This window comes from Tasmannia lanceolata, unplaced genomic scaffold, assembly GCF_043159265.1.
Source record: "Tasmannia lanceolata isolate RefF3 unplaced genomic scaffold, GAP_Taslan_0.1 ptg000025l, whole genome shotgun sequence".
Classification (NCBI taxonomy): domain Eukaryota; kingdom Viridiplantae; phylum Streptophyta; class Magnoliopsida; order Canellales; family Winteraceae; genus Tasmannia; species Tasmannia lanceolata.
This window is the reverse complement of record NW_027518702.1, coordinates 4745970-4868691: the sequence shown is the minus strand read 5'-3', so window position 1 is coordinate 4868691 and position 122722 is coordinate 4745970. Positions and strand designations below refer to the sequence as shown.

The 122722-nt window shown below is 38.4% G+C and overlaps 6 protein-coding genes, 1 long non-coding RNA gene and 3 pseudogenes across 20 annotated transcripts; 9 read left to right on the top strand and 1 right to left on the bottom strand.

Moving 5' to 3' along the window:
• Positions 1-3600: 3600 nt before the first annotated feature.
• LOC143858249 (protein DETOXIFICATION 33-like) lies at positions 3601-14308 on the top strand. Of its 3 annotated transcripts, none has more exons than XM_077368905.1 (10): positions 3602-3940; positions 4648-4843; positions 6697-7042; positions 7689-7775; positions 7914-7970; positions 9072-9310; positions 10734-10852; positions 11022-11108; positions 13539-13590; positions 14088-14308. In XM_077368905.1, exons 1-10 carry the CDS (start codon positions 3659-3661, stop codon positions 14111-14113), a joined length of 1491 nt encoding a protein of 496 aa, XP_077225020.1. In that variant the 5' UTR covers positions 3602-3658; the 3' UTR covers positions 14114-14308. The 3 variants fall into 3 exon arrangements, with proteins under 3 accessions (XP_077225022.1, XP_077225020.1, XP_077225021.1); XM_077368906.1 differs by having other exon boundaries at positions 3603-3940; positions 13539-13615; XM_077368907.1 differs by lacking the exon at positions 13539-13590 and having other exon boundaries at positions 3601-3940.
• A 13124-nt stretch (positions 14309-27432) lies between these two features.
• On the top strand, positions 27433-62335 carry LOC143858106 (protein DA1-related 1-like). Of its 6 annotated transcripts, none has more exons than XM_077368728.1 (14): positions 27433-27556; positions 28004-28159; positions 30562-30713; positions 31070-31148; positions 31235-31264; positions 36469-36616; positions 48144-48264; positions 48606-48689; positions 58468-58587; positions 59229-59441; positions 59562-59624; positions 59723-59841; positions 60333-60391; positions 61785-62335. In XM_077368728.1, the coding sequence occupies exons 3-14, from the start codon at positions 30603-30605 to the stop codon at positions 62102-62104; spliced, it is 1467 nt and encodes a 488-aa protein (XP_077224843.1). In that variant the 5' UTR covers positions 27433-27556; positions 28004-28159; positions 30562-30602; the 3' UTR covers positions 62105-62335. The 6 variants fall into 6 exon arrangements, with proteins under 6 accessions (XP_077224843.1, XP_077224842.1, XP_077224841.1 ...); XM_077368727.1 differs by lacking the exon at positions 27433-27556 and adding an exon at positions 29388-29440 and having other exon boundaries at positions 27815-28159; XM_077368726.1 differs by lacking the exon at positions 27433-27556 and having other exon boundaries at positions 27816-28159.
• Positions 35492-35610, top strand: LOC143858354 (5S ribosomal RNA; annotated as a pseudogene).
• A 2843-nt stretch (positions 62336-65178) lies between the features above and the next one.
• LOC143857821 (Pentatricopeptide repeat (PPR) superfamily protein) lies at positions 65179-79937 on the top strand. Of its 6 annotated transcripts, none has more exons than XM_077368326.1 (4): positions 65179-68474; positions 68570-68635; positions 76583-76650; positions 79310-79937. In XM_077368326.1, the coding sequence occupies exon 1, from the start codon at positions 65290-65292 to the stop codon at positions 68143-68145; it is 2856 nt and encodes a 951-aa protein (XP_077224441.1). In that variant the 5' UTR covers positions 65179-65289; the 3' UTR covers positions 68146-68474; positions 68570-68635; positions 76583-76650; positions 79310-79937. The 6 variants fall into 6 exon arrangements, with proteins under 6 accessions (XP_077224441.1, XP_077224444.1, XP_077224439.1 ...); XM_077368329.1 differs by having other exon boundaries at positions 68564-68635; XM_077368324.1 differs by lacking the exon at positions 76583-76650.
• An 845-nt stretch (positions 79938-80782) lies between these two features.
• On the bottom strand, positions 80783-86127 carry LOC143857893 (cytochrome c biogenesis protein family). 2 transcript variants are annotated; one of them, XM_077368426.1, is made up of 8 exons: positions 85648-86125; positions 83770-83989; positions 83573-83684; positions 82900-83172; positions 82393-82658; positions 82141-82297; positions 81591-81674; positions 80783-81279 (listed from the first exon to the last, which is right to left on the bottom strand). In XM_077368426.1, exons 1-8 carry the CDS (start codon positions 86069-86071, stop codon positions 81130-81132), a joined length of 1686 nt encoding a protein of 561 aa, XP_077224541.1. In that variant the 5' UTR covers positions 86072-86125; the 3' UTR covers positions 80783-81129. The 2 variants fall into 2 exon arrangements, with proteins under 2 accessions (XP_077224541.1, XP_077224542.1); XM_077368427.1 differs by lacking the exon at positions 81591-81674 and having other exon boundaries at positions 85648-86127.
• A 3020-nt stretch (positions 86128-89147) lies between these two features.
• Positions 89148-92992, top strand: LOC143858091 (uncharacterized). Its single transcript, XR_013238859.1, has 3 exons — positions 89148-89209; positions 91944-92273; positions 92406-92992. It is a non-coding gene; the product is annotated as an uncharacterized LOC143858091 (long non-coding RNA).
• A 2120-nt stretch (positions 92993-95112) lies between these two features.
• LOC143858338 (U6 spliceosomal RNA) lies at positions 95113-95222 on the top strand (annotated as a pseudogene).
• A 14359-nt stretch (positions 95223-109581) lies between these two features.
• On the top strand, positions 109582-111242 carry LOC143857820 (fatty acid elongase 3-like pseudogene; annotated as a pseudogene).
• Positions 111243-115481: 4239 nt separating this feature from the next.
• Positions 115482-116264, top strand: LOC143857564 (uncharacterized). The gene has a single exon (XM_077368038.1). It carries the CDS (start codon positions 115482-115484, stop codon positions 116262-116264), a length of 783 nt encoding a protein of 260 aa, XP_077224153.1.
• Positions 116265-116296: 32 nt separating this feature from the next.
• On the top strand, positions 116297-116659 carry LOC143857563 (uncharacterized). The gene has a single exon (XM_077368037.1). The coding sequence runs from the start codon at positions 116297-116299 to the stop codon at positions 116657-116659; it is 363 nt and encodes a 120-aa protein (XP_077224152.1).
• The last annotated feature ends 6063 nt before the right edge of the window (positions 116660-122722 follow it).

Genomic DNA, 122722 nt, shown 5'->3' with positions numbered 1-122722 from the left:
AGTGGGGGTGTTAATATCATTCTCGAGGACACAAATTTGTTAAATTGTTAATATTTAATTCAAAACAAAGGGCTGCTGATATCATTATATGATCTCTTAATTTTGATTTTTTAAAGACAAAAGAATTAAAAGAAACCTTAGTTTCTTACTTTCTTCATCTGCTTTGCAAAGTTGCAAACCCTCTCACGAGTCATGCCTCACTGCCTCAGCGCCACCACTCGTCCGACAAATCCAGAAAATCTGGCCGTTAAGAAGAAGAAGGAGAATAACCCCAAAGGTATAGCCAATTTTGGAGGTCGAGTTTCCTCGAATTAACTCATTGGAGGCCTGAGTTTCCTCGAATTAACTCACTCTATCCCTTTTTTCTATCATCTTCTTCTCTATTTTCTTTTCTGATAGAACGGTGTTCTATCAACTTGATATCAAAGCACTTTCTTGGTGCATGGTACTGACTCGCCATCAGAAAGAGATTTCTGGCATCACCGACCTCAACATCTATGCCATGGCGGATGCCTTGAAAGCTGAAAAAGCCAAAAAGGGAGAGAGTCTAAGTGAACATCTATGCCATGGCGGATGCCTCGATGGTTCAGATCAACCTATGGAGACCAATTTGGAAGCAAGTCCTATCTATCTATACCAGGGCCCAAACAAATAAATGGTTTATGTTCCATGGGCCCCACTTGTGTCCCACCTAAGAAATATGGGATCCATAAGTTTGATTATATTATTCTAGACCCTTGATCAAACAAGTGGTTCATCTAAGTTTGTTCCAAAAGATCACATCTTATACCTCGGAACCACTAGGGAACCACATCTTATACCATGGAACCACAAGGGAACCACATTTTCTACCCCGGAACCACTAGGGAACCACATCACATCTTATACCATGGAACCACTAGGGGACCACTAGGGAACCACATTTTATACCCCAGAACCACTAGGGAACCACTAAGGAACCACATCTTATACCACGGAACCACTAGGGAACCACATTTTCTTCCCCAGAACCACTAGGGAATGACGTCTTATACCACAGAACCACTAGGGAACCACATTTTCTACCCCGAAACCACTAGGGAACCACATTTTATATATCGGAACCACTAGGGAACTACATCTTATACCTCAGAACCACTAGGTAACCACATCTTATACCCCGTAACCATTAGGGAACCACATTTTCTACCCCGAAACCACTAGGGAACCGCATTTTATACCCCGGAACCACTAGGGAACCACATTTAATACCTTGAAACCACTAGGGAACCACATTGTATACCCCGGAACCACTAAGAAACCACATCTTATACACCGGAACCACTAGGGAACCACATTTTCTACCCCAAAGCCACTAGGGAACCACATTTTATACCCCGTAACCACTAGGGAACCACATTTTATACCCCTAAACCACTAGGGAACCACATTTTCTACCCCGGAACCACTAGGGAACCACATTTTATACCCCGGAACCACTAGGGAACCCTGCCTTAAACTCCGAGTCGGAAGTCCGAACTAATGGTCGGACTTCCGAATGGAAGCCAGTAGAAATGGCAAATCTACTGGTTTCCGTCGGAAATCCGAAGGTTGGTTCAGACTTCCGAGTCGGAAGTCCGAAAGAAACGTTGGAAATCCGACGGAAACCAGTAGAAATGGAGCTTTATCACGTTAGCAATGGAGTTTTTTTCAACACTACAATGGCAATGGAGCTTGGAAACATTGGCAATGGAGTTTTTTTTTCAAAACTATAATGGCAATGGAGCTTGGAAACGTTGTCAATGGAGTTTCACGTTAGAAGGCCTGTGGAAGGCTTAGGGAAGAAGAAAACAAAAAGGTGATATGGGTAGGTGAGAAACATAGGGAATAGAGCCTCTAAAAAGGGTGGGAAAAGCAAGGGGGTATAGTTGTCCCAAAACCAAAATTTTGTACCTGACAGCCCCTACTTTATGAATTTGAAATGTCTACCCTTGATTGACAATAAAACTAAAACTTTGCGTTTTTTTAATAATTTTCCCTAGAAAATTATATTAATCTTGGATGATTTACATTAAGCACATGAAGTGTTTTTATAGAACACTCAAATGATAAACATAGCAAGAGAATAAGATAATTATGGAAAGACACTATCCTAATCTAATTCACTTGCCTAATCTAACCCAACTAACCAATATAGCCCAATCAAATCAAATCTTCTAATATCAGAATATTTGATCTTGATTTGATTTCATTCTCTAATACGCCCCCTCAAACATATATCGATTTCAATCGATATACGTTTGATTACATTAGATATCCCCAAAAAGAAATAGAAAAATTTGTAAATTTTGATGCACACTGTCATGATTGATGTCCGTTCGATGTATGTTGCCGATATTGCCGAAGATGATTGTCGTATGTTGTTGAAAAATATGCCGCATGAAAGAAGAGCCGCGAAGAGCTTCAATGAACATGATTTGACTCAAGCTTGAATGAGCGAGTCATATTTAGGCCGATTTTGAATACCGAACCTTTTGGAAATGGGTTACTATGGACCGATGCCAGAATGGGTCCCTTACGGACCGATGCCAGAATGGGTCCTTATGGACCAATGCCGGAATGGGCAAGAAATGGGTCCCTATGGACCAATGTCAGGCAATAAATAGATCACGATTGACCAATGCCAGAATGGGCAACAAAGATGAGGAAAAAAAAAAAGGAGATGGGCATCAATTAGCGGCAAAAACGATGAAGCAAATATCGGCAAAAAAAAAAATGGACAGGGTATTAAAAAGAGGGTGGGGCTAGATCTAAGAAAACATGGGTAGAAATTCAACTATGAATTATAAAGGAAGGGACAGAGGCTAAACTTATGGTTTGATAAAGTGGAGCTATTAAGAGAGAGCAGAAGAAGGCGAAGAGATTTGGGCCCGGCGAACGGCCGCCGGAGGATGACAATACTCTCTATTGTGCCAAGGGCATATGATCGTTATGCTTTGATACCATGTAAAATAATAGAAAATTATATTAATCTTGGATGATTTACATTAAGTGCAAGGAGTGTTTTTATAGAACACTCAAATGATAAACATAGCAAGAGAATAAGATAATTATGGAAAGACACTATCCTAATCAAATTCACTTGCCTAATCTAACCCAACCAACCAATATAGCCCAATCAAATCAAATCTTCTAATATCAGAATATTTGATCTTGATTTCATTTCATTCTCTAATAGTAATCAAAGGTATGCCGATTTTCAATCCAAATACTTTTGAGGGGGCATCTAGAATCTTTGAGATTTGTGATATTAGATTTGATCGAGTTATAGATTTTGTAACTTAGCTAAATGGGGGAGTTGCGTTAGATTATAATTTTTATGCTCAGTGTTTGATTGTAATCTATCCACAATTTACTAAAATCTTGTTATATTACTTACGGACTAAAAACTCCTAAAATTAAGGAAATAAAATAAATAATTAAGGACATTTTTGTGGTTGAGAGAGAGAGAGAGAGAGAGAGAGAGACTTATAGGAGGGGTATACTTATAGGAAGGGTACTATTTTGATCAAAATGATGGGTTAATGTATATACACTTAGCCGATGGCATTTCCGTCAGAAATTATACATGGAGGGGAGGTAGCAAAAAATTCATGGCATAACCGTTTTCAAAGGGTCAATGTTTATACCCATAATTAGAGGAAGATCCAATAAGAAAGCCCATGCAGAAATGGAACCTCCTCCCCTCCATGAACAAACAATTCCCTGTACTTTCTTCCAACGATCTCTCTTAGAATCTAAGAAGCTTTGGAAAATTGCAGCCCCAGCAATTTTCACTGCAATATGCCAATACTCGCTCGGTGCAATCACTCAAACCTTCGTAGGACATGTCGGAACCCTCGAACTCGCCGCTGTTGCGATCGGAAACTCCGTCATCTCCGGCCTTGCCTTTGGAATAATGGTAAGAAACCTTTTTCAATCTTCAAATCCTCATGAGCCTAAGGCTATCTCTTTTTTGTAGGTAGATTAGATTAACACTCGTCTAAATTGTAAGGCCATGTTTGGCAACCATGAAATTTTTTTCATGGAATATTTAGAGGTGCAACTTGGGTCGGGTCAGGTTGAGCTTATGCTAAAAAATGAATTGAAATCAACCTGGCCCGACCCCTTTTGTAGTAATAGCTCAACCCTAGTTCCCAAAAAAGGACCCCAGTTGCACCCGTGGGAATATTGGCTTACCAAGTGTTGAGAGAGAGAGAATATATCGACTGAGGAGATGATGGGTAGTGGCAGAAAAAAATAAGGAAAAATAAGGGAGATGATAAATTTGCACCCACTGTAGGATGATTTGCACCCCTTTAACGTGAATCGACATCAAGAAGCGTAAAAAACATCAGGCTGTAACGCCTTTTGACATCAATTCACGTTAAAGGGGTGCGAATTTGTCATCACCCAAAAATAAAACTCTATTGAATAGAGTTTTCTTTTTCCTTCACCTTCTCCCATTCGATCAACTAATATTCCATGGAAAAAACTTCTATGGATGCCAATCATGCATGGCCTAAACAATGCATCTTTTTCGTTCCCAAGTAGTTTAGATTGTGCCATTTTTTATGTTAGCATTCCACTCTGATTTTAGTTTGGTATTTTGTATGTGGGTTTTTGCAGCTTGGTATGGGAAGTGCCTTGGAAACGTTATGTGGGCAAGCTTTTGGTGCAGGAGAGATTAAAATGATGGGTATTTACATGCAAAGGTCTTGGATTATTTTGATCTGCACTGCTATTGTTTTGATCCCCATTTATGTCTTCTCCCCTCCCATTCTCATTCTATTGGGACAGACCAGGGAGATTTCTGATTTAGCTGGTAAGACTCACACACTCTCTCTCTCTCTCTCTCTCTCGAATTAAATTGTGTTGGCTATTTTTCAAAGGTAAATTAAAATAAAGGGATAGGAGGCCGAAGCACATAGGAATTAATCTCAGTACGAGTCCAACTAGTTTCACTCACACGTGATTCAATCGTCCAACTCTCTTCTTCAGCTTTCGCTAGGGGGACCACAAACAAAATCATTTCTCTAAGCAAGATTGTATAATTAAATCCAATTTAATATAACAATTTACAATAATAAGTTAAGGGACATGATAAATGCGCCCCTTTTCATTACTTAGGACACCCAGTGTATCTATGACTGCAAAAGGGTTGATGTACTTCACATTTAAGGAATGAAGTGACCTGGTTGCCACGTACAATGCAGCTGGGTGTCCCAAGTGATGAAAAGGGGCGCATTTATCAATTCCCTAAAGTTAATAATTAGCTAAAACACCCAAATAGGTTAGAACTTACCTTATTCACGCATAAAGGCACACACTTTAACTAATTATCTATAAAAGTTTAAGTTTTGATTAAGGGAGATGATATTTTCACTCCTCTTGCGGTACGCATGTGGCTCCCTTATTACCTGATTTGACGTGAATAGTGGGCAACTTCAACCTTTTTGACTTCACATCAAGTTACAAGGGGGGCGCATGCCTACTGGAGGGGGGATATCATCGCCCTTTGATTAATCATATATAAAGTTTAATTTCTTAAAATTTATTTGTGGGTCAAAAAGAAAATGGGGACATGGAGGCCTATCCAAATTTTTGGAAGGCATTAAAGTAAATTTGCCCCTTTTTAAGTCTTCCTTACAGCTTCTTTAGTAATTCTAAAGGACATTTGATACAAGGAAAAATCTAAGCGCAATGTGGTAAGTTAATCCCTTTGCAATTAATATTCTTACTAGCAATGATTTTTAAAAGATAAAAGGATGTAAAGGACATTACAGAATTTGTTGAGAATGGATCGTTATTTCACCCTCTTCTAGCTTTTTGCTATTGCAAAGGTAATTTCAAAGAACCTCTGTGATATTTTTAACAGTGATGGATGTTGCTTTAAATGATGGGCTTTATGTTATTTAAATGAATATTTTCCATGTTTTGGTTTTAGCTAAGGGCTTTTGGGCCCGGATCCAGTAACCTGAGACCAGTACCTTGTTTCTGAGCCCCGAAACTGAGGACTGGTCCATGGATCTAGAAACTTGGCTCATAAACAATTGTTTAATCCCAGGACACAGAAATTATGGATCCATTAATGCCAGAAGATCAATTTTAAGGCCCGAAATAATTCAGTAAGGCCCATTGTTTGGTTTTTTAGGGCCCAGAATTGATTTTTAAATTACTAAAATCGATCCTGGACCTACTAAAGTGAGTCATTGATCTAGCCTCTTGATTTCTGACCAGATAAAGTATACACTTGGTGAAATCATAGGATCTAGTTCAATGGTTAAGGGTTCTCCTTATCATGGGTATGATGTTTAAAGGTATTTTGGACCTTGAAATTTATGTAAATGTGATTATTTAAGCCCTGGAATAGCCTGAAAAATTCTGCTCTGGCTTTTCCCCCAATTTTCTAATGAAGTCATCTAACATATATCATGAAAAAGACCCACTTAGAGTTCATTGTTGTGCTAGGAGAACCCATTAAAAGAAAATTTGCTCAAGGACTTGCTGGAAAAACACTGTTGATGTTATTTGATGTACAATAATCCCTATATGCCTATATGAATTTGCACTCCTGGGATCGATAATCCTTTTGGATCATACTAACCAAAGAGAGAGAATTTTTTAATGACTTCAACAATATTTTTCTAAGAAGAACAAGGCTTGTCTTTTACACAGGGAAATACTCATTGTATATAATTCCTCAGTTGTTCGCTTACGCTCTCAATTTCCCCATCCAAAAGTTCTTGCAATCTCAAAGAAAAGTCATGGTCATGGCTATGGTAGCAGCAGTGGTCTTGGCAATTCACGTGGCCCTTAGCTGGTTGTTGATATTAAAGGTTGGGTGGGGTTTGGCTGGTGCAGCCGCGGTCATCGACTTTTCATGGTGGCTCATTGTCTTGGGCCAAATGGGTTATATCATTGGAACCAAATCTGATGGTGCTTGGACTGATTTTTCATTGCTTGCCTTCCAAGAGCTCTTTGCCTTTGTCAAGCTTTCCTTAGCTTCTGCTCTAATGTTATGGTAAGTTAGTTCAAAAGGAATGTTTAAGTAGCATGGGACACTCACTGTACTACACTTCGGCGCTCCCACTATAGAGTTCTACTTTTGGTAGATGTGATCTGTCCATTTGATAGACCTTGGTTTATATATTCAAAGGCACGAAAATCATGCCAACCATGAAATCTTAACATCCAATAATGTCTATTTTGTTGTTGTTAAATATGGATAATTGCCTACGCGTAGTTTATGACTATTTATATTCATGACAGGAAATATACATTATTGGATGATTTTCGTAATCTCCAGGTAATAAGTGATCCAAATTAAGGCCTATCAAGTGGATAAGTCAGACTAGTCTAAGCTTGAATGTGGGGGAATTCCTCTCAGGTCAATATTACACAAATCACGTCCATGGCTTTCTATTCTAGATTGGGTGGTGATCAATGTGGGGCATTCACTTTCAAGGGTGGCCCCAAACCTGATAACCATCCAATAAGCATTGGATCATGGTGATGCTCTGTTAGAGTGTGTGAGATCTCACCATTGGACCGTTCTTGTGTTAGATTTGGTAGATTAGGTAGTAAGGTACTAAATTCGGATTATCTTTCCTTAGTTGATGCTTATCTCACAATTTCTCTCATATTTATATTCTATTGACTGATTGCAGTTTGGAGTTTTGGTACTTGATGATATTGATAGTCTTGACAGGCTACCTTAAAAACCCTTTGATAGCAGTTGATGCCATCTCCATCTGGTAAAAGAACTTCACCCCCGATCCAATCTCACCATTTTCCAACAATGAAAGTAATCAAAATACATATTTCTTTCTGTAGTTATTGAGATGAGAAAATGAAAGATATTTCTTTTAATTTTAGCCTAACTATCTTTGCAGCATGAACTTAAATGGATGGGAGGTAATGATTGCAATTGGATTCAATGCTGCCATAAGGTTTGTTACTCTCCACATTTTTATTTTTAGTTTTCTTTCTTAAGTTGACTCAATAGCATTCCTTTTTCTTTTTTTTTAATGGCCTCAATAACATTCCCTTTCTGCAAAAAATTTCTTGAAATTTGAAAAATGAGTGCCCATACCCTCTTCTGCATATTAAAGAAGTGCAAATCAAAAGCACCATGTTATTAAAGAAACATCAAACCACTTATTCCTAATGCATATGCATAGCAAATTATGCGCGTATGTTATTGTTTTTGTAAATATTATGCTATTCATCTGTTGGGTCCTTACTTAAATAGGGTGTCTCCATAAAATCTTCTCCATAGGATAACCCTCCGATTTGTGAAGATTTGAAATGGATAGCACATTATAGCAATCTCCACAAATCTAAGGGTTAGGTTCAGCCTACGGAGAAATAAGATTTTCTGGGGACACCCTATCTAAGTCAGGGCCCAACAAATGAATAGTTTGGATCACCTAAATAGTATGGGCTCCACTGTTTTTGGGGGGTTGAACGTGCATGCACGGCCAGCCATCACATAATTTCTCGTGAAAGTATATTTTTGATTATTCAGAAGACTTATTTTAAATGGAGATTTTATATGGTGTGTGCCCCTGAAGTCCAGTATTTTTTTAAAAGTACAGCGGAGCCCGCTTCAAAGGATGTTCCAAACCATTAATCTGTGCCACAACGTAAATGGGCTGTCACCATAGATCATTTCCATTGGATGATCCTAACCCTCCGATTGGTAGAGGGATGGCACTTTATAGAAACCTCTATAGATCGGAGGTTTAATTAGGATCGTCCTATATATGGAGATGATCTAGGGGTACAACCTATTTATGCTGTGGCCCAACAAATGAATGGTTTGGATGATCCTATGAAGTGGACTTTTCAAAAAATACTGGACTCACACACACGTACATATAAAAACTATTTTAAAGGAATGGACTACTTTCATGTTTTTTCACTTTCGAAAAAAAAAAAAAAGGCTTAGCTAGGGTCTCAATTCACAGTGAGTTTAATTATCTTTAGATAATCCCAACAAGTGCACTTCGGTCTCTTTGTATGAAAATTTGTTATGGTTGTTGTAACAGTGTGAGGGTCTCAAATGAACTTGGAGCTGGTAATCCTCAAACAGCAAAATTTGCAGTATTGGTGGTCTCCATTACATCAGTTGCAATCGGCTTGGTTTGCATGGCCATCATTTTGATAACCAGAAACGAATTTCCTTATCTTTTCACCAACAGTGATGATGTTGCCAAGGAAGTTACCAAGCTTTCAGGTTTATTAGGATTCACCATGCTTCTAAATGGCCTCCAACCTGTTCTATCTGGTAAGTTTGATTAACTTGAAGTGATTTCTCTTTTCATCTATATTTAAGAGAAAATGTGTTGATCTTTATACCTATTTTGCAAGACAGATGTTACTGCCACCCACTTGATTTGGTCTCATCTCTTTCATTTAGTATCTTTTTCATGCAACTTATAAAGAATGAGTGGTACAAATCCATGAAAAGTTGTAAATAAAAGAGATAGGCGGCAAGAACACAAAAAAGTGGGTGGCATTGGCATTTCCCTCTCTATAATGGTGAATATCCCTCTAGGGGTGCAACGTGGGCCGGGTTGGGTTGGTTGTTGAGGCCAACCCTAGCCCAACCCTAACATGACCCAAACTGAGGTTGTTGAGGCCAACCCTAGCCCAACCCTAACATGACCCAAACTGAGCGTTGGGTCTGGAAGGGTCAACCCTAACCCAACCCACCTCTTAAGTCTCTTAACCTTAGTCCAACGTGCCTAACTCAACTTTCCAAATCGGGCTGAGTAGTTCTCTCTTCTCATCTATCTTTGGTTTCTTTCTTGTGAAATTGGAAACAAGATTAGGTTTTTTCTAATCTTTTCTTCTTTTTCTTCACTTTATATCTTGTTTCATGCAAGATTTATCCCTGATTTTAGATTTCTTCCATCCCCTTGCAAGAATCGACCCTTTCCATTGAAGATACGATCATTTCCCAAAGATCGATGAAGACGCTTCTGTTAAAGTATAAAAGATTAAATACTGCCTTTCTCCAACAGCTTGAGCTATTGGAGAAGTTGGTAAGTTAACATGGTATCAGAGCAAATGCCTGTGTTCAAACCTCCTTGATAGCAAAATCCACATGCAATGGTTAAATCCAAAAGTGGGGCCACATGTGCCACGTGTAGGCCAACCCTAGAAAGTGGGGCCACACGTAAGGGGGAGTGTTAAAGTATAAAAGATTAAATACTGCCTTTCCCACCTACATCAAATGGCTTGGGGAAAAATTAAAAAAAATATAATCCTAAGATTTTAAAATTGTGATTAAATTAGTTGGACGGGGATTGGGTTCAGATTTCCCGGGGCCTCAACCCTAACCCAAACTCAAAATTAAATCAGACCCTAACCCAACCAAATCCGAAGAAATGAAAATCTCACACAAGCCAAACTATAATTTTTGCCCCCTTGTGCAAAATTTCAGATAGAAATTTTTTCTATCTTAATTTTAAGATAGAAAAAAAATTACTATAATTTTTGCCCCCCTTTGCAAAATTTCTGGCATCGCCCCTGGGTTGGACCCGTTAGGTTCGGGTTAGTCCAGCCCACGTTGCAACCCTACACCCCCATTTTTTCCATTTTTTTAATTGAGAAACTTAGTTTACCAAATTGGCCTTAGACCAATGATTTGTTTTTAAGTCTAATGAATGTAGTCTTAACTTTCCTCTCCCGTTTTCTGCTTTTAGGAGTGGCCATTGGAGCTGGATGGCAAGCTTTGGTAGCTTACATAAACCTTGGATGCTATTATGTTGTTGGGCTACCTCTTGGCTTGCTTTTGGGGTTTAAATTTGATTTTGGAGTTCAGGTGAAATATTAGAACATGCTTTAATGCCATTTCATTACAATACAGATATGGTTGGCAATGCCTGATTTTGAGTGTGGAAATAATACCTACGCCTTCTTGGATACTATGTTATAATATTTTTGAATTTTCTGTAACTTTTTCCCATTTTTCTTTCTTTTTTGGGTTGCAGGGTATTTGGGGTGGACTGACTGGTGGTATTGTTCTGCAGACAATAATCTTAGTGGTGGTAACTTCATGCACTAACTGGGACAAAGAGGTGAGTAAAAATACTTGAGACACTTATGGGTTTATGTTACGTGCCTAATTGACCGTAACACAAATAAACAAAGAAAAAGAGAGAAAAAAAAAGGGGAAAAGACAAGCTGATTCGAGGCAACCGGACCTCCTAGAGGTTCAATTAGAGAGGAACGATGACTCTCCTAACACAAAGTTTCCTTTGTTGCTGTCAGATTCTCTTCTTCTCCCATTTTCATTAAATTACACTTCTTAAATACAAGCATAAAGGTAGTGCCACATCGCTACCCCCATTAACAACTTACATACCACATAGGCAATAACTAACATTCACAGTTTAAAACACATGACCATAATTAACAACTATATTCTAACTAACACCACGAACATGAACATATCATTCCATTGCCTTAACAACCTTGTCCTCAAGGTTGAATTATTGGAGAAAATACTTTAATCCACTGGGTCCCAAATCTGAATGGTCGCGATCTTTTGAACTCCACTTTTAAAATTTGATGTGCTCAAAGGTGGAAGAATATGCGATTTTTCATAGACACATCGAAGCGATGGAATGATCAAATGGGTCGACAAATTCAAAATGATCCTTGGCTCAATGTTCAACTAAATCATCTTTGTCGGCATCAATTCTCTCATTTTTCTCCACCACAAAATTAGCATTTTCAAGATTCAACTTTCCATCTTCTTGACTCATTTCCTGGATCGCAATTCTGATTTTTTCCAAGCCCTCCGCAAATCGTCGGTTTTCTTCTATCAATTTCAAAACAGTTGTATTGATCTTTCGAAAATCTCCACGCATGGAATCCAAAATCTCTCAAGTTGTACTCATCGCACATGATCGATCGCTCTAATACCACTTGTTACATGCCTAATTGACCGTAACACTATAACAAAGAAAAAGACAGAAAAGATGAGAAAAAAAAGGTTAATTCGAGGCAACCAGACCTCCTAGAAATTCAATTCAAGAGGAATCATGACTCTCCTAAAACAAAGTTTCCTTTGTTGTGTCAAATTCTTTTCTTCTCACATTTTCATTAAAATAAACTTATTAAATACAAGCATAAAAGCAGTGCCACATCACGACCCCATTAACCCACTTACACATCACATAGGCAAAATAACTAACATCAACATCTTAAAACACATAACCCATAACCGCATAATTAATACCTACATTCTAACTTACACCACTAACATGAACATATCAGTTTATGATATCCACACTCCTTTGTCTTGATAATGGCACTTCAAGCTTTTTTTTTCAAGGGAAATATTTGGCAACAAAAGTACAAATGAGGTACAAATATTTGGAGGGAAATGTTATCAGGACTACTGTATTTTGATGAGGGAACTCCTCACTTTATTAAAAGTACGGTATGGGACGCACCATAGGATGATCTAAACCATCCATTAGATGGGCCACAGCCTAAATAGGTTGTGTCCCAAAAATCATTTCCATAGGCTGATCCTAACCCTCCTATCTGAATGTTAGAGGGTTGATCCTATTCGATCGGAGGGGTAGGATCAGCCTATGGAAATGGATTTTGGGGCACAACCTATTTAGGTTGTGTCTCATCTAATGGATGGTTTGGATCATCCTATGGTGCGGGCCATACTGTACTTTTAATAAAGTGAGGAGTGCCCTCATTAAAATACAGTAGTGCTGGTAACATTTCCCATATTTGGATGATCGAAACCATTCATTTGTTGGTACTAGCCGTAGATAGCTAACGCTCAAAAACTTATCCCCATCGGATCCTAACTCTCTGATATATTTGGTGTAAAATGGACAGCATAGGAAGTTAAAAAAGAAAAGAAAAAAAAAAGACAAATAGAAACTTCCATGCACAAACTGAAGGGTTAGATCATCCTTCACCCATTCTTTTTCCATTGATTCTGTCTTTCACATCAAACATGCAACCACTGATAAAATCGGATATTTCTATTAATATTGTTTACCTTACAATTAGCTCTAATGAGTGTTTATATAGATCACTCAGAGAAGGATAAAGATAGAAAGATATTAACATAACCAAGGAAAATGATCAAGATAGAAATCCTGCCTTCTAAATCTAGCTTAGTTGCTAATCTATCCAAACTACCTAATCTACCACAGCCAATCCAACGGTCAAGATCTGATCTACTCTAACAATGACTATATGATGATCTAATGATCTAGATCGCTAATCGGGGTGGGACTCTACCAGGATTTTGATTAACATTCCAAGTGTGCGGGGTTTGATTCCACCAAGGAGAATGAGTGTAATAAGTAGATATTTCTAAACACTGCACCCAAAACCAGTCTGAATTGAATTAGAAATGTTTAGAAAACATCATAATTCTAGCCTTATACATTTCAGTCATTTCTAGAAAAGCAATGCATAGCTGACTAATCAACGGATTGCTAGTAACTTCTCCACGATTAATGTTGCAGGCTACTCAAGCAGAGAACCGTGTTAAGAAGTGGGGAGGATCGGCAGGACTAGGTTGATCTAAATGGGTTGATTTTCGGTACCTAATTCATGTTCATTTTGTAAACTTCGGGCCTTTTTGGATGCCTATAAGAATTATTTGCATGACTGTACATAAGTCACAAATATATAAATTCTTAGGGGAATTTATCTCAGCAAGAGAAAAATATATAAAGGGCGGCCACGTGCACGAGGCTTCCGCCATTGCGGGGTCTAGGGAGGGCTAGATGTAAGCAGCCTTACCCTTGCTTTGCAGAGAGGCTACGTACATTTTTCTCTACAAGAGCAAATTATATATTTAAGAAAAAAATTTAAAATGAAATATCATAAAAATATCTCAATATTATTGCGATGTTAGATAAATGATAAAAATGAAACTCTCTTAATTGGATTAGAAATGTTCAGAAAACACCCAAATTCTAGCCGTATACATTTCAGTCATTTCTAGAAAAGCAATGCATAGCTTATTTATCAACGGATTGCTACTAACTTCCCCACGATTAATGTTGCAGGCAACTCAAGTGGAGAACCGTGTTAAAAAGTGGGGAGGATCTGCTGGACAAGGTTGATCTAAATGGGTTGATTTTGGGTACCTAATTCATGTTCATTTTATGATTTTTCTGTTGATTTCAGTCCTCCACGGGTTTGTAAACTTTGGGCCTTTTTGGATGCTTATAAGAATTATTTGCATGACTGTAACTAAGTCACAAATATATTAATTCTTTTTTCTTTTTTTTTTGTGGTAACGAAGGGTGTCCCCACCCCCTTCGGGGTAGGACTGTTTCCCTACGGATGCGCGCAATCACCCGGAAACCACGCGCATCGGGTAAGCAAGGGGGGATTCGAACGCTCGTCACTGGGGAGCAAACCCATGACTTTACGCCAAAGAGACACACCCTTACGCCAAACATATTAATTCTTGGGGGAATTTATCTTTACAAGAGAAATATATATATATTTAATAAAAAATATAAAATGAAATTATCATAAAAATATCACAATATTATTGCAATATTTTCACAGTAAATGATAAAAATGAAAGGGCAATGATAAATGCGCCCCTTTTCATTACTTGGGACACCCAGCTAGAGTGTATCAATGACTGTAAAGGGGCTGATGTACTTCACATTTGAAGGAATGAAGTTACCTGATGTATCTATGACTCCAAAGCAAAGGGGCTGATGTACTTCACATCTAGATCGCAAAGGGGCAACACACCCTTACGCCAAATATATTAATTTTTGAGGAGCTGCTGTTGGATCAAATGTCGAGCGTGGTACTTCCACTTTATGGTTGTAAGGCCTTACACGTTTCACCATATAATTTCTCTTTCATCATTTTATCAAAATGTCAAGATAAAATCATGGTAGTTTTATATTGTCGGAGATATTTGAGACATAGATCTGTACTATATGTAAAGAGAAGCGACTGATTACTTTCTAAGCTGGACCACCATAGACCATCTCAAAGTAAATCAATCTACATTTATGTATACTGTATATGAGTTTTTGAATGGTGTATGCACGTACATAGAAGTATTTTATTTTTAAAACACAGTAGGACATTTTTTTACGATGATCTAAACAATTTATTTATTGGGCCAAGACTTAAATAGGCTACGTCCCAAAAACTATCTTCATAGGAAGATCCAACCCCTCGCATCTATAGAACACTCTACTGATAAGAGGGTTAGGATCATCCTATGGAGATGATTTTTGGGGCACTACTTATTAAACTCAGGCAATTAATGATGATTAGTTTGGATTATCAAATAATGTGATAACATCGAGGCAATCGTTGGGGGGGGGGGTTGTAATTCTAGAAAAATTAATCTAAAACTTTTGATATTAACACTAGTTAATTTTTGAATTTGAACAAGGAAATTGGCTAGCCAAATAAGAAAATAATAAGCACAATAGAAAGCAAGTAAATGAAAGAGGAGCTTAAGAAGAAATAGTGCACCAAGTTTATAGTGGTTCTGTCTTAATCCCAACACCTACTCCAATCTTTTCATGTTTCTCTCCTTGAGGAAATCCACTAATCAACCTATCCTCCTTAGTGGCTGGATCCGAGCCAATACAATTGAGCTTCAATGCTCCAAGGGATTTAAGTACGTTACGTACGTGCTTGTATGGTCTCACATAGGCATGGGCACGTTAGAGATTAGCCATGTATGTAGATTTTCTTTGTGTTAATCTTTCCTAATTATTATAGGATAATAATTAGCAGTTATGATAGCTATAAAAGTAATTGCTATTTGATAATTATTTGATAAGGAAGTTACCTATTTAATAGGTGACTAGCACATTTCGTTGGGAGGGATTGCCCCTACTTTCATGGGAGTATCACGTTTGTAAATATTTATTTAAAGCTAGGGGTGTCAACGGATCCACTTCGGGTCGGATCCACCTATGTCACAGTCATGATCCATTCAAATTCCTTATTGGTCGGGTCGGAGTCGGATTGTTCTTCGGATCCTACTTTCCACGTCATGATCACGATCCATTTTAATTCGGACCGTCCATCGGAATGTCCTATTATGTCTCACTAAGCTAAGTAAACAATTAATTTTTTCAAAAAGAGATAGAATTGCAGTCCACTTTTAGTGTCTTTATACATTTTCTTCAACCAAATTAAAATTTTATCTATGTTTAATCTATGTGTATAATAATGCTTGTAAACATTAAAACTAATCAAAATTACATACACAAATATAATGTATAACTATTATCAAAGAATATGATGCATAAAGAACAAAACCCCTCCACTTTTCCTTCGTGAAAGTATGAAATGAAACGACTAAAATGAGTGAAATCGCATTCCTATCCGATTCATTAAGTGATAAGAGAGGTTTTGACCAAAATACCCTTCATAGAAGGGTTAGCATTAACAAAATTTCGAGGGTATTTTTGTAAACCATTTCGGATCGTGACTATCCAATGGGTATATGGGGCGTGCCCATGCACAATCCAATTTTTTTCGGATCCCAGATTTGACGATCCAAAATATGCCCATGGATCCTATTCATATGTTTAGATCCCGTTCCTTAACGTTCGGATTCGGACGATCCATCGGACTGTCTGGATCCATTGACACCCCTATTTAAAGCTTGTAAAAGGCATTGAAGGAAATTAATGAAGAAAATTGTTTCAAAATGTGTCTCGTGCAGAAAGGAGGATTGATCCTTCTCTTGAAGTGAATCAAGAGGCCGATCTTCCCTCCAAGAAGATCAATCCGTTGCGAATCGGATCGGGTTCGTAACAGTGGTATCATAGCCGTCAATCCTGCACCATAATGGTTAGGATGATCCTATGGATCTGATTTTTTGTGGACACCCTATCTATGTGAGGACCATTCAAATGAATGGTTTGGATTACCCAAACAATGTGGGCCCCCACTGTATTTTAAGGTAGTGTGTAGGTAACTTACCTACACAAGTGTGTAGGAAATGTTCTCTCATATATATATATATATATATATATATATATATATATATATATATATATATATATATATATATATATATAAAGAGAGAGAGAGAGAGAGAGAGAGAGAGAGAGGAAAGTGTTGGTGAGCTTAAGCGCCCAATCACATGGGTCCCACATTTTCTGTGGTGATCCAAACCATTCATTTGCTAGGCCCTATCATAGATACGGTGTGTACCAAAAATCAGCTCCATAGGATCATCCTAACCCATCAATTTGTGGAGGTCAAAATGGACAGACATTATTTGTCCACAAATATGCCCATTTTTGTCCTCTAGAAATGGAGGGATTAGGATGATCCTATGGAGCTGATTTTTGGTACACACCCTATCTATGATAGGGCCTAGCAAATGAATGGTTTGGATCACCACAGAAAATGTGGGACCCATGTGATTGGAGCGCTTAAGCTCACCAACACTTTCCTCATGTGTGTGTGTGTGTATATATATATATATATATATATATATATATATATATATATATATATAACCCAACTACAAAACTAGCTGGTTTTAAGGGATTAAAGGCTAGTGCGGTAGACTCCTGGTAGATGGCAGAACTAGCCGTTACGGCTATATAAAAAAGATAGTTTGTTGTTGGCGGTAGACTGCGGAACCGCGGTCGAATGGCGCGGTAGACCAAGCAAGTCTCAATAAGCCACAACGACATTCTGGTCATTTTTATTTTTCATCGGTTTGGAGTCGCGGTAGACTGCGAACCCGCAGTCGACTGGGGAACAAAAAATTTCATATTTTTATTTTAAAACCATTTTGTTGATTTCAAATTTAGTGCAAATGGTTTTAAGAACATTTTGAAGACCTTGGGGTCTTTTCAGAATTCCTTGAGATTAATAAAAACTAATGGAGAGAGGATGTACAATCTAAAACTATTCTCAGCTTTGGCTTCATATGTGAACTCCTTGATATTTGGCCTTGCTTGTGAGCGGCTTCAGTTGTGCTTGGCTTTGTGACACCATCCAAGTGTTGAACATCTTCAATTTGGTCCGGGTACGTGTCACCATCGAGTGAGGTTGATCTTCAAGCTTGGGCTATGGTACAATGCAAGTTGGGATGATTCCACCTTTGACATGACCTATAACTATAAGCACATATACTTGCATGGCACAATATTAGTCCAAATTTCTATAATCAATTTGGATTCGTGAGTCATCAAAACATGGGTAATCGTTGGACCCTTGGGCTAATAGGGTCCCACAATACACTATTTATTCATGTACAATAGTGTGGGACCCTTGGGCTAATAGGGTCCACACTATTGTACATAAATACAATATACAATGAGGATAAAATAAGGGAAATGATATAACCGCCCCCTTTTCTTTCTCGGGCCACCCCTTGTAGTGTAAAAACCATAATTAGCAAAACATGATTCGACAAAAAATGGGCCTGGGAAAATTTGAGTTTAATATGTATTGGGTTAAAAAAATGTAGTAAAAAAACGAAAACACAAATAAGAGCAATGAAAGATATTGCATAAATAGCCGCAAAAGGGCTCTGCATCGGATCCACGTCATTTTCAGTTACATTTTAAAATCATTTGAAAAAGTAAAATCCGTTACATTTAATGACGTGGATCCAATCAAGAGCCCTTTTTTGGCTCTTTATGCAAGGGCTCCCTTGTGTCTATCATTCCTCCACAAATAAACACATATAAAATTTGTCATTTACAAAATATAGCGGAGGTAAAGTAGGAAAGTTGGGAAAAAAATGAGTCTACTACATTTAAAACACATTTTAAAGGTGTTTTAAATGTTTTCCTAAAAAGTGGAGTTTTAAACTGCAAACGAATAATAAGTGTTTTTTAAAAAATGGCAATTAAAGCAGTGTTTTGAATCTTTTGATAATTATGATAAAAACTAAAAAGAATAGCCATAAATACACTAAAGGGGTGGCTTGGGGAAGAAAGGGGATGAATTCACTTCCCTAATTGTATAGGCCTGAAGAAAGAAGTAGGCCTGCAACTCGGGTCGGGTCGGGTCGGCTTTTTTTTCGGAAAACCCACGATGCCCAAACCCGGCCCTACCCATGATAAATCTCGGGTCGGGTTTTTTCATGTTGATGCAATTTTTTAAGGAAAATTCTTGTTTGGCAAGGCAACTCAACTCATAGAAGCAGAAATTACACTCACATTACACTTGAATCAAACAATGCCGTAATCAAACAATGTTGTAATTACAATCAAACAATGCTGAATCAAACACTTGAATCAACTCAACTCATGGAAGCAGAAATTACACTTACATACAGTAACAGTGGGTGCGTGGGTTTTCACTTTTAACTTTTAACTAACAATAGAAAAAAATGTACATACTATAACTTATGTAACTCGGGTCGGGTCGGGTCGGGCCCCTTCAAACCCGGCTCGACCCGAGATTCATGCGGGCTTTTGAATGCTCAACCCGGCTCGACCCGAAACCCATGAAACCTGAACCCAACCTAGGCTATTTTCGGGTCGGATAAAACCCGGCTCGAGTTGCAGCCCTAGAAAGAAGTACAGACTACAGTTAGCTGCTCCCCTTTGGATGATTTAAGTCATGCTTTTGTTGGTCCCGACCTAGATAGTCTGTGCCCCCAAAATAATTTCCATAAGATTATCCTAACCCTCTATAAACTGATTTAACTGATGAGGAATGCTAAACTAGGGGGCGCCCTTGCAAAAATCAGCTGAACGGCCGCCCCTATTGGCTGAAAGTGCATTTGCAGGCAATGGGGGCGCCCTTCCAACATATTTTTGCAAGGGTGGTCTTAGCGGATACATGTAAATGAGTTTTTATATGGTATCCACATGTCCATCCACGTATTTTTCAAAAAAAAAAAAATAGTGGGACTCACTTATATGGTGTCCACATGACCCACAACATTTCCACATAATTAGATGAACTGTAAACGAGGAGAGTGTAGAAAAAGAAAAAGAAAGTAAAGAGTGTCACAGGTGCCATTTAATTCAGTCTAAAATCACCTATTTATGCTCTTGTCTCTAACCTCCACCATGTGAATTCTCTCACATTTATCAATAACTCTACCCTTAGAATCCCTCATCTCAATATTTTGACAAAAAAACAAACTTATAACAAAAGAGAAATTTAAATTAGGGATTTTCTAGTTAATTTCACGGAAAGCCATTTTTGTGGCTCACTTTCGAAGGAGACAACTTTCCGTGAAATGGCTTTCTGTGAAATTGCCTAGCAAAACCCTTTAAATTAGTGTTTTTTTATAACAATATGGGCGCATCTTTTGACGGCTGGCTAACGTATTCCCACCATTTGACAGCTCTCTCTCTCTCTCTCTCTCTCTCTCCAGACACACAACAGGAACAGTTGGTGGGCCCAACAGGAACCATTGTTGGAATTGTGGGCCCTTCTTTGAACAGCGTAGGCCCTACCCATACCACACCATAGGATAATCCAAACCGTCCATTTGATGGGCCATAAAAGTAAATAGGTTGCGTCCCAAAATATTTTTTCATAGGCGGATCCTAGCCCTCCGATCTAAATAGAAACTACATCTTATTCAACCTCTATAGATTGTAGGGTTGTGATCATCCTACGGAAATGATTTTTGGGGCACAACCTATTTACATTGTGGCCCATCAAATGGATGGCTCGGATCATCCTATGGTCTGGATGGTACACTTCATTTTCAAAAATATGGGTGGGGCCTAAATTGGTACGAACCACACCATAGGATGATCCAAACCATGGACGGCTTGGATCATCCTATGTTGTGGACGGTATGCTTCCATTTGAAAATTATCGGTGGGGCCTATGATTGGGCCTTAATGTTAGTGTACGACCAACTCCATAGGATTTCCAAACCATGGACGGCTTGGATCATCCTATGTTGTGGATGGGCCTTAATGTTACTGTACGACCACAAGATGATCCAAAGCATTCATTTGAGAGGAAACCCTTTTGGGGGCACAACCCATTTACGTTAAGGCCCATCAAATGGACGGCTCGGATCATCCTATGGTCTGGACGGTATACTTCATTTTCAAAATATGGGTGGGGCCTAAATTGGGCCTTAATGTTTCTGTACGAACCACACCATAGGAGGATCCAAACCATGGACAGCTTGGATCATCCTATGTTGTGGACGGTACGCTTCAATTTGAAAAAAATCGGTGGGGCCTACCATTGGGCCTTAATGTTACTGTACGACCAACTCCATAGGATTATCCAAACCATGGACGGCTTGGATCGTCTTATGTTGTGGACGGGCCTTAATGTTACTTTACGACCAACTCTATAGAATGACCCAAACCATTCATTGATGAGCCACAATGTAATTAGGTTGTGCCCCAAAAATCATTTCCATAGGATGATCACAACCCTACAATCTATAGAAGTTGCATAAGATGTCGTTTCTATTTAGATCGGAGGGCTAGGATCAGCCTATGGAAATGATATTTTGGGACGCAACCTATTTACATTTATGGCCCATCAAATGGACGGTTTGGATTATCCTACGGTGGTATGGGCGGGGCCTACATTGTTTAAAGATGGGCCCACCATTCCACCAACCAACTGTTCCTGTTGTGTGTGGAGAGAGAGAGAGGAGGTCAAATGGTGGGAAAGTAACATATCCTAACGTTTAACGTTAGCCAGCCGTCGGAGGGGGGGGGAGAGATCAGCGCCCAATATTAAATGCCAAACTCACCTTGTATTTTATTATTATTTAACCAGCTGTCAAAAACTATGACAGTTCCCAAAAGTGGAGTGACCTATAATTTGTGATAAATGAACCAGTCATATTATTTCCCTCTAAATTGTAGACTGGCAGTCCAAACATGGTTAGTGGTGATAAAAGAAAAAAGAAATTGGATTAGGTATGTGATGGGCCCGTATCACCAAAAATCTTTGGGACAAATGGATGGTAGAGTAGTTGAAGAAGTATGTAAATGCTGATCTCATAATATCTGTCCATGAGTCATTTGGAAAGAGAGAGAGGCACAATATAAGCCAAACTTGGGCCCACACATAATATTAATTTGATTAAGACCTTCATTTGGTGGGCCACTATTGAGAGGACATGACTACAAAATGAATACTATTGAATACTATGAGCTGTTCAATAGCAAGTTGGGGTTTATTTTAGGGCAGTAATAACGATTTATCACTGCCCTTATTTTATCACTGACAAAATAGAAAGACACATGAGGAGTCGATTTATCACTGCCCTTATTTTATTCTTGAACAGACTTGCTACCTTATGTTCACTTGGACCTTTGTTTTTGGACAATATATTACTAGAACAAAATTGCAGAACAACAAAGAATAATTTTCAAGATAAACTTATTCTAGCAGGGTAGACAACTAAGGGTGTCAATTTTAGCTTGGGGGATCAGAAGCTCGCTCGAGCTCGGCTCGAATCCTTAAAGAGCCGAGCCGAGCCCGAGCTCTCGTTAAGAATTTAATATATGTAAATATATATATTATATATTAATATATACACTAAAAGGGTTGTTCAGGGAGTGAAAGGGGGAGGCAAAATATGTCACTTCTTTTTTGGAATCCCGTTTGTTACTTGGACCACCCCCCGTAGTGTAAAAAGAGCAGTAAAAAAACATTAGATAGGGCTGTCCAGGGAAGATGAGGGGTGTGAAATTAATATAATCCGAGCTCGATAAGGCTCGCGAGCCTGGTTCGAGCCCGAGCCGAGCTTTTGACCTTAACGAGCCGAGCCGAGCCTGGCCAAGCTCGGCTCGGCTCGTTTACACCCCTATAGACAACCCTAGAAACAGCTTATCCAAGGATTTCTTTCTCCGTGGCGAACATACCCATTGAATGATTCCAATTCCCAACTGTTCGGAAAATGGGTTGCAAATGGATGTTTGAGAATAAAAATAGAAAACAGTTCTAATTCCAATTCTATGATTGAACTGTCAATAGCATGTGGAGTGATTTTCACACCATGTTATCTACAGGGTAGGGCCCCGAGAGATCAGCATCATATGATTGGCAATGACATTTATGAGTCAAAGGGAGGATTTAAAACGATGTTATGGGTGCAAATATCAAAACAAGGGGTGCAGAAAATTTTATCAATGAAAAATATTGATATTTGCACCCACCTTGTTTTGATATTTGCACCCATATCATAATTTTAAATAATTTTAACTTCAATTAGAGACATTTATTATTATCTACATTATTTCCCTACCGTATGGATAGCATGGTGTGAAAATCAGTCCCAACGCTATTGACAGTTCGAACATAAAATTGGAATGAGAACTGTTTTATATATTAGACGAACCTAACTAGTGTCGGGATTAGACTTAATCAATATGTGCGGGGTAAATCCTTTCACCTTGTTCATGAAAATTTTCTAAAGGATTTATTTGCCGACCCCAACTAGTTTGGGACAAAGGCTGAGTTGAGTTGAGTTGAGTTGAGTATCCATTTTCAACCCATTGTCCTAACAGTCGAGAATTGGAATCATTCAATGAGTCTGTTCGCCATGGAAATAGAAATAATTGGATAAGCTGGTTCTAGGATTGGCTATCCTGCTAGCATAAGTTTATCTTCAAAATTATTCAGTTAAAATTAAGGCAATTTTATACTATAGACATGCTTAGAGTGGAGAAAGGGGAAAGGGTTTTCAAAAGACTACAAAATCAACCTTCCATTGGAAGCAAGATTTTAAAATTCTTCTCACCTCATCAATTAATGGTGGAATACTTTGCCAATAGCCCCAACTTTTATAATCCATCATAAATCACTTTAGAATTCACCAAAGTAAGTGAGAGTGATGGGCTTAAAAAATGCTTTAGATTTTTAATCTCTTTATAAACCCATTCTACTACCATGAAAGATACGTGCTTTTACCCCCAAATGGCTCTTTCTCCATGCTCTATGTCACACCCTTTTATGTCTCAGGAGGTCAACTTCTACAGTAGTAAACAATTGGGAGATGATATATTTGGGCCTTTTTCTCCCCAGGCCACCCTCTTGTAGTATAAAAAAGTAATCATAATTAAATACGCTAGTGGGGTGGCCCGAGGAAGAAAATGGGGCGAATATAGCACTTCCCTAAACAAATTTATAGTAAAAAACTTCAAAAAAATGGGACCAGTTATCCAACGTTAGAGGTGGCCGATCTGGGTCTAACTGTGGAAATTCGACAATCTGGTCTAACTTGGAAAACCGGATTGGCATGTCTGATGAACTTAGAACATGTTCAAGAAAACTAGAAGAATTTTTCAAAGGTTTTCACCATTGGTAGCGACTTTGAATAGATTTTTTCTTTTCTTTTGGTGGGTAACTTTGAATAGATTTAGCCATCCATCTTCGGTGACTTTGACTGGTTCACCCCAGTCAGAACATGTTAGTAGTGTCTCTTTTGCTCTGGCCTTCTATAAATTGACCAAAACTAAGAAAACTAATTAGCATTGTCATTGTATTTAGCAAGAAATAACAGTAATGTGTTATGTGTTAGTATTTGGTTTAATTTTAACTTTAAATAAGCATCTTATGTTGAAATGTCAAGGGTTTAGCACATTATCTTTATTGCAATAGCAATATCATCTGAAACACACGTGAAGAATAAGCCTTTTTTTTTTTTTTTGTGAATAGGGAATTTTCCACCAAGGCCGCGGTAATTTTATTAAAGAAAGCCACAAGACAAGGGGCTAAACAGCCTCACATAACAAGAAAGAAAAGTACAGTTTGAAGAACCATAGGATAGAATGAAAATTATCGGCCCTTGGGCCATATTTGGATTGCAGGAATTTTACCGGAAAAGTTTGTAAAAGAAATTTTTTTTTAAATTTTCGTACTTTTCCATTGTTTCATTACACATGAAAAAACTAGATTGCTGATTGCACGACCATAGTTCAAATTTTTATTTATAGGGACCTTCGATTTATAATGATATCTGTGTAAATAAGCCATAATCATTTCATTTCTTTCTAAATCATGTGTTGGGGTTCCACGAGAAAGCAAATATCCCATATCGGAAAAGTGAATGTATGTGGAAGGGCTTATGAATTATAAGGACTTGGGCACTGGCTAGATTTTATGGGTGAATACTACCAGGGTCCCAACAACTTGTATCATAGGCCGGCCTGGTAACCTAGGCCAGTGTACACTCGAGGATGGAGAAAATCCTTCGGGTAGGATCTCGTAGTTCCCACGTTGCTTCGGCATGGAGGGAGAGATTGTTGGGTGTTCCAAGCAAAAGCAAATATCCCTCTACTTACCGGCTAGCTTTTAAGGGTGAGTTCGACTCAGGCCCCAACATCATGGAAACAAAAAAAAAAGGAAAAATATTTTCAACAATTTTTTTCTTCCTATGATCCAAACTAGGGCTTAAGACGAAGTTGGGGAATCCCCACCCCCGCCCATCACATCTCATTTCTCCTTTGGCATTTCTAGGAGGATTCCTCCAACAAAAGAATTGGTGATTGGCAGCAATCCAGCTGAGAATTTAACAGAACTGCGAACCATGGCCATCAAAGTGAATCAATTCATAAGCCCATACATCTTGTTCAAGCTATTGATCTCAAGTTTGTGGGTCCGTGGTTTACCAAACCTTGGATTTTGCATTTTTCAGAAGATATTTTTTCCAAGAAAGTAAAAAACCTAGAACCAAACGCGCCCTGATACATAAATTTCCCTTTACCAAAGTTTTACTGAAGCAAAAAAATTAAAAGATTCAAACTAATGTTCCATGTGAAAAGGAAGAATACAATGAGTATCTAGTGTGGGGGTGGAGGTGGGGCAAGGAATATGTGAAAAGCAACACGCACGAGGGCGGTGCTTGTCTCATTATCCTAACCATCTACATGTCCTTCAAAAGAACGGTGGAAAATAGAGGCGTATTTGGAAAGCCAATCTAAAAGCGGCGAGACACAAAAAAAAAAGAAAAATCTTGTGGGCTGTTCTATATGGTGATAGCAAGCGGGGATTTATTATATCCTTAGATATGCTTGTTATCCTTCTTTAAGAAAATTTTCTTAAGGATTCATTAGCCGACCCCAATTAGTTTGGGATAAAGGCTTAGTTGAGTTGAGTTGAGTATATTCTTGTTATCCTCTGTTCATATCGACCTTTGTTCTTCTATAAAATATTACTAGAAGAAAAGTAATAGCAGCCGAGATAATTTAAGGAGAGGAATGCTAGACTCACAGAAGCCCTCACAAAAATTCAGGGAAAGCCGCCCTCATTAGTCAAAACTCCTTTATGGTAGTTATGACTGTGATTTTCTCATCCTAAATTGATTTTGACCAATGAGGACGCCCTTTCCCTGATTTTTTGCAAGGGCTCCTGTGAGTCTAGCATTCCTCATTTTAAGATAAAATTATCCAAGTAGAATAGCCAGTCCAGGGAACAACTTTTTCAAGGATTTCTTTCCCCACACAGAAGAGGTCCTAACATTGTACCATTTTTATGGCATTGAGAGCTATCCAATAATGAAAAATCTCATAGAGGGCAAATGGTACTTACCACAATATACTTCCTTTTACTGGCTGAAATTCCAGGGCTACTTCCAGATTTACACTTAGGCTACAGTTAGTAGGGGCGCAACTTGGGCTGAGTTGAGCTTTTGCTAAAAAAACACGAATCGAAATCAACTTTAATCCAAACCCAATTCTACGGTAAAAGCTCAACCCGAATTCCAGAAAAAATGACCCCAGTTTCACCACTAACAGTTATTGCCACTACCATGTTTTAATAATACACTAACTCAACTTGTCTTTTCTTTTTAAATGCTTGTGAGAGCTTTCTTGGGGACTATAACAACCCTTTTTTTATTTTTTATTTTTTATTTTTTCGGTAGGTAAGTTGAGATCGAACCTCAGAGCTCAAGGTCGAAGACCAAAGCCTTGACCTTTGAGCTAGAGGTTCAATCCCAACCGTAATAACCTAATGTCAACTCTTTAAATAATAAAAGACAAGATAAACTAGTGCAATTATCAAAACATGGTTGTGCTCATATCATTTCCCTATAAATATTTCAATGCATCCTTGATTATTTCCACCCAAAAATAAAAATAAAAGGGGAGTGATATTATTCAAAGTGATATTATTCACCCCCTTTTATTCCCTGGCCACCCCCTCTAATGTATGTATGATTGTATGAGTAATTGTTTTTACTGCCGGTAATTTTATTCCCTGGGGAAAGGAATTGTATGATTGTATGACTGCTGTTTTCACACTACAAGGGGGTGGCCCTGGGAGGAAAGGGGGAAGGAAATATATAATTTTCCAACTAGATCTAAATACCCAAATCAAGAAAATCTTGATGAGTTCGTTGGAATAATTTAACTTTCATTGAATTTTTTTCCAGGATTAGCCATAACAGTAAGTTCCTTTACCCAATTCGGTCCTTAGAGAGAGAGAGAGAGAGATGATTTTGTTCATGAAATTTTATCTGGCCCTCCTCCTACCTTTTTTTCTTTATGGTAGGTGGGTTGGGTATCTTACCGAACAGTTGTTCTTTCATTATTTTCCACTTGTTCTTGGCTGATTCAAGGTAGATTTTGCCTTCTGTATGTTCAAAAAATAAGCTTTTTTTTTTACTTCTTTCATGTTCTTTTTTTTTTTTTACTGTCCAAAAACAAAGTTCATGAACCTTATGATAGATGGATGCTTAAAACCACCATTCATTTAAAAACAAAAGAGGGTTTTGGGCTTCTGTGGTGAAAAGGCAGAGGACCCACATGCAAAAAAGACCCAAAAGCCATGAGAATCTGTTCAATACCCATAAGGTTGCTCCATTCCTTTTTGGGATTATTTTATGATGTGGGTTTTCTTCCTTTTGACCTGGATTGGCGTAATAATGAAGTAAATTAGGGTTTGTAAATCAGGGTCTCCTTTTTTAAGTTTTTCCCTTTTGAGATTGTTTTTCCTGGAATGATCCTTTGCTGCACATAACAGAAAAAAAGGATCTTGAAATTTCTGAACTTTTCTGCTTTTTTAGATTCTTCCTCAGATTGAGAGCAATGAAAAGTTTGCTTAGGAATATTATCCCTATCTGTGATTGTTTCTGGTGACAACGATTTCGCAAATTGGAACCTTTATTCGATCTGGGTCTCTGTTCATAAGGCCAATTTCGCAGACATGTTATACCTTTGAGGTGAGTTAAAGACTGTTGATTTAATTCAATTCAATACAGTCTCTCTTTATTGAGTATTGGATTTGCCAATTCATGTAAATTAATGAACATGTAGAGCTGGAGGAATCTTTCTCTCTTTTTTGTCACTTGTTTCTTATGTCTATATTAGGGGTTGAAAGCCATCTCATGGTACTGATATTCTATTGGAATTCTGTAACCTAACCATCTTGTGCATTTCTGTATGTTGGGTGGGTGTTTTGTTGGTCTCTGTTTCCTTGTTTTGCCTTGCTTATTGATATGAGTCAGACCCACTGTTTGGATTGGATTTAGATTTTAGATACTCTTTTTATCTGTGATTAGAAAATCATTCTAATTGTTTGTTCTATTGTTTGAAAATTCTCTGCCCATAAGGTGTACAACCAATTTAATTTCTTTTCTTCCATGTTCTTCTTGTTGCATCGAATTTTATATCTTGTATGTTCTTTTCTTCTAACACAATGGATAATTGATTTTGCACATGCTTACTTGAGAAGAAAGCAATTGGATTCTCAATGTGAAAATGGTCTCCTTTTTTATACATTGGCTTATGAATCAAAACGATTTCTATACATGAAATAGGAGACCCTGTAAGTGCCTTACAATAAGTAATCCATCTGAATTGTCTAAGATGATGATTTCTCTACATTTGACACTAGAATAAACCAAGGGCCTTAACCATGTTGCTTGGTATTGTTGGAATGAGCATTTGTGCTCCTCATTCTTTGTTTTTTTTAATACTACAAACTGGTATTGTAGCCATAGCATACACAGGTGGTTCAAGATCATTGAAGACTTTTGACGACATGTTAGTCATCAATTTCCTTTTGATTTCTTTTGATTGGTTTTTTTCGGCCTCTATTTCACCTATGCCCCTCACACATGCCACTCAAAGTTTTAAGGACTCTACACCTTTAACTGCCCGTGTTCTTTTTTGAGATGTATGAATTATATGAGTGAGATTCATTATTTTTTGGCAAGTTACATGTTGGAATAGTCTAACAATGAAGTTATGATGAATAAATTGCTTGGCCGGCAATGCTGCCTTGGATGGACTATTTTTTTTACTGCGGGAGCCTCCTGTTTGTTATAAACTGATTTTTTTTTTACTGTGATATCATTTCTCCCAGTTACATAATAGTTTTAAGGCACAATGATTACTAATACGTGGACTATGGATGTTATTGCCTGCTACATCTTTTCTTTTTTGTAGATATTCAGTAGGAAGCAGGCGACTTATAGGACATCATCTTGGAAATGGACTTGGTAGATATTCCTTAGACTGTCCAATGATTGAATTATCTTTGATCATGTATCATCCCGCATGATATGCGGCATCCCGAAGAAGTCAATTATCAAACTTCTCTCATGTCCCTCCCTTACTAACTGGATCAAGTAAACATAATGTACCTACCCGAATTTCTTTCTATGGAGTTCACCTTATTGTTGATTTTCTGGTTTTTTTCTTTGAATGGAGTTCACCTTACTGTTTCTTTTCTTCTGATTTTCCGGTGTTTATGTATGAGATTTTTTTGCTTTGGTTATCAGCTGCATGTTTAAATAGTCATTCTTCGTTTTATTTAATATTTTTTTTTAAAGTTGGGCATTACGAGTTACTTTCAGGTGAGTATTTTTATCGTGTATAAGCTGCAATAATTTTCTATGTTTGGATTGACGGTAAAAGAATTTGTTCAGAGTTTAGTGATCGGTGGAAGATGCGATCTATCTGTGGTTTCTGTAGTAGTGGAATCTTGTTTTTCTCTAACGAGTGACCATATTGTTGTTTGACTTTTTGGATCAATCTTTTTTTAATGCTTGAGAAACGCGTGCCGGTCCCAAATAAATTCATAATATAGTGAGTCATGTATAGAAAGCTTGTTGCAACTATCCTTACCTTGCCCTTTTAAGCTGTCTTATTCTTACACTAATGCCATGTTCACACACCACCCACTCTTCCAAAATGGAGTCCCATTTCAGAAGGCAACCTTCCAATATGTTGTTAGATAGTCACTTGCCTCTCCCAATTTAAGTGCTTATTTGAATCCTGTCTGTAATTGTTTGTGAATTTTTCATTCTTGATTGCCCTATGGTTCTCTCTAATCACTGTCCGAAAAAAAAAAAAAAACACCTTGAAACTGGATATAGTGAGTCATCATTGCGATTATCCCTTCCAAAAAGAATGTTTATTTTCAACTGAGGATATTATTATCCCTTCCAAAAAGAATGTTTATTTTCAACTGAGGATATTATTATCCCTTCCAAAAAGAATGTTTATTTTCAACTGAGGATATTATTCTACATTTTATTTGAATAGTATCATTCTACAGTTTATTCCTCTGTTTCACTTTTCCATGTTTCCCTCGCTAAAATATTTATTATCTATGCAGACAAAAAATTTTCAGAGCATGGTCAAATAACATCTCGTGTTATGGGTTGGCTGAACAAAATTTTTAAGGGTTCCAGCCACAAAATTTCGGAAGGTCGATATAATGGGACATATGCAGATGATAGAGATTGGACTGAGCCTTCTAATTCATTGGTAAATTGCAACACTGCTGCTTGTGAGAATTCTCTTTCATTATGCTAGTGCAAGTTTTGTCTTATGATGTTTTCCTGTTCCCTTACATTAGCGGAAAAGACTACTATAGTTACATTTCAATTCGGCACTTATCGTGCAGATTAGATGCCTTTACTTTACGGAAGTTATAATCTGTTGGGGAATATTTTTGTTTTACCTACACTAATTTTTGGTTTTAGATTATTCTTTTTGTGCCTAGTGTTTCTCTTTGTAGGCTTGTTTAGATGGTGGAATTATTTAGCCTTTGTCCATAACTTTCTCTCGCTACATTCCTCTGCTGCGACTAATTTTATTTTTGCTGGGCAACTTGAATGTAGGATGGATTTGAGAGTGAAGATATTGATCGTGCTATTGCACTTTCCCTTTCAGAAGAGCAAATAAAGGAAAATGTTACTGGTGAGCAATGTATATTTTATATATAATTATGGACCTCTTACGCTATAAAATACCCGGCTTAACTATTTCAATGCTTTCCCTTTCAGAAGAAGAGAAAATCCCGGAAAATGTTTCTGGTGAGCAATCTATCTTTTATTATCTTTTATATGTAATTATGAGTCTGTAATGTGAAAAAAAAAATGCCCAGCTTAACTATTCCAATGCTATCTTCCATCTGGGAAGTGCTTTGTGCTTTCTTCCGTTTTAATTATTAATTTCAGAGCTTCCAATTAATGAGAAACTTAATGCCTTTCTTAGTACAACTTTAAGTGGTTACCTTTATGCGGGTCTTAAGTCCTTATTCGTATTTTTTTGACATTAAGCTCATATTTCTGAATTCAAACTTGGTTTGCAACTTGTCCTTGGGTGATCCAAGTCAACCATGCCTAGTTACAATATAAACACAAATAATAATAGTACAACTCAACTCAACAAAGCCATTGTCCCAAACTAGTTGGGGTCGGCTAAATGAATCCTTTAGAAAAATTTCATGAAGAAGGCGAAAGGAATCTACCCGGCTCTAATCTTGGCTCCAGTTGGGTTCTTCTATATGGATCATTTTCTTCCATTCTATCCTATCCAAGGTCATGTTCTCTGTTATATTCCTAGCCTTCAAGTCTTTCCTCACTGTTCCTACCCAAGTTGTTTTCGGTATGCCCCTACCTCTTTTTACTCCATCAACTTGGTACGAGTCACTTCTTCTAACTGGAGCATCCAAAGGCCTACTTTGGATGTGCCCAAACCATCTTAAGTGGTGCTCTCTCTCATTTTCTCCTCAATTGGTGCCACCCCCACTTTTTTATGGATGTCTTCATTTTTAATTCGATCTAACCTTGTGTGGCCGCACATCCATATAAGCATTTGCATCTCTGCTACACTCATCTTGCACATGCTGCTTCTTGGTGGCCCAACATTCTGAGCCATAAAGCATGGCTGGCCTCATAACTGTCTTATAAAACTTTCCCTTCAACTTGGTAGGTATTTTGCGATTGCACAGAACTCCTGAAGCATGCTTCCACTTCAACCAACCTGCTCGTATTATGTGGTTAACATCTTCTTCAATCTCTCCTTCCTTATGTAGGATTGAACCAAGATAGCGAAAGATATCCCTCTTAGGTATCTCCTGTCTAGTCATATTTACTACATCCTCGCCCCGCCTCCTTACATTACTAAAGTTGCACTCCTTATACTCTGTCTTAGTCCTGCTCAGTCTAAAACCTTTGGATTCCAAAGTTGTTCTCTATAACTCTAACTTAGCTTTAACTCCTGCTTTGGTTTTGTCAATTGATACTATGTCATCTGCAAATAACATCCACCAAGACACCTCGTCCCGGATACCCTCTGTAAGTTCATCCATAACTAGAGTAAAAAGATAATCATTGGTGCAGTCCTATTGTAATTGGAAACTCACTAGATGTGCCATCCGTAGTTCTGACTCCAGTTACTGCTCCATCGTCAATTAATACTATGTCATTTGCAAATAACATATATCACATTTCACATGCAATCCATATAAATATTTATATATATTGCATACACCACATCTCATATAATTTATATAAATATAATTATATAACGATATTGATATGGTGCACCACTAATGCACTTACGATTTTGGTTTCCACATGCGTCTCGGCATCGGTATCGTTTTGACGGGAATGGAAAATGAAACATTTTGGTCGTCTCGTGCCAGTATAGTTGGAAATTTAAAACCATGCTTGCAATTAGGGGTGGACATGGTTCGGTTCGGTTCGGTTTTGGGGTAAACCCAAAACCGAACCACCAATCATCGGTTCCCAAATACTGGAACCAGAACCGAACCAGGCAAACCTGGAACCGAGCCGAACCAGAACTGATTTCATTCGGTTTGGTTCGGTTCGGTTCTAGGTTTGCAAGGAGTTCAAATCGTACGTTTTTTAACCTGTTGTGTAGGTTTTTTGAACCTGTTGTGTTGGTTTTTTGAACCTGTATTCATAATGATATTAGCAACCCTTTCTTTTGTTAAAGAATTAACCAATTCATAGCCTCATGAATGATATCAACACCCCCCCTTTCTTGTTAATATTTAGTAAAATGATATGAAAGTAATAACATAATGGAAATAATTCTCGGTTCGGTTCGATTCTCGGTTCCTCGTCCTCAAAACCAGAACCGAACCAAAATCCATCGGTTCCAGGATTTGGGAACCAGAACCGAACCGAATCGAAGCAGCCGGTTCGGTTCAGTTCTTCGGTTTTACCCGAACCATGTCCAGCCCTACTTGCAACTACTTGTTGTTTTTTATTACTCCAACATTCTAGGCAACCATTTACCATAATATATAATCCTATGATTGATCTCCTAGTATCAGTATCACCTACCCAATCTTCTTCAGGGCATCCTTTAACCCATATAAGTGTTCCTCTATTGAGTCACAGAGACACTGGCATACCTGATTTACTGCATTAGTATCAAGTGATAATCAGTTTTGTACGGTTGGGTTGTTCAATTCTGATTCTATCTTTTTGTTCTTGTTATTCTTTATCCCTTCCCTTCGACCGATCATAATCCTAATGTGGGTGGATTCGGTCGGGGAAATAGCACTTCAAGATCCATTATGTGCCAAAGGTTGCTGTTCTTTTTGGCATGTCCTCCTTTAAACTATGCTTCACCTTTTGAATCTGACTCTTATCTCTCCCAATTATTATAATATCATCAATTCCTGATTAGGTGTGTATGATATATGTGACTTGCTCCTCTTATATTATGTTCTTCTAAACCACATTGTGGTGGCCTTAACAATAGTGCTTAATGTTTTATCCTCATCCATACCATGTTTTTTTTTTGAATTGGCTACAAATTGACCCTTATACCTGTATATCATTCCATCAAGCTTCTTGATGCAACTAAACTATTAGAAATCCGACATAAGTAGAAAACTACTAGGAATCCAACATAAGTAGAAAACTTGATTTAGAATTGAAAAATCATCACTATTCAAAAAAAGAAAAGAAAAAGAAACAAAGAATTGAACAATCATGGACAATATAATAGATCGTACTATTAAAAAAACAAGGTAATGGATCTTCACAACCAATGCGAGACAGAGATAAACGGCAATATATTCGATTAAAATATGGCCAATGATGCAGAACCAATAGGAAAGGGAATCCAATTCTCGTAGAATAATATCTTATACTAGTTTTTGTTGCTCTGATATTATAATCATGCAGAACTAGAAAAGATATGTTCTTTACTTTTTCGGCTATGCAAAACGAACCCAAATCTAGTTTATCTAGGGTTTGTATGCATTTCTAAAAATAGATTCAGATCTAGCGTTCAATGTTCCTCAAATCCTTAGATATAGGTTAAACAATCCAAAGTCAAACCACAAATCACTATTTTTTTTAACGATATCAAATCACTTCTGTTTCAATTTAAATGTCCATTTGCATCCAACAATTTTTTACTTGTACTCTTTCTATTTTTTCTTTTCTTTTATTTTATCTTGTACTTCGCTCGGGACTCCCTCGGTCTCGTTTATTAATATTATCTATCTGCCCTTTCAAATTTTTTTTTTTTTTTTACTTGTTGGATCCGACAACAATTTCCATGTGTTGGATCCGACAACAATTTCCATGTGTCATTCCTATAGATAGTGTTCATTTCCTCTCATTTAGCTTCTACCCACTTATCAACTTTATTGTGCCATTGAAGGATGATGGTTCTCTACTTCTCTTGAGTTTTTACTCGAGTAGCTAGCCCATGCTTGCATTTATTATGGTGAGAAATTTTTTCATGTTTTATTTCTTCCATCAATTTTGAGTTGATCCTTGGCATGTCAAGTATCATCCTCCATTTTCTTTCTATTGTAAGGTTTATCTTCCCCCGAAATTATATTGTCTTCTCCCTTTTTTATTGGTCTGCCTTCTCCCTTCCTCACCTATTCATTTTGGGATATGATTATACGTTTGAGGTGATCAAGAAAACCTTGAGCAAAAGCAATAGGGAGAATTTCCATTTCTAGAGTAGGAAAAATTTTCAGGATTGGGTGTGATAGTTACTAGCCAAGAAGGCAAGGAAAAGTGAATTGGAGAATACAAAGATGTGAAAGATGTAAGAGAGGCCATTTGAAAGGCATACATAACAAAAAAGGAAGAGGTATGGAAGAGAGAAGATGGTAAAAGAAAAGGGAAAACCCTGGCTTGCGAAAGAGGTTGGGGTGTAGGGAACTCATAGAGGCAAGATGGGGAAAGAAAGGAAAAAACCTATATGAAGAAAGAGGTTGGTTTGTAGGGAACTACTCATGTAGCACCGCTTACTAATGGTGCGATCACACCCGTACAAATGCACTGGATCCCTTCAGAACTCTGAAGTGAAGTGTGATTGGGCAAGAATAGTACTAGGATGGGTGACCTTCTAGGAAGTCCTCGTCTTGCACCCCTTATTTTTCTTTCTTTTGGGGTTGAGTCTCAAGCTCAATAGGTCAAGGCTTTGTTCTTCACCATACTTATAAGTGAAGAAGTAAACCCTCTTTTATGAATGAAAGCCCTCATTTAAGTTGTGCCAACCCACGCTAACTTAAGGGAGGTGCAAGTTTGCAAAAGGTGAGAAATTTTGACTAGTGGGAGAAGGAAAACATCCAAACAAAGATGGGTGAAGGGGAAAGGCCAAGGGAGAGAAAAAAGGGTTGGAAATTGAAAAAAAAAGGTGAAAAATAGGTAGTTTAAGCAAGAAAAACTGAAGGAAAAGATTGAAGGGTTGAAAGATTTTTGGACGAGCATGAACTATTGGAAAGATTAAAAAAAAAGATCTAGGGTTTCCGAATGGGAAAAGAGGAAGAAGAAAGAGAAAATAGGCAAGAGGTAGAGGTACCTCTTTGAAGGGGATCTGATCTAGTCCCGTAACTCTCGATCTTGTGCTCTCCATGTAAAACTTCAATAATTATAAAATATATGAAGAAAGAAGGGTAAAATTCGTTATTCGTATCATGTGGGGAGTGATATTCTAGATTTTCACGATTGCATTAACTTAACACTAAGCGTTTACAATTTCTTATATACTCAAGAATGCAAAAGACAGAAATACCCTTAATGAAGGACAATTGACTATTCCTAACATAAGCTTCCTCACTTTTTTTTGAAAGGTAAGCTTCCTCACTTTTGATCACTTCTTAGCGTACCATTCCAGTTATTTTGTCTTGCTCTCAATTTAATAAAACTTTCTCATATTTTTTAATAAAAATTAATTATCTTTATAAATGATTTGTGATCTTAATTAATTTATTCGCTGTTTTTCTTAGATAATGGATCTCATTTGGAGGAGGATGAACAACTAGCCAGAGCTCTACAGGAAAGTTTGAACACAGATTCTCCTCCCCGTGAACATCCCGCCCGTGAAGATGGCCATTTTTTTCAACCTCAATCATTCCCCTTTTCAACCGGTTTCAGGTATAATTGGTCCTTGTGTCAATTCTAAAGGTGCTCTAATTGCCATTCTGCCTTGACTTGCTACTATTCTTCATTGTGAGATATGTAAAACCTCTATTTATGCCTATATTTGTTCAGAAACCATGTGACAAATGGTTTGATCATTCCGTGGCAATTTACACTGTCAAAATTACAGAGATGAAGATACTTTGATTTGGTAATTTATGCACCATAGGTTGAGAAATGGTAAATTACAGAGATGAGGAGGCTCTGATACTCTTTAAAATATTATTATCATAATTTATTCTACTATCCGTCCACTTAATTCCTAAAACCAGGCACCATATGCATGTGTTATTTATGATTCCAAAATTCAAAGACCATTTTGTGTCAATCAAAATGGCTACCTGTACACGATTTTGTGTTATCTTCCTCACTATGACAAAGAACTTGTGTTGTGCTGTGATTTGCACAGATCACTACAATCAAAAGTACAAATCATCTAAATCAGAAAGGAAACTACATGTCTTGAGCTGAATTGATGAAAATGTAGAGAAATAGGACATTCATGAAGCGAAAATTCAAAGATATCAGATTTGATAGTCACAGTGAGTGTGAAGCCCTGAACACTTTTCATCAGTGCACATCTTCACCAAACTTTCTAACTTGCATACCAGATTTTGTGTCATCATCCTCACCTTGACAACTTACTCTGTTATGCTATAATTTGCTCCAGTTACTGACATCACTAGCACCAATTTTATAGATTGAGTATGAAACTGCACGCCTTTCCCTTAGTTACTGGAGATTTCCTAGTTGGATGGGAAGCTCGCTTCCTCATATACTCGCTTCGAAAGCTAAGTTTTTCTCGCTTCCCAAATTTAGGAGAAATGTGCTTCTCATAGGCTTCCTATGCGTTTCTTCTTAATTAAGAGAACACTTCCTATTTAGTATTTCTTCGTAAAAGAATATTTTCTCCATTTGATAATGTTGAAGACTTGTATTTAAAAAAAGGAGTGCATGTAAAATTTGAAAACTCATCTTAAGTTTCAAATGAAAATTATGTAGAGACTGTGCTTTTACCTGTACAGCTTTCTTGGATAAGATCTAGACGGTTGACCATCTTTGACACAAGCATATGCTCATCATCGACTATAGTGCGCTGTGTGTGGCTTCTAGGGAGACTGTGGACCACCTCTTCATCCACTGCAGCGACTCCAGAGAGGTGTGGACACGTATCCTGAAAATGTTTGGAATATCTTGGGTATTCCCATATCGGTTTTGCTCCAGAGAGGTGTGGACCCGTATCTTGAAAAGGTTTGTAAAAATCTTGGGTGTTCCCATCCCAATTGTCGGACCTCGTAGGTTGTTGGTTCTTTGCTCCGTGACCAAGGAAAGAATGCTTCTTTGGAAGCTAAAGCGTTTGGCTACAATTTGGATTCTCCGGAATGAAACGCTCGGTTGTTTAAGGATGCTGTTAAGGGTGTCAGCTTTACTTTCTATAGTATCACATCTCTAGTCATCTTTTGGTCAAAGGCCCTTCCATGCTTCATCATGTATCTGGATAGGACTTGAATCGCAGATGGAAGGAAATTTGCACCTCCAAAGAAAGGGCGGAGGTTATAGCCCTTAAATGGTTCCCCTGACCTGGAATGGTTGAAGTTGAACTTTGACGGAGTTTGGACATCCCTGCTAGGGCTGGCAATTTCACCCGAAAAAGCGGGGATCCGCCCCGCCCCGCCTCGTTTGGGGAGGGGATTCCCCGATTTGAAAGGGGAAGGGGAAGGGGAAGGGGATTATAAAAATTCCCCGGTGCGGGGAGGGGAAGGGGAAGGGGATGGAGTTGTCCCCGACCCGCCCCGCCCCACCCCGACCCGCCCCGCTACGCCCCGCTAATCGATGCCATTTTTTTGTAAATTTTTAAGTGTTTTTTTTAAGGAAAACTACTAGAAACTCTGTGGATCGGCTACAAGATTCCCCCAAACATAAACTTAGTTTGTCTTTTCCTTTTAATTAGCTTCTGAGAGCATTTTGGGAACTATAATAACCTTTTCACAGATGTTGAAATAATAAAGACAAGCTGAGAGCCTGAGACGCTGAGTGTATGCAATTATCAAAAAATCGTAGTGCCAACAAAATTTTAGGGTTGGATTGCAGGTTTTAATTTTCAACAAGAAAAATTTAGCTACTAGAAATTTGTTTCATGTCAGCACTAGACTGAATTGCAGTTAAAGAAATAAGTCATTTGTTGATTTTGTTCTCTTCTCCATTCTCATTTCTCATGCTCATCTGGGGGTTAACATGCTATACAGAATGAACTAATGAACATTATTTTGCGTGTGTGAGCGCCCACTTATGGACTTTTAAAGTTCATTGTGACTACTGAAATAGTTACTTTTTGCACATTGGCTGTCTGTTAATGAAGGTAATCCTGGTGCTCATTTCCTATTTATCATTCCATAATTTATGTAGAAAATTGCTGAAAGATGAGGTCCTGTTGTTATTTATGTTTGTTGTCTCATCCATGCATTTCTGATTTTGTCCATCTGTTTGTTGATCACATGAATAGAATCATAGCATTCATCACAATATTGTCTGTAATGGACGTAGAAGAAAGAAGCTCTGTTTGCTGGTTTGATTGGGTTCCAAAGAGGGGGCGGGGCAGGGATTTTGTCCCCGAAGGATGCGGGGAGGGGAAGGGGAAGGGGATTAGATATTCCCCGCGGGGAGGGGAGGGGGATTCCCCACCATCCCCGCAGAGGGGAAGGGGAAGGGGAGGGGGAAAATTCCCCGCAGAGGGGAAGGGGAAGGGGACCCCAACATCCGGCCCCGACCCGCCCCGTTGCCACCCCTAATCCCTGCCCTACCTGAGATTGAGGGGATCTTGAGAGATGACACTGGTCCAACTAGATGGGCATTTTCTGGTCCTATTGGCATGGAGGACTCTAACGAAACTGAAGTCATGGTGATTTTGCAAGGCATGGGGATCTTGTATAGTAGAGCCTTTGATAACCTCACAGTGGAGGGAGACTCCCTGAATGTGATTCGATGGCTGGGTAAGAGTAGACCGGGGGAATTTGACGACATGGTTGATAAAATTTTGGATCAATTGGAGGGTCTTTCGGCTCATTTTCAGCATGTACGCCGGTCGGCAGATGGAGAGGCAAATCATCTCGCTTGTGGTGGAGTGCGTAGGCAGTCATTGGAGATTTTCGATTGCCTTCCTCCTTGAGTTGGTTTTCGTGATACTATTGTTGTGTTTCCTTTGCTTTGCATCTTGCTAGCCCGACATTCTCGGTCACGGGGGTGCTTTCCTTATATTAATAAAATTCCACTATTTTCAAAAAAAATGAAAATTATGTGTATCTTTTTTCAACAACTTAGAATTATATATATATATATATATATATATATATATATATATATATATAAAACATGTGACATTGTAACTTCCTAAAACTTGTAATTCTAATTAGTTGCAAAGTCATATTTTTCTACTTGTAATCCTTACTAATATTAACCCTTCCTACCTAACTTATCGTAGTCATGTTCTTTCTATGTATTTCTTGTTCACTTCTAATGTAGCTTACTACATGGTTCATGTTGACTTTCAATGATGCTTCCTCGTGCATTCTCTTTATTTTCTTTAATACTTTTCTCTTCTCACAATTTCTCTTTTCTAAACCCCTCGCTTCTTTCTTTGCTTCCTGCATCACTTCTTGCACTCTCTTCCCACTCTGGAGAAACCCTGAATTGCTCAACATGTACAGAAATAAAGCACCATGGATGAATATTTCATCAATATTTTGTGCATGTTGCAAAAACCTACAACAAATGGTTTCTATTTCAGCCTTCATAAAAACACATCATGTTTTTGTAAAGGAAGAAAGCCTTATTCCGAGCAATTGTGTTCCCAGGTGCAACCCAAGAGAGTCTTTTAGAAGCGTAGTAATTATTTTATCTATCAAGTCAAAGCGATAAATAAATCAGAGTAAATATTACAGAGCACCAAGAATAAGTAGATGAGAAGAAATGGAGAGAGATTGCACACACATGATTTATAGTGGTTCGACCTAAACCCAGGCCTACATCCACTCTGTCAAGGAATCCCCACCTTGAGTCTTGACTATCCTTCCGACCTCTTTGTAGGTAGAGATCAAACCTCTACAAGTCATCGACTTCAATCTCTTTATAGGCGTAGATTACATCATTTACACACTGTTCTCCATGCATCCTTTATCTCCAAGGGTTGACCCGGTGTCCCTCTCACCAATACAATCAAGGAATGATACAATGAATTATCCGCCTCTTCAAAGGCACATGAACGAACAAAGATACTCAAGTGTAAGCCTATACCAACCTCTCGGTTAATATGGAAGATCAATGGCACTTGAGAGATTATGATTATTCAAGTTGTCTTCAAAGATTCTTAGATGATGTGCATAGTAGCTTGAAGATGAGAAAATGGAGTCCCTCAAAGGGTTCTGAATGTATCAAGTTCTTGAACGTCTCCTCCGTATTGTCTTGGGTGAACATATGCTCCAATTTGTAGAGAAACTAAGAATATCTTATTTTGGAAGGCTCAACGGGCAGAAATCAAGATCTTTGGTGGACCAAATAGTGGCCCTTGTGTCTCCATCATAGTTGTAAATTTCGTTTCGGTGACCATTTCGTTTTGGCCACCGAAACGAATTTCGGTGGGATTTCGGTCGAAACTTTTCGGTCACACAAAAAAAATATTAAAAAATATGAGAAAAATCCCAAAAAATCAAAAATCAATAGAAAAGGATAAAAAACTAAGAAATAGTCCAAAATATGTATCCCAAAAGGCATATTCATTACTTAAACACTTAAAGTCTTGCACAAGTCCAATGATAGTCTGATACATAGAAGAATATAAAAAAAAGAGATATATGAAAGTGAAACATAGACAATAGCTAAGAGCAACAACTCTCAGTCATCATAACCCGGATGATCATACTCAATGTCGCCGTCGTTGTCGTTGTCGCCGCCATCACCACCACCTGGACCACTAGTAGGGACATCTTCTTCAAGAGGTATGACAAAGTCGTCGTCGTCGTCCTCGGCCCCAACCACAGTAGTAGGTGCTTCAAGATTTTCCCAGCCAATGTCTTCCGGCGTGAAGATGACATCTTCTTCTTCCGCAACCCAATCCATCATGACATCCAGATGGTCTATGCTCAAAGGGTCACTAGTGGTAGATGATTTCCTCAACAAGTCCCTGAAAAGGAAAACATTAAGTTTAATGTCAAAGGTTAAACTTAAAAGCTTAAAGTGATGAGGTGAGAGTTGAAAATATTATATTACGTTGTATACCTTTGCCGAAACTTAAGGTTGTAATGGACAAACACCAAGTCATCCAATCTCTGGTGCTCCAACCTATTTCTTTTTGCGGAGTAAATGTGTTCGAACGTGCTCCGGTTCCTTTCAAACCTAGTCGCACTGCAAGTCTGACGGAGGATTCTGATCGCAAAGCTCTATAATTCTTCCACGTCACCTCCGAATTGATTCCACCATGCAACTGTAAAGTAACAAACAGTAAAGCATTATTTGCTGAGAAACTGAAAGTTAAAATGAATTATACTTAATTAAACAAACAACTCAAATATACCTGGTCCCAACTTCGTTCGGTTGCGGATTGCAAGCTTCATTCCAAATATACCCTTAGCCTCTCGATAATCCTCAATTTGATTAGTGATGAGGTCTTGTGTACCTTCATTAGGTACCAATCGAGTGATGCATGCCAACAAGCCTCTGGTTACTTCACTGTGCCTAGAGAAGGTAGGAGTGAAAAAGAGCAGGGTTAAGAAAATATCCTGCTGCATGGAGGGGACTGTGGAGTTGCCTATCCCATCTTTGGTCGATGATCCTCCAGATGGGCATGTAATCTGATTTTTTCTTCAACATCTCCTTGATGTTCTCTTTTGCCCTATCCATGGCCTCATATAGGTAACCCATCGCCGGTTTGTCCTGCCGATCTACCAAACGTAGCACTCTCACTAAAGGCTCGCTGATGTTTAGAATGTATTTGCATTGGTCCCAAAAAGATTTGTCCAACACAGTACTAACTACCCCTTCATTCAGTGGGTGTTGGACAAACCTACTAGTAATATACTCGTCATACACGAACATCTGCTGAAGTGCTTTTCGATTCAACACCAGACTTTGTATGCTAATGAAATTTGTAGCAAATATGGTCGAAGCAGGACGGCACAACTCCTTCCCACCTGTGAACTTCTTCCTCATCAAATTCAACAAGCCTCCGTGGTTGTAGGTGAACTTTGTAATCGTCCGAGCCTTCTCAATTGTGCTTGCTATGTGAGGAAATACACTCAGTTTGCACAGATGCTCCAAGATGAGATATAAGCAATGGGTTGTGCACAGAGTCCAGAAGAATGTACCATATGCGGCTTCTAGTCTTTTCTCAGCAGCTTTATAACTTGGCTCACTGTCAGTTACAAACTGCACCACATATTCCGGATTCACCTCTGCGACAATCTTTTCAAAGATATTGAATAATTCATCGGCATTCTTCACTATGCCATATGCATCAACGGATTTGAGGAACATGACTCCTTTAGGGCAGTACACCAAAAAGTTGATTAGGGAACGTTATTTGGTGTCTGTCCATCCATCGGCCATAATGCTACAGCCAGTGTATCTCCATGACATCTTAATCTCCTCCAAGTAGTTGTTTACCTCATCCACTATATTCTTCAAAATGGAACCCCTTAAAGCATGATAAGTAGGTGCCTTATAACCCGAACTCACGGCATTCATAGCATCAAACATAGGTTGCCAGAAAGGTGAATTGGCAATGTTGAAAGGGAGATTGGCATCATAGCAAAGCATGCCAACCGCCATGTCTGGTCTATCCACTGTTTCTTTGCTAGCCAAAGTACTTTTAATTCTTGGCTGGGCTCCCGGGGTTGTTCGTGGTGCAAAGAAATTCCTAATCCCTCCTGTGATTCCATTCTTCTTCCTTTTTGTTCTACTCGGTTCTACAAGAACTTCCTTACCCCTTCGCTGAGGCAATGGTGTGCCAATGTCTTCTTCATCATCCTGCTCTTCTTCTTCGTCTGGTGTGCCATTAAAACCTCCAACCTCTGCTTTGGATACGCTCGTCCTAGCCCTTTCTTTTCTCTTTGCATCTAAAAGTTGCTTCATTCGATATTTTACATCTTCAGTCACTTTTTTGCATGATACTACCTCACCAGGAACAATCGCTAAATGTTCTTTCAAGTGGGTTATACCTCCACCCGATATGATTTTGCCACAGAATATGCACGTTACTTTATTTTTTTTGACCTGGAACCAATGTATCTTAAGCCCATGCAGGGTCATCTGATTTAGCGGGTGCTGAACCAATAGAGGATGCTCCTGCAGAAGGTCCCGACCCACTCATTCTGAAATGAAGTAGAAGAAGGGGGAAAATGAATTAGAAGAAAGGAAATGGAAACAAATTACAAAAAAGATGAAGTAGAAGGGGACAAATGAAGTAAGAAATAAAAGAAAGAAAATGGAAAGAAATAAAGAGAACCTTGAGATTGAACTTGAGTTGAAGAGAATAAGATAATATTAGCCTTTACTCACTTGAAATTTGTAGTGTAACTTGTAGCCTTCACTTGAAATTTGTAGTGTAACTTGTAATTTGCAAGCTTTTGCAAATAGTTCTTGTAGTTGTAAGTTGAAGGTAGGTCTTCCCTTTGCTCCAAAATGGACTTGGATTGAGTTGAAGAAGAGTGTAGACTTTTAGGAAATTTAATAGAATAGATAGTGTAAGTGAAAGTAGAAAAGAGAAGGAGAATCACTTGTGTGAAGGTGGAGGAGAAGAAGGTAGGGGAAAGGCTATTTATAGAGTTTTTTATTGTTTGTGCAAGTAAAAATGACTAAAATACCCTTCCCAACAGCTACAAACGGTCACATTTTAAGGCTAAAATGGTAAAAAATCTAAAAGAACCGTTACAGGGGCATTGAGATAATTTCTGCGAAAACAGTCAAACTAGCCGTTATAGGCTATTTCGGACGAAATTTAAATTTCGGATGAAATTATCAAAATTGACCGAAATTTCGGATGAAACGAAATTTTGAGGATTTTGTTCCATTTTCGAAACGAAAACGAAACGTTTCGTCCATTTCGGACGAAACGAAACGAATTTTATAACATTGGTCCCCATAAGATATTCAGTTGACCTGGAGAGTGCCTTGGTCGACTGACCATATGCTTTGTTCGTCGACCGACCATATGCCTTGGTTGACCAAGCATATCCCTTGGAAGACCAACCAATGTTTCTGGAAGGCAAATCAAGAAAATTGATTTTCTATATCTTGGTTGACCAAGCATATCCATAGAAGCACGAAGCGGGGGCGGGGGCCGGAGCGGGGACGAGGAAGCGTGAGGTCTAGAAAGGTTGGGAGCGTCGTGAGAGCGTTAATGTAATATTTTCATCATGTCTTTCAAAATTTTACATAAAAAATAGTAATTTTTAACTATCTTATATAATCTTTCAAAATTGAAGTACATCAAAGGTAGTAATTTCTAACCGTCTTCATTTCATTGCCCTCTTTCCTCATTTCTTCTGAAGATTTGCCTCCGTGCTTGCTCCAATGAACTATTTTGAACATTTGGAGGAGTTTGATGCAAGTAAGTTAGTGAGGGGTTTACTCATAAAGTAATAAGAGTGGGTTGGGAACGGTTTCCATTTCTTCAAGATCTCACTCCCTGGAAGTAGGGTGGCAACGGTTCAGTTTGACCCCCAAACCGAAATTTGAATCAGTTTGGTTCTACTGAACCGAAACCAAACCGAATTTTTGAATTTTTGGTTCGGTTCGGCCAATTTCGCCTCCCCTTACTCATAATCATTGGAAATCGGGGGCAACGGTTCGGTTTCGGTTCGGTTTGAAATTTGAATCGGTTTGGTTCTACCAAACTGAAACCGAATTCTCGGTTCGGTATTGGTTCGGTTTTGGTTGGATTGCCACCCTACCTAGAAGCTCTTTTCTAAGGAGCGCGGAATCGAGGTTCCGAGTCGGGAGCCGCACCCTGAGGGAAGATTCCTGCTTCTAAGATCATATCCCTTGGTTGACCGATCACACGAAGTTCAGTCGATTTCGATGCTTAGGTTGACCAAGCATATTCCTTGATAGACCAAGCAAAGTTTATGGAAGTTTAGTTAATAAATAAGATATAAATGCCATGGTCGACCAACCAAAGGTTCTGTAAATTTATTAATTAAGCTTCACCCTTCCTTTCCTTGGGTCGGGCCCAGCTTTGGTTGACCAACCAAACTGTTCTATGGGTTCCAATGAACACCACACTAGCCCTAGGGCCAACTTGAGTTTCTTAGTCCATTTATATAAAATTAACCATTTTAGAGTGCTATGGACTTGCAGATTTATGAGGAAAATTGGTTTTACGTTCTATTGATGAAAATCACTTCCGGTCTTCTGTGCTTCACGATCAATTCTTGTATTTTGCCTTAGCTTCAAAATGTCTTCAAGTTTGATACCTGCTTCGGCTCTTCATCCAATGTTCGAGTAGTGAGCACCTTCTTCACTCTGGTCCTTTGATCTTGATATACCATAGAAAATCAAATTTGGTTTGTTGATCATCGACACATAGGTCTCAAGCGTACTTGTAGAACCCTTGGGCTAACCGTAATGATTTCCAAATCTCACTGCGAATAAGAGATAACATACACAATTTGCCATCCCTATTTGTAAGGTGTAGAATAGGGGAGGATCATTATCCTCAACATGATGGTATTGTTCATGTTACAAGCCCACTAGATGGAAGCCCATAAAATGATCAACCATAAATCCCTACAGTGGGAAACCTTGTTTCTCAGCACTAATAAGATATGAAATAAAGGAGAGCAATGTGTGAATGGAACTTGCATGGTAGAATATGAATTATCGTTAAAATGATTCTCTCAGGCAGTTAGAGAATCATAATGCCTGTAAAGGGAAACACCCGTGTGTCAAACCTACTTGTAAGGTATGAACTAAGGAGGACTGTGTATTGGGCATGGTCTGAAATTTCGACCGAAATCCGAAATTTCGGATTTCGGTCAACACCGACACCGAAATGACCGAAATCCAAAATTTTCGAAACATACAAAATTTCGACCCAAATTTTGGGAAAAAATATTAATTTTTTTATTCCCATACTAAATTTCAGTCCCAAAAAACGACATTTCATACCTCTTTACTGAATTTCGGCCGAAATTTCGGTTTCGGCTAGGTCCGAAATTTATGCCGAAAGCGAAATTTCAAACCATGGTATTGGGCACCTGATTCACTACTGGTCCCGTAGGTAGCCAATCACGGTTCCACCAAGGGGAAGCCCATAAAAATGATTTTTAAATCACTGCGGTAGGATTTTTATGATTTTCTGTACTGAAAACTAATATCATGCCAAACAGTACCTCACTCCATAGTTACCGTAAGCTTCCTAAAAGGATTGGATGCTCGCTATGGAAGCTAAATTCTTTTCGCTTCTAAAAGTTAACAGAAGCTGTCTTCTATCACAGTTCCTCAAACAAGAATTCACATCCTGGTTAGATGATTATTTTTTGTTAAGGAGTTTTTACCACAATTTGGTAATACCAAAAGCAAGATATACTTCAAGATGCACACTGAATGAGTATTTAAAACACTAAAAAAAAACTTATTTTAAGTTTGAAGTAAAACATATGTAAAATTTTCTTCAAAAACTTATCCTAACGATTAAGGGTAATTTTAGGATGGAGTTTAATGTTAAACATAAATGACACACCAAAATTATAAGATGATATCCCCAAATTTGTAACTGTCATCAACCTTGAAGACCTCCTCTAAACCTAACCCATGTTGACCCTCCGTAAACTATTGTGACCCTATCTCTCCCTATACACATCTTGTTAACTTCACGTGATGCTTTTGACTCGCTTCGTTGCTTTTCTCATCACTTCCCTCGCATTCTCTTTGCCAGAGTCCTCGCTTCAGCTTCCCGCATCGCTTCTCGGATTTGCTTCCGACTCTAGGAACTATGCCTCGGTTTATGCAAGGAGATTGTATTACTTCTAGGTGATCTTCCTACAGATTTTTTATTCTAGGCATTTCGCCTAAAAATAAGAAATTTTACAGTTATTATGTATAAATTAAATAATGTTTTTTTCCCAATTTTTTTGGTTGAATTCCTTTTATTTATATAATTAATTATAAATATGTATAGATTAATTTGATTTTAAATTTTCATTTCATTTATTGTTTATCTAAAGATTAAAATAAGCAAGCTTTTAGGCTTGTGCATTCTTGTATATTGTTTTTCAAGTGATGGATCTCTTGTTTCTGTGAGATTTCCGATGTTGATTTTTGGGAATTTGCTACTTAAATCAAAGAAAATCCTACATAAAAGGAACACAATAACATGTCCAATGTAAAACAACTGAATCAAATGATTAAGACTGTCGAATCCCATCAAAGTTGCATATTTACAAGTTCTGTTTGAATTTCTTATGTCCCTGATAAACAATATTTCTTGTAGGATTTGTGCTGGTTGCAATACTGAGATTGGTCACGGACGCTTTCTGAGTTGTATGGGTGCAGTTTGGCATCCAGAATGCTTCCGTTGCCATGCTTGTAATCTGCCTATTTCTGATTATGAGGTGTGAATCTTGGACGCAATCTATTGTCATCATGGATATGAATTATCTAAAGGGAAATGATATCAGCACAACCACTGACCCCTCTTGTCGTTTATTATTTAAAGAGCTGTCGAGGGTTGATAATATTCCAAAAAGCTCTTGTGAACCAATTAAAAAGGAAAAGATAAGCTGCGTTTGTGCAATTATTATAGAATTGTTGTGCTGATATCGTTTCTCTATCTAAATTCCCAAATTCTCAATCAGTTCTGTTGTTGTGTCGATGTTCCTTTCCTAAAATAGAAGTATGATTTCACCACTTGGACATTTTCTGATTATTCACTGATTCTTTTTTGTTTATATAGTTCTCTATGTCTGGGAATTACCCTTATCACAAGTCTTGCTACAAGGAGCAATATCATCCAAAATGTGATGTTTGTAAACAATTTGTAAGTATCTCTTCTGTGTCAAATTTGTAATCTCTTGATTTCTTGTAGTGGAAGTAGATTATTCTATTTTGTTTGTATTTATTCTCTACAGATGAACAACAATATGCTCTATAGTTGTATATTGTTAAGACACTTCTAATGGGGCAATGCATGATTACTCTTAGGAATATTCAACACCAACTATCCAAAGGGAATGATGCATATTGTTGTGAGAACAAGAGGTTGAGAGAAAGTGAAGAGTTAGAGCCTTTCTCCCTTCACTCATGTATTTATATTAAGATAGAAGGAAAAGACAACTATGCCCTTATGGCATAACACACACATACATAGATATCCAACACTCCCCCTCAAGCTGGAATGTATATATTGTACATTCCTAGCTTGTTACAAATATTGATAAATTTAGTTTTGCTCAATGGTTTGGTGAAAGTGTCTGCTAGTTTATCAGCTGATCGAGTGAAGGTAGTGCACAACACTCCTTGCTGAATCCTGTGTCTAATGAAGTGGCAATCCACCTCAATATGTTTAGTGCGCTCATGAAATACAGGATTGTTAGCAATATAGATAGATGCCTTGTTGTCACAATACAACTCTGTAGGAGAAGACGGAGGAAACCCAATCTCAGATAGAAGAGAGTGCAAGAGAGCGCAGCCAAATGAGCTCACTACAAGTGTGAGACATAGCCCTGTACTCTGCTTCAGCACTTGACTTAAATACAACATTTTGTTTCTTACTACGCCATGACACAAGGTTTCCCCCATCAAATGTGCATTACCCAGTAGTGGACTGTCTGTCAGCTGGAGAGCCAGCCCAATCAGCATCACAAAATGCCTCTAACTTCATATTATTATGTTTCTTGAAAAGTAGCCCTTTCCCTAGAGTGCTTTTCAAGTAACGAAGAATATGCACCACAACGGCCCAGTGAGAAGTACGGGGGGCACTCATGAATTGGCTGATAATGCCTACAACATATGAAATGTCAGGATGAGTGACCATGAGATATAAGAGCTTTCCAACAAGTCTCCTATATCTTCGAGGATCCTCTACTAAGTCTCCCTCTTCTGGAAGAAACTTTATATTTGGTTCCATGGGAGTAGGGGTGGCCAACCGGTTCGGTTCTCGGTTCCTTTTTTTTCGGTTCTCGGTTCTCGGTTCCATGGACCGTAAGAACCGAACCGAACCGTAGTACACAGTAGGACCGAACCGAACCGGACCGAACATAATCGGTTCGGTTCGGTCCGGTTCTTCGGTTCTAATGGCTAATTATTAATTATTAATTATAATTTATAAAAACTTTTAATTAAAGTTATAATATAAGTTACTTTCTTATTATAAGAATAGTATTAACTATTACTTATTAATATTATAAGTAATTTATATTATTAAGTATATGTATAATAGAAATATAAAAATATTATATATATATATATATATATATATATATTCAAAGTTCGGTTCTTCGGTTCCGGAACCGAACCGAGAACATTAGACCCGGAACTGAACCGAATAATTTCGGTTCTTCATCAGTGGAACCGAACTGGACCAAAAATATTTTTTTACAGTTCGGTTCCGGTTCGGTTCTTCGGTTCTGGTTCGGTTCTGGCCACCCTTACATGGGAGTACTAGCAGGTTTGATTCCCAAGGATCTGGTCTCATCTAGAAGGTCCAACACATATTTCCGCTGAGAGAAGGAAACATTTGTACCGGAGTAAGATACCTCAATTCCTAAGAAGTATCGAAGGCGACCAAGATCTTTTGTAGAGAACTGTTTCTGAAGGAAACTCTTCAATAGTTGAATGCCACAAGAGTCACTCCCTGTAATGATAATGTCATCTCTACATATACTATGAGAATGACATATCCAACATCAGATTTGAGGCTAAACACAGAGTGATCGACCTCACATTGCTTCATACCATATCCAATGAGAGAGTCACTGAACTTGCCAAACCAAGCACGAGGGGACTGTTTGAGACCGTATAGGGATTTGCGAAGACGGCACACAAAGGTGGTCAACTCCCCCTGAGCAACATACCATGGGGGTTGCTCCATATACACCTCCTCAACCAACGTACCATGGAGGACAGCATTTGTAACATCAAGCTGGTGGAGAGGCCACACATAGTTGACGGCTAAGGAGAGAAGAACCTGGATAGAAGGAATTTTGGCAACAGGGGAAAAAGTCTCAGTGTAATCAATCCCATACGTTTGAGTGTATCCTTTTGCAACCAACCGTGCTTTGAGGCGCTCAACGGTACCATCAGGGAGGTATTTGATGGTATAGATCCATCGGCATCCAACTGGATGAACGCCAGGAGGATGGGGAACAAGATCCCAAGTATGAGTCGCCTGAAGGGCGTGCATCTCATCATCCATAGCAGCTCGCCAGCCAGGGTGTGCTAGAGCCTCCTGCAAAGACTTAGGCAAGGAGACAGAAGACAAGGAAGCTACAAAGCCACGAAAAGTAGGTGAAAGATGATCATAAGATACATAAGAAGATATAGGGTGAGCGGTAGTGCGTGAGCGTGTCGAGAGGCAATGGGAGTATCTAGTAGAGGTGCAGAAGGAGATAGTACCTGTGAGTGAGACTCTGGGATCTCAGGATGGGACGAGGTTGGCGCAGCCAGAGCTGGAGACGGCTGAGGACGCGATCTGCGCTGATAGACCCGAACGGGTTTAGGAAGTGTCGATGGTGGAGGAGGAGAAGCAGGAGCCGGTAAGGGGGTAGAAATAGAGGGCACCCTATCTAGGAGAACCGGAAGAGGAAGCGGAACCGAAGATGTCGTGGGAGGAGGACTCGCGAAATACGGGACTGACTAAAAAACGATAACATCGGCAGAAACTAGGCACCGGCGAAGGGTAGGACTGTAACATCTGTAGCCTTTTTGGGTTCGTGAATAACCCAGAAAGACACACCAGTCAGCGCGTGGGTCGAGTTTGTCCACATATGGGCCTAGCTTGTGGACAAAACACACACAACCAAACACTCGAGGGGTAAGAGGAAAGGGGTCACCGTGAGGTTGGAGGACCGAAAACGGTGAGCGGTTGCCTAACACGGAGGAGGGAAGACGGTTAGCGAGGAAGCAGGATGTAAGAATGGCATCACTCCAATATGTCTTAGGAAAATGTATCTGAACAAGGAGAGTACGGGTCATGTTAAGAAGGTAGCGCAACTTCCGCTCAGCAATACCATTTTGCTGAGAGGTGTATGCACAGGAGGATTGGTGAAGAATGCTGTGAGTGACTAAGAAGTCCTGAAACCCACTCGAAGAGGAAAAATACTTTCGAGCATTATCAGTTCGCAAACACTTAAGGGAACAATCATATTGAGTAGTAATTTCAGCATAAAATGTGCGAAAAGCAGTAAACACCTCAGAACGATTTTTAAGTAAGTAAACCCATGTCATTCGACTAAAATCATCCACAAATACAATGAAGTATGTATATCCAAAAAGTGACTTGGTCCTCGAGGGACCCCATACATCTTAATGAACTAACTCAAAAGGTTTCAAAACTCTACTATCAAGCCTAGGCGGGAACGACACATGATGGTGCTTCCTAGTTCACAAGACTCGCACTGAAATGACTGAATTCTAGAGGAGACAAGGGAGGTCTGTCTGAGGCACTGAAGGGATGGATGACCAAGACGACAATGCCACTGATAGGCATCAATAGAGCTGCTCAAAATGGTGGGAAAGGGATGGCACTGAAGATGATAAAGGCCGCCTAGCTCACGACCCGTTCCAATCGTCTTCCCAGTCGAGAGATCCTGAAAAACACTATATGAAGGGAAAAATGAGATAGAGCAATGCAAAGATTTAGTAAGTTGGCTGGCTGATAACAAATTAAAATGAGAGGTGGGAACACACAAGACAAAGGAGAGAGTAAGACCCTCATGGGGTGAAAGGGAACCACTACCAGAAATGGGGACTTTGGTGCCATCAGCCAAAGTAACAAAACGAGAATGAGAAGGAAAGGACTGAAAGGATGTAAGGGATTGAGAGTTACCCGTCACATGGTTGGATGCTCCAGAATCAATGATCCAGGAGCTGGAGCTAGTTAGAAGGGAAGCAGGTGCACTACCTGACTGGACAATCTTGGCGGAGGGAGAGTGGCTGCGAAGGCGGAGACGTTGAAGCTTGTCATAATCAGCTCTGGTGAACGCAAAAGGCTCGTCTGGAAGATCTGAAGCAGAAGACTGGAATGTGGCATCAATGGGGGACGCAGCAGAGGGATGGGCAGCGCGGGAATGGCGGAGCTCTGGATGGAGCACGAAGCAAGTATCAACACGGTGGCCATCCCTCTGACAGTGTGTGCAATATGGCCGACCACGACCACCGGTATCACGGCCACCACCCATCACACGACCACGGCCACGGCCACGGCCAAAGGAGCCGCGACCACGACCAAAGGAGCCAGTTCCACGACCAGAAGAACCAGTGCCACGGCTGGAAACAACCCCAGTATCATAAGAGGCAAGAGCGGAATCCTCAGAAGGAAGCATAGTGGAGGAGCCACTCGGGGAACACTGCTGAGCACGGTGGTAATTCTCCGGGAGGGAAGGTATGGTCCCTGAGCCAATCAACTGCTGACAGAATGATAAAAAAATCTGGGCCTAAAGACTCAAGGTAGTGTATAGCCCTAAGTTGATCCCGCTGACGAGCAAGGACTGTGGGGTCGGAAGTGGGAGGCATAAATATATCGAGTTGCTGGCATAGAGAAATAAACCTACTGTAGTGGTCGGAGAGGGCTAAATCGCAGAGCTCAAGTCGAATCCACTCAGAGTAGGTCGCACAGATGCGAGTGAGGTTGTCAACCCCAGAAAACATGAGAGCAGCATGGTCCCAAATATCCTTGGCAGTCGCCAAGTCCATCATCGGCCGAGAAATATGAGAAGCCGTGCTCTGCCACAGCAACGTGCGAACCATCGCATCATCCTGACGCCACCGGTCATAGGAGGGATCAGAGGAGGGTGGAGGACACTACTCAATGAGAGAGACTCGGCCACGAGCGAGAAGATAGGTCTCAACCGCCCTCCTCCAGCTAAGATAATTGGAGCCGTCGAGGCACTCCGAAGTTATCTGGGGAAATGACTGCTCAACAGAGGGAGAGTATACTGTGGGATGGTAGCTCAAAGGAGAAGGAGCCCCGGGATGATCAGTCACACTGTCAGCAAGGGAGTGAGAGGGAGGAAGATCCGAAGTATTCGATGGATCCATCGGAAGAGAAAATGCTCATGACGGCCCAAAAGGAGATGAAATGGAAGAGACAAAGAGAAGTCACAAGGACGACTCCATCAGACGAGCGCGGCTCCGACTACAAATGAGGAGGAGAGGCATAGAGAAAACAAGGCACATGTAGAGACATAGAATGAAAGAGGCAATCAGAGCCACAAAAAAAGAGGAGTAATAGAAATAGGAGATTTAGGCTATTTTTATTTTATTTTTTTTAAAGGAAGGGGATAAGGAGTTAGGGTTTTATGAGGGAGGGGATTTAGGAGTTATGAGTGAAGATGGAATTAGTGGTGGGTTTTAGGAGAGAGAAGATGGGAGAAAATATAGAAAAGAGGGAGAGATGTAGTAGGGACAGCAGGGGGGGGGGGGAATGGAGGAGTTTGATGGAGGGATACGGCGGGGAGGGGGCGGTAGTGGAGGAGGTAGAGGGAGGGGGGGGGTTAAGAGTGGGAGGGAGGAGGGGCGTGGAGGGCTGGAACCAGGGGGGGCGTGAGCAGGGAGAGAGAGAAGAAGAGGCGTGGGTGGAGGCAGGTAGTGGGGGAGAGGAAAAGAAGAAAAAGAGGAAAAGAAAAAGAAGAAAAAAAAAGAAGTGGGGAAGAAGAAGGTGATTAGGGCATAGGAGTTTGTGGGGAAGAAGAAGACTCCACTTTGGTCCCTAGGGCACACTAACTCTAGGGCTCTGATACCATGTTGTGAGAACGGGAGGTTGAGAGAAAGTGAAGTGTTAGAGCTTTTCCCCCTTCACTCATGTATTTATATTAAGATAGAAGGAAAAGATAACTATGCCCTTATGGCATAACACACATACATAGATATCCAACACATATTATTGCAAGTACACACCACTGATATTTTGATTGGACTGGAGATAGGTGAAAGTGGATTGGTACTTGAGATGGTTTTATCGGCCCGTTTACCCAACCTCTTAGACTCTGTGACTTAACACAAGAGAGACCACCACCCCAACCACGCGTTTGTTGGATTGTTGTCCGTTCTTTCACACAATGGTTGTAATAGTTGAGAAGGGAGAAATGAAGACAACAACTTTTCTTATATCAGAACTCTCTTCTGGTTGGCAGCACAAATCAACAAGGTTTTAAATGTCGGCTTCTCTATGCATGTTGGTCTCCACAGAAATGGAAACATGTTGGTTTCGGTCTTTTCGCTGGAATTATGTAAAAATCAAGGAAGTTTACGGAAATGGATTCGAATTATAGAAACTTCGGATGGAACTTTAGGAAATACTAGAATAAGCGCAAATACATGCTTAGGAACCATCACATGAGAAAGAAATCATCTATAATGGTTTAACGAGATAAAAGACCTAATGGCATGCATTGTCATGCTTGTTTGGAACAGTATACAACCACACACACGCGCGCGCGCGCACACACACACAGATATATATATATATATATATATATATATATATATATATATATATATATATATATATATATATGAGGAAAGTGAAGCTACACCGCCGGCTTAAAATACAATGGGCCCACATTGTTTTGGTGATCCAAACCATTCATTTGATTGGCCCTCACATAGATAGGGTGTCCACCAAAAATCAGCTCCATAGGATCATCCCAACCCTTCAAACTGTGGAGGCAAAAATGGACAAATTTGTGAAGGTTTTTACACGTTCATTTTTGCCTCCACAAATCGTAGGGTTGGGATGATCCTATGGAGCTGATTTTTGGTGGACACCCTATCTATGTGAGGGCCAATCAAATGAATTCTTTTTTATCACCAAAACAATGTGGGCCCATTGTATTTTAAGCCGGCGGTGTAGCTAAGTTAGCTACACCGGCGGTGTAGCTTCACTTTCCTCTCTCTCTCTCTCTCTGTATATATATATATATATATATATATATATATATATATATATATGAGGAAACTGTTGGTGAGCTTAAGCTCACCAAACTTATGGTGAGCTAGCTTGCCCAATCACATGGGTCCCACATTTTGGGGAGTGATCCAAACCATTCATTTGCAAGGCCTTATCATAGAGGGGGTGTACCAAAAATCAGCTCCATAGGATCATCCTAACCCCTCCATTTGTGGAGGACAAAAATGGGGCAGATTTGTGTCTGTCCATTTTTGTCCTCCACAAATGGAGGGGTTAGGATGATCCTATGGAGCTGATTTTTGGTACACCCCCCATCTATGTAAGGGACTTTCAAATGAATGGTTTGGATCATCCTAACAAAGTGGGCCCCCATGTGATTGGGCAAGCTAGCTCACCATAAGTTTGGTGAGCTTAAGCTCACCAACAGTTTCCTCTATATATATATATATATATATATATATATATATATATATATATATATAAACAATAAATGTAGGAAAAATGTCTCTCATTTCATTAATTCGTAAGGAAAATATAATCTAGTGAAGGAGTGCAATATAATGATAGAAATCTAAAGGTTTATCGAACAAAAAATAATAATTAATTTTTGAAATGAAAGAAAATTTCTGATTCTCATATATAAAGTTATATAGAAGCTAGTATATTTTGAACATATATGTTTTTTCTATTTTTAAAGAATTTTCCATAGGTGATTTTTTTTAACATATGTGTTTTTTCTATTTTTAAAGAATTTTCTGATAAGCCATTCAAAAAATAATAATTTTCTTATAAAAATAAATAAAATTATTAATTTTTGAAATGTCAAACGGTAGATTGGGCAAGAACTCACTAATGATAAAATTAAGAGCTAACATTATATATGATTCGCTTTTATTTGAAAAAACCTACTTTTCCCCAATTTTTAAAAAATATAAAACCATGAAAAAAATAAAAATTCATGCACTTATCCATATGCAAACTCATCAACTCAAAAATATTTTATGCTTTATTACCATAATTGAAAAAATTAGAAAAAGTATCAAATAAGCACTACCCAAGATAAACCAGTAAAACCAAGGCCTCTCTATGTACTTTGGTGAAAATTTTGACATATTAACGAAAATTCTGTATTTTACATACTAACTTTGTAGTGTTTCGGTCGACTTGACTAAAACGTTACCAAAATATATACATTCGATTGGGTTTCGTTTCGATTTGGGATTGGAATGGAAACATGTCGGTCCCTATTCTGCTCAAATACCTCACTCGAAGCTATGTTACTTAGGCACCGAAATGCATGTTGGTGATAGGCACGGAGAAGAGGTGCAAGTCAGTCTGACATCCTAACACAGTAACATGTCATCCATGTTGTGGTATTAAACAAAACATGTAAAATAAAATGAATACATAAAGATATGTAAGAATATAACACTATATCTACCATTTAAAAAAACAATATAGCAATATATCTAGTTATAAAGTGAACTAAAAATATGTAAATACTTAATGAACACAAGCAATATCATGGTGATAAATCAAAATCGTTTTTTTCTTGCTTTCAGAAATAAATATCCTTTTCTTTGGCAGGTAAGCTTTTGTTAAGGTAAAAAGACATTACAATCGAAAAGAACAAAGCACCACCCCTATCCCTAGATACGATAATCTAAAAGAAAGGGGAAAAACGAAAGATCCCAGATGATCCAAAGTCTTCTAACTCACCCTAGATATATTAACTAATAGATAGGGGAAAACTACGGATTCCAAATAATTCACATTCTCCAGATCTTGGCCTGGAAGAGATCAACCTTCATGTGGAGGGTTATCGGCATCTTGGAATCTTTGGGAGTGTCTTCGGTGGGTAGTGTAGGGATATTTCTTCTTTTTGAACCTCCTGCCATGGCTCACCTTCGGATTCATTGTGATCCGTCAACAATTGGTCTTCTGCGGCATCTTGAGCTTTGTGGGATTGATGTCGTTTTCCTTATTATTAATAGCCTTGCCGGGTCGTATAAATTCTTCTTCTTCAAACCTCAACCTGCGGGATTCCATCGACCTCCAGTTCTAGGACTGCGTACCTATTGGTATTGTTCGCCTTGCTTGGCATATTATCTTTTGGCTTTTCATTTCTCTTTTGCATTCTTCACCCCCCATTGATTTGAGATTTCTTGGCTAGCCTCCATTCCTGCTTTGGCATATTTCCCAGTTCCTTAGGGTTCATTGAACACCCTTGCGGAGTGTGACTGAAATCCTTACAGATATGACAAGGATTTGGCTTCCAGTCATACTCTATCCTCTGTCTAATAATACCTGTAGAAAAAATTTCCCAGAACATAGTCATGTAGTCATACAACAATTTCCCAGCACATTTCACTTTTTTGCCGCAATCCTTCCTTTGTGACATTTCCATTGTTTTCACTGCCAAGCTAGGAGTCCTTTAACAGGTATCTGTTTTTGGGACATTTCTGCCAGCCAGCATGCAAGACTCAGAAGAATTTCATGATTTTTTTCATTAGTTGAAATATTTTGAGATTGTGGAATATCTGAATGCTTGAGCTTCTGTCCGTGTATTGAAATGCATTGAATTGTTACGAGAATATCTTGAATGAATTATACGATGTTTTATTTTTTTCTTTGGATACTGGTGACTTACTGATCAAGTTGTCATTTTGCTATGGACCTTTTCTTGCAGATTCCAACAAATGCTTCTGGCCTCATTGAATACAGGGCACATCCTTTCTGGCTCCAAAAATATTGCCCTTTACATGAGCTTGATGGTACTCCTCGGTGTTGTAGTTGTGAACGAATGGAGGTTGGGCTCGAATATTTAATTCATCAAAGACCTCTTTATCCCACAAATATCGTTCTCGAGAATTTCTCAGCAAGGGAAAAATCTCGGGATATATTAGTTTTTTTTTAAAAATTTCTGGTTTATATCCGGAAAAAATGATAAAAATAAAATTATTTAAAAATGTATAAATATATGAAATTTATGAAAAACTATAAAATAAAATTATTGTAAAAATATCGGGATAATATCGTGTTATTATCATGATATTTTTTTTTTTGAAATTTTTTTCAGTGTGTTATTATCATGATATTTGATGATAAAAATAGAAAATCGCTATATTTTAAAATCTCTGGATTATTTTTGGATTTGTCGTTTTATCAAAATGTCACGATAAAAACGTGATATTTTGAAAATATCGGAGATATTTGTGACATAGATCCCAGCATGAAATTCTATATCCGTTTATGCTCACAAATGTTTCACAGAGCATGTGTAGTTAATCTAGTGATTTATATTAATTTGTGAAAGACCTTATCCGCCGATCAATTGTCCTTGATTTACATTGCTCTTCTTGCATTCTTTTAATTCTTCTTCGTATGTAATCTTGTGATTAACATGATTAAACACTGCTAAAATTTCTTATTTTGTGCTAATTTTCCCAGCCTAGAGATACAAAATATGTCTCCCTGGACGATGGTCGGAAGCTCTGTCTGGAGTGTCTGGATTCCGCTATCATGGATAATGAAGAATGTCAACCCCTTTACCTCGATATCCAAGAATTTTATGAAGGTCTAAATATGAAAGTGGAGCAGCAAATTCCATTACTTCTGGTTGAGAGACAAGCACTAAATGAGGCCTTGGAGGGAGAAAAAAATGTAAGCCAGTCGCATGAAAACCCTAATTTCAGTTGCAAAGCAGTGTCTTTTGTTATGTAATGTTAATGATTTTTCTGGCCATTGGTTTTCTGACTTCTTATTGTTTTTTTATTTGAGCAGGGGAATCATCACTTGCCAGAAACCCGAGGGCTGTGTCTGTCTGAGGAGCAGACTGTCAGCACTGTGAGGATTGTTCATTCTTAACTCTGAAAGTTATAAAGTGTATTTCTTAAAAGGAATTTTGTATGAGAGCAAGTTTCCATTTTTTCTGAAAATACCAGATTTTAAGGAGGCCAAAGATTGGGGCTGGCAATCGAGTCATGGATATGATAACGACACCATATAGGCTCACTCGTCGATGTGAAGTGACCGCTATTCTCGTTTTGTACGGGCTTCCAAGGTATTAATTTCTTCCTGTTTTTTCCTTCCTTTCTCTGGTGTCACTATTTCTATGTAATATAATGATTCCAGTTAGATTTTTTTAATTGGTTATATGGGCATTTTGGTAATAAATTTTAGGCTGTAACTCTTTCTGTCAGAGCACTGTCTTTATTTTTATTTTACTATGATGGAAGAAATCACCTAATGCTAATTGGAATCAATATCAGTTATATGGGCATTTTGGTGATAAATTTTAGGCTGTAACTCTTTCTGTCAGAGCACCAAGTCTTTATTTTTATTTTACTATGATGGAACAAATCACTTAATACTAATTGGAATCAATATCTATGATCATTTCTTGTCTCAATTTAGACGTAACTTAGATTGTGGATTTGAGAAATATAGTCTGTAAAACCCCTTTGTTAGACAAAATGCTGATTCCCATTGTTACAGACATATCATTAGTGTGATTTGGATGATAATCTTACTGGTTTGAAAGTCATAATGCAGATTACTGACTGGGTCGATCTTGGCACATGAGATGATGCATGCATGGCTGCGACTCCAAGGTAGTTTCTGGTCTTCCAAGTAATGATGATTTCATGGTTAAGTAGTTAAGAATTGAATCAACTAATTCATGTAGCTATTGTTTCCAACTTTCTGTGTTCTCCGGCTTTAACACAAACAATAGGAAGACTGAAAAAAGGATTGATTATGTAGAATAAAACAAAGCAATTCATCCCTAAATAATATCAGATAAGGCATGTACAATGTATCAAAGGTGCGTAGCAGTTATACATAATTACCAAACAATGAAAGATAACAACTTTATTAATTGCCAGATTACATCAACGAGGACATGGCAACCCACCAATGCAACAACAAACAGTGAAAACCCAAAAAACCTCAAATCATTACCAATTTATACAACCTCCAAGGTTTTAAATTTCAGTTTCGGTTTCAGTTTCGGTCGGCACTCGGCACAGAAATAGAAACCTTTTGGTTTCAGTGGAAATTTCGGTGGAAATCTTGTAAAATCATGACAACGTATGGAAACATATGCAAATGATGAAATTTTGAGATAAACCTTGGGACATGTAGAATAAGCACAAATACATACTTAGAAACCATCACACAAGCAAGAAAGCCATCATGGCTTAATCACATCGAACACCTAGTGACATGCATTGCCGCAAATGTACGGAGCAGTTTAGTCATTAAAGAAGTACAATGTAATAAAGTACAAGACAGTGCAATGACCATTCTCCCTTCTAAGGACCCTAACTCTATGTCTACCATAGAGTTATGAGATATTATTGGTCCAATGCTGATCTGACATCCCATGCATAAGATATGATTACTTTGTTTTGCAATTTAATGATGCTGCCTACCAAATATCATTCTCTACATTAATGAAATGAAGTGGAATACAAATCATAAAATATTTCCATTTTTTGTCATTCCGACCATTTCGGTTGAATTTTGGGAATTTCGGTCGAAATTTCAGGGAAATAATGATGTGGAATGAAATCATGTAGATTTCGTTTCGGTAGGGATGGAAATTGAAACATTTCGGTCGTTTCGGAGAAATTTAAAACCATGCCCACATCAACCAACCAGTCAGAGTTCACCTCACCCCGGTCTGTTACATTGTAGAGACAGAACCCCAAATATATAAAAAGGGCGGCCCAGTGCACGAGGCTCCCGCCATTACGGTGTCTGGGGAGGGCTAGATGTACGCGGCCTTACCCCTGCTTTGCAGAAAGGCTGTTTCCGTGACTCGAACCCGTGACCACCAGGTCACAATGGAGCAACCTTATCGTTGCGCCAAGGCTCGCCCTCATAAATATGAACAGAAAAACATATAACCCTCCTCCATTCATATGTCAGATACTCAGATGACCACTTCGTATCCAACCATGATACAATATAATTACACTGTAATTGTTTCTTTTCTTACAGGATATCGCACTCTTAGTCAAGATGTTGAAGAAGGCATCTGCCAGGTACTGGCTCACATGTGGCTGGATTCGGAGATCATGTCTGGGTCCGGTAGTAATGTTGCTTCTACATCATCGTCCTCCTCTGCACCCACATCCTCAAAGAAGGGAACACGGTCTCAATTCGAGAGGAAACTCGGTGACTTTTTTAAACACCAGATTGAATCAGACACTTCGGCTTCCTATGGAGACGGTTTCAGAGCTGGTAACCGGGCAGTTATTCAGTATGGCCTCCGACGGACCCTTGACCATATTCAGCTAACGGGGAGCTTTCCTTACTGAAGTTTTGATCATGGTTTGATCTTTTTCCCCACAGGTAATTTAAATTGCTTGGCCCTCTTGTTAGAGAGAGTTTAGGGCTATTACATATAAGAATCACATGAGGTTAGTGATCAATAAAATGCAATGTTTTGCATGTAAGTTGTATCTGCATATCAATGACTAAGCCTCTTATGAACATTGGTTACTTACAGAAGAATACTCAATAAATTAAGTTATCAAGCCTTACAGTAATACACTCTTGTTCTGGTTTTCCAGAATTCTCTATTTTTCCGTTGTTTTTTTTTTTTTCTCTTTTTGATAGAATACTTTTCCATTGTTTGGTTACTTACACATGAAACAATTACTGTTCAAGTTTCATTTTGAGAAACCTTCAATTTATAATTCCTCTAAATAAGTGATGATCATATCATTTCCCTCTAAATCATGGAAAGAAAGAAAAAAAAAAAAAAAAAAAAAAATTCTGCCAGAATTATTTTTCCGGCATTCCATAGTGGGTACGTTTGGACGTGCTAAGCTTAGAAGTGGAGGAAAGGAAAATAGATTCCGGTTTCTTTACTCTGTGTTTACTCTTGATTTGGGTGGAAAGTTGAACTGTGAAATAAATCAATAATGCATGCATTTGAGAAAATAGATTCCCATTTCTTTACTTTGCTTTTCCTCTTGAGGGTGGAAAGTTGAACAAGCAAACATTGCTGAGAAAAGGTTTGGTGCAGCCAATTGGATGTATGCCAGGTGCCCACGTTGGTACTACTGTAAATGTATGATCCTCACCCTTGATCCAAAAAAGTTGGGTCCATTTAGGGCTTGATAGAGCAGATGGGTTCATCATCCACATGGGAACCGTATCAATAGTTCTGATCATCGTCATATCCCATGCACGACTACAATCATCAATGGTTTAGATTTTCCTGACAGAACCCTAAACAACACAATATGAATCAAGGGCAAGAGGATAATTTGATCAAGGTCTTCTCAAATTGCATTTGGCTAGACCCTTTGGGATCAACGAATCCGATAACAAGATGCTGAAATTGGACCCAATAAGTGATTTTTAGGAAGAGCATAGAATGTGAATTCCTTTTTGAAAAATGATATGGAGACCTAGTCTAGGGGACCTGCAATGAAAACTTGCCATGTGTTAAAGAAAAATTTACTTTTTGATGATTTCCCTAAACTTAAGGGATTGCTCACGCAGCTATTGATGTTGCGGCGTGACACAATTTGTTCGGTCCCCTTTTAGGTCCTACTCTCGGTTTCCCTAGCGTTACTCTTTAGATTATGACATCCTATTGTGAGTCCAAAACCAATTATTGGACCCAAACCTACTTTTAATTTTGCCTCCAATAATCAGTTTCGACTCACAATCGGTTGTCACAATCTAAAATGAACAAGGCAGAACGACCAGTTGAGTCCAGTAATCAGTTTGGACTCACAATCTAAAACAAACAGGGCCTTAAGGATATGACAGCTGATTGTGAGTCCAAAATCAATTATTTGACTCAAAATTCTTTAACGAACAAGGCCCTATGAGTTTCCTTGATAATTCTAAATTCTCGCTCTATGAGATAATTGGGTATCAAACTTTTTGAGCATGGGTCATGATCCATTTCAAATTGGACCGTCCATTGGAGTGTCATAAGTCCTGCTTATGATGTAGACAATTAGAAGTTAGGATTAGGAGAAGGAAGAGGAAAGAAACTCTAATGAGAGAAGAATCGTCATGGAAATGAAAAGGGAAAATAAAATGATGTCTGTTGTTTTGAGTAGAGGTGCAATTTTGGGTCGGGTCTGGTTGATCTTTTGCTATCCAAAGTCGACCGATTCTATGGTAAAAGCTCAACCTGGATTACCAAAAATTGACCTTTGAGTTGCATCCCTAGTTTTTATTAGAGTTTTTAAATGTTACAAAAATACCTGTCATTGATAGATTTATTTGAATGAAAATACAAAGGACATTTTTGTACATTATAACTCTCAATTTGGACCTAGGAAGCTCCATCATATTTTGTCAGCTACAATTGGGTCACGATCCAAAATAATTTCGGACCTTAGAATATGTATCCAACGGACATGTTCGGATCCACTTGTGCCCAAATCCTGTTATTTTGGGGTCATATCTAGTATTCAGAGTTTGTAATGAACGATCGGATCCTTTGGATCTATCGAACCATGCCATCTGAGTCCTTTTTTTTTTTTTTTTTGAAAGATATGCCATCTGAGTCCATTGACACCTCTACTCATGATAATTGGGACGAGACATTAGGGTTGCAACTTGGGTCGGGCGGGTGGGTTTTCCAAAACCCTACCCTAATCGAGAAATTATCTCAAGTTCCTATTGGAAAACCTAAGATTCATAAACCCGACCCTACCCAAGATAGTTTCTCTGGTCGGGTTTATATTTGTTTAGAATAGGATGGTAACTGATTTCAAAGATCGTAGAAAACAACAAATTTTTGAACAAAAAGTCTCCGAATTTATGTGATCAAGAGTTTAAATGTAAGAATGAAACTACTTTTTCACATCACAAACATGATCTCCTCAATGAAAACAATTTTATCAATATATTGGAAAATGATTTGTCAAGTTATTCAAGAGAAATTTAAGGAAGTCATACACCTATATGAGTTGGGCCTGGTTTTGGGTTTAAGATATTTTTCCTTCTTTAAACCCGGCCCTACTCAAGATTGGGTCTAGTTTTTCAACCTAAAACCCAAATCAACCCAAGATTCATGATGTCTGGCCTAGGTTATTTTCAGGTCGGGGTCTGCTAAAACCTGACCCAAGTTGCAACCTTACAAGGTGGGCTTTTGGGTACGAGAATTTTATAACCCATGATTGTAAAATCCTGGATTTTATAAGCTAAAACCAGGATTCTACATTTTTGGGATTGTAAACTTCAAGTTTTAGCTTATAAAATTCAGGTTTTAAGTTACAAAATCCAAGTTCTAGCTTTGTAAAATCCGGGATTTTACAATCCTAGATTATAAAATCTATGTATCCAACAGCCCTGGCCCCACAACTGTGCTATATATTCTTTCAGGTTGTATAGATGCCCTCTTTAGACAGAACAAAATAATAAAATTTCAGATAACAAGTAAAACCCTAGAGAAACCCTATCTCCTTCCATCTTCATACGTAGATTCAACGAGTTTTACTCCAAACCCATATGAGAAAAGCTCTTTCAAATGCCCAGGTACTCTTTAATCTCTCTCCCTCTTCACATTTTCACCCAAAAACAATCAATCCACACAACCCAAGCCCTTCTTTGGAAACTCAAGGACGAATCTAAATTAGACCATTCTGAATTGCTACAAAGAATATGTCGAATTCTAACTCTACAACGATTCGACGCAGTTCATAAACTCCCTTTTGATTTTTGTGACAAAATCCTTGATGATGTTCTTATAAATCTTCGGTTTAATCCGAACGCGTGTTTATGGTTTTTTCGATTGGCGTTAAAGCAACATAAATTTAGGCCGAATGCTAAATCTTATTGTAAAATTGTTCACATTTTATCTAGGGGTCGAATGTTCGATGATTCGAAAGTGTATTTGAAGGAATTGGTTGGAATTTGTGGGACTAAGCCTTTGGTTTTTGATGAATTGGTTAGGGTTTTTGAGGAGTTTTCATTCTCGCCGACTGTTTTCGATATGCTTTTGAAGATATACGCGGAGAATGGTATGTTAAAGGGGGCACTTTTCGTGTTTGATAATATGGCTAAGTTTGGATGTAAGCCTAGTTTGAGATCTTGTAATAGTCTTTTGAGTAATTTGGTTAGGAATCGCGAGAATCATACGGCATTTCTTGTTTATGATCAGATGGTTAGGGGTGGGATTTCGCCTGATATTTTTACTCTTACAATAATGGTGAATGCTTGTTGTAAAGATGGTAGGATGAAGAAAGCTGTGAGTTTTGTTTTGGAAATGGAAAATAAGGGTTTTGAACCGAACAATGTGACTTACCATTCATTGATTAATGGGTATTGTGATTTGGGCGAGATGGAATTAGCACAGGGAGTTTTGAAGTCAATGTCTGAGAAGGGGATTTCATGTAATGTGATTACTTATTCTATATTGATTAAGGGTTATTGTAAGAAAGGTAAGATTCGAGAAGCGGAGAAGGTGCTTAGGGATATGAAGGAGGAGTCATCTTTGGTTGCTGATGAAATAGTTTATGGTATATTAGTAAATGGGTATTGCCAGATTGGAAAGATGGATGATGCTATTAGGATACACGATGAGATTTTGAGTGTTGGTTTGAAGCCGAATTTATTTATAAGCAATTCTTTGATTAATGGGTATTGCAAGTTTGGAAGAGTCCGAGAAGCAGAGCAGGTGATGATGGATATGAAAATTTGGCACTTGAGGCCAGATTCTTATAGCTACAATACACTTGTAGATGGATATTGTAGGGAAGGTCGTTTAAACGACGCATTTGAGCTTTGTAATGGGATGCCTCTGAGAGGGGTTGAACCTACGGTTTTAACATATAACACACTTTTTAAAGGCTTGTGTCGTGTGGGTGCGATAGATGACGCGATGCAGTTGTGGTATTTGATGCAGAAAAGGGGTATGGCATCAAATGAGGTCAGTTGTAGCACTCTACTTGATGGGTTTTTCAAGATGGGGAGGTTTGAAGAGGCTTTGAAATTGTGGAGTAATATTTTAGCTAGGGGCTTTACCAAGAGTCAAATTACCTTCAATACGATGATCAGTGGATTATGTAAGATGGGAAAAATGGCTGAGGCAGAGGAGATTTTTGGCAAGATGAAAGACTTGGGCTGTTTACCTGATAGTGTGACGTATAGAACCCTTAGTGATGGTTACTGTAAAACTGGTGATATTGGGCAGGCATTTAAAGTTAGGGATGAGATGGACAGGGAAGGGTTTTCTCATTCCATTGAACTGTTTAATTCTCTTATCAGCGGACTCTTTAAATCTAAGAAATGCAGTAGAGTGGGTGATCTTCTTGTGGAAATAAAGGCGAAGGGATTGACTCCTAACATTGTAACTTATGGAGCTCTTATTGCTGGTTGGTGCAAAGAGGGAATGTTGGATAAAGCTTTTACAGTCTATTTTGAAATGATTGAGAAGGGTTTCACTCCAAATGTGATTATATGTAGCACACTAGTCAGTAGTCTTTCTAAACTTGGTAAGTTGGATGAAGCAAATCTGTTGTTGCAAAAGATGGTGGATATTGATCTCTTTTCAAGTCAAGAATGTCTTAATAAGTTTCCTGAGCAAGATATTAGACATCTTGAAGTGCAAAAGATTGCGAAATCCCTTGATGAAATTGCAAGTGGATTTCTAATTCCTAACAACATCCTATACAACATAGCTATTGGTGGGCTTTGCAAGTCTGGTAGGGTAGGAGATGCGAGAAGAGTTTTCTCGGACTTGTTGCTAAGAGGCTTTGTTCCAGATAATTTTACATATTGTACCCTTATACACGGCTGTTCGGCATCTGGTAATGTGAATGAAGCTTTTGACTTACGAGATGAAATGTTGAAAAGGGGTTTAATCCCAAATATCGCTACGTACAATGCTCTGCTAAATGGGTTGTGTAAGTCCATGAATTTAGATCGGGCAGTTAGCCTTTTCCACAAACTTAACTTGAAGGGTCTGGTTCCTAATGTTGTTACATTTAATACATTGATTGATGGGTACTGCAAGGTTGGTAATATCGATGAAGCCTTAAAGATGAAATGCAAAATGTTAGAGGATGGGATTTCTCCTACCGTTGTCACCTATTCTGCTTTGATCAATGGATTATGTAAGCAAGGGGATATAGAATCCACAAAGAAGCTTTTGGATGAGATGGCTGAGAGAGATGTTGACCCTAATTTTGTGACATATAGTACTTTGGTCCAACATTTTGTCAAATGTGGGGACATGCACCAGATTTCGAATCTTTATGATGAGATGCATATAAGGGGTCTATTTCCAGCTTTTATTTGTAATAGAGATATGGGTATAGTAGAACCCTTGGATTCAAAAGAAGGGATGCCGGAGAACTGTAATATGTCATCTGCTATATTATGACAAATTTGACTACACTAATTAACAATGCAAGGAGGTTTCTCAATCATACTGGACGATGCTGTTGATTAGGTACATTGGAGCCATTTTTACGGGTGATTGCGTGTATCCGTAGGGATTAGTCCTGCCCTAAATGGGGTAGGGATACCCTGTCATAAAAAAAGTACATTAGAGCTAAAGTTTATACGAAGCACTTGTGTTCAATATCAGCGAGAACTACAGGAAGGGGCGGCAAAAGGATAGAACTCAATGGCTGGTTCAGACATACACTAATTGCCGGGAAAGATGAGCTAACCTGTGCCATGAATTGGGAGTTGCGTTACCCAGACTAGGTTAGTGGTTATTTTGCCACTCTTTCAATTTTGGATCAGTTTAGGTTATTGGTTATTTTTATCAAGCTTTTGATAAGGGGGGATGTTAGGTGCAGGTACCAAGGCAATTTCTTTGGAAGTGTGTATGTCATCATGATGTTCATACCCCAACAAATTAGAAGGTGTCTTCTGTAAACCTTCTCTTTTTTGGAGTTTCACATGCATCTTTGAGAAAGGGCCCATTTTGAATTAGAGCAAGTAGTTTTTATTTCTGTTGTTTTAAAAGCCGTAGCCTCTTTAAGCCTAAGATCTTCTTAAATGTTGTATTGGCAAAATGAACCCTTAGTGGGTCATATGAGATAGATAACAACCTAAGGCAGTGATGGGTGTGTGCAGGCAAGCTGCTTTGTTTTTATTTCGACAAATGGATCATTTGACTACACTATGCTCCAAAATTATTCTAGATAAGCCTCTTGTTTCAATTTTATGTCCTTTTACGATGTTTTAATTTTCAATATCTGTATAAGTGGTTAATAAATAAACAAAAAAGAGTTACATCACTAGGGGCAAAGCTTTCCACACACAATTATAGTCTTGAAACACCTTCTGCAGCTAAACTAGAAGTCACTTTTAGATATCTTTTTACATATAGAAGAGGAATCTTGACCGAGTTGGTCAAGGGATAAACCCATACAAAAGCAAAAGATACAAGGGGGAAGGTGTTCAAACCAGTGTTTGAAAACGTGAATGCGAAGCGGAACGCGGCCGAAGAAAATCCTAGATGACTCGGCCCGACGCGGTCTAGTACTCGGTTGACATGGCTGAGTACTCGGTCGATGCGGTCATAATGTGGGAGAGTCAAAGGAGTTTTTATTGACTCTGTAGGGCGCAATGCGGAACGTGGATTCGGCGCAACGCTCAACGCTGCCAAAGTAGAAGGGAGTTGACTCGGGGAGTCGACTTGGCCTTGGGAGAGTTTTTAAAAAATGGATCAAACCAAGGAATCATGAATCACACCCTGCATCGACAAATCGCGATTCCCAAAATGGGAGTCACGCTTCCCCGAATGCCCTTCCCTGTTGCTTCCCATCTTTTTAATTTTATGGGATTCACAAAAATGAGAAACACACTTCCCTGTCGTGCTTCCCTGGCGCTTCCCCCGACCCTTCATGCTTCCAGCTTCCAGCTTCCAACTTCCAGCTTCCAGCTTCCCACCATCTCGGGAGCATTCGCTTCCCTCTTCCCGCTTTCGCTTCCCGCTCTGGCAACCTTGGATCAAACACCTCAAACCCTTTTGCTCCACCCCAAAGTGAGCTTACTGATATACCTCACTATTAGGGAAGCAGAGGATATGCTGAAAAGGTGTCACATGCCCCTACATTGTATCCAAAATCTCCTCCATAGCATCAACAAATGTCAATGGAAACCTTTCTCGTCTTTCACCCAATGAATGACATTGAGCAAGTTCCCCTCCACGACCAGGGTGTCAAGAATGAGTTTACAAGACGAATTCCTCTCAAAAGCGTAAGGATTTCCAGCTCATTCAAATTTTTCTTGTCGATCAGGCCAAAATAAGCCTATTCGATGACACTGTCAAGATTTTGAAGGTCACTAATACCACTAGGGTTCAAGATTCCTAAGCTAGAACCATCAAAGTTTAGCGTAACAAACCTAGGACTACTAGAGACCACCAAGTCACGAGAATGTGGATCAAGATCAAACGGATCACATCCTATGAGAAGCGAATGACAGAGTCTGAGAAACCTCTGAAGTAAAGAACGGCAACCCATTGAGCAAATTCCCTTCACTCTTGAAAGTCATCCAAATCCATATAAAGTTGCATGAGTTGATAAAACCCTCATTTTGGTAACTCGTCTATAGGGGTGGCCAACCGGTTCAGTTCTCGGTCCTTGGTTACTTTTTTTTTCGGTTCTCTGTTCCCGGTTCCATGAACCGTAAGAACCGAACCGAACCGTAGTACATAGTAGGACCGAACCGAACCGGACCGAACATAATCGGTTCGGTCCGGTCCGGTTCTCCGGTTCTAATGGCTAATTACTAATTATTAATTATAATTTATAAAAACTTTTAATTAAAGTTATAATATAAGTTACTTTCTTATTATAAGAATAGTATTAACTATTACTTATTAATATTATAAGTAATTTATATTAATAAGTATATGTATAATAGAAATATAAAAATATTATATATATATATATATATATATATATATATATATATTTAAAGTTCGGTTCTTCGGTTCCAGAACCGAACCAAGAACATTAGAGCCGGAACCGAACCGAATAAGTTCGGTTCTTCATCAGTGGAACCGAACCGGACCCAAAGTATTTTTAAACAGTTCGGTTCCGGTTCGGTTCTTTGGGTTTGGTTCGGTTCTGGCCACCCCTACTCGTCTATGCTTGATTTACTTTACTATTGGTGATTATCATTATTCTGTTTTAGTTAGGGTTTAGTATTCATGTGTCACTATTCATATCACTATTAGTGTTTTATTATTAGTTTTTATTTTTCATAAGAAGCTTCTAAAGTTAGGCTTTTAAGTCACATAGGCCCCGCATGTTAGGATTTAAGTTGTTTAGAAGTCTCTGGAAGTTGTGAGACAAGTTTATATATTGTAAGCCATGGAAACATAAAAAATATGAATGAAAAATGGATTTCTTTTGCACTCTTGCAAAAACATAGTGTGATGTCCATTGTCTTGGCGTGATGCCTTTGGTCTCGTCGGTCTGACTCCAGCAACTACCCAATCTTCCTCTCTGATCTTCTATCAACCGTTTTTAAATCTTATTCTTGTGCTATTTCTTGTTTCTAGTTATTCTTTTTGATGTTCTACTCTTTACTTTGTGATCTCTTCCAAAGATCTTACTATTCATTATTTTCCACACATTTTCTAGCTCTTCCGTATCTTCATGATTCTCAATCAGTCAAGCATCTTTGATTTAGGTTTTTATCTCCATCAACATGAACAGTTAAAGAGTTGATATTTTATGTTTTTTTCTTATTGCTACTTCTTGTGCAAGTTAGATTGCTATTGTGGGAATTTCTCTAACCTATCTAGATTATAGATGAGTTGATAATTCCTGGGATGCATTGAATCTTTCACGCCGAACCCTTTCTAATGTAGGGTAGTGTAGCGAAAGCTCTGATGCCAAGTGATGTTCAGGCACAATAGGATATTAGGGTGGTGATTAAGGGTTGGGGTCAAAGGTGGTGAGATTAAGGGTCAAGTAGGTGGAATTAGGTTAGGTAAAATAAGAGAAAAGGGGATGTGGAAAAAGATGGAATTGTGGAAAAGGGAAGGGAGAGGATGTGGAATTGTGGTAGAGGGGCAACTGTGTTGTAAAATGAAAGGTGGTGTAACCAATGGGGTTTTTCAAGCTTTTAGGAAGAGCTAAAATATAGGAAAAGGCATGGGTTTTCGGCTGAACGAGTAAATGGGTTTGTTTTGGGGTGAACTAGAAAGTGAAGGGAGTGGCAATTTTATAGGTTGTATGTGCATAAAACTAGAAGGTTTTTAGGTGGAAGTTTGAATGGCGAGGGGGCGGCTAGAAACTAGGAAAACGGGGTGGTTTGCGTGGGAAACTAGAGGGTTATAGTCTGCTTAAATATAGGGATAGAGGAGGTGTTGCGGGCTGCTATAATTCAGGCTTGGTTTTGCGACAAAAGCAACCAGGGAAAAGCTTGCAGCTGGCTTATGTTTCACGGCAAAACAAAATAGGGAACTTAGGGTTCTATGAACTAAAAAACAGTGGGGGTCAGTGATGGTAGAGAAAAATCAGCAAGGCTGAAGCCTGAAGGTGGATGGCAAAGTGCATGCAGTTGTTTATAGCCCGTGAAAGTTTAGCAACTGCTGAACTTTTAACAGTTAAAAGGGGTATTTCTAGGTTGGAAGGGAGGCAGAAAAGTCCAGCAACCACTGGATTATCTTGGTGGAATCAATAGCAAGGGTTGGACTGGTTTTATGGTAAATCAAATCTGGGTTGTGGTTCTTGCAGGTAACAAGAAAAGAAGATAAGAAGTGAAGAAGTTTTCATTTAGGAAACCTGCGGGGCTCTTCAAAAAGTCCAAACAACAAGGAGATAACTTAGGTAAACAAGAGAAGGAATGTTCTCTTTCAAACGTCCAAAATCTCCTCACTTTGAGCTGGTCAAGGGGATAACCAGTCGGTGTTCATCCTTGCTTGCAACAAGCGAAGGGTATAGATGGGGAGAGAAGTGAAAAACGAAAACTAGTTTCGGTTTGCAGTCGCCAATCCAAGAGAAACATGTGAAAAATATATCAGTATTCTAACGTAGGAAGGGGACAACTTCTATGATTCAACCATGGAAATATGATTAAACGATTGGGATTTTAAGATTATCCATGAGTAAATTTAATTATGTGATCAATCTACACATGTACATATGCATGCAAATAGTAAGAATTCCAAGTAGTCACAATTCTCACAAACAAGAAATTTCAATAACCCCACAAAAAAGCATTCCAATCCCACTGACGAAATCTCACAAGGTCTCACAATAGCAATATGCCTATGCCGAAGGTTCTGGACCTCAAAAGGGGCTTTTGGGTAGGTTTCGAGTTGAACAGACACAAGTCGGGTAGTCACCAAGTCCATCATCGGGCGAGCAATATGAGAAGCCATGCTCTGCCACAGCAACGTGCGAACCATCGCGTCATCGTGACGCCACCGGTCATAGGATTGATCAGAGGAGGGTGGAGGACTCCGCTCAATGAGAGAGACTCTGCCTCGAGCTAGAAGATTGGTCTCAACAGCTCTCCTCCAGCTAAGGTAATTGGAGCCGTCGAGGCGCTCCGAAGTCATCTAGGAAATGACTGCTCGACAGATGGAGAATACACCGTGGGATGGTATCTCGAAGAAGGAGCTGATGGAGGTGCAGTCACACTGTCAGTAGGGGAGGGTGAGGCAGGCAGATCCGAAGTAGTCGAAGTATCCATCGGGAGAGAAGGGGTTCATGAAGACCCAAAAAGAGATGATATAGATGAGGACAAAGGGAAGTCACAAAGTTGACTCCATCAGACGAGCGCGGCTCCGACGACAAAAGAGAATGAGAAGAGGCATAGAGAGACAAGCCACATGTAGGATCATAGAGTGAAAGACTCGGACCAATGCCGAGAGTCAATCGGAGCCGCGAAGAAGAGGGATAGAAAGAAAGGGGAGATTTAGGTCATAGACAAAGAGTGAAAGAGAAGGATTTAGTGTTTGAGGGTTCTAGGGTTGGATGTAGAGGAGTGGATGAAGAGGATTTAGGGTTGAGGGCTGGAAAAGAGAAGAAAAAGGAGGAAAATAGGAGAGGAGAGAGAGAGAGAGAGAGAGAGAGAGAGAGAGAGAACTAGAGGGTCGAGAGAGGGAGGGGAGCTGGAGGTGGTGGAAGGGGGGGGGGGGGAGAGAGAGAGAGAGAGAGAGGCGAGGCGAGGCGGGGGAGGGTGAGCGAGAGAGAAACGAGAGTCTGGGAGAGAGAAGGAGGGGGGGCGGGGGGTGGTGGGCTGAGAGGGAGGAGGGAGGTGGGGACGGAAAGGGCTGAGAGGGAGGCGGGAGGTGGCCACGGGAATGTAAGGAGGAGGCGGGAGGTGGCGAGGGGAATGGGGAGAGGAGGCGGTAGGCAGACGAGGGCGTGGGTTTGGGAAGAGCGTAGGGAAGGGTTTAGGGTGTAGAGAAGGGTGGGGAAGAAAGTGTAGAAGAAAAAGAAAATAAAAAAAAGGAAGAAGAAGAAGATGGGGGGTGAGAAGTTAGGGCATGGGTGTGGAGGAAGAAGAATGGGGGTTTCACTTTGGTCCCTAGGGCACACTAAGCCTAGGGCTCTAATACCATGTTGAAGGAGAAAGAGATGAGAGAAAATGAGAATGAGTTAGGGTCTTTCCCCTTCACTCAAGTACTTATATTAATGATGGAAAAGGGAAAAGACTACTATGCCCTTATGGCATTACATACACATACACACACATAGATATCCAACAGCGGGCCTCCTTATTATAGGAGGTGGGGATAAGGAAGATAAGGCGTCCGCGAATAAACCAAGATCTGCTCGAGTTCTGGGATGTTAATCATGAATAGATATCTTTCTCATTAAAAGCTTCGTAGAAAATAGCAATACCTCCTCGAGATTTGTCAGAAACAATCGAAACAAGTCTCGTCCCATAAATGGTCTACAATTTAAGGGTGGAAACTTGCTTCTCATGCTTCTGTGGTAATAGTGGCGTAAGGCTATTGGACAAAATCGGCGGTCTTTTTCTCAAAAGGTGTTTCTTGGCCTCACCTAGGAGACTTGAGAGACTGAAGCCTTTACCCCTGTTATCACTCTAAAATGGAACAGCACGGTACATCTTCCCTTCCCTCATCTTCCTTGGGTCGGAAAAGGAGTTGGTCCATGGACCTCTTGGTTCTGGAGAAGATCCTCTACAAGATGAAGACGATGGTTTATGATGAAGAGAAGGCTTCTAAAAATGATCCGACCCATAAGGAAATTACTAAAGATTTTCTCAAAAGACGATGGAAATTGTTCAAGGAGGCCCAATATAATGCTGAGGAGCTCTTTCGTTTAATTGGGTCAGTTAATGTAAAGGACACTCATTCGCCTTTGCATAAACACCCCTTCTTCAACAAAATTCTGGTTGATGAGAGGAGATTGATGAAGATTCGATGTGAGGCTAATAAGGCGGTGGGAATTCGGAAGGTCGAAGAAAGGCTTGCTGGTAAAAAGAGGCTTGGACTTAAGGAAATGGAACCTGAGGATCCCTTTGACTTCACAGATGTATTGGACTATGAATTAAGCATCTATTGGGGGAGCTGGAGAAGTGCTCCTCTTAGGGGAGAATTTCCTTAGGGGTTTTTGTTCATGAGTTTTTTATGGAGGAGGGATGCTTTGTTTAGCTTCAAGATCTTCGATAAGATCGCAAAGGTTTCTTTTTGGGTGATTTCTATCAAGGTTTTTAGGAATGATCCTCTAGGAAGATCGTGAAGATGGAACTTATGTACGAAATGGTGAGTGTAATGGGAAAAGATGATAGTTTTGGGAGCTTTTGGTTAGTAGGGTCTGGAGTTATCTCCTAGGCCATCATACGATGAAGTTTTTAGGGGACTCCTGGTCCCTCCTCTATGTAAGTTTCGTATGACTATTAATACAATTTGTCATTTTTCAAATAAAAAAGATGGATGTGCATCTACAAAAGGGTAGATCGAATTAAAAATGAAGACATTCGTAAAAAGGTGGGGGTGGCACGAATTGAGGAGAAGATGAGAGAGCACTGCTTAAGATGGTTTGGACATATCCAACGTAGGCCTTTGGATGTTCCAGTGAGAAGAGGCGACTCGTGCCAAATTAAAAAGATGTAGGGCAGACCGAAAACAACTTGGGGTAGAAACAGTGAGGAAAGACTTGATAGCTACTAACATAACAGAGAACATGACCTTGGATAGGATAGAATGGAAGAAAATGATCCACGTAGAAGAACCCAACTAGAGCCAAGATTAGAGCCGGGTAGATTCCTTTCACCTTCTTCGTGAAATTTTTCTAAAGGATTCATGTAGCCAACCCCAACTAGTTTGGGAGAAAGGCTTTGTTGAGTTGAGTTGAGTATACTTTAACACTCCCTCTCACGTGTGGCCCCTCTTCTAGGGCTGGCCTACACGTGGCACAGGTAGCCCCTCATTTGGGTTTGGCCATTGCTTGTGGATTTTTGCTATCCGGGAGGTTTGAACTCAGAACCTTTGCTCTGATACCATGTGAAACGACCAGTTACTCCAATAGCTTAAGCTGTTGGAGATGGCGTTATTTAATCTGTTTGTACTTTAACACTACCTTTATTTCATTTCCTCATCCTTCTTCTTTTTTCCAGTTTTGTGGAAGCTTCGTATGTAAAATCTAGAGGTTCTACATGTACACAACTATTGAGAAATAACTTTGTAGAAGATCAGGATTCCTGCATGTATTATTTCATTTGAATCCCCTTCTAATCTTCTGGCCATGCAGATCATTTAACCAAAGCAACTTTCCGAATGTAACTGTTGACTGAGTTAGAAATTTATGGTTAATTAGGGCCATTTTGTATTTTTTTTCCATTCTAAGTACTTCTAATGTTAAAAACAGGGAGCATGTCATACTCATCATCTCTCCAAGGCTTTCAATCCTTCACACAGCATTATGAAGCCTAAATGGTACTTACGTCATTCCTTCACCACTGTGATTATTTACATTGTAGATGATGGGTTAATTATTTTGTAGAAACTTTTGTTGTAGAAGCTTTTGCTTCTTGTATTAGCCTCAGGAATGCCCGGGTTTCCAATGAATATTCTGTAAAAGCAGGCTGGGACTATTGGTTACGAACGGTGTTTCGATATTAATGAAATATGTCACTTTTCAAAAAAAAAATTTGTAGAAGTTTGATTAATTTCAATTTGAACTAATAGTTTGTGGATTTTCACTTTGGGTTGTTTGGGTGTGGTTCAGGACCTTCTAATGCTTCAAAATCATAATCCTGCCCTTCCGATGCAGAAGTAGTCACATCATTCCTTCTTATGTCCTTTGTTTTTTGTTTTGGGTGTTATTGCTCAACTCAACTAAGCCTTTGTCCCAAACTAGTTGGGGTCGGCTAATGAATCCTTTTAGAAAATTTCATGAAGAAGGTGAAAGGATCTACCCGGCTCAAAATGACTAAGTCTTCTCCTGACACTAGTTGGGTTCGTCTACATGGATCATTTTCTTCCATTCTTGGGTTCGTCTACATGGATCATTTTCTTCCATTCTATCCTATCCAAGGTCATGTTCTCTGTTATGTTCCTAGCCCTCAAGTCTTTCCTCACTGTTTCCACTCAAGTTGTTTTCAGTCTGCCCCTACCTCTTTTTACTCCATCAACTTGGCACGAGTCACTTCTTCTCACTGGAGCATCCAAAGGCCTACGTTGTATATGCCCAAACCATCTTAAGCGGTGCTCTCTCATCTTCTCCTCAATTGGTGCCACCCCCACCTTTTTACGGATGTTTTCATTTTTAATTCGATCTAACCTTTTGTGGCCGCACATCCATCTAAGCATCCGCATCTCTGCGACACTCATCTTATGCACATGCTACTTCTTGGTGGCCCAACATTCTAAGCCGTAAAGCATGGCTGGCCTCACAGCTGTCTTATAAAACTTTCACTTCAACTTGGTAGGGATTTTACGACCGCACAAAACTCCTGAGGCAAGCTTCCACTTCAACCAATCTGCTCTTATTCTATGGTTAACATCCTCTTCAATCTTTCCTTCCTTTTGTAGAATTAAACCAAGATAGTGAAAGATATCCCTCTTATGTACCTCCTGTCCAGTCTTATTTACTACATCCTCATCCCGCCTCCTTACATTACTAAAGTTGGATTCCATATACTCTGTCTTAGTCCTACTCAAACCTTTGGATTGCAAAGTAGTTCTCCATAACTCTAACTTAGCATTTACTCCTCCTTTGGTTTCGTCAATAAGTACTATGTCATCTACAAATAACATACACCATGGCACCTCATCCTGGATACCCTCATCCTGGATACCCTCCCAAAGTTCATCCGTAACTAGCGTAAAATGATAAGGGCTTAGAGATGATCCTTGGTGCAGTACTATTGTAATTGGAAACTAACTAGACGTGCCATCCGTGGTTCTGACACTAGTTACTGCTCCGTCATACATATCCTTAATCACATCAACATATTTTGTAATACTCCTGGGAACCCTATCATACACTTTCTCCAAATCAATGAAAACCATATGAAGGTTCTTTCTGGGTGTTATTGCTATGGGAAATAAATGGTATTTTTAAGCCAACTCTGTAGTTTAGTGGTAAATCTCAGCATCTTCAGACTGTGATGGTGTTAAAAAGTGGGACCAAGGCTTGGGACCAGATCTGTATTAGGAGTGGAAATTTCTAGTTTTACATACTATTTCTTCTGTTTTCTTGTGATGTGACTGTTTTGTGGAGATTGACGAGGTTTATTTATTCCAATATTTGTTGTAGAGTTCTGTGTAACTGGTTTTAGTTTTCAACTGGGTTTTTGTTTTTTGTTATCCAAAAAAAGGATAAATTTTAAAGCTAGATTTTCTATGAGAAAAAAGATTTGAAATATGTGCTGGGAGCCTGGGAATCAGAACTGAACATAATACATCGAGAACACTGTTTCATCTTTCTAAAGAAGGCATTATAGTGATGCTTACTGACATTTATACTCTTAGGTGTGATGTTGTGTGCGACTTTTCAGGATTTGGTTATCTTTTCTGACTTTTCATTATGCTTGTAGACTTACGTGACATGAAAAAATTACAGGAAAACTTCTGATATTGCAACATCTTTAGCGTAAGCAGCCATCACAGATACAGTGTCCATGATCAAATTTGAATATCAAGTTGTGTGTTGTGACTAATGTACCTTTAGCCATGACTAGTATCTCCTTACCCACTGTTTTTTTTCAAGTTGGGATAGAAATGTTTTGAAGCTTGCTGACGAGTTATCTATAGGACAAGCTTTATTCAAATGGCCAATCGAAGTGTATGGTTTTGTTAGGGGTGCAATTTGGGTCGGATCAGGTTAAGCTTTTGCTAAAAATGAACTGGAATCAACCCTAACTGGACCCGATTTTTTCGTAAAAGCTCAACCCGAATTTCAAAAAATTGGCCCGAGTTGCATCCCGAGATTTTGTTGCTTACAATTGCATAATTGCTAGTTTTTTTTTTTTTTTTTTTGAAAGGTAAAAGGAATAGGTTTTTTTTATATAACAACGCTTCGTTAACCACTACATACAGCTACCTGCATAGCAATTGATATAGATTTTTGTTTCCGTGTTGCTCGTTGTAGAGAAATGAAGTTGCGCAGTGCCCCAACTTAGTGACAAAAATGATGTGTTAGGACGTCTCTACAAGTTGCGGAGGGCGATCTCACTAACATGCAAGCCAAATTTGAGGAAATGCGAGCAGAGATTCAAAGGGAGCGATCTCACTAACATGCAAGCCAAATTTGAGGAAATGTGAGCAGAGATTCAAAACTCCCTTGCATCATGGCTGACTCACCTGAGTCGACTCCTTTTTATATTGGAGTCTGTTTTGCCCTATAAAGCCAATTAAAACTCTGTTGACCCTCCTGAGTTAACGACATCAACTGAGAATTCAGCTGCATCAACTGGGTATTCAAATGAGTTGTGCCAAGTCGACTAGGATTTGCTCTGGCCTGCGTCTGCATTTTGAAACACTGGATTGGAGCATGTTTTTAGGTGCTCAAGACAGTTGTGGTGTTGCAGCAGGATATAATACCAGATCAATTGTAAAGTTTCAGAGAAAAGGTGGTGGTTGTACATTATATAAAAATCCTAATGTTTGGACTTGAAGACCTGCATGATTGTAATGACAATACATTTATTTTCAAAGTTTTAAATGTATATTGACATCATTTAATCTATATTGGAAAGTGAAAGTATAATTTTATATGGCCTTAACACATTGTTTATATAATAAACATTTTATTTTAATTCAAATCAATAATTCAATAAGGGCGATGATATCCCCCCCACCCTTCAGCACGCATTCGTCCCCCTTTTAATGTGATTTGACATCAAAAAGTGTTAAAGTTTCCCACTGTTCATGTTATAAGGGAGGCGAATTCGTACTGCAGAGGGGGTGAAAATATCATCTCCCTTTAATAAATAGTCGAAATTGGGGCCTACCTGTTTCCATGATCTAAGGGCTGGTATGGATTGCAGGAATTTTCTGCAAAGGTTTGGAAAGGAAAAGTATTTCTAAAAGTTCCCATCTTTTTTTTTTTTTAGATTAGCCAAAAGTTACACACGAAAAGAGATCATTTAAGCCAAACCTACACATTATTTACTTAGATGGACCTGCAATTTACGATAATATCCCTTTCGATTAACCATAATCATATCATTTCCTTCTAAATCGTGGAAAGAAAAAAATTCCCCCAAGAAAAACTTTCCGCCAGAAATGTTTTTCTTACCATCCAAACAGGAACTAAATAACTCATTTATTGCTCTCCTAAGCAGATAGTTCCCCAAAATTCTTCTCGAAAAGATGACCCCAATCTCTTGATAAATTTGGTATAAATTGTCTTGGATTTCCTTTGGATGATAAAGACAAAATACCATGTTGTGACACATGCGCAGAAGTGAGCTTGTATCCCCACGAAATGCAAAAAAACCGACATGCCTCCACACAAACTTTTGTAAAATTATCTTGTATATGGTCTGGTTATCAAATCATTTGATACACTACTGTTCTCCCAGAAAAATTAACATCAATCAAAACCATAAACAAAGTCACCTCAGGAGAATGGAAAATAATATCTGTGGATATTAAATTCCAATAGAACTGACATATACATATCTGAAAGAAGGGGAAAATTCATATAGTTTCATAACTGGTCATTTACCAGTCTGACAAATCATTCATATTCGTGTCTGTGTCTATTGAGAAGTTCCATAATGAATAAGAGGTGGCCATTATTCAACAAAACCCAATTGAATTGCTTGAAACAGAGCACTTAGTGATTACCCTCTCTGATAAGAACAACCATCTTTAGCATGCAAGCTATTCTCTTTGCATCTAAATGCCAGACAAATCTAGCCATTGATGCAGATTGTTCATAAGGCATGGATCTACAGTTCAAGGTCAGCCCACAGAACTTTTCGTGGAATCGCCGAAGCCTACTATTTCTGGGACCTTATCAAGCAAGTGATTCATTTCCTCGGAAAATTCAATCTTCGCACGGTTAGTCTTTCCTCCAACAACCACGTTCGTTCCATCTTGTAAGGCCCAGATCTAAGAAAAGCAATAAAACAGTGCCAAAAGAATGAATCATAAACTAGAAATATACATAGGAAATGATATCAAAACTGCAATGTTTTGATAAGATGGGCGAAGCATCTTATCGTTTACCATTTAAAGGGCTGTCAGAAGGATGTTACAGTTCTCAAAAAGCTCTTATAATTCCTTTAAATACTAAACGACAAGATGCTGCGCGCATCTTTTCAAAACAATGGAGTGCTGAGATCATTTTCCTATACATATATGAATACGAACTTTTAAGAAACTAAGGTTTGGGACTGTAAGAGGGGGAAAAAATTATACACCTGTGAATGAGATAAATAACTGATGCAAGTTGTTAGCATCAGAGCTCCAAATCCAGCATAAACAGTTGGGACCCCTGGATCAGTCTGGTAAATGCGAAATATTAAAACATGATCGTGCTGATAACACGCCCCCCCGCCCCCCCCCCCCCCCCCCCCCCCACACGAAAAAAAAGCACGTGCATATATTTAGGCCATGTTTGGCAGCCACGAATTTTTTTTATTTTTTATGAGGTAGTAGTTTATCAAGAGGCCGGACGGTGGGAGAGGGAGAGACTTGAGAGGGCATGCGTGAGGAGATGCTGAGAAGTGGCTGAAAAGCAGGGAAAAGAAAAAATCTACTCAAAATAGAGTTTTTGTTTTCCTTATTTTTCACCCACTTAGCACCATCTCCTCACTCATGCCCTCTCAATTCTCTCCCTCCGGTCCCTACCCCTCTCTCAACACTTGGTATGCTAATATTCTCTGAAAAAGAAAATTCATGGGTGCCAAACATGGCCTTCAGTGGGAAAGATTAATCAATCGTTAACAAAAAAATAATTGGAGTTGTCACCTTCAGATCTAGGCCGCTGCTACCAATTGCATCTTCAATTACAATTTTTATGCCATCAATTTCAATTGGAAGTTTCGAGCTAGGCCGACGGATTCCTGCAAATTTTCCTTCTTGATCATAAAGAACAATTGACTGTAGATCACGAGCAAGCATTGATCTGAATTTGCCAAAACAATAACAATTCAAACATTTAGATGTACCCAATATATGAGTTTAACAAAAAGAACAAAGATATGAGAATAAAGGACATACATTCCCTTCACATTAGGGGAATTTGGATCTCCCACGGGTAGGAATGTTCCAAAGAGCTTCTTGTCTCCATTCAACTTCAAAGGTGCCATAGCAAGATTGAAAGGGCCCTCACCATCCTTACGTACTTGGAGAGCTGAGATACTCCAGTCTGTTTGGTATATCGTGATCCCTTCATATCTCAATGGGTCATTTACACTAATTGTTTTCCTCATCACTTCCTTCCCATCAAGGTTGCGTAGTGAAAGATCAGTGTGGAACTGAGACACCTGAGATGTATTAAGCAAATAAAGAACATATTATTTAGAAACATGTGCTCTGATTCCCAAGGCCACTAAGATTGAGACAAACAAAATAGTAATAAAAAAACTACTTTTCAAAAAAAAAAAAGTAATAAAAAAAAATAAACAATGACCCATGAAAGAGAAGGGAAGGAGCAATAGAGAGACTGAAATATTTTAAAAATGAACTGAAGACGAACAAAAAATAGATAATCGAAACACTCATCACCTCCCCACTATCATAGTAGTCCATTTCGAATCTGTTGACATGGACTTCAGTATTGAAACCCTGTGTGGGAGTAGAAAGAAAACCACTAGGACTCATCACATCCCCCACAACGAAGTTCAGTCCTTGAGGAACAGTCACAGCGCCTCGAAAGCTTCCAGCAGCACTGAGAGTACCCCCTGTCATGATCAGCAACATTGCCAAATGTACCCCAATGGGAGCAAATCGACCAGCCAAACCTTTGAAGGCGTATAAAGATGGCCCTTTCAAAAATACCTACAAACTCAAAACACAAAATAAGAAAGGATCCCACATGAAAGCAACACATCAGGTGTCTACTTAGTAATGAACCACTATTACGAAAGCAAAAAAAGTGCTTCTGAAACAACCAATTAGTCCATGAGGCAATAGCTCTGATACCACTTGTTCGGACTAGGGAAGAACTCACGCTTAAAAGCTAGCCTTTAAGGGGAGGGTGCCCAAGTCAGTATAAGCCCATCCACATCCATTCACTTTTCTGATGTGGGATCTTTGCTTTCACGTGGAACCCTCAACAGTGCTCAATGGAAACATACATAAGAATCATTTCAATTACAGAGATAATGCTAGTTACATGCATACGTGAACACAGAAATACATGCATGCATGCCCACAGACAAAATGTATAACTCGGTACCTCATATCCAGCACCCATCAAAATAACACCCAAGTCTTGAATTGATGCTTGTGGTAGAGAATCGGAAAATTCTTGTTTACGAATAGTGTCGGCCGAGTGTATGAAAGACCATCTGCATATACCGATTGATTGCTGTTAACTAATGCTTCTCTGATTCACTTCCAGTGGAAGATATGAGATCTGCAAAGGAAGCAGACCTTCGTGCAACTTTAACCAGAGGAATCTGTGTCGTGTAAGTACATGCCATGAGTGACGCAGCTAGGAGAACCAACAATCCAAGAAAAACAGGAGAAGAAAACATGTGGTCGAAGCCAAGCCAAAGAACCCATCTCCAAGTGAAAAAACCCAATGCAGGATTATCTTCTGGATACTTTTGGAAATAGAATTCAGGGGCCTCGCCCTGATCTATGAATGTTCCTGCAGATCGAAAACAATGGGGAAAAAAAAGTCTCAGTTTCACAGGCTGCGAAAAGTTTGGAATATCATTAGTCATATGATCCAAGAACCTCAATGGGTAAAAAATATACATGCTAGAAACTGATATCAATTGAAAATAAGCTCAAATTCAGGAATTATTCTCTTAAGATAATTTGATAACATATCAATGAATACTCAACTCAACTCAACTCAATGAATATCCCATAAATTTTCTTTTGGAAAATTCAGAAAAAAAGTATCTGATGAGTTGATGCCGAGTCATCAAGGTTGTGAATTTAAAGTGTAATCCTTTTGTTTTGTAGTGTTTTTATCAGTGTTTCAAAATGCAGATGCGTGTCAACATGCGGCCAAAGCAAAATCCTAGTTGATACGGTGAGTCCTCGGTTGACATTATCATATCTCGGGAGAATCAAAGGAGTTTTGATTGACATTGTGGGGAAAACACAGACTCGGACAAGAATGCAGCTAGGGTAAGAGGGAGTCGACTCGGGGGAATCCATGATGACGCGGGGGAGCAAACTCACTATCATTAAAAAAAAAGGTTATGAATTTGAAAACAAAAGGAAAGAGCTTGGTAACAAGAGAAAAAACTTGCAAGCATGCCTCTTATTGATGCATAGGCTTAATTACTCTAACAGCTGTCTAAAAGTACAAGGGATGACACTAAAACTTACGAAAACAGTAGGATCTTTTCATGCGGAATTACCCATAAGCTTGTAAGGAGCAAAAAGGAACAAAAATAGATCTTTAAACTAACATAGTAGCTTAGTTCCACTTTTTTTCTCAGAAAGACGTCACATAAACCATTATTCTTCTTCATGTTGCTCTACAGTTAATGAAAAATATGACCTATGGCTTACCTATATATATATAAGAAATGGAAACAATGAGAAGAAACCAAGGTCATTCTATCTACCTTCTCAAAAAGTTCAATCTATCATAATTTTTCCAAGTTCCTCATAACCCAAGTGGTCGAATTTGTAGACACATTAAAAAAAATTGAACAAATTTCAAGGGAAAACAATAGAAGCTTTCCCATTTTTCTCATATTCATCAGAAATAATGTTTGGATTGCAGGAAAAACATTTCTGATGGAAATTTTTTTCCTTCACACGATTTATAGAAAAATGATATGATTATGCTTAATTTAGAGAGATGTCATCATAAATTGAAGGCCCATCTAAGTAGAAATTGAATAGGGTTGGTTCCAGTTATATTTTTCGTGTGTAAAAAAAGTGAGAAATTTTAAAAATATTTTTCCTTTCCAAACTTTTCCAAAAAATCCCAGCAATCCAAACTGTGGGATTCCTAATTAAAGTTGGGTTTTCTCAATTCTTTCTCCTTTTGTGTCAAATTCAGTAATTCCCTGTTTGGATTGCAAGAAAAACATTTCTTGCGGAAAATTTATTCTTAATTTAAAATGTTATGATATATGGTTATGCCTTATTTAGACTAGAGTAATATCATTATAAATTGAAGGTCATAATATATAGAACTTGAAAAGTGGTGGCTCAAGTTAATTGTTTGTATGTGTAATCAAATAATGGAAAAATATGAAATTCTGGAAAAGTTTTTCTTTTCCAAACTTTTCACAAAAATTAGATTTTTTTTCTCAAAGGAAAACAAAAAAAACATACCCAAAGCCATGAGAGCTGCAATTGAGAACATTTCCCCAATAGCCAAAGGAAGGTTGGAGAGAACTGAAAGAATTCTTCTTGGCACCTTTTTAAACAAACCCATAAGGGGAATTTTGTCAGGCTTTGGGGAGTTGGGTTGAGATTTTTCATTTTCAGATAAAGAGGGTGCTCTATCTGAGAGAATTATCTTTTTGGGTAAGGGTTTGTTTTTGTTATGTTGAGAGGTTTTGAGCTCAGAACCAATTTTGAGGAGGAGATTTCTCTTAGAGTTGGGAGTGTAGAGATGTTTTTTGAAGAAGGGATGAAAAGATTTGAAGGTTGAGTGTAAAAGAGGGGTTGTGATAAGGGTTTTTGGTAGAGAATTTTTCAGGGTTTTTATGGGGTTTATGGGATCCATTATAAGAGTAGTGTACTCTTTAAGCATTTTTCATGGGCTTTTTAACAGAGAGAGAGAGAGAGAGAGAGAGAGAGAGGCTCATTGGATAAGGTATTAGAGATGGCCAGTGTCTTTTAGAGATGGCCATTGTCTTTTGAAGATATTATCTGTTGATATTTTTCTCTTCTTGTGGAACCTATAACTACAAGGACTTCTCATCCATGAGATCAAAGCATACAAGGATGGACGGTTTAGATTCTCTTGTGAAAATACTAGCAGATGCCCTATTTATGAAAAGACTAGGCCCATCCGTCCTGATTATGTACATATGAGTCATGACTCATGACTAGTGGCTGCCCACCAAATCAACCAATCTCGACCATGTACACACAATGGGACCCAGAGATTGGTAGGAAAATAGTGAGGGAGGTGAAATGATACATTTGCCCTTCTTTTTCATTGTGAGTCCTGCGGGTGTCACGGTTGCTCTTCCTTAATGCCATGCTCAAGTCTTCTTTTCTTTTCATTCCCACTGGACTTGCCTTAAGTTGTCCCTTGCTGAGGCGAGCCCAGAAAACAATTGGGAAAAGAGGGCTAGAGTTTGAATCTGAGGAGGACTCTCCAATGCTTAAGCCAAACGAAGAAACAATATGAACTGAGTTGCACAAGGAAGAAAAATGCGAGTGACTTATGAGATGTGTACCTCAAAGTTTGGTCCCTCCCTTATATATTCTGTCTTAGGCAGCTACGGAAAGATGCCTTTTAGGGAGTCTCTTGTGATTAGGCGAGTTCCTAAGAATCTCATTTTCTAAGCTTATCCAGCCCCTGAGGCTCTGTTCACTTCTTTTCTCCGGAAAGAAAAGGAAATGATTTAGTTTTCCTTTCCAGGTGACATGGCAGAAGGAAAAGGAATCAAGAGGAAAAGACTTTGTTTTCCCTGGAAAGCCTCTTCGATATATTTAATCGGAAAGCAAATCTCAAGTAACAAGGAAAAAGTCAATTTCCACGTCATTTTTAGCTTTTAAATAAGAAATTCCACATATGATAATAGTTTTCCCTGGAAAAAAAGTGAACACAGAAATTCTATCTTGTCAAGGTCTTGTCAGGGAAAAGAAGTGAACAGAGCCCTGAGGTTAATTTTTAGAAATTTTGGGATGACTGAAGTTACCCTTTCACCCTTAACCAACCTTAAATTTCCTAGAGCCACATGTCAGGTTCCCATTGGAGGTCAAATTTTAATCCCCCAACAGTTCTGTTTAGTAGTCTGGTACGTTCTGTCGTCAAGGATGGTTGTAGTTGTGAAAACCCCCAAAGATTGCATTCAGTAACAATTCCCACTCCCAATTCTTTTGTTTTGATTTTCTACGCAAAGGGTGAGAAAAAACAAATGCTCATCAAACATGACCCACAGAGTGTCAATTCTCTTAATCCGATGAATCATATTCCCCACCGATTTTCAATGATTGGGGTCGTTTCGGGCGATTTTGATTCTCTTGCTTCCTCTGCCTTATTTCTGATTGTGACAAGTGATGGTGAGGCCCCGAACCGATTATTGGACAAAAAAATACGTTCAGCAATCAGTTTGGAGCCTCACCATCGGTTTGTCACAATCTGAACTTTACAGGGCGTAAGTAAAATTCTGAGTAATTCACTAATTTAAGTGTATTATCATGCGTAAACCATATTATGATCGGCTTAGACACATGGTGTGTATGCCATGAAGTCAATTGTTTATTTGTAAATGTGGTGGCCCACTTCTTAGAATGATCCAAACCGTTCTTTTGATGGGCCACAATGTTAATAGGTTGTACACCATAAAATCATCTCCGGATGATCCTAACCCTCCGATCGGTAGAGGTTTCTATAATGTGCTGTCCCTCTAATTTTGGAAACTCTAATCCATAAGAGATTTGTGGAGGTAAAATGGACATGTATAAAACCTTCACAAATCTGTCCATTTTTTGCCTCCATGGTTCGAAGGGTTAGGATGATCCTATGGAGCTGATATTTTTGTGGACACCCTATCTATATGAAGGCCAATCAAATGAATTGTTTGGATCACCCAAACAATGTGGGCCTCCATTGTATTTTAAGCTAGTGTGTAGATAACCTATCTACACTTGTGTGTAGAAACCGTTTTCTCAGGTCTATGTACATCTATCCCAAATGGGGCATGCTAAATCAGGTGAGTGCCCCCATTGCATGCACTTCATAGAAAAAGAATAGTTAATACCAAAATTAAGAAAAATAGAAGGGAGACGATATTTGCACCCCCTAAGGAGTACGCATTCGCCCCCCTTATAAGGTGAACAACAACTTTAACATTTTTTGACATCAAATTACATTAAAAAGGGGGCGAATGCGTGCTACAAGGGGTGAAAATATCATCGCCCCAAAAAAAGGGAAATGATATCACCAGTCACCACTACCGTATTTTGATGAACACACTCCCCACAATATTAAAAAGTATGGTATGGCCCGCACCATAGGATGATCCAAACCGTCCATTAGATGGGCCACAAACAAAATAGGTTGTGCCTCAAAAATCATTTCCATAGGTTGATCCTAACCCTCTAATATTTACTCCTTCTATAGATTGAAGGTGAGGATCAACCAATGGAAATGATTTTTCGGGCACAACCTATTTAGGCGTGGCCCATCTAAACGACGGTTTGGATCATCCTATGGTGCAGGCCATACCATACTTTTTAATAAAGTGAGAGTGCGATCATCAAAATACGGTAGAGGTGATATCATTTCCCCAAAAAAAACACAAAAGAAAGCGTACTTTTGGGCCCACTTCAAAGGTTGATCCAACCCCTGATCTGCATGGTACAGGAGGATTAAGGATTAGGATCATCCTATGGAAAAGATCTGCAGTCTGCAGTCTATTTACGTCCCGGCCCAACAAATGAACGGTTGGATTGTCCTTTGAAGTGGGCCCCACGTTACTTTTGGGAAAAGATTGTACTTTCCCGCCCGGGCACTAAACTTTACACATAAATCTCAACAGTTCCCGCCTTTAAAAACCGCGCCGCGCGGACTTAATGTCATTGTAGAGAATTCAAAAGAGAATCGAGACCCTAAATCCCTATTTTTGTAGCTTTGCCCTCTCTCTCTCTCTCTCTCTCTCTCTCTCTCTCAACGATGGCCGATTTTCAACAGTCATTGCCGAGGTCTTGTCAGGTGAGAGGGTTTTTAGGGCATTTTTTTGCATGATAGAATTGTTGCTTTTGAATTGGTGTAATTTTCTGCTGCTTAGAGTTTTTCTGATGCGAAAAATGTGTTCTTATTCTCGAGGAATTCGTCGTTCTGATTGGAGATTGCTCATTATCAAATATTAGATTTTTCATTGAAAAATTGGAGATTTCTATTTATCTTAGTTAAATTACAGAGAGCCTAATGAGTGTGTTATGTGCATAGATGGGTCTCACTTGGATGAAATAATTTAGTTTAGATTTTGTTGCTTTTTGTAGTTTGCTTTATTAGTTGTTTGGTGTTGCTAGGATTCTTGGAGATAAGGGTTAGGGTTCCTAGATTAGCTTGGGTAGGAGTTTTAGAGGAAATGATAAGTGGTTGGGTTTTTCTATTTAACTTGTATGTAGCCTGTATTGAATAAAAAAAAGAGAAACGTATTTCAGAAATTGTGTTTTTGTGCACCAAGGAGAATTGATCCTTCCCTCGAAGTGGACAAGAGGCTGATCTTCCTTCTAAGAAGATCAAATCCGTTGTGAACCCATTTCGGTTCGTACCCAATGTGTTTATATAGAACACTCAATGATAAACATAGAAATATAAGGACTAATTGTAGAAAGAGATAAAGATAGAATCTTCCTAATTGTAGAAAATTGACCGACAAAGGCCCGAACAAAACACACGATCTAAAGCAAGATAAAAAAGCACACGATGACAACCCACAAAGAACACACTCGATTTACGTGGTTCGGCACAAAGGCCTACATCCACAGACGATCCAAGGAAATATTTCACTAATCAAGAAGTAAAGATTATAATAGGTTTCTTGGAAGGAGGCCCTACTTCATTACCCTCAAAGAACATCTCCCCAAGAAGTGGAAGTTAAAGGGGGAGTTATAACTTATAACTCTAATCTTGTTAGGGTCGATGGGCGTGAAGGCTTAAGTTAAAGGGCAATCGCTCAGCCGCTGCTTGAGATTGTGTCAAATGGTTTCTTTCTATTAAAGTTTACAAACCATGATGACTGCACTCAAGCATCGGAAGCAAATCTCAACTATGGAGGACGAATGCTCATCCCCCTTAAATGGTACCCTGGCATGCCCTTGGAAAAGCTTCGTCTTGCCTCCATTCCCATCTGGATTCGGCTTCCAGGCCTCCGTTTGGAGTATTGGACAGCATCTGGTTTAAGTAAAATTGCCGGTGGAGCTGGAAAACCACTTTATACGGACAAGCAGACCACAGAAGAAAGCAGATTAAGCTATGCCCGGATCTGTGTTGAAATAGAGGCTAGAGCTTATCTCCCTGACTTCATCAATATAGTCTCTCCTTGAGGGTCCACAAGACAAACGATTGAATATGACTGGAGGCCTACCTCATGCTGTCACACCCCCATAACACTCAAAAGATAAACATAGAAATATAAGGACTAATTGTTGAAAGAGATAAAGATAGAATCTTCCTAATTTAATCTACTTTCATAATCACTCTAGGTTGCCTATTCTAATCTACGTGCCTAATTTACCACCAAGACAATCTGATGATGCGATCTCAACCCATATTTTTTTATCATCAATGAGAATTCCTTTCTTTCTAGATTTATTTATTCTTATCTTCTTTTTTGTTAACTAAGTTGGCGAGACCAATTTTATCTTCTATTCTAATCTATGTGCCTAAGTCACTGGAGATTTTCGATTACCTCCCTCCTTGACTCATTATTATTGCTGTTTTATTTTTCCTTTGCTATGTATCTTGCTTGCCCGACCATTCGGTTGCGGTCCTTGCTTTCGTTTGAATAATAATATTTCACCATTTAAAAAAAAAGGTAATACATGGGAATTCTTTTGCCAGTATGTGGATGATTTCCTCTCTAAAAGGCCGTTTTGTTTTTCTTTTGAAATAAGCACAATTGATAGTCATATCTATATTTAAAAGAAAGTTCACTTATGGGAAACTACTATTTTTTTGTATGGATATAATTTGAAATAATTAGTGATATCTTTTTAAAAGTGCTTGATTTGATTGATCACTTCTTTAAATCTTGACGGACAAGGATGATTATAGACCCATTTTTTGCCTATTAACTAGATGAACTGACTAAATAAGATGATAAGTGTGTCAAATATAGAATCTAGATGGGTTCTTTATCTCCTTTCTCTCCCTAAAAATTCACTTTGTTTTCAACATCTCCTGGTCTTGTTACAGATTATTACAAAAGAATCACTTTCGGCGGCACCGGTTAAATTCCTTTTTGCATTGTTTATGTTCTCGTGAGTTCAAATTTATGCTTACATTGCTGAACATCCTAGTATGAATTTTGTACAGAGTGTAAGATAATGGAATTGCTAACACTGAACGAAAAACATGCTCGGACTCTTCTTATTCATCATCATTGGAATGTTGAGAAGGTGTTATCAGTGCTTGTTGAGAAGGGAAGAGAATTATTATTTGCGGAAGCTGGTGTGATCATCATGGAGCACAACAATCTTGATACCTCATAGCCAGAGGCTCGAGTAACATGCGTCATCTGTACTAAGGATGTTCCCACAAGTGCTGTTACAATAATGGATTGTGCCCACTGCTTTTGCAATGACTGTAAGCATTCTCCTTCTCTTTACTGTATCTTCTACCATTGCTATTACTTTTAGATTCTGAGCAGAAATCCTTAATCTTCTATGTTTTGTCTCTTATGTCGGACAAACTTGGGCTGTATTTTCTCTATGGTCAGGTTGGACGGAGCATTTTGTTGTTAAAATAAATGATGGACAAAGTAGTCGCATTAGATGCATGGGACGCGCGTGCAATGCTATTGGCAATGAGGCGATCATCAGAAATCTACTCAGCCTAATGCATTCTGACCTCGTTAAACGCTTTTGTCGTTATCTTCTGGAGTCATACATCGAGGACAATAACAAGGTAACTTGGTGTCCTAGTTATCAATTCCATTCTGTTCCGAGCTCATGGCCAGAGGCTCAAGTAACATGCGTTATCTGTACTAAGGATGTTCCCACAAGTGCTGTTACAATAATGGATTGTGCCCACTGCTTTTGCAATGACTGTAAGCATTTTCCTTCTCTTTACTGTATCTTCTACCGTTGCTATTATTTTTAAATTCTGAGCAGAAATTCTTAATCTTCTATTTTTTGTCTCTTATGTAGGACAAACTAAGGCTGTATTTCTCTGTGGTCAGGTTGGACAGAACATTTTGTTGTTAAAATAATGATGGAAAAAGTAGGCGCATTAGATGCACGGGACGCGCGTGCAATGCTATTTGCGATGAGGCGATCATCAGAAATCTACTCAGCCTAAAGCATCCAGACCTCGTTGAATGCTTTGATCGTTCTCTTCTGGACAATAACAAGGCAAAATGTTTAGATTCGGGTGGTTCCTAAGCTCGAAAGCGTGCCAGGAAATAAGCTCATAGGGACGCTCTCTTTGATATCAACTTACCCGAGTAGGCAGAGGTGATCGACGGGAAATGATTTTGTTTGCTAACTTATCATCATCAAGTTTATAGCTCTAACTTAGAGCAGCATCACTGATGCGGAAGGACGAATCTCCTATCGCCTTTTTTTTCCTGTTCCATTTGCACTTTACTTTTGTCTTAGCCAATTATTAAATTGGCCAGGAAGGAGCGAAGTAGCATATTTTAAATTATCTATTAATCAATTAGAATGAGCTACATGTATAAAAATCTTTGGGTGGATATTGATTATCTTGAAGCAGCAGTAGGCAAAGCAGAAAAATAATATCAGCTAATTTATTGAGATTTGTATTCTCTAAGGGAATGTTTGGCAGCTATGAAAAAATGTTCCATGGAATATTTGTGGCACCAGCTATGATAGATGGGCTGGTGAGGAAGAGGGTTGATAAGTTCAGTGTGAGGGGAGCATGAAAAGCCACAATATTCACTGATATATGTCTTATGATTTGAGTCTTAGTTTCTGTCTCATAATAACTTTTTTGTCAGGGAACCATTGTCAACCAACTAAAATCTGACATGGAAACCAGAGATCAGCTGGTTAGTTGGTTTTCCTTAACTTGTCTGGATATCTACATTTGTATGCCATTGTATTTGTTCTCTAAAGTTGTGCCTCTAAATTGCATTCATATGTAAACTTAAGGATGGAAATAAGTGTTCCCTCCGAATCTTTTCATCACACGCCACTTAACAAGTAATGCCTGGTTCCAGATGAGTTGTTTACCTAAGTATGAACTTTAATTATTTGATCTTTAAAATCATGTTGAACAATCAATTAAGTTTAGGAGTTCACAAATTGACTTAGATCTCACCTCCGAATTCAAAAGATAATATTAAACACTTCCAAAACATTCCGTCCATTGGATTTAAGGTCAAGCTGATCTATAAATGTTGAATATTTAGGACTTTCTGATCCAAAGCAATATTCACTATAACTTTCTATCTTAAAAACTCTTACTCTAAAAGACAAACAATATTCCACGTGAACATATGAATCTTTAAAAATAAATACAGAGCAACTTTCAAGTTTCTAATAAGTTGAGAATAAGAGCAAAGCCTAGAGAGCGCTCTTTAACCTTTCTTTGAAAATGCTTATTCATTGCAGAAAATGAAAAAAAGAAAAAAAAACGGAGAATGGAGTTTGGCAATCCGACCTGTTCCAATCATTTCTCCCATTTCCGAGTTGAGTAGTGGATCTGTGCTTTTTGGAGCAAAGCAGAGTCACTTCGCACGATTCTGTTATTTCTATTTAGACTTCTCTAGACAAGCGAAATGAGAAGTGTTGAAGAACGCAACCTTAGATAATACCTTCGAAAGACGATAAAAGAAAATTAGAAGTACAGTTATCACACCACTGGATTGATTAGGACGCACTAAGATGAGTTGGAGAATCACTAATGTAAGGCCTGCGCAAAAGGCAAAGTAATCTTTATTCATAAGTATAACATTATGAAGTCGATGACCCTAAGGCTGTTACAATATATAGAGTTATAGACCTTCTCACTTGATTCTAGAGACATCAAAGAACTCACAGATAAGACCTTTGTCTCAATACTCTTAACTCTGGAAAGTTTCCACAAAACTTAAAAATGTGAGTGAATAATGATGTTAATAGGGCAGTGTGAATAATGTTTTGTGAATAGTGATGCGTGAATCATGACACATGAATGATAAACCCTAACTAAACACTATCCCACCACCATTACATTAAAATTAAAATCCCAAAAGACAATTACACCACTACTAAAAAAAACTATAGCATTTCCGATATGCCATCATCATACTTAGCCTCTTTTTCTATTTTTGTGGAGGATGGTCTCCATTAGATTGTTGTGATCTTTTGGCTTTGAAAAGGGGAGGTTACTAACCACATTACTGTTCATGTCACCATTCATAGTAAAGCAGGCTTGTAGGGAGAAAGAAATTTCTCGCACAAAACTCATAGAAATATAAGAAAAATTAACTAACAGTGCTCTTCCTAAAGGCAATGCCTTTGCTGTCTGTCTTGCAAATTATGGTGTCTCCTATCATGCCTGCTTTGTAGTTTTGGGTCTTCCTTGTTTTTGTTTTTGGTGGGTTGCATCGCCGTTCCTTTTTTGTTGTTTGGGTTTTCCCTCCTTTGTGCTGTATATTTAAAATTTTACCAATTCACAAAAAAGTTCAAGTTTCAAGTTTCAACAAATAGAATACCATTAAAAAAAAAACAAATAGAATATAATTGCCTAGTTGGTGCAGGTTGAATTGAACTATGAGCATTTGATCATTCGTAGAAATTGTAAAACAGAGGGATGAATTGGGTGATTTTGTCTCTGATTTTTCTAAGAGAGATAGAGGCAGGGAGAGAACATCCTATGTGTCATGTGTGGGCAACAGTTGACTATCGGTCATCCGATGGTTTTTCTTCTTGGCATCTTTAGTGGTAGAGCAAAAACACATTTCTAAAATTTTGGTAACACATACAGAGAAGATCAGCATGGCCCCTGCGTAAGGACGACACACACAAATTGAAAAATTTAGGTAACACATCTCCAAAATACAAGGAACCCATTTATGTGAAATAAGGAAACAGAAATCCCATTTTGGGTACATTTTTTTAGGAAGCAGATATGCTTACCCATAGGAGTTTCCCGGTAACTATGTATTAGACTATATCTACAAGCACTTTTTTTTTTTTCAGTTATGCATATATTTTGTTTATTTTCTTCATTTTCTTTTGTATTTTTCCATTTTTCCTTGAACATATGCTAATTTTTTTATTGTTATAGAGCTAGTTATTGTTGTTTTTGGCATGACACACGAATGTATGTGTCTATCAGTCTATGTGTACATTTTCTATCGACTTTTTACTTTTTTTTTGTCATTGTATCAACACTTCTTTGAATTTTGCTGAGTTATATCGTATTGTAACCTGTTGGGGGCATTTTGGTGATTACCAGTTATGTCATGAAATAAATTTCATGAATGGGGCTGTTATTCCCAAGTCGTGTTGCTCAAAATTTTCTTTTTCTTTCTTTCTTCTCGATTATTCACAATATAAGCTTCAACTTTATGTCAGAGCGAGAGAATCATAGCCTTTAATCTTACTGTTCTTCTTAACCAGGCGATGTCATCAGGTAAAATCAGTGTTTTGGGGGATTTGTGGTGTCTTTTCCCATCTTCTTTGATGGAGATTTGAAGGTGATCCTAATTTTCTGTTCGAAAATAGATAAACATCAATTTTCAGTTCAGATATGAGTTTTTTTTTCCAGTTCCATAGACTGCATTGGGGGGACATCTTTTGATGAAACGGATAGATTCTACAGCGTGTAGTGCTCAGAATTTATCTCAAAAAATGTATGTCGACTATCAGTAAATTAATAATCACCTCTACAGTAGTCAGGGCCTCATGAATGAATCCTACCATCTATAGCTATGGGAAGACCGACCATAATGTGCAGTCACTATAGTAGAGTTGGTTGACACTGATTATCTCAAGTGGTTGCGGTCCACTAAGATGTTTATCTACAACCAAGGCAAATTGGAGTATGTTATTGGGGGACTGAAGGCACCTAAGGAGGATGATCCTGTGTATGATAAATGTGAGTATGAGAACTTGATGGTTTTGTCTTTTCTACTAAATTCGAAGCAACCATATATTAGTTATGGATACATATTCTTGATGACGACTAGGGAGATTTGGGATAAGATTGCACAAACTTTATCCCAAAGGATGAATATTGCATGTGTATATCAACTTCTGCAGGTGATCTCAAGTCTTCATCTGGGGAGAAGAGTCTTGCCACCTATTATTGCACTCTTTAAGAGTTGTCAAGAGATGGATCAGTACCAATAATTGGAATGGGACGCTCCTGATGATGGGGACAAATACTGGAAGAAGGCTGAGCAGAGTAGAATTTTTTATATTTCCTGACCGGGCGGAATGCAGAGTACGAGATCACTCAGGTGCAGATACTGGGGAGAAATGAGATCATAGATTTAGATATGGTCACTCATTGGTTCACAATGAAGAAAGTAGGAAAAGTGTGATGTAACTGTTACCATTTTCAAATGGTTTGAAATGATTTCGGGTCTAAAGAAAAATTTCTCAAAAAGTTCTTTAGCTGGCATTAATATGGAAAGGGAAGAGGCATTGACATATGCAAATATAACGGGGTGTAAGGCAGGCAACTTTCCCATTGTATATCTTGGCCTACCATTGGGTTTTGGGGTACCAAAGGCAGCATTATGGTGCACTGTCACTGAAAGGTTGGAGAAGAAATTGGCGGCATGGGAGTAAAGATATCTGTCTTGAGGGGAGGGGGATTACACTCCTCATAGCAGCTTTATCAAATTTACCGGTGTATTTATTATCATTGTACAAAGCTCCAGCCAAAATAAGTAAGAAAATTAAGAAGTTACAAGGGATTTTCTATGGGAAGGGGGAGAGAGCAAGAGGAAATTCAAACACCTAATGAAGTGGAAGAAAGTAAGTAGGTTGAAAAGACATGGTGAGCTCGGTATCGGCAACATCAAACTACGGAACAAGGCTCTCCTTGGCAAATGGTTATGGAGATTTGGGGAGGAAAAGGAATCTTTATGGCATCACATCCTTGCGGATAAGTATGGGAGGGAATGGGGTGCGTGTGAGAGTAGAAACTCAGCTATAGGAAAAGGCTCAGGGGCTTGGGAGTCCATATGCGAGTCCAGTCAGTGTATCAACCCTTGGTTAGATTTGTAGTTGGAAGGAGTGATGGGACAAGATTTTGGGTAGATCCATGGTTGGGTGAGTCATTGTTGTGCCATGTCTTCCTGAGCCTATATATTCTAGCAACCGATAGGGAGGCTAGGGTATGTGACTACTTGAAAAGGGATGGGGATGGGAGGATAGTATGGACCCCTAGGCTTAGGCGAAACCTAAATGATTGTGAAATCACCTGCTTTTCCTTGTTTTTTATCTCGTGCCAATTCTTGTTATTGCTCTCCTCATGTTGAGGATCGACGGGTTTGGATTCCAAATCCGTCTGGTTCTTTTATGGTTCGTTCTTTCTTCTACAGGTTGGCGTCACTAAACAGGGAGGCATCACGATGTACAAGGATTTGGAAAGCGGCAGCACCACCAAGGGTGGTGACTTTCGCTTGGACGGTAGCCAAGAAGTGGATAAATACTTATGATTGTTTGAAAAAGAGACACGTTCGGATGGCTAGCCAGTGTGTGTTATGCTGCAGTATCGAAGAATCTCTGGATCATCTCCTAGTTCATTGCCCATTCTCATCTGGGCTATGGATGAGGATTATTGATGCTTTGGTCTTTAGTGGGTGCTTTGGAAGTCAATTAAAACAATTATCATTGAATGGAATTCTGGGCCTTTCGGGGGGTTGATAGAGCAATGTGGAAGCTGATCCCTTATGTGGTGATTTGACACCTTTGGAAGGAAAGGAACAACCATATATTCAAAGACTTAAAGCATAGCAGGGGAAGAATTATTTTTGATGTCAAAATGGACATTATAGCATGGAGCAACGCTGGAAAGGAGGCACCTAACGACAGCCTTGGGCAAATCCTTAGAAATTGGAAGGCCTTCATCCATAAAAAGAAGAGGAAGTTGCTAATCGAAAAACCAAAGTGGAGTCCATCACCAACCGGTTGGACTTAACCGATCTTTGATGGAAGCTGAAAGGGAACCCAGGTCTAGCAGGAATTGGTGGTTTATTTAGGGACTCTAGAGGAAATACCCTTCTATCATATTAACATATTACTTTCATTCTAAAGGAAACTATAAGCCAAATAATAAATAGAAGGGAGAGTTTCATATGTAGAATTATTGTGTATGACTTGTTGGAATTAAGCATGGCAAAGATCCTAGTATGCAAGATTGCCAGCTTCTAATCCAAGTATTGGGGCTAACCTTGAATGCAAGGCCTTCAACAGCATGATTAGATTCATGTGGTAGATAGGTTTGAGTAATTGAGTCACACCTGAGTTCTTTGAAAGGTGCTTTCGAGCAAGGTTTTAAATTTCGGGGCCGAAACCGAAATTTGGTGAAATTCCAAATTTCGGCCGAAATTTTGAAATTTTTTAAATAATCATTTTTTATTTTTACCAAATTTCGGATTTTGCCGAAATTTCGGATTTCGGTGGGGCACGGGGTCTGAAATGGGTACCGAAACCGAAATTTAAAACCTTGCTTTCGAGGAGGATGCATATTGTCAATTATATACTTCCAAAATTTACCTATTTACTATGTCTATAGTATCCAGTTATCCACCATTGTGGTGTTTAACTTGGAAAAGTTGCAAAGAGACCTTTTATTGAATAATTGTTGGCAATTTAGGGAAGTTCATATGTTGACTTGGGAAAAATTTAGCTATATGGTGGTGTTGGATCGTCAATATCCCAACTGAGTTCTGTGTTCAAATCTTGGAAGCAATATGAGGAGAAGGGTGGCCTTCTTAGATTGTGAGGTTGGACATTGATTGGATCTGCGAGTTTGGAATAGTTGGAAGTCACTCTTTGCTTGTTTTCTCCCTAATTTGAGAGATGAAGTAACCGATGGACAAAGTCTATCATTGTTCTACCAACTTCATATCCTTATGTTAGAACCTTAAAATTGGCTCGTTCATATATGGATCATTTGGTCACACCTTGTCGTTTAGGCACAATCTTGGAGTCACCTATCTTCATGTGAACATGCTGGAGAGTTGCCATCAATGAAACCCAAAGAGATCAAGCAAAAATCAAGTTGTTCATTCAACTGCCAGGGCCTCCTTTAGTTTGTAGAACCTGTTCAGAAGTTGTTTCTTAACTAGGTAATCGTCAGTCTGAGCGAAAATATTCATTAAGTTTAGCATTTGAGAATGTATGCTTCAGATACATCCAAGGAAATTTTTAAGAAGTAATTATAAATGTGATCATCCATCCTATATCTGTTAAGGTCACACTTGTTTTGTTTATTACATCGCTAACTTGGGGGTAAAGTACAAAATAATTGTATTTTTAGTTTGAATTTGTGGTTGTGTAGTTTCAACGTTTTTGCACCCAGGTTAGGCGCCCTACGGGCCAAAAGACCCTTTAACCTTTTCTTCTTCTCTAATTTTTTCTGTTTTTACATCTCTTGCACTGCCGATCGCTGCTCTAACTTGGAAGAGGAAGAAGAGGAAGGCGAAAAAGGAGTAGAAGAGGACGAAGAAGAAAAAGAAGAAAAGAGGAGAATTGACCATGCTATCTATGCTGTGTCTGATTTTCCATGTGCGTGTTGTGATTTTCAAAATTAAAGGGCTTTGAAAATGATTTTTAAAAATGACAGTTTTTATTTTAGAAAATGAGTGTTTTGAAAGAGGAAAAAGTGTGTGGAAAGATTAAAAGTTTAGTCGCACGTTAGAAAGCAAGAAGGGTGAAGATGGGTTAATATAAGTATCCCTTTACTCTTTTCTCTTGCTTTGAAAGTACATGCCATTTTGCAATTGGTAGTAGGGCACCTTTTGGCGCACTTTATACTTTGCACGTACGCATCTTTTTTGGACCGTAGGATCATAACCAGTCGCGTACCAAGATCAAATGTCGATTAGAGTGATTCGGGCCATAAGTTCGTGATTGGTTGTGATTCAATGATCAAATCATCGTTACCGAGGATCACTGTTTACGGTAGCCAACAACAGAAGCTAATTTAGACCATAGAATCACAATCGGACGTGATCTAACAGTCAGATTAGCAGCTCACATTGATCAGGCGCTAGGAAAGGATGTACTTCAACAAGAAAAGACATCAAATGGTCTAAAAATAGATTAGTAACTCACCATTTGCTATATAAAATGAAAATCCAAGTGGTGATTAAGTTTCAAGTAATTCCATAGCTCCTTTATTCTTTTTTCTAACCCTTTCAAACTCTACTGTTCTTTCATTTTTGTACTTTTCTCGCTGGTTCTCTGCTATTATGCAGAAACAGAAGCTCATCTCGCATACTTGCCAAATCAGAGGTGTTTTGGGTGTGTTTCCGTTTCTACATAATGTTGACAGACATTAATAGATGCTGTCTGACGGGCTTCATTGTATCTTAATTAGAGGCAAATACCCAATACTCATCAATTCTTCAAAGTGTAGAGACAAATATTGTCTTAAGGAAAGCGATTTAGTAACTGCCTTCAAGCATCATTTCCTCTTATATTTGTACCAAATAATCCTTATCCCCTACCATCGTTTGATCAACAGTGCTTACTAAGCATATTGAACTAAATTACCACTTTGTAATGAGTTGCCAGCGGTTCTCCAAATGCCCTATTTATTACTAGCCATAGACAATTAACTGATGTTTTCACAAAAGGATTGCTATCAAATGTTTTGTCTGGTACGAGACAAACTCATCGTCATGGGAGTTGTGAAATGACCAGTTACTCTAAAGCTTAAGTTGTTGGAAAAGGCATTATTTAATCTTTTTTAGGGTTGGCCCACACGCGGCACATGTGGCCTCTCTTTTGGGTTGGCCATTCCATGTGGATTTTAACAAGGAGGAGGTTTGAACTTAGGACCTTTGCTTTGATATATACCATGTGAAACGACTAGTTACTCCAAAAGCTTAAGCTGTTGGAGAAGGCGTTATTTAATCTTTTTATACTTTAACACTCCCCCCACGTGTGGCCCTTCTTTTTTAGGGTTGGCCCACATGCGGCACATGTGGCCTCTCTTTTAGGTTAGCCATTCCATGTGGATTTTTAACAACAACGAGGTTTGAACTCAGGACCTTTGTTCTGATACCATGTGAAACGATCAGTTACTCCAAAAGCTTAAGCTGCTGGAGAAGGAGTTATTTAATATTTTTATACTTTAACAGGGAGTCTTTGTTCACGTCTGTACGCTCCATCACTGCCTTCAAGAATGAATCTTTAGATAATGATGTCCTTCTGCACTTGTCGTATACGTTTTCTAGTTTGAGAGAGAGATTCATCTAAAACCTTATTGGGCTTTGTTACACATAAAGGGGGGCAATGTGAAATGGACAGAAGAATGGTATCAACTCTTATTAGCAAAAGTATTCTTTCCAGAAGAGGAGTCCCCATTCAAAGAGCCCGTAAAGAAAGACAAAGGAGGAAAAGAGAAAAGAAGCTGAAAAGTCTAAGTCCACCCGTAAGCCATGGTGTCAGCTAACCAAATTTCAACATATTTTCCAATACAGAATAGACTCTTCAAAGGCCATTCGGTTACACCACTTAGATAAGTTTCTTATGCAAAACAGTTTTTAAGCTTTCTTCTGTCGTTTATAGCATAATGACATCCATTTAAAAAGGAAAGCAAATATCTTTTCCTCAGCACTAATGAAGACCATGAATGGAGAATTAGAAGATTAGAAGAGAGCTTCTAATTTGTTCACTATGTAAACATGAATAAAATATACTTCTAGATTGTCAAACAAAAGAATCAGTCATATAATAATAGAATGTTAGGTGAAAACTAGAATAACATTAGCTGGTCGGTCTCTCGAATAATGGGTTCATGGGACCTTACAGAACTTCATTAACAATATAAATCAAATCCGATAATTATCGTCATATTCGTCACATCAAGGCCATCTTTGGATTGCTGGAATTTCATGGAAAAGTTTGGAAAGGAAAATCATTTCTAAAATTACCTACTTTTTTAAACCACGAAAAAATAACTTGAACCAATCCTATTCAATTTATGATGATATTTCTCTAAATTAACCATAATCATATTATTTCCCTTTAAATTGCGGAAAGAAAAAAAAATCCATAAAAAATGTTCTTGCAATCCCAACAGGGTCTAAATGGGCATTTGGATCCACGGAAATTTTTTTTTTATGGAAAATCTTTTTTCCTTGGAAAACAATATTCCATGGAAACTAATTCAGGGTCCAGTAGGTTTGCAATTTTCCTTGAAAATGGAAAATTTTCAATTTTGGTAAAAAAAATCCATGTGAGCTGAATTTACCAATCGATGGGAAATTCATTTTGCATAGAAAATATTTTCCAATTCATCCAGGCAACACTTAGGCCATGTATGGCCGCCATGAATATTTTCATGGAATATTAGCTTACCAAGAGTTGAGAGAGGGTTAGGGAGTGGGAGAGCGAGAGAATTGAGAAAGATAAATAAGGAAAACAGAAACTCTGTGTAAAAGAGAGTTTTTGTTTTCCTTGTTTTTCAGCCACTTCACACCATTTGCTTGTGAAACAACCAATTACTCCAAAAGCCTAAGCTGTTAGAGTTGGTGTTATTTGATCATTTATACTTCAACACTCCCCTCATAGGTGGCTCCTCCCTTTTGGGGTTGGCCATACATGTGGGACGTGTGGCCCCTTTTTTGGGTTGGCGGATTTTTAATATGAAGGGGGTTTGACCCCATGACCTTCCCTGAGGCAATAGCTCCAAAAGCATAAGTTGTTAGAGTTGGTGTTATTTGATCATTTATACTTCAACCTCCTCACTAATGCTCTCTCAATTCTCTACCTCTCCATCCCTCCTTATCCCTCTCTCTCTCCACTTGATAAACTAATATTCCATGGAAGAAACTTTCATAGCTGCCAAACATGGCCTTCATGTATAATGAAATGGAAATGGCTAATGCATCTCATAGTCATTGGGATTTGATCTGGGAAAATTAGAAACATCTGAGAAATGCTTCAATGAGGCAACAATGATGCAGGCACACTATTACATAATGGGCCCCACTTTTATCTATGAAGTTCCACCGTTGAAATCTATGATGGGTCCAAATGCATTCTGGTCAGATGATGCTAACTTTTCAATCGATAGCATATGAATGGATGATCAGAAACAAGATATTGGCAATGATCTACTACGGCTGCAACTCGGGTCGGGCGGGTCGGGTTTTGGAGAACCCAACCCTACCCGAGAAATATCTCGGGTCGGGTCGGGTCGGGTTTTTTTTCGGAAAACCCACGATTCCCAAACCCGGCCCTACCCATGATAAATCTCGGGTCGGGTCGGGTTTTTTCACGTTGACGCAATTTTTTAAGGAAAATTCTTGTTTGGCAAGGCAACTCAACTCATAGAAGCAGAAATTACACTTGAATCAAATAATGATGTAATTACACTCACATTATACTTGAATCAAACAATGCTGTAATCAAACAATGTTGTAATTACAATCAAACAATGCTAAATCAAACACTTGAATCAACTCAACTCATAGAAGCAGAAATTACACTCACATACATAACAGTGGGTGCGTGGGTTTTCACTTTTAACTTGTAACTAACAATAGAAAAAAATGTACATACTATAACTTATGTAACTCGGGTCGGGTCGGGTCGGGCTCCTTCAAACCCGGCTCGACCCGAGATTCATGCGGGCTTTTGAATGCTCAACCCGGCTCGACCCGAAACCCATGAAACCTGAACCCAACCCAAGCTATTTTCGGGTCGGGTCGATGCGGGTCGGGTAAAACCCGGCTCGAGTTGCAGCCCTATGATCTACATTCGATGGTAGAAATACATTTAATTGGATAGTTAGAATCTTCCAATTGCCGAGATATTTGGGCCATTGGATAACCAATCTAGGGCATACCAGGTGGACGATCTGAATAAATGAAAGGTAGGGCCCACTTGGTTATATTAAGTACCTTTGAAAACACTCTTAAACAACTATAATTTATTAAATTTGTGGCTGTAATACCTCGGGGTGTCAACGGATCCACTTCGGGTCGGATCCACCTATGTCACAATCACGATCCATTCAAATTCCTTATTGGTCGGGTCGGAGTCGGATTGTTCTTCGGATCCTACTTTCCACGTCATGATCACGATCCATTTTAATTCGGACTGTCCTATTATGTCCCGCTAAGCTAAGTAAACAATTAATTTTTTAAAAAAGAGATAGAACGGCAGTCCACTATTAGTGTGTCTCTATGCATTTTCTTCACATAAATTAAAATTTTATCTATGTTTAATCTGTGTATAATAGTGCTTGTAAACAATGAAACTAATCAAAATTACATACACAAATATAATGTATAACTATTATTAAAGCATATGATGCATAAAGAGCAAAACCCCTCTCTCTTTTCCTTTGTGAAAGTTTGAAATGAAACGACTAAAATGAGTGAAATCGCATTCCCATCCGATTCATTTGTGATAAGAGAGATTTTAACCAAAATACCCTTCATAGAACGGTTAGCACTAACAAAATATGGAGGGTATTTTTGTAAACCATTTCGGATCGTGACTATCCAATGGACATCTATGGCGTGCCCATACACAATCCAAAAATTTTCGGATCCCAGATTTGATAATCCGAAATATGCCCATGGATCCTATTCATATGTTTAGATCCCGTTTATTAACGTTCGGATTCGGACAATCCATCGGACCGTCTGGATCCATTGACATCCCTAGTAATACCCATTAGGCAATAAAAACATTTTTGAAATAATCAAGTCATGCTCTTTAGACCATAAATCTTTTCTCATTTAAGCCCTAATCCAAGCTTTCTTTTGGATAAGGGATTCTACCAGAAGCATTTACGTGAGGTTTTCAGATGTATTGAAAATTGAGAACTTTGCCACTTATGAAGAAATCTTATCCACTTTGGTTTATAATCTTCTAGACACTAAATACTCATTATTTTAGGGCGTGAGCAGCAAGTAATTAAATCAACAATTCAAGTTGAAAAGTATGTATTTTCTGACTAATTCAAGAAGAAATCTTTCACTAATGTTTTACTAATCAACATCGTCAAAATGACGGGCGTAAATACCTAAATTTAATTATTTTATGTATAATAATAGAGCAAAAATTCAAATATTTACCAAACCCAATTGTTTTACTACCCAACAACATCAAAACATGTCTCATGCCATTCTCTTCAAGCTTGGGCACAAGAAATGGTATCTGCACACACTCTCTTTATTATTTTTTAGCTTCTCTAATTAGTTTTTAAAGGCTATTCTAATTCATGAAAAGGCTATAAACAACAAATTGCAAAGGTGTTTATTTAAAGTGAGGAGTGCCATAATAAAAAAAAGGAGTGCAAATTTCATTTGCAGTAAAAATATAATAATTTTTGACAATGCCGGCGAAAATTACAAATAAATAAATAAATAAAGCTCGACAATGCACGATGTCCGACATGGCGTGTCGTGCCGGGGACTTGAGCGAAAATCCATGGTTCACGTTTATAGCATATACTTTACAACACAAAATTAATATAATATTATTTTGTTTATAAATTTGGTGTGTGGAGCTAATTTTCATAAGAAATATTATATTTAAAATTGACATTTATAGATGGTATAAAAGCCCTAGGCAGACTTCAAAACAAATTAGGGTTTGCATCAGTAATCACATGGTCCACCCACATTAGTATGTGTGATATAAGATTGGGGAATCATATTCTTAGAAGCCTTAAGAATAGAGTAGCATAAGAAGTATGTTATGGGTCCACCCACAGTATTGTTTAGAACCTTGATCAATGATGCAGAACAAGCCAATTAAAAAGTTGTTTAATATGCAAGATTAAAAGAAGATTAAAAGAAGGCAAGAAGGTTTAAACTTCAAATAGCCATAACTTTTGATCCGACCGTGAGATCGGAGATTATAATTTACCATTGTCTTGACGAGCTCTAATGTGCTTAAAATATTTTTGGATTTTTACTGTTTTTCGTATAAAGTAACATTAGAAGCCAATTGGTTTTGGGGGTCTTTCGGTCTTGTTTTATAAATATGGACGTAACCCAATAAAAAAAAAACTACATTTTCTATTAAATTGAATACAAGTTATCCTTTTTTTTTAAGCTTCAATGTGTTCTAGAGATTGGAGACGCGTTCTTCACATCTTTAAGTATAATTCTTTGTGAATTTCGCTATGTTAGGCATAACCAAAAATCACCCTTAATCGAAAATCCAAATGATCCTAATGATGAATTGCTAAAGGATGAATAAGAATTTAGCACCATTGAAACACATTCAAGTTCAATACTCTGATGGTTAACAATGTTCAAACATGGTGATTTTTCCATATGTAGGGGTCCTCGAATAAAGGACTCAGATCATGCTGACATAATGCGGGTGGGCCCACATCGAACTTCTCAAGCACCTCTCATAAGAAGAGGATCTCATGGTCCCATGGTCTCATTCCCTTTTTCTACTAGACTTGATGAAAATTCTGAACCTGGTTAAATGTCCCAAGAGGCGTGAGAGGCGGGGTGTTAGATGTGATCAGCTCAGTATTTCTGATGTTCAAGTTATATAATTATTTTATATTGTGTTATAGAACTGTATTGGAAATTCTTTTTTTTTTTGAATGGTTGTATTGGAAATTCTTTATTAGTTTGGTGAATTGGGTTTCGGAGGCTACGTTGCATGTCCTCTTCCTGTACTTTCTTTATTTTTATTAATAAAATTCAGGTGCTACCCCCGGTTCCTAGATAAATTCTGAGTTAATTAAAAAAGTAGTTGTGTTTTAGTTCTTAGTGGTTATGAACAAAGCTTATCAACTGGATTGCAACGTGTATCTTGATCGACATATTGTGATTCATATTTAAAATTTTAATTAGAAACAGTGGAAAAAATGCACTATTCGCAAATCATAATTAATGCAAAAAATATTTTCTTTATGACTAATTTTGGGAATTACGCCCCTTTTGATCACCAGGGACACCCGGTGTCAGTGTATTTTGCAATCAAATCCACTGGATTTTTCTGATTGCAATCACATTAGCCTCCATTTTGGATTTTTCTGACACCGGGTGTCCCTGGTGATCAAAAGGGGCGTAAATATCACTTCCCCTAATTTTTTATGAATTCAAAATAGAGTAAAAGCATGGTTTGAAATTTCGGTTTCGGCATATATTTCGGACCTAGCCGAAACCGAAATTTCAGCTGAAATCCCAAAATTTCGGTCGAAGTTGGGTATTGACGCTCGAAATGTCGGTTTTTTGGGCCGACATTTCTGCTGAAATTACCGAAATTTTGTAAAGGAATAAAAAATTAATATTTTGTTTAAAATTTCGCCAAAACTTCCGAAATTTTATATGTTTCGGAAATTTCGGATTTCGGTCATCTCGGTGTCGGTGCTGATCGAAATCTGAAATTTCGGTCGAAATTTCAAACCATGAGTAAAAGCTTAGAAACTATATTAAGTATTTATCTGTACCTATAAATTTTTTTACATATATAATGTTTTGATAGCTATTGAAAAATAAGTTTTATTTGATATTTAATGAGTATGTAGAAATTTACATTTATAAGGCAATAAAACTTCATATCTATCAGGTTTTAAATAGCATAGATGCAAACAAAGTTTTCCCACTATTTGTAGTATGAGGAATGCTAAACTGAAGGGTGCACATTGCAAAAAACAGCCTCAAGGGCCCTGCGACCTATTTTTGTAAGTGCACAATTGACACTTCAGTTTAGCATTACTCATAGTAACGATAGATAAAAATAGAGATAAAATAACCCCAAACAACCACACAGGCTCACATTTAGCAGATTTTGTCTTATTCACTTAATTCATCCAAGGTGATGGTCCTCCTATGCAAAAGTCAGCTGTGAAATAGCTTTACTTGAAATTCCCTAGCAAATCCCTACAATACTTGCAGAGATTGCCTAGGTAATTTCCCATAAACCCATTTCGCCGTCCCTCTTTCTCAAGACAGAAGAGTCACCTCATAGCTAAATTTGTCTTATTCATTTAATTCATATGAAGAAGAACTTATATTATTGAAAGAGAGTGTCTAGGCAAAGATGTTTTGCCGTCCATGAATAACTACCTCATAGCTAAATTTGTCTTATTCATTCAATTCATATAAGGTGGCACTTTTCTCCTAGAATAGAGGGCCTGCAAAATTGTTTTTTGCAAATTTGTCTCATTCATTCAATTCATATGAGGATCTAACAATATTTCATTTTTCAGCCTTTTGTTTCCATGGTGATCCTCCTCTCTTTCTAAGCTCTCTAAGTGTGTACAACATAAGTTGGACCTAGGATACTCTGATGGATGATCCAATTGAAAATCGATTGTGACCTAGACCCAAAAGTTAGGATTCTAAAAGCCCTCTGAAAAGGATTCGAACCGATTATAACCAAAACCAAGAGAGGTTTGCTGTAAAAAAGCAATGAATCCTCTCTGATGGTTAGAAGTGTTTTCCTAACCAAGATATAGGTGGATCCAATCTGAAGTGGATCCTTTCACACCTACTTAATTCTTATATACATACTTGCAACATAATTTTTTTTTTATAATTACCTCAGAAAAACTTAGCCATCAAAGATATAAATTTTTATAAATGACAAAAAAAAAAAAACTCATTATAATATGAGGAATGCTAAACTCAAGGGCTCTCTAGCATAAATAAGATGAAAAGGCACCCCCATTGGTTGAAAGTCATCAAACTGCATTTATAATAGCACCCCAAATAGGGAAAACTCAAATACATTAAATGCACATTGGTGACTTGTAACCAATGGGGGCACCCTTTCATCTTATTTATGCAAGTGCGCCCTTGAGTTTAGCATTCCTCTTTTAATATTCATAGATAAAATAAATGAAAAAAAAAAACTATTAAAATATCCTCTTAAAATATGTTGCACATGTGGGTCACTTTCTTGTAACTCTCCCTATTCAAGGGTCAAAGGTCTAAACCCTAATTTCCAACACAATGCATTGAAAAAGAGAAAATGAAAATATAAAACAGCAATTAGATAAACTTTGGGCAATGATAAATCGCCCCCAAATATCTTAAATCGACCCCCTATGTCTTTCTCTCTCCTCTGAGTTAGACAGATAAAGAGGAGAGAGATAGACACAGAGAGGGGGTCGATTTATCACTCCCCTAAACTTTTTAGAGAAAAATAGAAAGTCCTATTAAGCAAAACAAACGTGCAGCATGCGGAATCTCCAATCTGGACGCCAATAAAATCTTAAACGGAATGGCTAAGATTACACTTTTAACACCTGTTTTCTAATCAGAATTCTGCATAGATATTTCATCTACCCCTCCACCACCAATCACTAAACCCCCTTTTTAACCTCTCTTTAGCCGCCTTCCTTGTACAAAATCAAAGACCCCCTCCTCTACGTTGGACCCTTCCTCTCTCTTTCTTTCTTTCCAGAAGAAAGGGAAGAAAAAAAACCCCAAAATCCTATCCAAATGAAGAACAACCCGTGTAGAAAAAGATAAGAGAGAGACAAAAAAGGGTCATCAGATCATAAAGTTTTGAATTTCTTCATCTTTATATAAGGTTTTGGTGATAACCCTTTTTCTATCAATGCCATTTGCACATTTATCGAGAAAGATTTTATGATCAGAAACGAAATCTAGAGAGTAGGAGAGAATAGAAAAGACAGGTTCTTGGATCAGAAGTTGCTGTTTGGTGGAAAAATCATCAACAATTTACGAGGAAAAGATCGCACCCACGTGTTATAAAGGTTCAGAATCTGGAAACCTTTTTGTTGTTCATCCTCTCTGAGAAGGATATTTTGATGGGGTGTTATGTTTCTGAGAGCCTGACATATTGGCTCTCAGAACACCCATCAATCATCGGATTCCGATGGAGTCCGACGCAATCATGGGGCTCCACATGGCCATTCCTCATTACATTTATATCATTTCATCTGATTCTCTCATTGTTCCTCCATCTAGTCCTAATCCTTTTCGGGCGCAAGCGTCCCATTCCCCTAGGACCGATTCCGGCCATTCATAGCCTCGCAATGGCCTTAATCTCTATCGGAATCTTCACCGGAATGCTCCTCTCCGTTGCTGCCGAAATTCGCGACACCCGTTGGTTCTGGCGCCGGTCCAAAACCCCACTCCAATGGCTCCTTTGCTTCCCACTTGGAACCCGTCCAACGGGGCGTGTTTTCTTTTGGTCATATATTTTCTACCTCTCAAGATTCCTTCAACTCTTTAGGACCTTCTTTTCGATCCTTCGTAGGCGAAAATTGACCTTTTTTCGTCTCTTCCACCACTCAATTCTCATATGTATGTCCTTTCTCTGGCTTGAATTCTCCCAATCTTTTCAAATTATCGCAATTCTCTCCACCACATTGGTTTACTCAGTTGTTTATGGGTACCGATTTTGGGTCGCCGTTGGACTCCCCGCCGCGTGTTTTCCGTTGATCTTGAATTGCCAGCTCTTGTTGTTTGGGTGCAACCTTGTTTGCCATCTTGGGGTTTTGTTATTGCACTTTAGGAAAGGTGGGTGTAATGGGATTGGAGCTTGGGTCTTCAATTCAGTTTTGAATGGAGCTCTACTGGCATTGTCCTTGAATTTTTATGTAAAGATGTATCTCAAGCAGAGCAAGTTGACTGATGATTATGATTCTTCAAGCCATTCAAATCATTCAAGTTCTGATGTAGAGGTCAAGAAAGATCTCTAAAAGGGGAGCCTCCCTTGTATTTGGGTTTGGATCTTTACTTCATATCATGTTTTTCTCTATTTTTTTTGTTTTTGTTTCTTACTTTGTTTAGCTTCTTTTGTGTTATAGCAGCTGAAATGAGTAATGATTTTGGGGGATAAAAAATCGTAGATCCCTTTTGTATAGAAGTTACATATATGATGAGGTAAGATATATATAGCTTTTTTGTGATTTATATCTGTTTTCTTGATGGGTTTTTTCTTCTAGTTTTTGTTAGGGACTAGCTTTTCTGTTGTTCCTCTACTTGCTTTTCCCTTTTGGTAGATTCCATCCAATTTCTTATCATGTGTTTGTGGTGTTGGTGTAAGTCATTTTTCTCAAAGTTACTCTCATGAATTACCAACCCAGTGGCTCCTTTTAGGTGAAAGAAAAAATCTCAGTGAACAATTATTGCAGGTGAAATTAGAGCTACTTTATGTGAATGGTTGTCATTGGTGATGTTATCATAAAAGGGGGGACATCCTTTCCAAGTCAAGAGAGCTCTCATGAAACCAATAAGAAAAAAATATGAGTATGTAATTATACTGGGAATGATATTGCTGCCCTCTTTTAGGCAGAGATAAAAAAAAAAACAATCAAGGGATAAAAATCTTGGAAAAGGATGTGGAAGTATCAAAGTGCACCTTCATATTAAGGAACTTTATAAACTTCAGTACATCCCTCAAATACGGTAATCATAGAAGATTAGCTTTCTTTCTTCTTACCTTATCTTTAATGTCATGAAAACTGAGCAGCTAACTCAATTCATAAAAGGGACTTTGCTAGGCAATTTGGCAGAAAGACATTTCGTGGCTCACTTCCTCAGGAGAGAACAGCCACCTGGTAGCAGATTTTGTCTTTATTCATTTAATTCATCTGAGGTGGTGGTTCTCTCCTGAGAAAGTATGCAGCAAAATGGCTTTCTGTAAAATTGCCTAGCAAATTTCTGCATAAAATTCTTCAAGATCAAGTCCCCTGTTATTTATTTATTTTGCTTTCTTGTTGGCCTCTCTGCAAAGCAGGGTAAGGCATGGTACATCTAACCCTCCCCACACCTCACAATGGCAGGAGCCTCGTGCACTGGGCTGCCCTTTTTTATTTTGCTTTCTTGTTTCACTCATCTTTCTCGTGAATCTCGCTTACTCAGATTCCTTCTAGAACAAACTGGTGACAAGTTAGACTCAATCGATATCAGCTGCATGTGTAAAGCTCAATCTTTTTTTTTTTCCTTTGAGAGATTTTTTTCTTCTAAGGCTCTGTTTCTTTCGACGTAAAATTTGTTTTGTGTCCGTAAATATACTATTCCAAAAAATTCCAAAAATTGAAAGTTCGAAACAATTGGGACTTTGCTAATTCAAGGGTTTTGATGAAAATTTTACGTCCATTTTTACGTAGAAAGAAACGGAGCCTAAGGAAAAGAAGAAACTCGCTATAACAAGGTTCTCTTTTCAAGGTTTTTGATGAAAATTTTACCTGAAGATTGAATTACCAAGCACCAGATAATTCAATTGTCAAGGTTTCTTTTCTGTCTTCAGGAAATAGCTTTCAGCATAGGCTGCTTAGGCAAACATGCCCTGGCCTATTTTCCTAAAGAAAACATCTGATAATGAGAACTATGGGGAAGAACCACTTTAGGGACATCTTTTACCCAATCTGCCCATATGTTCAACAACACAATCAACAATAATTATTTCATGAAAAAAAAAAACCTAATAACCTTGTTTTCTCGATAAAGTTATGAAGAGTAGACCTATTTTGCTATAGGCACATAGGAAATATTTTCCAGTAAAGATTTCCCCTGCATCCGAACAGCCCCTAAGGTAAATATTAGGCACTTTCAGCAAGGATAACTAAAATGACAGCTTGTTTTCATACAGTTAGTTCCATCTCATTTCTTTGGCAAATTGAATTCAAAGGCATGCGTTTGAAACTGTTCTCTCCAAAGTTCAATTAAACCTCAAGATTCAGTCTACAATGCACTTGAATAAACAATAAATACACCCTTCTTCATGGGAGAATTCTATAAAATTGATTGAACATCAATGGCATTTTCTTTATTGAAGGGAGCTGTTCTTCCCAAGTCTCTCTCTCTCTCTCTCTCTCTCTCTCTCTCTCTCTCTCTCTCTCTCTCTGTGGTGGGGGGGGGTGGGGGTTGGTGAAGAATTTTTACAAATAGTCGTAAATGAACTCAATTAAACAATAAACATTCAAGTTCAGTTGTCACAATTTTCATTCCATCCTTCTCCCACCAGTGGAATAACTCATTGTCCCGTGGCTGTCGTTCGGTTCTTTTAATGGTCGAAACATCGGGTGCCGATAATGACATCTGGTAATGGAAAAAACCCATCAACACAACTTTGTCAGTGCCAAAAGAGGGCCCCTCTCACGCCATAAACGCCCTATTAGTACGGGTAAGTTAAGCACCCTTACGATAACTTACGTGAGAAGGGTGTGAGAAGGGAGACCATCTCACACTACTATACTAATAATAAGGGTGTTGTTTATGGCGCCAGCGTCAGGCTGGGGTCCAGTCAGGATAGTACATGCCAAAAGTGTCTCATTTTGGTATAGGAACCCATGAGTTGTTGTATGCAAGGGTACCTCACAATTCAACGGATTAAATCAAATCAATTAAGTATAAATCTGGGACAAGGAGAATCTAATTGGGTGATGAATTCTTTTTCTGTGGTGATATGCGCACCCAAATTCAATTTTTTGATGTATTTGGGAAGATAATCCCCAATTGAAACTAGCATTATAGAAACCAGGAAATTTTTTGACCCGACCTCTCTTAAATTTGTGCATGTGTGAGTGCAAGTGTTAAACAATATTAATCACAAACAAAGAAGTGATTTACCTGGAGGTAAGAGTGTTAAGTAGCTTTGATTATAAGTTCAATGTCGACTCCCACCACAGCAATCTTTGCTTGCTCGGAAGCCTTTGCAGCTTTGGCAATGTTCTGAACATTGAAGTCGGTCGCTATTCTTTTCATGAAATCCTCAACCATCATTTGAAAGTTAGACCAAGAACAACAGTTCAATCTGAAAATTAGAGGAATCCAAGGGAAATAAACCATTATTTTCTAAAAATTAGAAAGGGCCGCAGAACGGGGCAGTAAAATTACTGAAACAAAAATAGACAGTGAGATATAAAAACAACAAAAAGAAGAGGTAAGTGTTTAGCTGGATTCTGGAAACAAGAAGTTCCATTGCTGGTGGTCAATCAGAGAAGGGACATCACTAAATGAAGAACTTTATTTGATTTTAATGTTCATTTCCACAGGAATTAGCATATAATCTAGAAAATGCATTTCCACCAACATCTACAGCCTCTCTTGTGAAAGCCTGATGCATTGTGCATACTCAAATTTGGCTGTATTTTCATACATCACAGCCTTCGGAAATCAAATTTGGAAGTTCTAAGCAGAGGGCTCTCCTCTGTTTTTAGAGAAGGCCGAGCAACATATTTTCAAAGGAACAGAGGCAACATCCCGATCACGCACTGCTTGTTCGCGGACGACACCATAATTTTGTCAAATGGGAGTAAAAATAGCCTCAAGCAAGTCATGTCCTTCCTCGGTAGATACGAGCAAGCATCTGGCCAACTAGTTAACAAATCAAAGAGTTGCTTTGCTGTTTCTGAGAAGACCTCCCCATCTAGAAGAAAAATTATCACAAGCACAACTGGATTCACCAACAAAATTCCACCAATCACTTACTTGGGAGTACCTCTCTATGTAGGGCGTGTGAAATCCAGCTTCTTCGATGATTTAATTCAGAAGATAAGAAGAAAGATAGAGGGCTGGAAAGGTAAACTACTTTCCCAGGCTGGGAGATTAGTTCTCATCAATCATGTCCTGTCAAGCACTCCTAGTCACACATTATCAGCAATGTGTCCTCCCAAAGCGGTCCTAAAGAGAATAGAGAACTTGTTGTCCAGTTTTTGGTGGGGCAGCAGCGATCAAGGAGCCAAAATGCACTGGGTATCATGGAGTCGCATATCCAAGCCCAAAGTTGAGGGCGGCCTGGCAATTAAATCCCTTTCGGAACTAAGCTCAGCATTCAGATTAAAGTTTCTTCACCACCTTCACTCTAACAACTCGTTATGGAGCTCCCTTATCAGATCGATATACTGCAGAAACCATCACTTGAATTTAATTCAACCAACTCATGGTTGTTCAAAAATGTGGAAAGAAATCTTATCTGTTCGAGCTACTTGGATTCAAAATTCGAGATGGATTCTTGGTAATGGATCCATATCTTTTTGGGCTGATCTCTGGATGGGTAGCACCCCATTACTCTTCTTAGTTGAAAATAGAGAAGACATAAACATCACTGCTATCATCAAAGACATGCTTCTTCCATCAGGGGGCTGGAACATGGAGATCATTGAACCTCACCTCTCGACAGTCTAGATTGAGGCGTTGTCCAACACCATGCTCCAATTGAATGAATCTCCAGATATACTGATTTGGTGTCCCTCCCCGTCAAGCACCTTTAGCACCAATTCAGCATGGATCGTCAATAGGACTAGAGATAGTCATGTGAGCTGGGCTGCACCGACCTGGGGATCTATTCCTCCAAAAATCAGTTGTTTCCTCTGGAAATTTTTCCAGGAAGCCATTGCCACAGATGAAAGAATAAAAAGCAAGCACATTCAGGCACCATCCAAATGTGTTTGTTGCTCGATCCATAAAGATGAAACCATGAACCACCTATTCATAGAAGGAGAGTTAGCTCGATCTATTTGTTCAGAGTTTGCCAACCTTTGGAACTTCAATCTGATCCAATTTCAGTCTATCAAGACTAGAATTATAAGTTGGTGGAAAGCAGGAACTAAAAGAAAAACTCAAGCTGCCCATCTATTCAGCCTCACAACGCCCATCATAGCTTGGAAAATTTGGAAAGAGCGGTGTAGCAGACGAATGGAAGGAAAATCTAATCCCACCAATAGAATCATCAGCACTATTTCAGAGGGTATCAGAAATCTGGATTGTAGCCATTCTCCTCTCAAGGAACCAAACTTGTTAGAGGTTCTTTCTCTGTCCCAACTTCGCATTTCTCCTTGCCGTCCAAGGATTCAAAAGGATTGCTGGATTCTATGGAAGAGACCCCCTAAAGGAACTCTTAAGCTCAACATAATGGAGCTTCGAAGGGGAACCCTGGAGAAGCAGGTGGAGAAGGAGTTATTCGAAATGAAAAATCAACGGTTATCTTAGCTTTCTCTCTTTACTACGAGAAAGGCACTAACATGGTTGCGGAAACTCGTGTGCTTTTGGACGGGCTCCGCTGTTGCAAGGCCTTTAATATGAGCAAGATGATCGTGGAATCATATAGCAAAGTTCTAATTGATCTCATCGACGGTAAAGGGCAAATCCCATGGGCAATCCAATATCTCTGGAAAGATATTCAACCACTCCTTTGCATTTTGTCTCCCACTTGCAATCACCAATTCAGAGAGGGAAACTCAGTTGCAGATGCCCTTGCAAACTTCGGCTGCTCATCAAGATCCAATTTGTTCTATTGCTCCTGGGCCTCCATGCCTCGCCTGGCAAGAGAGGCAGCAAGATGTGATGCACTTGGCCTTCCCAACATCAGAAGCAAGATCAACTAAGGGCACTCTCCCTTATAAGCATTGAATGTTGTCTTTTTCCTATGGCTTTTGCTTGCCATGTTGACGAGTTAGAGGCTTCCCCTCCTCTTTACTCTCTTTCTAGGGCTTCGACTTCCTGTATTGATGGCTAGGAGGTCTCCCCTCCTCTTGTATGGTCCCAACTTTTATATATAAATCTGCCGATCCGCCCTGGGGTCGTTACTTTCCGGGTTAAAAAAATTTAAATTTATGTGAGATAATGTAACTAAATCAAGAGTAATGAAGTAGCAATATTGGTTTCTCCATTAATATGGTTCAATTAGCATTTTCTTCCCTCTTCATGGGTGATATCTGAATTCTGAATTGATCTACCTCTCTTGTGTTCTTATTTATAGTTGCACAAATATCCCACACAATAGTGCCATACCCGATATGAAATTTAAGAATCACAGATGCTTCTGATCTAAAATACCTCACTTCCTAATGTTTGTGGTAATTCATTCCAACTTCCCTCACAGGAGTTCCTCGAGGAAGAAGCTACAAAGTGGGCAAATATCACCTACTTGGTGAACTTGGCAAAATTAATGATATGAGCTGTGCCTCTGAATAAGGAGCATCTAGGTTTCATCACTTTTTTGATAAACAAAATTGAAATTTTCCTTAAAATGGGAAAATAAAATACAGTTGAAAACACATACAAGGCCCTAAGAATAAATGGGTCCAGAGTCAGAAACCTTAAAAAGGTTAAATATTGGGCATATAGTGCCAATGAGTTCCCTTCTCACTGACACCCTTGAAATTCATCAAAAATTAGGATGGCAATGGGTGGTCCGACAGAGCGCTTTCCATTTATTCACTTAACCCAACAGTGAATTGATTTGGTCCCATTCCAAGAATCAAAACAAGATTACCTTGAAAATACATGGGCTTGCGTCTAGACCCATTCATTCTACGAGAAAAGTAAATCCCACACTCCGTCCAATGAAACCCCTGTAAAAAATTTCCCTTCTGTCCAGACTACTCTAACTTTTATCTCATTAGCTCTAGAATCGCCAGCAGGACCTATAAATGCAAAGTTTGCGAATCATGAATCTGTGCATATTAGGAAAGATTTTTTCTAAAACATTCTAATTCTGACGCTATTTACAAAATGCCAATTACAGTTAATATAATCAGTCTTCGAAGGCTATTATAAGAACCATAGGATCCCAAAATTTGGCAATGTGTAAAAGATGTAGAGAAATTTTATTAAGATGAATGCAACATTGCAAGCCGTCATTTGACAAATTCACCTTTTCACTAGTTGGTTGCCATTTAGAGCTAACCAAAGAAGCATACGAGATAAGATTGGATCCCAAATAGTTCGATAGGTTGACGACGAGGGATCAGGTTTCCTTAATCTAGAGTAAAAGGATTTAACTGAGAAAGAACAGGATCTTTCAAAAACCCAACCCACTTGTTGCAGCACCCAGAGCGTAAATGATAAGCTAATAAGGATTGAATCCCCTTGAAGTTCTCATAAATAACACTTCTCTCAAAATTGGTGATCAAACTGCTTTAGATTGAGATCCAATATAAAATAAATCAGAGGTTATCATGTAATGAGAAGTTGTGCAAATCATTCTGTATTCATCAGACAAGTGTTGCAGACAGTACCACGATCCTAGTGGTATGTGCTGATGATATAGTCATCACAAGCAGTGACTTCAAGGCTATACAAGATTTGAAACATAATCTTAGGTGGCAATCAATATCAAATATCTTGGTTTTCTCAAATATTTTCTAGGCAAGGTTTTAAATCTTAGGTGGAAATTTAGGCCGAAATCGTGTAAAATGATAAATTCTAGAGATTTCACTAAACTTGGATGCATTTACAAGAGGATCAATGTGTGCTTATATAGAGCACTTACATGATAAACATGGAATGTAATCAAGATAATTCTAGAAGGAACAAATCCCTAATCAAATCTACCTAATTAAATCTACTTGCCTCATTTATCTAGTTGCCTCATTTACCCAACTTACCTAATCTACCACCAAGATGATCCAACGGTGAGATCTTAACCCAATCTAACCGTTGGATCCCACATATTCTAACATGCCCCATCAAACGTATATGGATTGAAAATCGACATACGTTTGACAACAATTTAAAAAAAAATCCCAATACAATAGAATTCCCCAAATTACAAATGTAATCAAAATCAACCGATTTAATGCACACTTCCAAAAGTCTATGATGAAGATCCTCTGATGAAGACTGATGTTGTTGTGGGACTCGATCCCGCGAGAGGGTCGCGAGCGCGCGATGCGCTACACTCTCTCTTGGTCTCTCATACCCATGCGATTGGCGTGCGCTTTTTATTATTGATTTTAATTAGCCAACCAAGCAGGCAACAACCAAACCATAGGGTGCAAACAAACGTGCAACCCAGTACCTATAAGGGCAGGGGTAAGCTACCGAGCCTAGCAAGGTGTGATTTAATTCATCTTTTCCTTGAACTTGGGATCACTAAGGCAATCCGAATTCCACGCAAAAGAGAGTGACAGAGTCGCCACCTAGATGAGGGATTTAGGACCCATAATTGACCAGAAATCTAGACTCGTTACCTGGTTACGAGAATGGAAGGTATGGGGAGTTACCACCACATGCACCATTCCTGCCCGATAATCGGTCTTCAATTCCAAAAGTTAACTCTTTTGAATTTCTTTTAAATGGCTCATTTAACTCTATATTAATGTGCGAACTACGTGACATGCATCCTAAGATCTAATTTCAATGTAATTCCTAAATGTGTATCTTAATTTTCTTAATTTGTTTGAATTCAATCTAAGTGAAAGTTCTCCTAAAATTCTAATTTCATGAAAAGTCCTAAGTGATTTAATTACTTTTAATTTAAGGATTAATATACAAAACCCCACCTTTTATGTGTGGAGCCGACTCGGGCTTAGTATGCCACTCAAGTATCCAAGTTGCCTACGTATCCCAGCCTCACTGGAATCAGAGTAGATCGTAGTTCGGTGCACCTAAACTAAGCTACTTATGCCTAACTCATCTAGGACACCGATTTAGACTGGATTGACTGTTTCAACAGTTTAAGATAGATTATTTAGTTCAAGTTGAGTAGCTTTTATTATCTTAGGACTTCATCTAAGATGCTATATGGTCCTAGCTAAGTGCAAGACATTCCTTTGACTAATGCAGGTGAACCTACATCCTAGGTAACTAGGCTTGTCCTATGAAAAAAAGGGGTGACTAGTGTAACTAGATCTATTGGCACGGTTGCTATCCATAGCAAACGACCGTGATGAGGCTGGACTCCTAACTCTAGGACTCCCTAAAACCTGGGACACAACGAGACGTAAGTGTTCCTAAGGGGCCCTAAAGGTTCCTACGATAGGAGACCGTAATCCAATGGCTCCTAAGACGGGGATCGAGCTAATTCGATTTGTTATACTTAATGATTTTCAATTTTTGAGGATTTTCGATTCCTAAACATCTAAGGAATACCAAAGGCTGTATGGTTCGCAAGTTTCGGCCTCGAATCGCAACCATGGAAGGGAATCGTGCTCTCAACACTTGTATAATTTAGCACGTAAATTATAGTATCTTATTGCCTAGCATATTTCTCAGGATTTCCATAGACAGTGTACATCGGAGCCAATATCATACTATAATTTACGCACTCCAATTATGCAGGATTAATCGCAATTAGTATACGATTACGGTTGCGATCTCGGCAGTTAGACTATCGCGGTATAGCAAATTTACAATGGAGATCTATGAACCCTAAGGTTTCTGTTTCAAACAAGTTAGGGATTAAATTCATGATGTAAAGTTAAAATTTGTTTGAGGTTTTTACTGACTTTTGTGTTGATTTGCTATTAAATTATGATTTATTAACATTAAGACCAGATTGCTAGGATTACACAGAAACCCTAAGCAATCAAACCCCAAATCAGCTGAAACTTTTCCAGTAACAAGATATGGATGATTGTGGCTTACCGGAAAAATTTCATGAATTATCATTAAGATTTGATATAAATTTTCGATTTTCCAAAATTTAAATCAGATTATAGATTAACACCGTAACTTATAGCGTATCAATTTCAAATTAATCCAAACTTTTACAGAATAGAGATCTAGATTATTATAGCTTATTGAAAAACTTATATGAATTTTCATTAAGATTTGATATCAATTTCCAATTTCTCAAAATCCAAATCAGTTCATAGATTAACACAGTAACATATAGCATATCAATTTCAAATTAATTCAAACTTTCACAGAATAAAGATAATCATGAGATTAGACTACGGTATGACTTTCATGGACTTTTATTACGATTTGATGTCAATTGAAATTCACACAAAAATCGGATGAAACCAAAGAATTACTTAAAAAGCAAACCTAATAGTATCCTAAAATCAAATAAAAACTTTCAGTAGATATATAATAGATTATAAAATTTTCTATCAAAATTTCAAAACTTAAAAATTAAATCTCCCCCATAAAATCGATTTTTAAATAGAAAAGGGGAATTTGTTTCCTAGGAATTGAAACCCATTTATCTAACATTCCAGTAACCAAAGTTACTGGTTTGTAAAGAAATTTTTTTAAAAATTTACTAATTTAATACGAAAACGAATTACGACACGTAAAACGAAGAAGCGATTAGAAAACAAATAAAAAAACTTTTTTTTGAAAAAATAATTTCATGAGAAATTCAATTTATTATTGAACATTAATTCTAGAAAGTTTCATCAATTTTTAAAACATTCTGATATTTATTAAAAATGGCCGAAATTTAAAATAATTTAAAACCGGATTAAAAAAATTCAAAAAAATCCAAACATTTTTGGGTGTTCTGGAAATCAAAACATTGGTTCGGAAACAAGATTTCACAAATTTTGGACATGGTTTGATATACTTTTGAATTCGTTCATCAAGAAATAACCCCTTTCGGGGTTATTGTTTGAAAAATAGAATGAAAATTAAAACGGCCAAACCGCGATTGAAAATTAAGTTTCCAGTAGTATTTTATTTTATAGAAATCCCAAAAAATTTCAGTGTTTAAAGAAACCCACGTTTTCTAACACTTGCTTTGATAATCCGATTTAAAGCCATATTGAATAAAAAACGAAAGAAAATCATTATTAAATGGAGGAAATTTAATTTTTTGGTGAAATTTTGAATTTTGAGAACTTATAATCTATATTATAACATACTGGAATTTCAAGAAAAAATTCATTGATTTGATCTATCAAAAGTAAAATCCTAGAATGTTTTTCTACTTTTGATATTACAAAGATAAAGATCCTACCGTTGATCGCGCTCCTTGTCTCTAGGGTGCATAGATCCGAGGTATACGCTTTGTCGCACCCTTTTATATGATGAAGAAGACCCAAAGAACACCCCAAAGATCTTTGATGTGTGATTTGTTGAAGAAGAAAAAGGATTTTAGGAATCCCTTTTGTGAAGAATCCGTGAGAGATATGAACACACTTCAAGAGGGAAGAGGTTTTTTTTTCTTGGGAGGAGAGAGAAAAAGGACAAATTTGGATTTTTTTCAATCTTTTCTATGATTGTTTGCTTTGATTTTTATACAAAAAAAGCTAGGGTTAAGAGAGAAATAGTAATTTCCAATGTGAGAGCTCCATTTTTGGCTTGTTTCCAATTTCCCCATCTTGCTTTCTTTCTTTCTTGTTTCCAAATTGGATTTGATTCCAATCTTAATTTCTTGTCAATCAAGACATGCTATTCTCATTTCACATTGCTTCTTTGGAAGAAAATATTTTTAAGCAATCATTCATCTTTTCCTTGTTTCCTTCTTTTCATTTTTTATTCTTTTCATTTTTCTTTTAACAAATATGATGTCACCATTGTGACATCATCAAGGTTGGGTGCTCAACTCATGTGGTTCAACCATGTGGGCCGCCCACCATGGTGGTTGAGCCATATGGGTGAACCCATATGAGCTCCATCTTTGCAGGCTTTAGCCCAATGGGCCATTTCACGCGGGTTTCGGGTTTTTTAGTAAAAAATCAATAAAATCTTTCTAAATTCAACATTTTATATATGGA

What these genes read in the sequence shown, in the direction of transcription:
- LOC143858249 (XM_077368905.1), top strand. Translation starts at nt 3,659, where the DNA reads ATGTTTATACCCATAATTAGAGGAAGATCCAATAAGAAAGCCCATGCA. An exon ending in GCTTCTGCTCTAATGTTATG is followed by an intron (nt 7,043 to 7,688) that starts GTAAGTTAGTTC and finishes GACTGATTGCAG; the next exon opens with TTTGGAGTTTTGGTACTTGA. An exon ending in GGGAGGATCGGCAGGACTAG is followed by an intron (nt 13,591 to 14,087) that starts GTTGATCTAAAT and finishes TTAATGTTGCAG; the next exon opens with GCAACTCAAGTGGAGAACCG.
- LOC143857893 (XM_077368426.1), bottom strand. Translation starts at nt 86,071, where the DNA reads ATGCTTAAAGAGTACACTACTCTTATAATGGATCCCATAAACCCCATA. An exon ending in TCCCCTAATGTGAAGGGAAT is followed by an intron (nt 82,298 to 82,392) that starts GTATGTCCTTTA and finishes TGGCAAATTCAG; the next exon opens with ATCAATGCTTGCTCGTGATC. An exon ending in GCAGCGGCCTAGATCTGAAG is followed by an intron (nt 81,675 to 82,140) that starts GTGACAACTCCA and finishes CGCATTTACCAG; the next exon opens with ACTGATCCAGGGGTCCCAAC.
- LOC143857564 (XM_077368038.1), top strand. Translation starts at nt 115,482, where the DNA reads ATGCTCCAATTGAATGAATCTCCAGATATACTGATTTGGTGTCCCTCC.
- LOC143857563 (XM_077368037.1), top strand. Translation starts at nt 116,297, where the DNA reads ATGGTTGCGGAAACTCGTGTGCTTTTGGACGGGCTCCGCTGTTGCAAG.
- LOC143858106 (XM_077368725.1), top strand. An exon ending in GTGATGTTTGTAAACAATTT is followed by an intron (nt 48,690 to 58,467) that starts GTAAGTATCTCT and finishes CTTTTCTTGCAG; the next exon opens with ATTCCAACAAATGCTTCTGG. An exon ending in GTAGTTGTGAACGAATGGAG is followed by an intron (nt 58,588 to 59,228) that starts GTTGGGCTCGAA and finishes TAATTTTCCCAG; the next exon opens with CCTAGAGATACAAAATATGT.
- LOC143857821 (XM_077368324.1), top strand. Translation starts at nt 65,290, where the DNA reads ATGCCCAGGTACTCTTTAATCTCTCTCCCTCTTCACATTTTCACCCAA.